The following is a 144,179-nucleotide window of genomic DNA, read 5'->3' as shown; positions in this document are numbered from 1 at the left end:
ACTAAAATCATTTACTGCTATGTCTTATGTACCCAATCTTTTTCATTGATCCCCCACTCTGTTTCTCAACCAGTACCAGATAGTTTTGAGGTTGCTGCTTTATAATATAGTTTGATATCTGATATAACTAGGATAACATCTTTTGCAATTTTTTAAAATTAATCCTTTGAAATTCTTGACCTTTTGTTCTTCGAAATGAATTTTGATATTTTTAGCTCTATAAAATAAGTGTTTTGATAGTTTGATTATTATGACAATGAAAAAGTAAATTATTAAGATAGAATTATCATTTTATTATTAATTTTATTAATAAATATAAATGTTCTATTAAAAATATTATCATATTTATTATATTGTCTAGTAGGTTTTGTTAAGAAACATGTTACCCATCTCTTGACAGAGCAGTGATGGATATAAGGTATAAAAACATACATTGTTAGATATGATCAGTATTTAGATTCTTTTCTGCTTGACCATACATATTTATCCCAAGAATTGTTTTTTACTCTCTCTAACTCTTGGTTTTTAATTGGAGGATAGATTAGGGGTAATCTAGTAAGTAGAGATGCCAAAAATTTTAAACATATAGCAAAGAAGAGAAGGAAGCTCAGAGGAAATCACAAACAGAACAGATTAGAAAGTAAGTAAAACTTATATGCTTTTGAAAAGCAAATAGCATGAAAAAGAGATCAATGTTTTCATTTTTGTGTTGGTATATGTATGGAAATTTATTTTTATTATTATTATTTATTATTTATTATTAAATTCATAATAATATTTTTATAATTGGACTTGATGTCCTCATGGTCTCCTCTAATGCTATGATCACTTATGATATCAAAAGTGGGGTCACCCTTGTCATTTTCAAAGCATGGGAACATTTTTATCAGTTGGGTAACTCAGGGACCACCTATCTTCTTATATTTATCATGGGTGGTATAGTCACAATGATATATATATATATATATATATATATATATATATATATATATATATATATATATATATATATATATATAAACAAATTACTCCATTTCATTACTGAAAATTATAAGAGTGGGTAATTTCTAAGATCCCTTCCAATTCAAACAGACTCTAAGCCTGGGAGACCACCACTTTACACATCATCATTTTTTGCTCTAGTCTAGCAGATAGTTAAAGGTGCACCACAGGAACAGATCATGTGTATTTAATTAAAGTGACTGAACCTATGCCATGCTTCTCTGTCAAGCCCAAATGGGGGGTGGGTAGGGATAAAAAGAAATCATAGGACTTAAATCTGAAGGGGCTATTAAAGATCATGTAGTTCAACTCTTTTGTTTTAGGTAAGGAAATTGAGATCAAGAAAAAAGCAACTTGCCCAAGGTCACACTAGCAGTCAATATTAAAGTCAGGATTTTAGCCCAGATTCTCTGACCCATAACTAAGTAATTTTGAAGATCACATTCATTGTTGTAACATTCCTTTGGGAAAAAATTTCTAAGTACAAATCGAATCTAACATTACTTCTGTAATTGAGGTCAAAAAGTATACTATATAAGGAGATATAGCTTATTTGACCAACTCAATTGATAGAATTCTTTTTTAAAGAAATTCTATTTGTTATTTTTAATTTTTGAAATAAAATAAGCATTTCTATATCAAAGTATAATAAAAATGATGATTGCACATGAAACTGGCAAATCTATTATGTACAACTTGCTATTCCTTTTAAGTATATAATAATTATCAAGCAAATTTCTCTTTTTTTTCTTCCCAAAAGAATTCTTTATCCTAGCATCATAGAATTCCAGAATGTTACTTGAGAGATCATCCAAGCTGAGACCTGAGCTACTGTTCATACAGCCTACTATCAAATTCATTATGTTTTTGGTAGCAGTCACATTATTGGCTCATATAAGGTCCCAGACCACTAAGATCACCATCTCTTTTGTGAGGCAGTATGGAATTGTAGAAAGACCTTGGCAAGTTGCTTTTTCTTGATCTCAATTTCCTTATCTAATAATAGGCAGATATTTTCATATCTAAAAATCAAATACTTGCCTTGGTAAGTCACTTAAACTTTTTGAATCTTAATTTCTTCATCTATGATATAAGGGGATTAGACTAAATGGTCTCTAAAGTATCTATCTTCCAGCTCAGAATAGATAATCTAATGTGTTACCTACACACCACCCTCAATTTATCTGTCCACAATTGATTTTTTTTAACTGATTGCAGGACATTAGCAATCATTCTTATAAAATTTCATCTTCTTTTTGTCTACTATTTTATTCTTTGGGGTTTTTTTAGGTTTTTTTTTTGCAAGGCAAACAGGGTTAAGTGGCTTGCCCAAGGCCACACAGCTAGGTAATTATTAAGTGTCTGAGACCGGATTTGAACCCAGGTACTCCTCCTGACTCCAAGGCTGGTGCTTTATCCACTACACCACCTAGCTGCCCCTACTATTTTATTCTTTCCAAACCTTTTTGGAACCCATTTTTGTCCTTTAATGTTTACTATCATTCCAAACTTTGAACATGGTATTAGTCAGATGTCATATATACTTTATAAGAGATTTTGATTTTTTAATGTTGAACAAAACAGTATTATGCATAGAGTATAATCCAGTGACCTTTTTTCCAGTTTGAACTAACTCTGTTAATCATCACTCTTTGGGTATGATTATTAATCTACTTTCTGTACTACCATTCATTCCACCCATCTTTCTATAATGTCCACAAGGATATTGTGAGAGATTTTTGTCAAATGTTTTATTGAAATCTGCATATATTAATATATCCTCCATTGCCTTGTTCTCCCATTCTACTAATCTTGTTTTTAAAAAAAAAAAAGAAATGGTTAGTATAGAAGACATGTTCCTGTTAGCTTAGCTTTTCAAGTATAAAAACCATCCTTTTAATAATTCATTCTAAAATTTTGTCAGAAATTGAAGTCAAATTTATCAGCCTCTAGTTTGAAGAATCCATCTTCTCTTTCTTTGAAAATTGTTGCATTTACTTGTCTCCTGTGCTGTGGTAAATCTCGTGTTCCCCAATAAGTTTTCAGAGATCATTGAGAGTGATTTAGCAATTACATTTCAAGTTTTCATTACCCAGAGGTGTAGTTTGTCTGAGCCTAATGACTTGAACTCATTGAGGGTAATTAGGTACTCTTTTTATCATCTCCTCAAAACATTCTCAGGTTTCACTTGTCTGTTAGCAATTTTACACCATTTTTCCCAGTCTGGAGATAATTTCCTTGGCTCAGAAAACAAGCAAAAATAGGAGGTGAGTAGTTTGGTCTACTCTTGATCATCCAATATTATTGGCAATTCAATTCCATCCTTTCCTTGACTTTCTTCTTATTTCAACACCACTCACATCTCAGCTCATTTGAGGCTTTTTCTGACATCCTTACAGGACTTTGCCACTCTTAGGTATACATCTTCGAGTACCTGATCTGGCTTCCATCTCCTGTGCATTTCCACTTAAAATCTGAGTTGGTCAATCACAGTTTCCCTTTAATTCTTCACTGGCATAATTGTTTGTGACACAATAATTTCATTTTTAAAGCATTCCAATCCTCCTAAATATATTTCCCTTGTAGAATTCAGAGGTCAAATTTCTATATATTTGGGGATTTCTTAAAGCTATTTGTTAATTTGATAACAATAGAGAGGTCATTTATCTTCTTGGGGCATGTACCCAAGGTATAACAAAGAACCTTCCAAAGACTTATCAAAGCAGATGAAAACTATCTACTTTAATAATCATTAATGGAACTAATGTAAGGAATCTAAAAAAGTATTGCCAATGATTAAAAAGTTTAGGGCAAGAAAGTGAAGAACAATAGTGAAGGCAACAGATGTAGAAAAGAAAAAATTATATATTTTGGAGGTAAACAGATGACTAAGAAGGTTGTATATGGGAATATGGTTTGTATTTCTGGATCACAATTCACAACATAGAGTTGATAGATTCCTGGCACAGATACTGAATTAATTTGTCATTTTCTTCTCCAGATCATTTTATAGATGAGAAAACTAAGTCAAACAGGCTTAAATGACTTGCCCAGTGTCACACAGCTATTTGAACTCAGGTCCTCCTGAATCTAGGGATGGAACTATATCCACTGTAGCACCTAGCTGCTTTAGGTTGTTTCATTTTGTTTTTTTCATAAATAAAAAGCATGTCTGTTCTGAGTTTTTAATTACTTGTTTGTCTTAAAGATAAAATTTACTAGTTTCACAACCTAATGAAATGTTCTGCGTCATGTTTATGATACAGGTCTTCCTTGCCAGGCACCTGAACTCCATTACAAAGGTATGGTAAAAATTTTAAAATTGGCTCACTCTTTTGCGTTTATTCTATTATCATTACTTTCTTCATCATTTTCTTAAATCTAACCAATTAAAAAGCAGTAAGTCAAGCCTTAATTTGAGGTATTTGCGGATTTCCCATGTATAAATGTTCGCACTGAAAATTTAACAATATTTTCATGTTCATGAGTCAGTCTGAACTAGCAAATCCTTGTTCCATCTCATTAATTAACTACCTCATTGGACATGCCCTTCTCCATTGACATCCTTTCCTCTTTCATACCTCCCCTTTTGGATTTTCTACTTCAGAAACCATAATGTAGTCAGATGAGCTTTGTCACTGTGTTCTGACCAGGAGTGGAATATTGCCCCAGGTCACAGAAGTGGCAAAAATTGAAAGATTCATCAAAAGAGCTAGAGGTCTTCCTCTAGAATTCTCTTCCCATTGTGTGAATACCAATGGAGAAATTTTTCATTGGTAAAAGTCAACTAATTCCACCTTTTTATTATTCTTTGGATGACCTGCAACTTTATTTCTTTAGAGTCTATCATATTCTATAAATTATCAACAAAATATTAAAGAGATTAATTAAAGAGATAAATCATAATTTCTGGGAGAAAATTAGGGATTGTAGAAGTGTTATAAGCAATCCATTCTGCTTTCTTAATCTTATTCATTTCTATGCCCAGTTCATTATCTAATCACAGTACCTATATAAGAGATATACATACATGGTCCAATTCTATGAGTTGTATAATCAACCTCAAATCATAGTCTAAGCAGTGTCTGACACATAATAAGTATTTAATAATTGCCTGTGGAATGACTGATTGAACAAAAATTATTTTTTGGTCACTTCATTCTTTTCTGTGTAGCTAGTTAGGGTCAACCTTTTTCAAGTGATGATGAATCTCATATAGATCTGCAGCTTACCACTCATAGGCAGGACCTTAGGATGTTCTTCAAGAGCTGGAATCTTCTTCAGTAGATGCTGTTCTTCTGAGGGTCAGAGTCTTTTCTAATTCTGTCAAAAACTTGATAAGAAGCCCAGACACTTGGAAATCAACCTATTTCTTACAACATACAAGTGAAGAAGATAACTCTGAAGCTTACACAGCCAAAAATCTTTTCTAAATGAATGCTGCCCCAATTGTATAATTATCTGGCACGGATGTGACTGTAGTCAAAACAGATCATGAAGAAAAAGCCAAGAAGTTTGCTAGAATTAATGGAAAACACAGGGTCAATGCCATCAACACAATGTCATCTGCAAACAGGAGCATCTGGAGGATCTTGTCATTTATAGAGTATCCTTCTTCCATTTCAATTGTTCGCTGGATATTCTCCAGAACAGTACCAAGCACATTTGGCAAGAATATATGTCCCTTAGATTGAGTGTTGGCTGGTGTGTTCATTCACTAAATGGGGTGAGGTCAGTTTCTAAGGAAGTTACCCTTGTTCTTCTCAGAATGAGAGTTTTTGACTCCTCATGACCCAGTTGCTTTCTGGGATAGGGGTTGTAGTTGGGAGTACTTACAACCTAACACAATCAAGAGTTATCTCTTTTGCACTTTTCAAGAAATCTTGTGTAACTAATACATGCCCTTGAGATGTCTTGTTGGAAAGAACTGGTAAGGCAGTATTTTGTTCATCTTCTAATCTTCATACACATACATATGCATACACACACACACACACACACACACACACACACACACACACTCCCCCAGGGGAATCAAAAACTGTGAATCACTCTAGTCTCAACTCCTGCCTAGGTAAACTGGTCACCTTAGGGTAGCAACTTGTTGAACACAGGAACATTTTTCATGCATGGGGGAGAGGTTTGATGAGGGACTGGAAAGGATGGACCTCATCAAGTCTGCCAACTAAGCATGAATAAAATGAGCTATGAGATACAACAATCCCTACCCACCATCCCAGCTGAAGAGGAAGGGAGAAATTTCAGTCTCAAAGTCTCTACTTCTACCCCTTTGTCCCATAACTCTGTAAGAGGATATGGTAGGTCACATTATTTTTTCTCGCCTACTTGTCCATCTCAAGTCAGGAAAACTTGACTCCAGTATGACCTCAGATTATTCTGGACAAGTCACTTAACCATGCTTATCCTTGATATTCTGATTTAATAAGTGGGGTAATACTAGCAACTACTCATAAAGTTGTAGTGAGGTTCAAATGAGATAATATGTATAATGCTTGCAACCTTAATGTGTTAAATGTGTATATTAGCTATTATTTAAGGAGAGAGGAGAGAATTGAATTTGCAGAGCAGCCAACACAATGGTGTCTCATTCGTCCTGACTACTTGCTTAAATCCATTATGCCTGTCTCTGTTCCTCGAGTTGGGCTGGCATAGGTGAGCAGCTGATTGATATTCTCAAAGTAACAACTCTTGGCTCCCTAACAGTCATCTTCTGCTTCCTCCACTCTAGACTAAATCCTTGCTGTTTCTTTCATCTTTCTTCATATTTCCTACTTGCTAGTCCTTTCAACATTTGTATGAACGTCTTCTGAACCCTAAGTCTTTCTGATCCCTTTTGAGTTACAAAACTCCAACTTAGACTGAATAGTCAAATGGGAGTTTGACTACTGCTGAATTTTAGTGACAGGGTTATCACATTCTGTCTCAATGTAATATTTTTATTGTTATCTCAGCAGCATGATCGTCTGCATTATAATAAGCCTTTTCATCTCCAACCTTCTCATTCCTAATGTGGTACAGTGGAGAGAAAATAGGCTTGGGAGTTAGTGGATCTGAGTTTAAATTCTACCTCTGATGGTACTATTGTGTGACCCTAGCAAATCACTTTACCTCTGTGGGTCTCAGTTTAGGCATTGTCAAAGGATGGGATTGTACTGATAATATATCAGACTGCTTCTAGCTCTAAGCCTCTAAACAGCAGGATTTTTCTCCCATACTGTACTTCTGTCTTCCCCTGTAGATTTCATCTTGCTGTCATTATTGTTGTTAGCACTGTCTTTGCTGTTTCTGATTTCTTTCTGCCTTGTCAAGGTCATTTATAATTTTAAGAATGTCCTGTAATGTGTGACCATCTTCATCCACTTAAGCATGATCTGAAAAGTCAGTGGTGATGCTCTCAAATTCATTAAATCACCCAGTAGTGAAAATACTCCCTCCCCAAATAAATACCAAGCCAGGGAGAAATCTTTCTGTCAAGGATGAGGAAGGACATTCACAGGATCTCTAGCACCATGTGTCTGCAGGGTTTATAGGACCCACTCCATAAAAAGGAATGTGTTCCCAGGTATTTCAGGAAAGTGTTTATGAGGCCACCCTTGAAAGCCCTTGATTTTAAGAGCTCAAACTCATCTGCTCTTCTCTGTATTCTAACATAGACTACATACTGTTTTAAAATAGCCCATGGTCTCAGGAATAACTTTCCTAATCAAACAGTGATCATACTCTCAACTCCTTTCTCCAGGATATCAAAAACATTATTAAATAACACTGTTTTTACTGGGGGGATAGTCTACTAACAACTAGGGAATAATAAGACAATGCCACTTTCTTCTGGACAGTTTGATGTTCCCTATTCCAAGAATCTCTACTTCCAAACTTACTGTTAAAAGACCAGTAGAGAAAGAACTTTACAGCATACCTGGAAATTAGAAAACCACTCACCTATCTTCTGACATATATCCCCTGAGAAAGAGACTTGGAGGCAAAAGTACATAAAAAAGAGTAAGAATTCAGTCTAAGTGAAAGAAATTCGTTCTGATCAATTTACATATAGAATAATCACACCAGAAATGGGATGGGATAGTTTGGGTTAGTAAGGGTTATCATTGCCAAGACTCTGAGCAACTGAAGTCACAATCATAATCTAATATTTTTGTTTGGGTTTTTTTGATATGTTAAGAAGTCTTCTCTGAAACATCACAAGTTAAGTAGCTGGTTTCTAAGAAGGATACAGTAAACCAATATTCTCAAAGTGTTTTCTGGCAACCCCCAGAGACATTTTCAGGGGGATCTAAGAGGTCAAAATTATTTTCATAATTTATTAAGATGTTTTGGATTTGCAGAGCAGCCAACACAATGGTGTCTCATTCATCCTTACTGCTTGCTTAAATACATATATGTGTGTGTGTATATATATATATATACATATATTATATATATGTATTACAAATGATCTTTGGAGGGGATCCTGAATAATTTTTAAGAGTATGAGGGGCCGTGGCTAGGTGGTGCAGTGGATAGAGCATCGGCCCCAGAGTCAGAGTACCTGAGTTCAAATCCAGCCTCAGACGCTTAATAATTACCAGTTGTGTGGCCTTGGGCAAGCCACTTAACCCCATTGCCTTGCATAAAAACCTAATAAAAAAAGAGTAAAAGGGGGTCCTGAGATTTTTTTTTAAGGTTTTTGCAAGGCAAACAGGGTTAAGTGACTTGCCCAAGGCCACACAGCTAGGTAATTATTAAGCATCTGAGATCGGATTTGAACCCAGGTACTCCTGACTCCAGGGCCAGTGCTTTATCCACTACGCCCCCTAGCCGCCTCCTATGCCACCTAGCCACCCCAGGTCCTGTGATTTTTAAAAGTTATTTTGAAAACCACTATTCTAAACCAATGTTCATAAAGTGTGGGCATTTCCATACTTGGGTGAGTATAATCTCAAGCACATATTTAGGTAACCACAGGAAGTAAATTAGCACATTCAGATTGAGCATCTGGGGGTTGAGGAGTGGTTTAGCAATGGAAAGCGCTGATAAAAATAGAGTTACTCAGGTGTTTCTGACTCACCTATTAACAGATTTTCATATTGTACAGGCAATCAGAATTTATGTACAGAGATTGGCTGTTTTAATGGATCAAAAATCCAAGCAGAAATACAAAAGTACATGTGGATTCATGAATATCAGTTAGAAGTTGATCAAAAGTATCCTGGATTATTTTATCAGTGACAGTGCCAAACCTTTAAATTTGCTCAAAAAAAAGTAAATAAAACAGCAATTAAGGAAATAATAAGATTAACCAATGTCTCATGGGAAAAACTAGGTGGCACAGAGGATAGAGTACCTGGCCTTGTGTCAGGAAGTCTCATTTTTCAAATTCAAATCCAGTCTCAGACACTGACTAGCTGAGTGACCCGGGGCAAGTCATGTAACCTTATTTACCTGTTCCTTCATCTGTAAAGTAAGCTGGAGAAGGAAATTGCAAACCACTCTAATATCTTTGCCAAGAAAACCCAAATGAGTTCACAAAGAGTAAGACAAGACTAAAAAATGACTGGGAAAAAACTATCCCATTAGTATACTCCAAACTGACTGGAATAAAACAACCTGATTAAATTCTTTATGTGCCTTTAACATTAACAAATGCTTGTTCATATTAAACTATAGAGAGAAATCTGATGATATGACTCCTACTTTCAAGGAACTTACGATCAATCTGTGTCAAAGATGTATATACCCATGAACTAATAAATAGTTATGCAAGAGTTGAATAATAGAATAATATTACCTATTCATAAGATGGCATCTGATGAATTTTATTTATAACAGACAAAGGATTTCCTGAATGGAAGTGTTTTCAAGGTGCATCATAAAATCTTCCCTAGATAAGATGACAAATTTAAATCAGGAATGGAAAAAAAACAGGATACCTAAAAGTTGTACCCATGAATCAAATAATCAATCAACAAGCATTTCTTAAGGACCTCCTTGCCAATCATTATGCTAGGTGCTGGAGATACAAAGACATTAAAAATTTACATCCTAATTAGGAAGACAACTAGTAGGCAAATATAGCATAAAAGTATAATCAAAAGAAACAAATCCAGAAGAAGGTAATCCTCAGGAGAAAGATACTAATCAATAAGGTAGGGGTACAAGGAAAAACTTCAAACAGAAAGTGGAAATATGGAGCTTGAGCTAAATCTTCAAGGAAATCTGAGATTCTAAGGGAAAGACTGGAATGGATTTCATGCATGAGGCAGGTGAAATGGCCAGGTTGCATAGATAATCTAGATAATCAGGATACCTAGGAATTTGGATTGAACTTTCTGAATTTCGGGAACTTTCAGTATGACCCAAAGTTCAAGCCTGATATATTTGTCTAAGTTCATCCACATATCAGTTGCTTCCCAAAGTCTTCTTTGCAAACTCCAGGAGAATCTCCTTTGAAAGGAGCCTGGAACCCTATGTGTAGGGGCTGAAAATGGAAATCAGAAGGTCTTTTCTATTCCAAGTTCTCAACAGCTCTGGTCCTCTTGAAATACTGAGTAAAATCATTGTTTCCACAACTAAGATGCCTTTGCAACTTCATCACATTTGGACTCTGGGTTATACAAGTAAAAGCTGGGGTTCCACTCATTGACTGGTCCTTGTTTTATCGGGGAAAGAGGGAAGATTATTAAATCTACCATTTTGTTTTGGGAATGAGAAATTCCCTGTAGAGTCACTGATCTTTTCCCCCCAGATGAAAGACACTCAATATTTATTCATGAAGCCTTTATTAAGTATTTAGTCTGTTCTTTGCAAAATACAAGCTGCTAGGTATACAAAACAGAAAATGTAAGTCTCTCCTCACAAGGAGTCTACTTTCTGTTGGGGAGAAGGAACTTATATGATGAAAATTCAAAAAAAATTATAGAGAAAGTAGAAATCAAGTCATTTTCCACGTAGGGCACTGGGAGATTGGGATATGAGATTGGGATAAGAGGAGACACCAGTTAAGTTTTTAAAGGAAACTAGGGATTCTATGAGGACAGGTTGAAAAAGAGGTGGTACATTCTAGGCAAGGGAAAGGGGGAGGAAAAGGATGGGAAGCAATAAACTACGTGAAGACATAGAGAAAGGTGATTAAATGTTGTATGGGGAGCTACAAAAAAGGCCAGCTTAAGTAAAATTTAGAGTGCATGTTGGAGAATGATGTTCAGTAAGCTAGAAAACAGATCAACTTTTTCCATGCTCCAGATACTAAACAGTAAGCCCACCCCATTGCCTGCTGGTTACTGCACACTCTCTAGGTATCTTAAGTTTTCTTCTCAACTTCCCACCTTCTACCTAGTTCCAGGACTGAATATAATAGGTAGGTGACCTGAAGACCAGGAAAATGGCAACCTTCCCTCCCCCCACAAGGGACTAGATGGGAAGTATCAAATGAGGCTGAGAAAGATCATCATTTATGGAATAGAACTTGCATAACATTTCATTTTAAGACTAGGAAATGGATAACTTGAATGCTTATCCATCTCTATTCACCTTCAACAAATAATTATTGAATTCCTACTAAGGGAGTAGCACTGTTCAAGTCCTTTTGAGGAGTTTGCACTCCAGCTGGTGATCTTGTTAGGAAGACAAAATGCACACATATACACAGAAAAAGTTAAACAATAACACATGGAGGCAATGTGAGAGCTACCATGAGGCATAATATAATCTAAGTGCCAAGCACATTGTGCCTGCAGCAATTGCTATGAATTCAGAGGGAGATTGATTACATGAAATACACAATAAATACCGGACAGGAGAAAGATCCCTAAGCAAAGACTGTGACAGAAAGGAAAAAGAACTTGAAAATTTTTTTTCATCCTCAAAAATATATGTCTCTAGTTATACAAGTATAATCTATATTAGATTGCTTTCTATCTGGGGGGGGGAAGGAATGGAGGAAGGGAGAAAAATGTAAAACTCAAAACCTTGCAAAAAACTATTGTTGAAAACTATCATTGTATGTAGATGGAAAATGAATAAATAAGATGTGTCTCTTCTGAATATAATGTGTTTTTAATAATGATTTGTATATGTGAATTATATTTAGTATTTTTCTAAGTTACCCTTGATTAAATGATATTTGATCCTCACACTCAAGTAGATAAGTAGAATAATAATGTTATCATTATTTATCTTAATTTCTCATTGTTTTCTATGAAGATCAGATATAAACAGGAACAAGTCTCTACCCTGCTACTATTCTTTCATGATTAATGTTCTGTACACTGTTGTACAGGTAGATAAGAAAAACTGTTTTGTGTAATTAAAGAATTTCATCTTCTATAGGCTCCCCTGAAAGTAGCTTTAAGATAACTTTAGTAGAAGAGAGGTACCTGGTCCTGTTCTCACATGGTTTTCATTGCTTTTTCTACGTCCCTGGATTTTGAAAGCTCTTCATTCACTGAAATTTGGAGATGGTAAAAATGTTGCAAAAAAACATTGTTCTCAAAATTTTGTGGATTAATGATATATCTGAGGTGGGGATAAGGAGTGTTATGGGCAACAGTTCCATCTGTGATAATTTTCTGTTTTCAAATCAGTTTATTTATCAAATTCTTAAAGATATTTTGAACTTGAGCTTCCAATATATAATTCTAAACTTCAGTGAAATGTGCAATTTCTAACACTTGATTACATAATCTGTATTGATTAACAAATCTAGGCAATTTAAGGATAATCATTTTATAATTTCTGGTAGAATGACCTAATTCTGAATCACTATCATAAACCCCCACTATTTTTATAAAGAAAACTGTATGGTTCAAACATTTGTTCAATGTTTCTTTGTCAGCAAATTATTGTTGAGTTCATGTGGATGTCTCCCAGGGAAACTTTTGATTCCACTCTTGAATCTTAGCCTATTCAAAGGCTTTGAATGGAGATAAAACATCTTAGTGTCATTCAACAAACTCATTGGTAGACATCTGTTGTCAGCTTTTACTGTTGCTTTGTGAAATGAAATCTATTTATTTCAAAAGCATCTCTGTAAACTTTTAAACTATTTATCTAAGAATATTAAGGGGGGCGGCTAGGTGGCATAGTGGATAAAGCACCAGCCTTGGAGTCAGGAGTACCTGGGTTCAAATCCGGTCTCAGACACTTAATAATTACCTAGCTGTGTGGGCTTGGGCAAGCCACTTAACCCCATTTGCCTTGCAAAAACCTAAAAAAAAAGAATATTAATCAATCTTACAGAAGAAATGAAAATCATTTGGAAATAGGTTGAGATATATACTATCCTTTTCATCCTGAATGCTACTGGAATCGTTCCAAAGATATCTTCAATGAGTCTATGGAAGATAAACTTCCAACCCAATGCTCTTTTTCAATGACTAAATAGCCATCATGTAATTTACCTATACAGTCGATTGTAAAAACACTAAACAAGGAAGAAAATAAGTTATTAAGCTCCTAGTATGCTAAGCACTTTACAAATATTATCTCCTTTAATCCTTACAACAATTGTGGATGAGAGACACTATAGTTATTCAGACTTTACAGTTGAAGAAACTGAGGCAAGTAGAAGTCATTTCCCCAGGATTATCAAGATAGTAAGTATCTGGGACCAGATTTGAATTTACATCTAGACTTCCAAATCAGTTATCTAACCACTGAACCAACAGCTGCCTTCCATCTGCACTGTACATATCTTGCAGGGACAATTTCTTTTCCTCCATTAGAATATAAGTTTCCTATTTTTTTTCGTATTTTTAACTTTCTCTGCCTCAGTAAAGAGCGTAGTAAGGACTTAATAAAAACATGTCTATTAACCAAGTCCTATTTTAGTCTTCTATTATGTTATTCTGCCTTTAAAATAAAAAATCACCCCAAATAACCAACCATCCTTCCTGAAAAAATCTTTGACCGATCCTCTTGGTGGATGGGTAGGGTGCATATTCTTCTAGCTTTCTGATTCATAATGGACAAATTTCCATTGAAGACCACATACTAGTTCCCACAGTTCCCTTCAGTTTCTGACAAAGATAAAAATACTAATGACTTGCTGAATCTCTTTGAGAGTAAATTCTTTGTCTTATTGAAAACCATTGTCCCCAATTAAAAAAAATAAACAGTAATATCAGGAAATATGGCAACATGACCTGGAAATATTTGTCTCCAAGTGAATGGAAAAAATTCTAAATTCAGGATACACAGCAGACCCTACCACAGTTGCATTAACAATAGCTATGGGGGGCAGGGTGGAGGGGTCAAGACAGTATAGGAAAACTTTGGCTACAGAATCAAGGTACCTGAATCAGCCAGGGTTTGGAATGAAGTCACTTCAATGTGTTAATGCTTATACAATGCCACAATATTCCTTAATTTCCACTAAGACTTTTCACTTGAAGAGCAGCTGTAGGCAATTTATAGGAACACAGGGGTTTGAGCCATGTCCTTTTTTGAAAGCATCCTTTTAGAAATGTCATGCTGCCCTTTGCTTTGAGGGCACAATAAAGGAATGCATCATACTTTAAAAAGGCCAATTTAGATATACTTATGTTTTCATATTACTGCAATTCCAAATGATTGGGAAAAAAAGTTATAATAGAGACAGAAAATATGCTTTTTGGGGGATTAATGTAAGGGGATAGAGAAAAGAGACATCTCAAAAAGAGAACAAGAGGTGAACTAAAATTTTTAAGTCTAAAAGTATCTAAAAGGTTTGTGAGTTTACTATGCCAAAAAAAATGCACCTTCCTGTTTAACATATGAATCACCCATTAGGTTACCTCAATGACTCAATCTGAGTGAAAAATGCTTAAATAATGTGTCATTAACCATACTTTTTGGACCACTTTTGTGCCTGGTTCCTTTAGCACCCACAGTAGTAAACTAACCAGATTAATTTAGCTTATCTATTTGCCATTCACAGACTACAAGTGAGTTACTGATTATAATAATGTGTTTAAATATTCCTTGCTTAGGGAATCTCATCAACTCCCATGGATTCAATTATCCTCTATATGCAGATGACTTCCAAATCTACATTCCCAACCCATATATCTCTCTTGAGCTCTAATTTTTTTTAATTTACTTATCTATGAGTATTGGTGTCTGGCATAGGGCATTTGACTAAAGTTATACCACTGTGGAAGAGGCTGAGAAATAAATTTCTACAAAGGCATGATGAATTGTACCTACCATGTCCATGTTTTTGCAAAGACTGAATGGATCCCATGCCTAGAATACACTCTCTCCTCTCTTCCAATCACTTAGAAACTTTAGTTTCCTTCAAAACCCATTTCAAATGCAACTTATTATATGATACCTTTCTTGATTCCCCTAGCTTCTAGAGTCAACCATATAAATTATCTTGTGTTTATTTTGCATATAATTCTATCAATATCTATGTAGATGTACATATATATACATATATATATATATATATATATATATATGTACGCACACACAGAGTATTAGCTTTGGACTCCACAGAGCTTTAAATTATACCAATATCAAACTTTTAAGTTTGACCTTTCCTCCCCCAGTTAAAGGACGGAATTATAAATGGTTATTCTGAAATAATATGGTGCTCTATCCACAGTATCATTGTGAGGGTCATAAGAGACAATATATCTGTAAATTGTTTTGTGAACTTTAGCTATTGTTATTACCTAGGTTTTCTTTCATAGTTCTTTATAATGTGTGCCTTACTCTGATTTCTGAGTGATACTTGTTTAATGAAATAGTTAGATGGACATCCTACAGAACATGTCCATTAGACAGATGACAGATTAAACACACACACACACACACACACACACTCAGGTTCAGATTCAGTTGTTTCAATCATGTCCAACTCCTTGTGACTCCATTTGGGGTTTTCTTGGCAAAGATACTGGAATGGTTTGTCATTTCCTTTTCTAGCTCATTTTACAGATAGGGATTCTAAGGCAAACAGGGTTAAATGACTTGTCCTGGGTCATACAGTCCGTAAAGTATCTGATCAACTCAAGCAGATGTGTCTTCCTAACCCCAGCCCAGCACTCTAGCCACTGGGCCACCTCATTGCCTACATGGGTACAATAGATAGATATAAAGAGATATCTCAGATAAACACTACAAATGAATAATAAGACCCAGAATAAAACAGAAAGAAAGGAGACTGGATTAATTGTGTAAATGTTTACCCAAACTTCACCCTGAAAAAAGGATCATTTTTAAAATATCAGAATTCTACCAGTATTGTTGTATGACTGTGATTCAGAATGCAGGAATCTCTGAAGAAATAAAAATGAGATCATTCAGAGGTCCTTGCACATACTAGACACTAAATAAATGATTATTTAAGTAGATTGAACTGGTTTACCACTCCCAGTTGACTTGCCTTCCACTTTCTATCTAAGCTTCTTCTTCTATAATCTTCTGTCATCAGTTTTGACTCAATAATCTTTTGGATTTGGATTTGATCCAGAATGATCAAATAAAAGTAATCTACTGTAGTAGAAAGTATGATTGAGCAAAGTCTAGGAATCAATTCAGAAAACTCCAAGAAATAATACCAAATTAGCATTCTCTTTGTTGACCTGGCCAAAGTCTTTGAAAATGTTGATAAAAATAGATTTCTGCCAAATATTTATAGATTGTTTTCCTTGTCATGGAATAGATACTAATATCATGTGGCCTATCCATTGTCTTATTCTCCCTGTTACTACAAGACTAGCACAACTTATTTTATGTACATATATCCTTTTTCTACTTCATTAGTGTAATTCTTTATTCATAATGAATTCTGTACTCATAATATACCTCTCCATTGCTCAGTGTATGATTATCAAATTCAATTCTTTAGAGACTAGAAATCTATGAGATGTAGTCAAACTACAGCATTGGAAGAATATTAGTGACAAGAAGATGGACCTTTTATTTCACAAAGTTAGGGTTGCTAGACAATATAGCCCAATCTCTTTCTCCTATTCAAATCTGGATAGACATAATTCAATGTTTATTGCAGTATCTGCCCAAGATATACATATATATATATATATATATATACATATATATATATAAATACAAAAGTTATGGATAGTCCTTGCAACTGTAAATCATAGCATAAAAAACAATCCTTCATCCACTTGGTTCTTCCTAAATGGCTAGTTAGATCAAACTTTTTTTGAATGAAGAGGGATCTTGTCCAAGAGATGCTACAATAATCTGGGGACCATTTAAATAGTATAATATAATCTATGGAAAAGACTTTATCTTCAATAAAGCATGATCCTTCCATATGGACTTTGTCCTCCTTCAGAGTGTCCTTTTGGTTAAAGGTTCACCTTTGATGAACATGTTTTATGCCTTACTTGGTATTAAAATTAGCTATCAGGAAAAACTTCCTGACAACTAGAATTATACAAAACTGGTAAAGAACTACCTTGAAATGGAATGACCTCTCCCTCCATGGAAATCATTATACAAAGACTGGATGACCACTTATTGAGTATGTTATAGTGACTATAGTCCTTTTTGATTCTGGACTGGTCTAGAAAGATGGCTCTGGAGGTTCTATTTGATGCTAACATTCTGTGTTCTGTAATAACTAGAAGTCACCAAAGTTATCTCTGTTGTTACATTTTTCTTGAAATATTATATGATACTGCATGGATTTTACATACAGATTCATGGGAGATGTCTTGTTGAGAGAAAGACTTTAAGGAAACTTTTTATTTTGACAAATTACAACCAGAAGAGTATAGACATAGAAGGTAAGAAAGATTAAAATGTCCTGGAGGAGGAGATGGTCCACAATGTCAAAAGCTGCAGAAAGATAAAAAGGAATGAGGATTGAGAAAAGAACATTATTAACACACTCATAAAGCCAGAAGATACTAAATAAAGTCTAAGAACATCACAAAAATGAAATTAATTTTATCTTATCAGTCAATTAATTCACATTTATTGAGCACCAATTAGACACCAAGAACAGCAGACACCAGCCCGATGTCTGATTGCAGCATAGGTTGTTATTGTTTGTCCTTCAATCTCAAAGAGAACCTTGAGAGCAACTTGTCAAAGTGTGAAACATATTCTTCTAGCAAACAAGTCAGGATTAATACTGACTCTTTATATAAAGATAATGACTTCCTATACCTATATCACTACTACCTAACTTAAAGAGGTAAATATGTTCTGGCTCCATGACACACTAGCTCTTTTGGGAAAAGGCCCTTTGGGATTCTGATGTGGGCCACATCACTGGTGGAACTGGGAAGACATGGGTTAACCCTACACACTCTAACACACTGATACTGTTGTGAGAAACAAAACAGTCATGAAGACCTGGGGAAGCTGAGGTTCTTTTGCCTCAAGGTGAATTGATTGAGGACCCAGCTATGGATCCTTTGAGTAAGTAGAATATAAAAGTAATATTTTAGGACTGACTGGAAGCTCCTAAGACCCCAGGGCTTTTCTTTACAACTATTTCTTAATCTCCTTGCCAGAGACTTTTATCATTCCGAGGTGTCTCTACTCACCTTGAGAACTTTTTCTACCTGGGAGTACTGGAATATATTTTTAATAATAGGTCTATTTACTTGATTCTTCAGGCTCTGAGTCATCCAATGTACATAAAATTGAACCACAACTGGAACAAATGCTAAGCTGAACAAGTTGTAGATCCAAACATATTGCCATGGCAGGTAAAATCCATTCGCATGTCCAAGATCCAGGAATTCCTGTGGAAATCAGATAACCAGTCCTGTGAGCTCACCCAGATTTATGAAAATGAGAGGGCTGTGACCAAAGACAGTAACCTCTTCGGCAAATCTGAGTTCACAGACACTCCCCTGCCCCAACCACTGTGGTATCTCGTAGAATGAAATGCCCCTTGACACTGACACAAATGATATATTCCATGTCTCTGCCTTGGGTAAGAGTGCAGGCCTTCCCAGGCTATGATCACCATCACCAGTGAAGTGGACCATTCTAAGCAAAGAAATCTTAGTTGCTATTTTTGTGGTGGCAAAGAATCGGAAATTGAGAAGATGCTCATCAGTTGAAAAATGGCTAAGCAAATTATGGTGTATGAATATAATGGAATACTATTGTGCTATAAGAAGTAATGAAAGGGGTGATTTCAGAAAAACCTAAGTTGGACTGTTGCAACTTGTTATGAGCAGAACCAAGACAACAATTTATATAGTAGCAGCAATATATTAAATATAATCAACTTTGAAAGATTCAGTAACTTTGGTCACTAAAATGACCAACCACAACTCCAAAGGAGTCAAGATGAAACATGCTATCCCTTTTCCTTTTAGAGGACTGATGAACTCAGTACAAATTGAAACATATTTTATTATCTTCCTTCCTTCTTCCTTCCCTCTCTCCTTTCCTCTCTCTCTCTCTCTCTCTCCCCTCCCCTTCCTTCATTCCTTTCTTTTTTCTGTAATGTTTTTGGATGGTAATGCAGTAACTTGTTTTGACTTGACAATATGTATTTGAAATGTGGTTTGCTTTCCTCATCTTCAATAGGGAGGGGATGAAGAGAAAGGAAGGAGAAAATTTGAAATTTAAATTAAATTAAATTTAAAAATAAATTAATATAAGGCTGAAGATAAGAAATTAAGAGATGAGATATCTTCCAAAAATTCATTTAAGTCAAATGCTTTCATATAGGTAAATGAGAAATTCAAACTGGTAATAAAAAAAAATCTTTGATGAATGCAATAAAATCATGAACTGGTTAGAAAAGTATATTTTGAAGAGGGAGTTTTGTTCAGGTCCTGTTGAACATTGATATTTTTTGTTTCTATATAACTACATTGCATTAATATCAGGGCCAGCCAAGTAGGCCAAGTGTGATTTCAGGATACCCAAATAATCCCTCTTCTTAAATCATTTCCCTGTTAACAAAGGAACTACCTTTCATTCCACAGAAATAAATAGCTTAAAATACAAATTCTTGGTTGGAGTAATGCTTTAGGATGAATGCATATCAGTTTCAATGTCTGCAGTTCATCAATCAACAAATGTAAATAGCTGATATCAGACCCTTCTGGATTTGGACAAAGAGAGCCTGGGCTCAGGAGAATAGGAAGGCATTCAGTGCCTAAATAGGGGAGAGGGGTTATGACTAAGATGGTAAAGAATGTTAAAGAAGTTGGACACAGAGGATAAATTCTAGTATCACAGAAGTGGAAAATCCCTTAAAAACAATCTTATCCAACTCCTTCTTAAAAACTTCCTAAATGTCACAGATTTGTCCAGGGTGGGCCCTGTTTACCCTCAAATAGGTGGAGACAAATAGAAGTTGTTCACTAAGGTATTTTTGTCATACAGTTGCAAACATAGGTAACCCTGCTTCCTGAAGGTTTAGGGTTTTGTTTGAGGAATTTATTATTATTTTAAAAATTCAATTGACTTTGTGTAAAGGAATTTTTATTCTGTGGGATTTGTTCATTGAGGCGTCTGTACATTGTAAAAAAACTAGTGTTATGTATGTCTTCCTAGAAAAAAATGATTTTGGTATTTGAAAATAGTAAAAAAGATAATTTAATCTATTCACCTATCTCTTCTCCTTTCGCCTCCTCTCTCTCTCTCTCTCTCTCTCTCTCTCTCTCTCTCTCTCTCTCTCTCTCAACCAAGTTCTGTGATTTCATTGATGAAGAAACATTTGTACCTTCCATTCTAAGAGAAATGCCAAGAACTTTGGGAGGTTAAGTAACTTGCCCAAGATCATTTGTCAGAGGCAAGCCTGGAACCCAAGTATTCCTGACCCTGAATTCAATTGGTTACTCCCCTTTACTTGATTTTGGTGTAAATGTGTTTTTATACTAAAATGAATTTTGGTATAACCATGTTGCTGTTCCTTAGCCTAATAAAGAATGTACATCTACATGTAACAATGCAGCTCGGTTATTTTTTTAACTTAGATTGTCATATTGCTTTCTATCTATGCTTTTGAAATCCTTTCGTTGTGAAGTGTCTACCACCTAACAGCTGGGTATTGCACAATGTGCCTTTGTTCCCTTGCTAAACAATGAGAAAGCTTTGTAACCTTGGTACCTCTGGTTCATGCCATTTAAAAGATGCCATATGATCATTTTGGTCCCCGTGTCTTCAGAGATGGGCCCACGTGTTTCTGACTGGTTAGTAATGGTAGTAGTTTCATAATGGCTGTTAAAGTGTGACATATGAATGAAATACAAGTTGACAATTCCTCTCGGGGAATTTACAGCTGTTGGTGTAACCATCCAAGTTTTATTCACAATCTGTTGGGCTTTTAGATTATTCTCTTCCCACGTGTAATGAGTGAAGTATAAGAAACACAAAATACTGTCTCTGAAGTGGAAATTATGGGACAAATTTCTAAAGAAATCCCATGTAAGAAAATCATTATTGTCTTGCTTCTTAACTGAAAACAAGTTTTTTCTTTCTTTCTTTTTTCCTTCCTTTCTTTTCTTTCTGGATTCTTTTTTCCTCTCTTTATTTTAAAGGTTTTGTTTGATTAATCATAACATGAGCCAAAGGCAATTATAGCAAATGAAAGAGGAAGGCAATTTACAATTATCTAAAGAAGCAGGTCTATTTAAAGAATAATCTAGCATAATATCTACTTTGTGTGTGTATGTGTGTGTGTGTGTGTGTGTGTGTGTGTGTGTACCTGTGATATTTATATTCAGATTCTTTCACTCACATATTCACTTCAGCAGAGCAAGTATCTAATGAAGTCCTCCAATAATCCTGGATAACTACATCTATTGAACCTCTTTTGGCTGGCTCATTCCATCTAGGGCAACTGTATGACTATTGGTTAGGACTAAGCCCTTGGATTAGTCAAGACTTTGAGTTTGGGCCAGAGTGAATTTTCAGTGATGTTAGGAGTGATTAGGTCCCAGGACTATTCAGATCTACTGGGGAATTCTTTTGTCTGTGAATAACCCAAGCCTGAGACTCTATAGGATTAACCAGAATGGACCAGAACTTCCAATTTACCTAGGCTGGAATAGGACAAATAAATAATAGTATTTACCCACTCTATTTTAACAGTGGCATTTAGAGGCAGACTGATCAATTATGGCTTCATAGAATATTTTCATCTGTATTTTTGCTTGTTTCAGGGTTATATTTCAATGTGATAGAGTATTTGGAAGGGGAATAGGTTCTGTACAGTTAAACATACAAAAAAATTTACCTTTATCATAAAGTATTTTAAATATTTTTCTGGTTCTAAAATTCCATGATGGTACTAGAACACATTTGTTGCTGTTGTTTTTAGTTGTGTGCTACATTAGCAGATACTAAAGTAGTTTGCCATTTCTTTTTCCAGGTCATTTTCTAGAATAGGCAATTGAGGCAATTAAGGTCACATAGTTAGCAAGTCTCTGAGACCAGATTTGAACTCAAGAAGATATTTTCCTAACTCCAGCTCCAGCACTCTATCCACTGTACCATCTAGTTGCCCCATCTATTGTGTCAAACTGTTGTTCTAGATGCATGAGATGCAGATACCTGACAGAATCCTACCACTCATTCAATTCACAAGCATTTATGAAGAGCTTAGTATATGCCAGATACTGGAATAAGTATTGAAGATACTAAGAAAGTCCTCCCCCTCAAAAAAAAAATCATCCCTGCCCTTAAAGGAGCTTACAGTTATCCTTTCCACATAGCAACTCTCTCCATCATGGTTTCACTATATTGCAAATGGACCTAAGAAGTTAAATGAGAATGGGGGAGGGGGAGTAGTTTTGCAAAAGCTACTGATGATATGAAGGCAAGCAGACAATACAGAGCATATGATCAAACACTTAACCAAAATTTTACAATAAGATAGGAAAAGAAGAAATCCAAACTTTTTCTCTAGTACAAAAGGAGGGACAATTTTTTTTGCATGAATTTTTCCAGGTCACAGTTATATCTTTCACTATTCTGAGGCACTCTAATTCCTGCAGTAGGAAAGGGATAACTATATTTTAATGAGGAGTGGAGACAACATAGCAGCAGCTAAGTACTTAGAAGATTTATACAGATTATCTGGAAGGTGATATAAAAGAGGATTAGCATTAGCAGTTAAGAGAACCAAAGTAAAGAGTGAGATTTCCAAATCCAGGCTGGCAGGATGAGATTAAGTAGTCAAATCTTCTAGCGAGACTTGTTGGTTAAAAAGTTCTCCCTAATTCTGAAAAAGAATCCAAGATACCCATAGGGAATGGTAGAGCAGTAATGAAATCCATTCTTGCTTTATTTACTGATCTGTGTATTAGGACATGACCTCCCACTGTAAATTGGGCTCAACTAGCAATATTCAGGATCTGTCCTTTAGTAAAGGACAATTAAAGATCCCTTGTATCCCTGATTTTATTCTTTTGGGCTGGATTTTATTCTTAAGCCTTCTCAACCACAAATATCTTCTTTTCAGAAACTGCAACCTCATTCTCATTCAGTGTTTTACTTTGGACAATTGACTTTAATTCACCTCTCTATCCTGGGATTTATTTTCCCCAGGAAATACATGCTTATCTCCCATCAGTGTCAATGGGAGCCACTGCAGACATATTGAGGCCAAAGGGAGAGCAGACCCCTTTTAACATGGATCCTGTGGTAGTTAGTATCACAGAATCCAAAGCTGGTAAGTGCTAAACAGTCCTAAGTAGTGCCTTGCCAACCATATGTTGTCTTAAATTATATTTACATTTAGACACACCACATCTTGTTATCAAATGAAACAAGACCTAACATAAGCAGGAGGCAGATAGATACCATGACAAGTGTCAGCATCTGCCTGTGATATATGTGAGCATTGTTACATGAGTGTTTAGTCTGGCAGAAATTCAGGCTGTAAGGTCACTGGGGAGAAAGAGAGTGTCATATTCCTGGGGCAGATGGGTTGTTTCAGAGAAGGGGAAAGGAGGCTTTCTGTATCAGAGACAGGAAAAAAAATATTTTGCATTGTGATATTTAATGAAAACAGTCCAACAGGCCCTGGTTTAAGGACCCCAGAAAGGTCTAAAGATATCATTTCTTCTCTTATACTTCCTACTCCAATGTACCCCCCTCAAGAGGACAAGTCTTTCAGAATAAAAACTTGTGTGGCAGCTTTGATGAACCAGGTTTGATAAGATCTCTCTGAGACATCTTATCAAGGAAGCAGGATTGGAAACAGGACTTGCATTTGCCCAGGTGACTGTCTGCCTGTCTTTTCCCAGAAAGGGGCTAGGTAGTCTAGCAAGGTCACCTGGCAACCTAATGAGCATGAATGTTGGGCGTCTCTGGAAGAGAGGAATGAATGTTCACATTGTTGCTCAGTCTGAATTGGTGTTTTGTAACTTGGAGAGTCTTTATCCTGGTACAAGCTATGTTGATCTGTTGTTTGAGCTCAAGTTACTCAAAGGCACATATGTGTTCTGGAAATTAGCCTCTCCTGGTTTTTACTACAGCTGCTTCATGGGGGAGAGGTCCCTCCACTCCTGAGCCATAGAATAAACAAAAAGACTTGCAAAATGAAAAAGGGTCGCAGGGAAGAACATATTTGCTTTGCAGGTCATTGGAGTGGGACTTTGTGTTCACCTCCTTATCTCATCTCTTGTATAGCATGGAAGGACTTGTTTCTTACCTCTCCATATGATCTGATTTTTTCTTGTCACAATAAAAGGGAGTTAGGGTTGTAATGATTTAGGCACCACAGGTATATTTTCATTTTGAAAAGAAGCAATTGGAAGAAAGAGCTATTTTCAACACCAAGGAAAATGGAATATTAGGCATGAGGGAGAGATCTATAGGGAAGCAGAGGGTGGCCTTCATGAGATTCCCAAGCAAAGTAATAGGTAGCATGGTAAAGTGAAGAGAACACTAAATTTGTATTTAGGTCCTGGTTTTGAGTTCTGGCTTTGACACTAACTACATGTGTGACCTCAGGTAAGCAACTTGGTCCCACTGAGACTCAGTTTCCTTATTTGTAAAATAAAGTAGTTAGGCTAAATGATCTTCAAGGTTCTTTGTGGCTCTAAATATATGAGCCTATAAAACACCTCCTTTTAAAACTTGCCCTATTTCATTTAAGTGCATTCTGTGACCAGAGAGGAACAGAGATGGTTCTTTGAACTTAAATCCCTTCCATCTCTGAGATTCTATGACAGTTCTTTTTTGGTTTGTTTATTTTTTTGTCTCAAGAACCAATGAAAAGTAGAAATTTTGTTCTGCAACCTATTATCTTAGAGTTACCAGGAAATACCAAGAGTTTAACTTGACTTAGGTCTAGTCAGTATGTCTCATAAATAGGGCTTGAACTTTTGTCTTCCTTATTCTGAGACTTCTCTTTATTCAGTATAACCATGATGGTGCTCTATTATGATTAATGACAATATCACAATTACCCAGTGAGAATAATATTACTTCTTAGGTAAGTAAAGAGTAGTTAAATTGTTCACAATTCTTCTCTCTCTCCCCTTTTCTTACTCTGTATAGCATGGAAGGACTTGTTTCTTCCTAATTCTCTGCCTCTGCCTCTGTCTCTCTCTTTCTGAGTGGGTGTATCTCTCTCAATTTAATATTCCTGTGACTTTTCTGACCCATGGTTTAACATCATCAACGAGCATCTTTTCTGAACAATCTGTGCTTTTCATTACTATGGAAACATCACTCTGTGCCAATTAAAAGTATTGAGAGATGTGGTTTCTGAGTAATTTAATAATATTATTAATAAGATCTGTAGATTATTCATAAAAGGATGGTCATTTGGTCATCTCCCTTAGAACAAAGACTCCTAATGGCAGTGGAGTCACAGTTTATATGCTTCTCTCTCCAAGTCATTCCTCTTCCCAAAGAGTACCTGCCTACTGAACTCCAATTGGTTATGGGTTATCTTGGGATATATGACTTAGTCACTCAAATCTTGGGCAGAAACATCAATTTCCATATCACCTGATTTAATAAAATAGCGAGAATCAACATTTTCCCAGGATCTGTCTAAGCAAACAATGAGCATGAACACACCTATTAGCCCAAATTTAAAATTTCTTTTACTTTCTAATTAGATCTCTCTTTAAGAGAGATTTTCTGGTTGATTTTTAGATAAAGAAGTAAGAAAGGGGGGGGGGAACCTTGATCCTAATAAAATTATTAGTTATTAAATATAAGAAAGAAATTTTCATTTCTCACACCAACCCTTTGTGACCAATGGGTCATTCTCAGTCATCCCTATTCTAAAGTTTCTTTATGTTTCTCTTGTACCAAATCATTCCCAACAGTGCTGAGAACATGATAGGTATTCAGAAAATCATTGAACCTCTCAGGGTAGGCCTGAGATTCTTTTTTAGTTTGCTCCAGAGAAGAATTTGGGCCCCTGGGTAGCCCTCTTTAGTCCTTCCATAGCCTTCGCCACCAGTTTCACTTTTCCCAGGAGTATGTCCAAGCTAGAACTTCAATGTTAAAGACATAGCACTGCTTATAGATATTGAATGTGAACAGATAGGTGATGCTGATGGGACATGGGCAGCAGATGAATGACTCCAGATGTAAATCTTAAACATGTTCTGACATCTAGATAACATTATTTTAGCAGGATATTTGATAACTTCTGATTGTCATATACTGCCTATCCTTCTCCCAGAGGACATGTTCGGGTTTTTTTTTGGGGGGGGGGTTAAATGTTGTATGTTATTTTTATTCACTGAAGAATTAAATAGGATTTAGGGAAAGGAGTGGCTAACTAAAATAACATGACTTTAGGAGAACGTTTAAGTTCTGGGATTGGGACCATATGATTTAGACTATCCAGGGGAAGGCAAAGGAAAATATTTCAGCTCAATACTCAGATATTTGGTTTCACAATAGAAACATTCTGATTGTGGTTTGCCCTGAGTGAGTCCTTTGTCCTTTCTCTTTTTCAGTGTTGCAAACCACTGTGCTTATTTGGGAAAATAATTTGTGCTGAGTACACCTTTAAGAACTATATTGGGTAAGGTCTCTCTCTCTCTCTCTCTCTCTCTCTCTCTCTCTCTCTCTCTCTCTCTCTCTCACACACACACACACACACACACACACACACACAGAGGATAACAGCTGACAGTGTGTCTGCAAGAAAACAACTGTGTCTTAGAATCTGTACTAGTCTACCTGGTTCCTCTTTCTATATTTTACTTATCTTGATTTGGACAATAGAGCAGCTTTTCTTGACCTTGGTCTCAGCTCACCCCCAGGTACCCTTGCTTATCTCAGACCCCGCTTTCTCATCTATCCATGTCTGGATACCACCACCAGACTATTAGCCTCTCTCAGACTACAGATTATTAGATTCTCTCCGACCTCTATGACTTGCCTCACTTCTTTTATTCCATTGCCCAAATTTCTCCTAAAATGTCACCCCAATGAGCTCTGTCAGTAGCTAGCTCATGGTTATGTCCCAACCATTCCAGTTCATCTATCCCCTTTATGGACCCCAGGACTCCCTTGACTTCTTTAGTTTTAATCATCTGGGAGTAATAAAACTATCAATTGGGAGGTTAAATTAATTTTTAAAAACTAACAAGCATTTTTTTTTCTCCCCCTTTCAGACCTTTCCCTCCACAAGAAAGAAAGAAAAAATGAAAACGCAAACCCTAGTAACAAATAGGCATAATGAGTTCAAACAAATTTCTATATTGACCATGTCCAAAAATGTCCCTCATTCTGCATATTTCATTCATTAACCCTTTGTCCAGAGGTAGGGAGCATGCTTTATCATTGATCTTGTGGAATTGTGGAAGAATTATCTCTTATGTGGCTTATGTTTCCAAACCATTTCAAATGATTATTTCAGAGATTTCATGGAGATTCATGAAAGACTACAAGATTACTGCAACTTACATATTTAGACTTTGGTATAGCAGAGTGTGGAAAAGCTAGTGGGCTCCACTTGGGATGCTATCTGAACACCATTTGTGATAAAGAATGGGATCCAATAAGGCTCTATATGTGTATCTCACCTGCTTTCAATTATATCACAATATTGGTGCCCTTTCATAAAAATAATACAAATATCATGACCGGTAATATCATTACAAGGTTTACAAGTACAAGTATGAGTACAAAACAAGACCTGTGTTTTGATATGGTATGAAGGCACATTCCCAGTCACTGTGTTCTGAAAAATGCCCTTACTATGTACTTTTGTTTTGCCATCACCTCTTGTCTTCTCATCATGGAATCTCCAAACATACTTGAGAGTAGATGAGCACATTCATAATAAAGGCTTATGTTTATGTATCATTTTAAGGTCTGCAACATGCTTTATATATTTCAAAATTTTACCCATTTTCCAGATAAGGAAGCTGAGAGTTTAAGTGAATTGCCCAAAGTCACAGAGGTACTATATGTCTGAGGCAACATTTGAATTCAGATCTTATTAAGCCAAATTCAATGCTCCATCTACTCTATCAAACTACTTTCTCTAGATGAAGCATGTAATCAGAATTTCCTGACAGAAGAGACTTGTTAGCAAAGCCTGTTTTTATATAGCATTGTGAGGTTTTCAAAGCACTTTACAAATATCATTTGATCTTCCCAAAAATTCTGAGAGAGAAGCACTATCATTACATTAAAGCTTAGAGAAGGTTAAGTGACTTGTCCACAATCACACAACTAGTGAGTTGTGTTGAATAATAGACAGAATTCAGTCCTAGGGCTCTCCTGACTTCAAGCTCAATACTGTTTGCATCAATGTCCCTTGTCCCAGTAGGGTCATCACTTTCATTTGTACAAATTAGGCAATTACACAGGGATTTGTGATGCTGAGATCCAATGAAATTCCAATCATTTTCTGTTTCTGAGCTAAAGTATAAAAGAAGTAACTCAGAATTAAATTGTTATGCATTCCAATAATAACTCTCATTAATTTAGTACTTTACAATCCTTTAAAATAATTTTGGCAAAAAAGAGGATTATCTTCTCTGTTTTCCAGATAAGGAAGCTGAGAGACTGACCTGCCCAAATGCATAGTAAATAGCAGAACCAAGACTTGAACTCAGATCTTTTGACTTTAAGCTCAGTATTCTTTCCACTCTTCCAAGTTTTCCCTTTCTAAGGTCTTATACGAAATCAGAACTGTGGCTGACCTATATAGGAAAGTTCAAGAAAGATTTCCTTACTGAAATATTTCCTCATTGATCAGTCACAGAATCATGAAATCAGAGAGTTGCAAAGGAACTAGTGGTTATCTATGTATACACAAAAGAAATTCCCATTGTAACATAGCATCAAGTTATTCAGCTTCTTGATGATTTCCAAGGATAGAGAGCTTACCTCTTTCTAAGGTTATCCCTTTCACTTTTGGATAGCTCCCATTTTTAGAATGTTTTCCCTGAAACAACAACTAAATTTGCCTCATCACAACTTCCACCCATTAATGTACTGATAATGATACTAATACACACCCATATACTGATCAATCAATAAGTATTAAGTGCCTTCTATGGACACTTTAAATTTAAAAAAGATGAAAATGAAACAGTTCCTGGTTTCAAGAATTTACCATCTCTCTGTAGAGACAGCATAAGCACATATCAATGAAAAACAAAATACTTTATATGCAAAATATCTGGAAGGGTACTAGCATCATGGGTGAGGGTCAGGAAAGATATGTTGTTCTTCATCCTTTGTTTTTGAAAAGGATCAATGACATATTGTGTTGATGTCTTGACTTGTACATGAATTGGATTTCAGTGATGCAGAATTGTACACTCATCATCCTCATACTCTCCCAGACTCATTGAAGTTCAATGGCAAGATAAAAATCAGGATGACTGGAAGTGACCCAGGATGAAGTGGATGACCTTAGTATCTTTGGTGTCTGACCAAGCTCTAAGCACTCCACAATGCCTGTTTCAACTGCCTTCATGATCAATGGAGCAAATTGTTCATATCTGCTCATTCTGCTGGGGGAAGTCTTCACATGCATGGGGTAGACATCCCCCTAATTCACCGATGAGTTTGAAGTCTATCAGTTAAACACAACCTAGTTTAGTCAGTCTGCCAAGACAGTTTTACCAGGGTATGGCCATTGTGCATGATCTAGCTTCTTGGAGTCATAGGTAAGAGTTATATAAAAAGTGGACACCAAAGATGAATGAGCAACTCCAAAAGAGCTTAGGAAACCCTCACACCAGAAGTGCTAGTACTCCCTGAACACCCCATAAGGCAACTTCTTTAAGAGATAAAACTTCTATAAGAGCACTTAGACTAAGCTTTAAAGGGAAGAAATAATTCTAAGTTGCAGGAGAAATCACATTCAATACCCAAGTAATAATTTATACAAAGTTTTTACAGAAAGGCAAGATAAGGCTAGAATGGTTGAGGGCCAGTTCAGCTATACCATAGTATAGTAAAGGGGAATAACACATGTTCAAATTGTGAAGGACTTTAAATGTCAATTTATGCATTTATCCTAAATGCAACAGTTTTACCTCATAATTTTTTTTTAATTTATTTAAGGCATTGGGATTAAGTGACTTGCCCAAGGTCACACAGCTAGGCAATCATTAAATGTCTGAGCCCAGATTTGAACTCAGGTGCTCCTTCCTGAATCCAGGGCCAGTGCTCTATGCACTGCACCACCTAGATGCCCATCCTATAGATTTTTGATCAAAGATCAGCTTTGTTCTTTAGGAATATGACTTTGTCAGCCAGGTGGACAACAAATTAGGGAGGAGAGAGACTTAAGGTAGAGAAGTAAATTAGAAACTTATTGCAATAGTTCAGGTGAGAGGTAATAAAGGAATTAGGGTGGTACAGTCAGAGAAGCAGTAATATGATAGATACAATAGAATTGACAAGATTTGAAACCTAGTTTAAATATGAGACATGGAAGAAGATGAGGAGTTGAGAAAAGGGAGTGTGATGAATGTAGTATGATGGTACTACTGATAAAGAAGGGGATATAGGACAGATCTTAAAGTACATATGATTTTGGGTTACCATTTGATAAAGAAGACTGAGAATGAGAAGTCAGACAGGTAGAAGGGGAATCACTGATTCCTAAAAATCCCACATTTAGTATTTCTCTGAATTTTTTTCTTAAAATGAAAATATTCCTAGAAAAAAATTATAGAGAAAAATCCAAACAGTTAAAAAACCAAATCATTAATAACTGGAGAAATTTGGATTAAAGAAATTCTGAGGTTCCAAATCACATCTATCAGATTGCCAAAGTTGACACAAAGGGAAAATCACAAATGTTTGACAGACTATAAGAAAACAGGGACACTAATACATTGTTGGTGAAGCTGTGAACTGTTTTAGCCATTCTGGAAAGTAATTTAGAACTATGTCCTAAAATGCATTAAACTGAGCATAGCTTTTGACCAAGCAATGCTACTAGGAGAGAACAGAGCATGCATTTATTAAGGTCCACTTTTTGCTAGACATTGTGCTGAGTTACTATGAGTCATTATCTCATTTGATCCTCCCAACAATCCTGTGAGATGGGAGTCATTATTAACCCTATTTTGCAGTTGAGGAAACTGAGGGAGACAAAGATCTAGTGACTTGTCCAGAGTCATACAGTAAGAAAAAGTCTCACTTTGAATTTGAAGGTTCTATCCACTGTGCCACCTTAAAGCTACTACTACTTGGTCTCTACTCCTAAAAGATCAAAGAAAGATGGGAAAGACCCATATGTACAACAATATTTATAGCAGTTATTTTCATAGTAGCAAAAAATGAAAAACTAACATTGGGGAATGGCTAATTAAATTACAGAATATCAATGTAAAGAAATAATATTATACCATAAGAAATTATGAAATAGACAATTTCAGAACTAACTCAGAAAAAATATATGAACTGATACAATAAAGACAAAACCAAGAGAACAGTTTATATAATAGCAATATTATAAAGAAAAACCACTTTTGGAGGATTTTAGAATTCTGAAGAGTATAATGACAAACTATAATTCCCAATAGATAGACAGATGGACAGACATAAATGTATTTTATGTTTTATAGTTATATTAGTGTATATTTTATATATGTTTGTATATGTACACCTACACATATATTTTCATATTTATGTAAAAATTAAAGAACTTTAATGAAGATTTTCTTTTTCTTTCTTTTCCTCAATGGGAGAAAATGCTGGTCAACTGAATTTTTTTAAGCCCTTCATAATCTAGTCCCAATTCCATTCCCCCCCAAAAAGGAGGAAATTTCAACTAGTAGTTTACTTTAATTGATTTTGCTTGAGTAAATGATGTCATCTCTCCAAGCCTCAGTTTCCTCCTATGTAAAATGAAGAGATTCAATTAGATGAAAACTAAGGTCCCTTCTAGCACTCTATGTTGCTATCAATATGAATATAGTGAGCTTGTGTCCTTTTTAAATGTCCATTTAGATAAATGTCCATTTAGATAAATGTTTAGCTACAAGCTGGAAAGGAGAAAAAAATGGAATTTTATCTAATTATATGCATGCTTCTTGAGAATTCATTTTCCCCAAAAGACATAGCTTTGTCCCTGAGTTTGGCAGGCATTTGTTCACTATCCTGAGTGTGATGTTTTCAGGCAGTATGTTGGTCCTGAACTAATACATTTGTTTTATCATCTGATTTTGCTCAAACTAAGAGCTACCTCCTGAAGGATATGGCATCTCCTTTGATGCATACTTGCATAATTTTGCAAAAATTTTCTTGACCAAAAAGACACTCATATTCCCCATAACAATAATTTGGCCCTTGGTTTCACTTCCACCAAGTCTATTCCAGTGATTAGAGCCAAAATCTTTCAGGGACCAGAACTGTTCATCATTCTAAAACCTGTTCATTAAGATGTGCCTGAACTTAGAAACTAGGTATGCCCCAACATCTCACCCCATATACCAAGATATGGTAAAAATGGATTTGTAATTCAGACATAAAATGTGATAACAGAAGGAAAATTAGGGGAACCTGGAAAAATTTTAGCTAATGAAATGAAAGAGAGAGAGAAAGGAGAAAGGGAATGTAAAATAGATAATTTTGACTACATTAATTTAAAAATTTTTGCACAAACAACTACTGTAGAATTAGAAGGAAAACAGGAAATTGGGAGGGGGGATTTACAACAGGTTTCTTTCATAAAGGCTTCATCTCTCAAACATACAGAAAACTGAGTCAAATTTATAACAATATGAGTCATTCCCCAACTGATAAATGGTCAAAGGCTCTAAGCAGGCACTTTTCAGATGAAGAAATCAAAGCAATCTATAGTCATATGAAAAAAATATAAATCACTATTGATTAGAGAAATGAAAATTAAAGCAACTCTTGAGATACCACATTACACCTATCAGATTGGTTAATATGATAGAAAAGGAAAATGACAAACACTAGAGAGGATGTGGAAAAATAGGGTCACATGCACTGTTGATGGAATTATGAACTGATTCAACCATTTTGAAGAAAGTTTTGGAGCTATACCCAAAGGACTATAAAACTGCTACTATATCTTTATCCCAAAGAGAGCAGAGGAAAAGGAAAAATATTTATAGCAGATCTTTTTGTGGTGGCAAAGAATTAGAAATTGTGGAGGTGCCTATCAATTGGGGATATGACTGAACAAGTTGTGGTATATGTTTGTGATGGAATACTATTTTGCTATAAGAAATGAGGAGCAGGATGCTTTCAGGAAAACTTGAAAAGGTTTATGTGAATCGATGCAAAGTGAACTGAGCAGAATTAGAACATTGTGTATAGTAACAGCAATATTGTGTGATAAATATCTATGACTAATTTAGCTATTTTTAGCAATATATTTAGCAATAATTTAGCTATATTTAGCAATATAATAATGCAAGACAATTCTGAAAGACATGTGATGAAAAAAAATGTTATCTACCCCAGAGAAATAACTAATGGAGTCTGAATGCATATTGATGCATTGGTTTTTTAACTTTATTTATTTTATACTTTGTTTTTACTTTATTTATTTGTCTGTATTGTCTTTTATAACATCGCTAATATGAAAATATTTTACATGATTGTAAATATATAATCTCTATCAAATTGTTTGCCTTCTCAAGGAGGAGAAAGGAGAGGAAAGGGGAAGAGAATTCAGAACTCAAAATTTATGAAAAATAAATGTTAAAAAATTTACATGTATTTAAGAAAAAAATCAAAAATTAAATGCTAAAAAGGATGTGCCTGAACTGATGCTGAGTGAAGTAAGCAAAACCTAAGGAATAATAATGCTTGGTTTCTACAATAATATAAATGAAGAACACTAAAAAGAAACTAAATTCAAGGTAATTATAAAAATCCCAGAAAACAAAACACAAAGGAAATCTCCTATTTCTACTTGTGTGATTGAGGGCAAGTCCCCTAACTTCTCTGGTCCTCAGTTTCCCCATCTGTCAAATTAGGGAGTTTAGAGGATAGATGAACCCTTAGGTCCTTTCCAACAATAGTTCTATGATACCAAATTTCTGATCCTCCCCCCTCTTAGTGGAGACTAAGCAGACAATAGGGTTAAGATATTATCGAATGTAATCATTATATCAGTTTTTTCTTGACTCATTTTATTTATTACAAGAAAGAATTACGTCCTGGTGGTAGTAGGACAAGGACCTAGTCTAGAAAAGACTACGATGTAAAAACAAAAAAGCATCCTTAAATCACAAACATTAAAATCATTTGTATTAAATGTTGCTAAATAGTAACAAAAATATTATTAAAATAAATATTTTAAAAATCTTGTATATATTTTTGCTAGTATTGACCTTGGCAATTGATTTGCCAACATTTTTAACTATCTCCTCTCAGTGAAAGTGAAACAGAAAACTAAGGCCATTCTCAATATGACCAGAAATGACAATGATCAATGTTGGAAGGGATGCAGGAAATCTGGGACACTAATACATTGTTGGTGAAACTGTGAACTCATCCAATGTTTCTGGAGAGCAATTGTTGGGGGCGGGGGGAAGAGGCTTGGCGGTCGCTTAGAGGGGGAAACATAATCACCTTATAAGGGAATGTTACAGAACTCGGCCCCTCATTGAGTAAGAGTTCATGGGAGGGAGGACAGAGGGGATAAAAGGGTCTGCTGAGAGGTGGGGGGGAGCGGGAATGTGATCACAGAAGAATAAAGACTCATGACCCACCTCAGGCGCTCTGTCTGGTTCTTCCCCCATCAAAGAGTGGGGGCCGGAGGTACCCCGAAGACTCACCACGCGTTGGACTGGTGAGTAAGAGGACGGACTAGCATTAAGAAGCCGGCGTTGTAAATAAAAACCCGGCAAGTGGTGCCGAAACCCGGGACCTGATTTTGCTAGGGAACGTCTGAATCCGCTGGTCGGATTCTCCAGACAGCCTCGGTCGTTTCTGACCGGGAGGAAGGAGAGGGCGTTTACTCTCAGATATTGCCTGAGGGACATATCCCTATTGTGTTGACTATGCTTTCTTTCTCTCCCCTTTCTCCTTCTGCTCTAATCACGCTCCTTGCCGTGCTGGCCTGTCTGATTGTGCCCTGCTGCCTCCTTCTCTTTTGCCGAACGGGAACTTTCCAGTTCTGCCACCTGTTAGGATTGCAGCCTCGGCTAGTAGACAGCATGGGGGGCCGGAATAGTATTCCCGCCTTTGAGCCGGAGGAAAAAGAGGCCGTTGCAGGGCAGCTTTATAAACTCTGCGCTAAGCATGGCCGTAAATTACCTATCAAGACGTGCCGTGCTTTTGTTGAGAATATCTGGAACATCTGCCCTTGGGTGCAACATAGTGGGATCCAACCAGATAAATGGAAGGTGGTAGGGCAGCAGATGGCCTCCTATAATGACACCTGCCCGGGAAAACTGACCCCCAAGGATTTTACAGTGTATAAGATAGTGGATGCAGCCCTGCATCCCCAGAAGGTGACTTTGGCACGAACAATCAGCACTCAGGTGGGTAGCTCGTTGGTGGGATCGGATTCAGAGAGCTCAGAGGAAGAGGGAAGGCCACTCCCTCCCCTGTATCCGTGGGAGGAACTTAGAAGAAACAATGGGGGAACAAGGGGCCCCCAGGGAGAAGATTCAGGGCCGGAAGTTTCCGAGCGCGGGAAGGGAGGGGTGCAAACAGCCCTCAGGGGTGGCAGGAAGAGGAGCGTGAGTAGGTGGGACCGGGAGGCTGCTGACGAGGAGGGAGAAGTCCGCGCTGATTGGACAGCTGCCGCGCCCCAGGCTTGGCGGCCCAGCCAGGAAACAGAGGCGAAAAATCCCCCGTGTTCCTTGTCCGCCCTTCAGAGATCCCCTCAAGGGCTCCGCCCATCCGGCCTACTTGCCACCAGTGCCTCCATAGCAATAGAGAAAGGGGAGGAGGTGGACTGGGATGACTGGGGCCTCTACCCGGTATTTACGGACCCCCTTACCGGAGCCCGAGACTACCGCCCTGTCCCTTTTAAGATGCTTAAGGAACTTAAGGAGGCCGTGACTAAATACGGCCCAAGCTCCCCTTATGTAAAAAGACTGATGCAAAACCTCTTTGCTACGCACCCTTGGACCCCTGCTGACTTTGACGAAATTGCAGCCGCGTGCCTAGATGCCTCCTTATATTTAGCTTTTAAGGCTCAGGCCCGCAGAGAGGCCTCTAAGCTGGCAAAATCCCGGGGTTATACTCCCCTGGATTTAGCCATTGACCTCCTGTGTGGAACTGGAGCCTATACTGACCCTGCTGTTCAGGCCCAGTATGGCCAGTTTGAGCTAGAGACTGTTAAAGAAACACATGTTGCAGCTTGGGATAAGATTGGAGCCATGAAAGGGGGGAGAGCCACACAGAAGTTGGTTGGGCTGAAGCAGAGAGCAGATCAGACACCCCTCTCATTTGTGAACGAGGTTAAAGAGACAGTGACTCGTATAATGGGAGACACTCCGGGATCTGATCTACTTATGAGACAATTGATTAAAGAGGGTCTTCGCCCCAAAGGGATCGCAGCCATTAGCAGCCTTCCCCCCGACGCTTCATTAGAAGAAATTGTTGACAAATTGCTGGACATGCCCAGCGAGGATTCAATTCAAGCCTTAGTGACTTCCATGGAGAACCGGGAGGATAGCCTCCTGACCGCCCTTCACGGTATGCAGGTGAGACCCACCTGTTTTGGGTGCGGAAAGCCAGGGCACCTCAAAGCACAGTGCAGGCAGCGGCCCCCCTCCACTTCAGTTCCGACCTGTTATTCCTGTGGAAAACCAGGTCACATAGCCAGGTTCTGCCGATCCAAAGGGAAGTTGGGAAAAGGGAAAGGGAGGGGCCCGGCCGCGGGGCCCCCCCCCCCCGTGCTCGAAGACAGCGGCCCCATTACTGTGACTATCCCCGTGAGGGTTGACTATAGAGAAGGGACACAGCAGAGAGAGATCGGGCCTTGGGAAACCTCGATGATTCCCATTGAGCTAAATATTTTCCCAGCGCTCATCACAGGGGCTGAGAGATGTGTGGACTTAGTCACCCATACCCAGGTCATTTTTGGTCCCGGAAGTCCCACATCCGTAAGGGTCACAAACCCCCACCCCTTTCCCACCTTGGTAAAACAGGGCCAAGAGGTAGGAAAGGCGCTGCCCTTGCGGACCCCTCCCGCTCATGTGAACTGGGTCCACCCGGTCAGCTCTGGGCGACCACTGTTAACCGTCACGGTGGAAAATCAGAAGCTCGAAGGGATAATTGACACTGGAGCCGATTGCTCTGTCATAAATAGGGGACAGTGGAGGCGCGAGTGGCCACTCCTACAGAGCCCTCAAGCAGTGACGGGGGTGGGGGGCAATAGATCTGCCATGAAAGCAGCACACGCCCTACGGTGGTCAGCTTTGGAAGAATCTGGACTCTTCACCCCACTGTGCCTACCCGACCTCCCTTATGCATTATGGGGTAGAGATATCTTGAGCCAGCTTAACCTGACACTTGCCACCCCTGATAGCCTGCGGGGAAATTAATTGGGGCCACTCTAGAGATGAGCTTTTCCCCCAGAATAACATGGATTAATAAGAAACCTATTTGGGTTGAGCAGTGGCCCCTGACAAAAGAAAAGCTCATCGCCCTCACAGACATAGTAATGACCCTCCTGCACGAGAACAAAGTGGAACCGTCCCTTAGCCCGTATAACTCCCCCGTCTTTGTCATAAAAAAGAAAGGGGGGAGTTGGAGAATGTTGATTGATCTTCGGGCAGTAAATGCCAACATGGTACCCATGGGGACCCTCCAACCTGGTCTCCCTATGCCCACTGCAGTCCCGCAAGGGTGGACTATTATAGTGATTGATGTTAAAGACTGCTTCTATAGCATTCCCCTCCACCCGGAGGACAAAGAAAAATTTGCCTTTTCCCTCCCTGCGATCAATTTCCAAGCCCCCAGTAAACGTTATCAGTTCACCGTCCTACCGCAGGGAATGGCCAATAGCCCCACCCTGTGCCAGCTTTACATGGATACTCTGCTACATCCTATCTTTTTAAACAGAAAGGGGGAGTTGGCAGGTCACTGACCCATTCAGACCTGTCTCAGGTACTATTTACCATGAATTTCCTACAAGTCAGGGATGACGGCACTACAGCCGCCCAGAGATTTTTCTCCCCAAAAGGACATGCTAAGAAAGAACCAACGCTCCTGCCCTCTCCCACCAAGGCCCTACCAGGCTCTAAAGTCATGTGGAGAGATGAAGAGGGAGGTTGGCATGGCCCTGTAACGGTAAAGAACAGAAGACAGGGCCACCTGTCATTTATAGAAGAGCCAGAAAGATGGCTCCCTGTTTACAAGATAAGAGACCTTGATTAATGCCCAACCCTACGGGGTGAGAGGAATTTCTTTCTTTTTCAGGCCTTCTGATCATCGTAGGGATCCTTGGAGGTGCTCCATCTGAAAGAAATCCGACATGGGGAATACTCCGAGTTATTCCCTCTCCCCTTCCGGTAGCACGGAACTCCCCGATCTACCCTCGCCTGCTAGTGACCAATACATCAATGGGGCTCCCTTCTGCCTCGGTGGGGCCCCTCATGTGTGGCCACAGGGGAAAACATCGAGGATCCCATACCATGGAGGGATTGCCAGATGGCGGGAGGATACCCCCTTGAGGGTGAACAAGGACGCTGATTCTGGGAATCACCCTACTTGTTGTCTGTTTCTGCCGCCTAGCTAGGCGACAGAGGGGCTATATGCCTCTTACTCAGAAAGACACCTAGGGGTAAGACGAGGTAAACCCCAAGACGGGCAACTTCTCCTGACCCAGCCACCTAAGACGGGCAAGGTCCTGGGTTGAAGGAGATGACCTAAGACAGGGTTCCTCGCCCCCAGCGGATCCCCAAGTCTGGCTAGCCGCCATGCATGACATGTGACACCTAGGGGTAAGACGAGGTAAACCCCAAGACGGGCAACCTCTCCTAACCCAGCCACCTAAGACAGGCCCTGAGGGTGTCGGGCGCCTAGGACGGGCAAGGTCCTGGGTTGAAGGAGATGACCTAAGACAGGGTTCCTCGCCCCCGGCTATCAGAGGCCAGTAGAAATGACACCGCTTAAGGCTAACCTCAGCACCGCTTAAGGTCACACCAAGTGATAACCTTGTAAAACAGAAAGGGGGAGATGTTGGGGGCGGGGGGAAGAGGCTTGGCGGTCGCTTAGAGGGGGAAACATAATCACCTTATAAGGGAATGTTACAGAACTCGGCCCCTCATTGAGTAAGAGTTCATGGGAGGGAGGACAGAGGGGATAAAAGGGTCTGCTGAGAGGTGGGGGGGAGCGGGAATGTGATCACAGAAGAATAAAGACTCATGACCCACCTCAGGCGCTCTGTCTGGTTCTTCCCCCATCAAAGAGTGGGGGCCGGAGGTACCCCGAAGACTCACCACGCGTTGGACTGGTGAGTAAGAGGACGGACTAGCATTAAGAAGCCGGCGTTGTAAATAAAAACCCGGCAAGCAATTTGGAATTACGCCAAAGGGGCAACAAAAATGTGATCCAGAAATACCACTACTGAGTCTATACCCTGAAAAGATGATGAAAAAGGGTAAAAACATCACTTGTACAAAAATATTTATAGCAGCCCTGTTTGTGGTGGCAAAGAATTGGAAATTAAGTGAATGTCCTTCAATTGGGGAATGACTTAGCAAACTGTGGTATATGTATGTGATGGAACACTATTGTTCTATTAGAAACCAAGAGAGTTGGGAATTCAGGGAAGCCTGGAAGAATTTGCATAAACTGATGTTGAGCAAGATGAGCAGAACCAGAAAAACATTGTACTCCCTAACAACAACATGGTTGGGGGGGGGGGGGGGGAATGATCAACCTTGATGGACTTGCTCATTCCATCAGTGCAACAACCAGGGACAATTTTGGGCTGTCTGCAATGGAAAATACCATCTGTATCCAGAGAAAGAATTATGGACTTTGAACAAAGACCAAAGACTATTACCTTCAATTTAGGAAAAAACTCATTATCTTATTATGTAATTTTTACTATCTCATACTTTATTTTTCTTCCTTAAGGATATGATTTCTCTGTCATCACATTGAACTGAGATCAATATATAACATGAAAACAATGTAAAGACTAACAGATTGCCTTCTGTGGGGGATGGGGAGGGAAGCAAGAATGAGGGGGGTTGTGAAACTCAAAATAAATAAAATCTTTCTTAAAAGAAATACTAAGGCCATTCCCTGGATAAAGGTAGGTCTCGTCATTTGAAAGACTGGAAAATAGAGGTCAAAAAAGTGTTCTTAGGGAATTATTTTGTTTATTTTCTATCAGACAGTTTACAAGCATTTATCAAGCTCTTACTATTGCCAGACATGTGCTAAGAGGTGGGAATACAAAGAAAAGAGTTCCTGATATTAAGGATCATAAATTACCTAAGGGGAGTTAGGGAGCTCAGTGAATAGAGATCTGGACCTGGAGTCAGTATAACCCAAGGTCAAATCTTGCCTCAGACACTTACTAGCTTATGTAACACTGAGCAAAATACCTAATCACTTTTTGCCTCAGTTTCCTCATCTGTAAAAGGAGGAATTAATAATAGCACCTAACTGGGCTCTTTACTACTTCCTTAAGACTGAAGGTCAGGAATAGAGTCTCCAAAGCAGACATAGAATCTGACTCATCTCACAATTCTTTAGAAAATATGGAGAGAGGAATTCATACTTTACCAGCAAAGACCAGAAAGACTTAATACTGAAACATTTATACTAGAAGAGGACATGATCAGGAGAAAAACATTAACTTCTTATGGAGTGAGGCAAAGGCATCCTAGAATGGAAAAAGGTCATCCTTAGGTGACTGGATGGAGGGATCCAGATCAGGAAATCCCTGTATAACTTGTTTTCTAAGCTGGCCAGAGCTGGATCACTCTCTGGTCCAAGTTCAAATCTTGCCTCGGATACTTACTAGCTGTGTCCTATCTGGAACAATCCCAATCCCAATATGGTCTCACCAGCTATAGTAAAGTAGATTTTATTGTACTCCAAAAAAGAAAAAAGAAAGAAAAAGAAAAGACAAGAAAGAAATGACCTGAGAGAAGCTTGTTGTCATGACAACATTAGGAGGAGGATTACAGCAGAAAGAGAGGAAAAATCCATGCCAAAAAAGGAGCCACAAGAAAGAAACCTAAACCCTTTCTGATGATGGCAACAGAACTGTGACCTTCCCTGACTCATGTTGATCTACATGTAAATAGCATCCCTTTTTTAAAACCCAAACATGCTTGGGATGCAACACTGACCAGGGATGAAGTAACAGGTCTGGGGTTTCTGGAGAAAACCAGGGAAGCTGAGAGTAGAATTCTCAAAGCCAAAACTAGAATGGAGTAACAGACTTTGACCCAGGGTATCATTATGCAGAGGGGCACACTTCCTCTCAAAAAGGACAATCATCCCCATCCCTTATCTCATGCTGCATAGTGTAACTAAAACCAGATCTCATTTTCAGGATATTAGAGGTGACACCCCTTCCCCAAGATCTGCTCTCCCTATGCCCTGACACCTCTAGGAGCAAGTACCAAACTTCTCCCCTTGAATGACTACATCAGGAACTAAACTGTCTCTACCATCCACTTAAAAGCTTTTTCCAAAAAATAAAAAATAAAAATAATTCCCATTACTTTTTTTGACAATCCTCTTTCATAAGACTGTGTAAGGGGAGGATGATTTATCATAGGAAGAATAAAGCAGACTTAGTTTATATTTGGTGGAATTCAAAACAAATGAGGAAGATAAAAAAATAGTTTGCCATTTGACTATTCACCACTGTCTTTAGAAATTGTTTATTAATACAGGATGACAACACACAGGAAATTTAGGCAAGCCAAATCCATTTTAGGAAGGTCATGAAAAATACAAGGCTATGTATGATAAACTAGAGACTGAGAACACCATTCCAATATCATAAGACTTTGAGGTTCAGGGCTTTGGAAATGAATGAACAAAAGAAAGGATAGATGGCTGTTTGGACAAATGGATGAAAGCACATTTTTAACTGCTGTCTACATATCAGACACTGGGGATATAAATACAGTGGGACTATTTCTCTCCTTAAAGAGCTTGTATTCTAATTTTGTTGTTCAGTCATTTTCAGATATATCCAACTCTTCATGACCAAATTTGGTGTTTTCTTAGTAGTTTGCCATTTCCTTCTCCAGCACATTTTATAGATGAGGAAACTGAGGCAAACAGGATTAAGTAACTTATCTAAAGTCACATAGCTTGGAAGTATCTGAGGTCAGATTTTCTTTAATTTAGTTTATTCTGAACTTAAGAAATAAAGTAAACATTTCTTACATAGTTGAAGGGGGTGGGGGAAGCTGAGTGTATATAAAACTAGACATCTAGTAATGTACAACTTGCTAGGCCAGATTTGAATTCAGGAAGATGAGTCTTCCTGATCTCAGGCCTAGCTGCCTTTATATTCTAATAGGAGGAAACATTACATATACGAGATTAATAGCCAGAAAATGGAGTTTTGTTCTAAAATATCAGAGATGCTGAGTAGAACCATACATAGCATCCTATTCAGAAATGATGGTTTTGATTCAGTAACTATTCCCAGAGCAAGAGAGGGAAAGGAAAAGAGAAGTCTATTGGAATGGCAAGACAGTGGATGGCTGAATGGATGGGATATGAAGCATGAACTGAGTCAACCAGATGTAGCAGGTTAATGAAATTTGTACTCACCATCCAGGATTTCTTAATCCCAAGAAAAGATGCTATAAGGGAATACCTCTACTTCTCAGAAAATATTGTGCAAAAAGGGAGTAGGTAGAGAGAACCCCAAACCCTCTTGAATCTTAAAAATTAAGAGAATTCCAAAATTGCTTTATGGGCATTTAGCAAGAAGGCAAATCAAAGCCCTATTGAATAGGAATAGTGTCATCCTAGTATTTGGAGCTGGTGAATAAATTTGCCACAGTATGTTTGAGCAGCTGGAATAAGAGATGGGAGGAGAAGTATCCACCAGCCAAGGAAAAACTCTTGTGGTTGGTAAATAATGCAAGATCTTTCTGGTGGTTTCCAGAGAGAATTGAAGACTTGATTTATGCCAATGCATTTTTTCTTATTAAAAAAAAAAGTTAGAGTCAAAAGCCAGACTGTCTAATCATGGTGACTTGGTAACACATTTCATGCTGACATCTGGAGATAGTTTACAGTATTACAAACAAATAGTTAAGAAGTTTACCCAGATAATCAAATACAAATTTGACTGTAACCCAAATTCATAGTCCCCACGTCAAAAGCAAGCTTGTATTAAGGCCTTGATGACTATTTCCTCTGGAAAAAAACAAGTGATAGCTTAGAATATTGGACTGTTGAGAAGTTCTCTAGATTTTATTCCTTCATCCCTTAAGCAACAGTCAGTGCATGATCTTTATAAAGAGTTTTCAGATCTCAGAGGAAATATGACATAAAACTACAGGTAAAGGGGCCCTAAGCTACTACCTGGTTATCCTGGAATCACAGAAGCTCAGAATTTGGAAGGTTCTCATTGAGTTCAATGCATACCTGAAGCAGGAAATCTTCCTATGACAGAACTTGGATTTAAATCCTGGCTCTGCCTTTTGCTATCATTTATGACTTTGAACAAGTCACTTATACTTTTTAGTCCTCAGTTTCTTTATCCATAAAAATGAGGACCGGCCTCTCAATCTTCCAGCTCCAACCCTAAGATCCTGTGATCCCTAAGAAATGGCTATCTAGTTTCCAACTGAACACTTCCAGTGATGATGAACTCATTACTGCATGAAACAGCCCATTCCATTTTTAGAAAGCCCTAATTGTTAGGATGATTTTTTTTGATCCTGAACCAAAATCTCATTTGCTGTAATTTCCACCCATTGATATTAATTCCTATCCTTTGGAACCAACTAGAAGTCTAATCTTCCTCCCATATGACATCTCTTTAAATATTTAAAGATAATGGTCAACTAGATGATACACTCTCCTCTTCCTGAGTTCAAATCTAGCTTTAGACCCTTACTAAGCTTGAGGAAGCCATTTAACTCTATTTGTCTCAGTTTCCTCATCTGTAAAATGAGCTGGAAAAGGAAAATGCCAAACCAATAGCTTTGCCAAAAAAAAAGCCCAAATGGGGTCACAAAGAATCAGACACAGCCATACAATGAATCGTTTCTTTATTTTATAACTAATCATTTCCTAGTCTTCTCTTCACTGTGACCAGACATAGTTCCTCCAACTTGGTGTTGTTTCAAAGCATCTTCATTTCCTTTATTGCCATCCTCCAGGCAGACTCCAACTTGTCGATGTTCTTCCTAAGATGCAGGGGTCTGAACTAAACACAAATCCAACAAAAGCAGATCTGATCAGGGCAGAGGAGAGCAGCACAACCTCTCCTCCCCCTCTTCTGAATGTTGTTTCTATTAATCCAGCCCAGGAGAGAGTATTGACTGCTGGCAATGCTGCACCCCACCACTGAGGCCACCTGGAGAGGTAGCTATTAATTGAGTTGCTTTTAGTGTTCCCCTGTCAGTTTTACAATAGTGAATAGAAGCAGAGCCTCAAAGAAATGCAGCAGAAGGAACCCCAAGCTGCTGTATAGTGAAAACCTCCTCACAAGGGATTCCCAACAGCCACTGCTTCACCTAAGAGAAAGAGGGGGGTGAAGCTAACGCCATCATCCACATTAGAACATTATCCATGGCAACTGTCTGTCTCCATAGTTACGGCAGCAACAAGATTTTCAGAGACTCCTTCAGTTGCTCTCATAACCTGAGTCGAGGGTCTGAGTGATGTTCCTAGTCTCCCTTACTCAGCCCCTGGAGATCCCAGTTGGCTGAGGGAATAGTCAGAGGAAATCACAATCTTTCAGCTAATTTATTTGATTCTTACAATTGCCAGCATGATGTAGTGAATAAAGAGCTAGCATTGGAAGCAGGAGGATCAGAAATCAAGTCTTGTTTCTGATGTAGTCTGGTTGTGTGACCCTGGACATTTATTGAATCTCTCAACATTCTCTCTCCAAGACTATAGATTGTAGAAAAAGTACCAAAACTACATTGGCAGACAGAGTTTCTAACCCAGTGCTCCAGACCTATGAAATCATTGGTCTAGTTCTTGTCCCTGTCTTTAATAACTCTCTGATTATAACAAAGGAATGAATATCTAATAACAGGACAAGAATCCCAGTATGTCCAGGTTTACAGATGCCAATGATATTCATAGAAGGGCACTTACTACCTCTATATTGAAATCCCAGGTGCTTCTGTGCCCAAAGGAAAAAAAAGAGAATTTTGCTGATCTTTTTGAATTCGCATAAGAACATATTCAAGTAAATTGTTTGGTTTCTTTTTTGTCCTTCCAACAGAACAGTCTTGATAGAATTGCATTTCTCCATTCATTCAGCCATTGGAGCTTTGAGATTGTAAGGCTAGGATATCTACTTAGTATCAAGAGACAAGTATTTTCTTCATAGCCTAGACATTTGAGAAAGATGCTTCAGAAGAAAACTAGATTGTAATGTTTCACCTATTTAAGATATTTTTTTCAGTTTTATGTAAATATGATTCTGAGAAAAATTCATAATATCAATTCCAAGTTCAGCATGATGATTTTCAATCTTTTTTTCAGTCATGACCCTAATTGGAGTTTTCTTGGCAAAGCTACTGGAAGTCGTTTTTCCTTTACTTCTCCAATTTATTTGCTAGATGAGGAAATTGAGGCAGACAGGGTTAAATGACTCACCCAGAGTCACACAGAAGAAAGAAAGAAGGAAAGAAAGAAGATTCCAATGAACATAATGTTGCACTTTGTATGAAATATTTTGACCAACTGCTCTGATGGTAGGACACTGAAAACTTCAAATTGTTATCATCTGTTCTGCAATGTTGTAATTGTGCAAGTAAATGATCAAATTAGCAAGATATTTCTTGAAATGTAATTCATCCTTCAAGTGAAACTAGTGAAATAATTGCTTTGGTTATAACTAAAAAAAAATTATGTTTTCATTTTTTTTTAAAAAAAGAGTTCAATGATGGTCTATGTGTGTTTTCTCTATAACAGTACAAAAAAACATACAACATAGATTTTGTGAATCCCTGATTTCATTGATGCAGAAGATTCCTTCCCTGATGGGCTCATCCTTTTTTCTACTTCTCATCTTACAATTGCAATCAGGTTTATATCTGTCTTACCATAAATCCTCTATATTAGAGCCTATATAATATTTTAGAGACTTTCTGGGGGCAATTTTTATTCCACACACTTCCATTTATCAGGGTGAAAAACATTACCTCATTAATGGATAAAATTAAAATTGCTTTGGATGAAGCATCAATAAAAGAAAAACTTTTTCTATTTATTCAATCTACAAGTACATATTGAGTAAATACTAGATACTAGTATGCTAAATATTGGTATATTGATACCAAGCAATGTGCTGTCTCTAGGACGAGTAGAACAAACATTTAAAAGGTAATCTTTGCTGCCTATTCCCCCAGCTTCACCAAAGCAGCAGGGCAAAGTAGAGTCTCAGTCCAGTTGTGGGCCACAGACCAATTTTGTTTTTAGAAATACCCAGTGGAATTTCCCCCTTTTAATTTCCAACTGTCTTCTTTGACCTTGAGATGTCTGAGAAGTTAAAAATTATAAATTCTCGTAAATTATTTCCCGAAAAGGCATTGTTTCATAATATTGCAATAATAAAGTGTTTGTTTTTGTCTTTGGTGGGAGAAAGAAAAAAAGGAAAAAGTTAAATAAAATTAATATAATAATAATATTAATATATGTCCTTAATATTGACATTTTGATCAAATATATGAATATGTGTAAAAACTTATATAACCTTTAATCTTTGAAAACTTTAAAATAAGTGCTAGTTATCATAATTAATTATTATTGTTCTTAACATTCTTGCAAGTCATTAGAGTAACACAAGCAATAATAATGGCTAATATTTATTTAGCACTTACCATATATCAGGCACTATATAAAGCACTTTAAAATATTATTTCATTTATCCTCACAACAATCTTGGAGATGGGTTCTATTCTTATCCCCATTTTACAGTTGAAGACACTGAGGTAGAGAGGGGTTAAGTGACTTGTCCAGAGTGACAAAGCTAGCATCTAAGGGTAGATTTGAACTCAGGGCTCCTGACTTTGCAATGTTGTTTCATTATTTGTATTTAGATTCTTGCCTAGCACAGTAGACATTTAATTAATTGATTAACAGGTTGATGATTGAGCAAGGCCGTTGGGGACCGCCTACAACTTGGATAAAGGGGAAAAAGCTTTGAGTAGACTGAGACATACCAGTCATTTCTCTGATGCTCTTGGCTAATCGATTCCCCATAATCTCTGGACAGAACCCCCTTAGTTTGAAGCTCCTTCTCTAACTTGACTCTCTGCTCCAGTTTCAGTCCCCTGCATTTAACATTTCTGAGATATTCAGTTTCTTGGTCCAGTCTGAACTATGATTTATTCCCCTGCTTTTGACCCTGCCTCTCTTAGGGCCCCAAGAGGACAAGGACATACCTTAATGCAAATGACTGCCCTCTTTACCAAAGAGCTCCACCTCCAAATCTCATTCGAAGAATAAAACTGCATATGTGAAATAATCGGAAAATAACAACTGGGAAACTAAGGAGCATTGATTCTTAATACAGTAGAACATCATTGATTAGAAAATCATAGCAAGGTTTTAAGAAAAAAGAGATCACAAGATAGTAAGAGATTATTAAATCTAACCTAAGATAAAATATAGTTATTATGATAATGTAAGCATAATGTTCATGAGATACCAATAGCATTCTCCTACCTAATTACCCCTTAAGCCAAATACTCTGTCTTTGACTTCACTGAAGACTCAGTTCAAGGGCCATCATCTCATAGGTTTCCCTTATCTCCATAAGCTCCATAGTGCTTTCCTCTCTAAGAGGAAAAAATCTACTCTGTATTTATCTGGTATGAATGAATTTATGCACATTATCTCTCCCCCATTAGAATATAAGCTTCTTGAGGGCAAGAACCAGTCTTTTGGATTTTTCTTTGTACCCCCAGAATCTAGTCTCTAGAAATGCATCAATAAACATTTCTTTAGCCTGGGACTGCGCTAAGCTCTGAGAAGGACAAAAGACAGTTTCTGCTTTCAAGAAACTCAGTCTGATGGGGGAGACATCATGCAAACAACTGAATAAAATCATAATAAAAGTTAAATTGATTGATGGAATTATCAATGTCCCTTTTCCATGCTTCAATAACTACTGCCACCAAGCATTTAGCTTTAGCAAAAATAGCATTCTTATTTCCTGTTCTCTGGTTCCTGGGGTTTCCTATGTCCCAAACTATACATCTGAGGTTCATTCTATTAGATAGAAACCTAGCCTTGGAGTCAGGAGGATAAGTATTTGAATCCAGCCTCAGATACTTGACTCTTACTAGCTATGTTTTCTTGAGCAAGTCACTTAACCCTGATTGCCTCGCATCCAGGGCCATCTCCAATCTTCCTGATTCATATCTGTCCTGGACCCAGATGGCTCCAGAGGAGAAAGCAAGGCTGGCCACTTAGCATAGCACTTTTTCATTCAAATCCAATTCACCCACTTGTCATGGTATCAGCTCCCTGATGTTGTGATCTTCTTCGAGAATGAAGGGTAAACATTAATTAATTAATTAACAGTGTTATTGTGGTTGCTGTTATTTGTTGTTGTTATTGTTGTTGTTCATTCTCAGTGGTATCAAGAGGGTGATGTCTTAATGTATGAGTTGGATATCAGTGAGGTAGAGTTGCACGAAGTCATCAACCTCAATCTCTCTTCCAGAATCATCAGAATCCAATGGCAAGACAAAAGTCAAGACTGTTGATGATGACCTAGGGAGCAATGAATAAACTTGACTGATGTAAAGTGAACCAGGAGATCATTGTACACAATAACAGTAATATTGTAATGATGATCAACTGGGAAAGAATTAGTTAACTCATAAATTCATTGACCCAAGACAATTTGAAGGATTCATATTGAAAAATGTTATTCAACTCCAGAGAGAGAACTTATGAACTTTGCATGCAAATTGAAGTATAATTTTTTCATTTTATTTTTCTTGCTTTTTTGCAACATGACTTGCAATTAATTTTCACATGATTTTACATGTATAAAATTATGTTTCTTGCCTTCTGAGTGGGTAAGGGAAGGGCTACTGAAAAAAGGGAGAGAATTTAGAACTCAAATTTTTTTAAATGAATGTTAAAAATCAATAATAGATTTTAAAAACACTGGTTCTCTATCCATTATAATACAGTATGCAAAATATGTGATCTGCCAATATTGAAATAATTATATATATTAAGTTATTATAATACAACTATAACACCTAAATATGTATGTAGATGTTCTCACTCTCCTACATAAGTAAGTACTAGCCCCTCTTATTTCTGGGTTGCTTTTTTTTTTTCTAGTCGGCTCCTACCTCTCTGTCCCTCCCCCTCCCCAATCTCTTATAAAACACAAATACATGCTCACTGCAGGAGGAAGAAGCAAGCTGACTAGGTATTTATTCTTTCTCCAATCTATATTATCTCTACATGTGTTCTGTTTAACCAGTTCATTGATTTGTAGCATCCTTGTGCTTGCCTTGTTTCCCACCTGGAGCGAGCTCCTCAAAATCCATGGATCACTTCTAGCGAAACCATCATGGGCTCTAGCCAATGCAGTGGCAGAATATACACATTTACTAGTATAACATAGGACCTATTGCCTTCAAAGCCTTCTGCTACGTGTTGGGAGACACACAAAGTTTAGAGAAAGCCTCAAGGAGCTTACAATTTAGCAAAGGACTGCACTTTATGATAACAGAACATTGCATGGAAAGCACGTTTGAAGTCCACAAAATAAAATACTTCTTTATAGGTTCCTAGAGCTAGAATTGGAAGGACCTTCAATGGCTAATCTCCTCTTACCATAGAAGAGTAAAATGAAGACCAGGGAAGGTATAGAGGCAAGACATGATTTGAACTGAGGCACCCTGACTCAAAAGTGAAGTTTTATTCCCCCATACCACAGATCTGAAGGAGGAAATTCATGACTAAAAGAAAGATTTCATATGGGGAAGTAGCACCTGAGTTGGACTTTGAAAGAAGAGGAGATGGGGAGGCTAGGTGGCGTAGTGGATAAAGAACCGGCCTTGGAGACACTTAATAATGACTTAGCTGTGTGGCCTTGGGAAAGCCACTTAACCCCATTTGCCTTGCAAAAAAAAACCTAAAAAAAAAAAAAAAAAGAAGAGGAGGTATTCCACAGGTAAAAAGGAAAAGGTGAAAGAGGAAAAAGTAAACAAAGTAATGGATTGAGGCAGGAAAGCATCCTGTGTTTTGGGGATGTAGAGAGCGATCCATGTTAGAAGAAACAAAGTGCATGGAAGGCATATAATGCGATAAGTCTGGAAAGGCAGGATAATGTCAGATTACAAAGAGTCAAGCAGGGGGTAATAGGGAGTCATTGAATATGTCTGACAGTAAGGGGATCTTTTTCTAGCATAGACCCAACTTCACACTGATAGACAAAGCACTGTGATCTTTTTTTCAAATGCTATTTGATCTCTTAGTTTAGAATCTGGAATTTAGGATGATTCTCTTTCATATCCTGAGACTTTCATCCTATCAGAGAGCATTGTCAAAGCAACTATGACTTATACACTGATAAATTCACAGTTACACAGATAAATATAGATGTGTGTGTGTATTGTTGCTATTGTTGCTTGTCCTTCATTCTCAAAGAGGACCATGACATCAGGAAGGTGATGCCATGACACGCAAGTGAATTGGATTTAAGTGAGAGTAGACTGTGCAAAATCACCAACCTCACTCTCTCCTCAAGAATCATTTGAGTTCAATGGCAAGATACAGATCAGGACAACCTAAGATGGTCCCAGGTGCATTGGGAGACCTTGCCCTTTTAAGCCAGGTCCCAGTTTGACTGAGGCAAAACCCTTCAGTGATTAAGGTTAAGAAGTGAGGCACAGAATGGTCTCTTTTACTTAGTCAAAAAAAAAAAAACAATCTGGGTGGAGAAGACATTTATCATGTAAAGTTGTAAGGATGAGTTAAAGACCTTGAGGATGTTCAATCTAAAGAAAACAATATGCGTCTATACATTTATATATGTGTATTATACACACATATATACACAGAGAGATAGATTGACAGACAGAGATTAGATAGATGGACAGATGGATGATGGATGGATAGAGGGATCTATCCTGCTGTCTGGGCAGTGTTCAAAGGAAAATTTACATTCTGGGAGGCCAGTAGCATGAGAACAGGAGGAAATGTTATGTTGGAAATTCTTTATTAAAGACAAAATAAATCCAACTGCAAGGAGTTATGAAAGTGCTCCCTGGGGTTTGAATATTTTTTTAAAACAATGTTCACTGCCTCTAACACAATCCCAGGAGAAGTATATTTTTAAATGAATTTAAAAATTCTCATCCTATAGTAAACACACCCTTTAAAACACATTACAGTAAAATGACCAGATACCCACTTTAATAACCCTATGGCCCTACTGACCAAATTTATATCCCCTCCCTTCCTTCCCTTTCCAGCTTCCTTTAAATGCAACCGCAATTCTCTGGAATTATTTTTTTTTAAGTGTGTTGAAATGCAACATATTCCCAAAAGTCCATTTTTGCTGTTTTTCCTAAGTGCAGTCTGTAGCACCCTATTTATTATAAATAATTTCAACACAATTCACAATTACAGCTTTCTATTCATCTCAGGAAAGATCTTAGGATTTCCAGCCTCACCCTACTGCAGGGCCCAAAGGACAGAACCTAGTAAACTGCCTTTTCTTTCTACCAAGTTAGGGGAAAAGAGGAAGGGAGAAGGAGATGCAAAGCTGTTTAAAAGCTTTAAGAAAATGACAGGAGAGCAAGGAGGGTCACATGGGTAATCCCAAGAGATAACTCTTCTGAGATTAGTTTTTCATGAATTCCAGGAACATCAAATGGCAGAATCTGAAGAGATGGAAAGGAGCAGAGCAGCTGGCTATTCCAACACATGCTACAAGGAGAAAGTCCATTTACTACACGATCATCCAATCTCTGCTTAAAGATTGCTAAGGAGGAGAACTCAATCTCTCTCTAAGCAGTCCATTCTATTTTTTTCTTGTTATTCAATCTAAATTTATCTTTTTTTTGTCTTTTACACATTATTCCCAGTTCTTATCTCCAAGAAATAGAGGCAACTAAAAGTGGTACAGTGGATAGAGAGGTCTGGAGTCAAGAATTTGTACTCAAATCTGACTTTGTACTAGCTCTGTGACCCGGGGCAAATCACTTAAACTCAGTTTCCTCAAGTGTAAAAATGGAACTAATACTGTCATTAACTTCACAGGGTTACAAAATATTTATAAAGTGTTTAGTATACAGTATCATAGTATATAGTAGACACTATATAATTACTTATTCCCTCCTCTCCCTTCTGATATCCAAAAGAAGGTTGTCTCTATGACAATCTTCAACTCCCTGAACACAGCTATCATGGCTCCTCCTTTTTGGACAGATTATAAAATTTATTATCCACATTAATTGCCAAGGACTGTGCTAAATACACAGAAATACAAATAAGCAAGATATTTCCTGCCCTCAAGGAAAGACAACACATAAAGAGAAAATGGAAAGAGAATGGATCAGGAATAGTAGGGTTTGGAGTTGGTAGCCAGGAAATAAGGAGACCTGGTTCCAAACAAGTGAAGTAAAAAGCTCACCAACCAGAGTCCAGATTGGCTCTTAGGAAGAGTCCTTGTGTCCAGTGGGCAAGAGATGAGAAAGGCCCAGGTTAAGCATGTTTTGGAGTTAGTTAAAAGGCCATGAATCCTGACTTTTCCTCTCCAATATAAATATTCCCTTCAGGTCTGATCTATTCAGTTATTATATGTGGTAAAAAAAATTCATCTCACTATCCATGTGGTTTATATCATATACACATAAATTGTACCCAACATATTTTTGGGTCACATGCCTAGTTCACCAATATTGGACAAATCAGCTAAAGACACCATGATTAAACATATAGGGATAAGGGCTTTCTGAGAGGGACTTATAGATAGAAATAGCAGAAAGGACATAGGTCTAGAATAACTTAAAGAGTTACTAAAAGGGGACATTGTTAGAGCAAGATTGTACTCAGATCCGGCTTCATGTGCATATGCCATTTGGTTTTCAGAAGGTTCTAGGCATCAAAGCCCAGTGTTTCAAGATTCTCCCAGCAGGGTGATAACAGCCATCACTCCCTAACTTAGCTGGCCCTTCTATTTACACAAGCCATCGCTTTCCTACATAAAGCCCCAAAATAGAAACGTTAAAAGAGCAGCTGGTGCCTCCCGGGAACCTAATAAAACGTCTGTTTTTCAAACAGGCCTGCTTCGCTCTGTCATAAATATTCTGTATTTCTCACTCCTTCGTTCTTTATTAGCAGACACATTTGCATGAAAACGGGAGTTGGTTTATTAAGAATTCATCTCTTCCTGCTGTTTACAGGCTGCCTAAAGTTCCACTCCCCCACATGTGACATCACTAGGGATGACTAAGTTGCATCAATATTCTTTAAGCTGCAGGTGAAGAAGAGATGGCAAAGAATGCACAATGAAGTTTTAAGGGATGGTGATTGCCTTGGGTTCATATCTATCCATAAGAGTAAAAAATAATTAAAACAAAATTGTGTTGAGGTCAAATGAAAAAGATAAATAACAAAAATAATACAAAACTGAAGAGAAACTATAATTTGAGGACTATGTCTTTAAAATGATTAAATTTTAAAAAAATAAATTTAGGGAAAATTTTATTTCTTGCATCTTATTTCAGATTTTCCTTGGAAGGTGACTCAAAGTACTGTTCATGGAAAACACCAGAGATTTTGTTCTCTTTTGATTAAAGTTGAAAGATCCATCCTTCTCCCTCCTATCAGTTGCTTTTGGTACTGCAGAATAGATCCTGAGCCCAGCCTTGAAGGATCCCTGTAAAGCAGCAAACACACTATAATTTGAGTAAGAGGCAAAGACCATGTGGCAGGTGTGGCAGACTAGCGTTTGTTGGAGTCGCTGGGGTGTTTTCCTCATGACAGCCCCTACTCAAAGATCTGCATGCAGGTGCCTGTTGACTACATAGCAGGCGAGGACATGCATGGGAAGGGCGGCCTCCAGATTCCACAGCTCCACGCTCATACCATCTCTGAGCCTACACCTGGCAATATAGCATGGCGACAAGTGGCAAATCTCCCATACCCCGAACCTCCTACTCTCCAACCATTTGTCTGTTCTGAAATACATGCCTTAATAAGATATTCTTCTTCCATGAATACCATTTGGCTTTTTGTTCTTCATTGCAAACTGAACAATTGGTAATGTTTTATTTGGAATCAGTCTGTAATCCCATCATGCTGCATTTCCTTTGTACAGAACGACTGTTATTTAATGGGGCAGCTTTGATTATTTTGGAGATAGGCTCATATTTGGAAAGAGGAGGGGTATGCGTAAGTTGATTATATTGGCCAGCTTCCCCTATTTTTTCTGGAAGTCCTTCTTCCCATTTGTATAGATAGTAAATCTCAGAGAACTGCATAACAGCTACAGAGACCATTGTCATGGGCATTATAGGGAGGGGTCATAGCCAGCCCTTGAAGCATTTACCCCAAAAAGAAACCAGTGTGTCCTGACTAAAAAGACCCCCAAAACTTGATTTGAACTTGTCTGTCTCCTTTAAATACCAGAGACCAAGGCATATCAAATTCCATATGCAACTGAAAGGGCCTCTTGATTTCCTCCAAGCCAGTGTTTTCTGAGGCCCCTTTCCTTTTCCTAACATTTCCCTTAGCACAATTCACATCAAGAGTTTTCCTTTTCTATGGAATGCTAGTATTCAATGGAAGAATTACTATTGTTCATTCTGAAGGAAGGGAGAAAAAGGACCTCCTTTCTTCCTTTAGTCCTTTCTTTCTTGGGTATCCTTTTCCTGACTTCCAAATCTTATTATAGTGCAAATTCAAAGTGTTCCTACCACCTGCATTACTTACCATTCCAGATTAGTTGTTTCCCTCAAATTCTCACTGCCATTTTTTTGCCTTTCTATTGTTCCAACTCTTTCCTGAGCTATGCTGTCTCCTATCAAATCTTCCCTGCTTCACACTGTAACCGCCCAAAATTTCTCTGGTCAGCTTCTTTCATCTGTCTTTTCTTGTGAGGGTTCTAATATCTGATTTATGTGTGTTTTTACTCATCTTAAGAGTTCTACCAGCCATGAGGTTCATCTATAGATGATAAACTGTGAAAAATCAAAACAGAATGGGTTTACGAAGCAATCTTTTTATATATGTGGTATGTGTATAAATTGTACATGCAGACCCAAATTTTAATGTGAACAGTCTCTTATGCCCAAAATTTTAAAACCACTTGATCATTATCTTATGGATAGTTTCAATTTCTTTGATTTTTTATTAGAATTTTGATTTATTACCAACAAAACCCAGCAGGAAGAGAGAAAAAGAGAAATTCCACCCAAAATAACTTAGATGACCTGCTATGACATACACAAGTACTATATATTTTTTAAAAATTTTTTCCAATTACATATATAGTTTTCAACATTCATTTTTTGAAAGATTTTGAGTTCCACATTTTTCTCCTTCCCTTACTACCTTTCCTTTTCCTCTTCCTCCCCTTGACAGCAAGTAATCTGATGTTACACATACACAACCATGTAAACATATATATATATAAGATTATATATATATATATATATATATATATATGTCATGTTGTGAAAGAAGAATTAGAACAAAAAAGGAAAAATCCTGAGAAATTTTAAAAATAAAAACATTTTTAAAAAAATTAAACTAAGGGCAGATAGGTGGCACAGTGGATAAAGCCCTGGAGTCAGGAGAACCTGAGTTCAAATCTAGCCTCAGATACTTAATAATTGCTTAGCTGTGTGACCTTGGGCAAGTCACTTAATCCCATTGCCTTAAATTTTTAAAAAAGTGAAAATAGTATGCTTTGATCTGCATTCAGATTTCATAGCTCTTTCTCTGGATGTGGATGGCATCTTCTATTACAAGTCTTTTAGAATTATCTTTGAGCACTGTACTACTAAGAAGAGCCAAATCTTTCATAGTTGATCATCACACAATATTGCTCTTAGTGTATACAATGTTCTTCTGGGTCTTCCCACTGCACTCAGCCGTCAGTTCATGCAAATCTTTCCAGGTTTTTCTGCTTATGATTTCTTACAGAAAATAAATTCCATCACATTCACATACCACAATTTGTTCAACCATTCCCCATCTGATGGGCAACCCCTAAATTTCCAATTCTTGGTCAACATGAAAAAGCTGCTCTAAATTTTTTTGTATATATGAATATTTTTCCCTTTTTTCTGATCTCTGTGATACAGTGGCATTTAATTCCCTTTAAAGGAAGCAGGACAGCAAATATTATACAGTCCTAGTTTCTAGATAATGAAACTGAAGGTTAGTGCATGGAAACAAGTGTCCTACTCAATACGGCAGAGCAAGGCAAGAAAAGAGTTCCCCACTCTCCTTCTTTGGTTTCTCCCACCCTTCAGAAAGTATTTATTGCCAGGGTTAAAATTTGTTTCTCATTCTATTTTATTGAGATTAGACATCAAAATTAACATTAGTTTTCCTAAGAACCTGAATCTAAAAAGTTACTGAAACGGCTCCTGGCCACATTTTCAATTCAACCAGTAAACTCAACCACTTCTGTGACCTGAAAGAACCCAAAGGGGTTATTTCTCAGCTGAAAAAAAGGTAAGAACATTGAAGTGTGACAAAAAAACTGAACCAATTAAATCAAAATGAATGAAATAATCGTGAGTTTGGGTTCCTCATGCTCTATGCTTTTCTACAGTATATATATCTCTCCCTAGAAAGGGTTTCTCATACTACCTAGTTCAACTCCCTTGTTTTCTACAAAACAAAACTGAGGTCTATTGAGGCTGAACCTTGTCCTCTCTGATTCTATAATCATGGTTCAATCTGCCATATCATGTGATTCAGTCATTTCAGTCCTGTCCAACTCTTTGTGGTCCCATTTGAGGATTATTTTGGCAAAGATTCTAGAGTAGTTTGCCATTTCCTTCTCCAGTTCATTTGACAGATAAGGAACTGAGACAAGCAGGCTTAAGTGACTTGCCCAGGGACACACAGCTAATAATAATAAATTCATTCTGAAACTGGATTTGAACTTGTGAAAATGAGTCTTTCTGATCCCAAGCTCTATCCAATGTGCCACTCAGTCACCTAATACATACACATAACCACTTCAAGGATTCATAATTTCATTAGTATAGATACTCCTCTGTTGACAATGAACATAGCCTTCTCTATGCCTATATATATATATATATATATGTGTGTGTGTGTGTGTGTGTGTGTGTGTGTATGTGTGTGTATACATATGTATATATATATGCACTATATATATTATATATATGTGTGTGTTACAAAAATCAAAGGAATGAACATTCTGATTAGCTCTCTTAGCTACAATGAATCTCAGAAAACAGAAATACATTCTGTAATTGAGTCTGTACAGACACACACACACACACACACACACACACACTCATATATTTGTTTTAGTTTGATGTGGGGAATTCTTGGCAAGGAAATTTCCCTCACCATTATAGATCAACAACTCATCTACAATTTATAATCTAAGAGACTTATCTGGAAACAATGAGAAGTTAAATGATCTTACCATGGTTGCTTAGCTAGTATATGGTTTGTCAGAGGCAAGACTTGAACCTGTTCTTTCTTACTGCAAGGCCTCTTCTCTGCCATGCCACACTATCTCTTAGTATAAATATCTATAAACACATATGTAACTATATGTACATGTAGATGCATACATGTATGTTTGTATACAAGTAATTTATCTTGAAGATATGGCATCTTCTTTAAATAGTTTTCTGCTTTTCCTTCCACATTTAAAATATATAATGAGGTTATAACATAGATGTAGAAGACCAGTATATAAAAATACATATATTTACATATATATATATTTGCATGTATATATATATATTTATATATATGCATATAAATAATTTTAAATTGGTCATTCGAGTTCAGAAAATGTTTTTGAACAATAGTTTTTTTGTTTTTTAGGTTTTTGCCAGGCAAACGGGTTTAAGTGGCTTGCCCAAGGCCACACAGCTAAGTAATTATTAAATGTCTGAGATCAGATTTGAACCCAGGTACTCCTGACTCCAAGGCCGGTGCTTTATCCACTACGCTACCTAGCCGCCCCTTGAGCAATAATTTTAAACATGACTCTCCTCTCCTCTCCTTTTTGCCACCAAAAAAAATGGGGAAAATACACTATATTTTATGTATTTTCCTTTTTGTTACATGGTTTTTTCTGGGGTTAGAAAATTTCTAAATGCCCCTCTTCTCAGTCTATATTTATGCCAGTAAGCCCTACATACTTTATCCAGTTTCATGAGAAAATGATTAGAGTACCATTTATTGGGATACCTAAAGTAGACCAATTTTACTTTTAACTTTCAAAATAAAAAGATGTGAATATCATATAAATCTATTTTTATTTCACTTCCCATCTGCATCCACTCTCTTTCTTCTCCACCAAGGATCCCCTGCTTTCCAAGTTGCTAGACCCCAGTGGAGAAAGAGCTTCTTCTCAGAATAAACAGGGTGGAGACTGAATAAGTTATGGGAAGGAGACCAGATCCTGAAATGGATAGTGATGATATAATCCATTTTCTACTTTCCTTTAATTTAGTTGCTGATTTGTCCTTGAGAATTCCTCCCCTTCCACTCTGTAACCAAGTAAGAAAGTACTTTGCTAATTCTAGTTCCTGGAAATGGAAGGCCAGTTCATAGGGCCTAGAGAGCACTGGGCTTAGCTAGTTCCCAAGCGATTGCCAATACAGGACATGCAGAACCTCCAGTCTTAAAAATGGTATAACCTGTGATTGAGTTTTCAGGGTTACCAAGAGAAATTGGTCACAGAAAGAGAGAGGGAGAAGGAGAATGAGAGGGAGGAGAGAGAAAGAGAGAGAGTGAGTGAGAGAGAGAGAGAGAGAGAGAGAGAGAGAGAGAATCTTATTTAGAGATTATTGTACTACTATATAGCTATTTCTAACAATTTTGTATAAGCTTGATAATTTTTTATCAATCTGAACTGTTTGCATCATGGCCTTATTTGTTTTGTTTATATGCTCTCTTTTCTCCCTTGAAATCCCACAGAACTAAGTGTTCTCCTTTCTTCAGTCTTGTGTCTTCTCTTGAAAGTTGATCCCTAGGGATTTTCCTTGTCTAAGGCAGATCTGGCTGGAAGCCCTGAGTTACTAGCTAGAAAGAAGGACCTTCCCCACCCCCTCCAGCTTCTCTGGTTGTCTCTACCTCTCAACAACGCTATCTCCTCAATCATCTACCCCTTTACCTTTTGTCCTCACATTTACTATCAGATAATGGATACGCATTTATTAAATGCCAACAGTATGGCAGGCATTGTAATAGGCACTGAATAAACAAAGTACCCTCCAACTCCCCCTAGACTTGAGTTTACCAAGGAAAGCGACCTTTCTCAGCAAAGGGGCTCTTTTACACCTTTACAATTTCTTCTGTTCCCCTTTTCTCCATCATATCCTATAGATACCTGCTAAGATAAGATTCCATGATCCTAAGATTATTCTTCTTTTCCATTTTTTTGCTTCCCTGATTTACCTCAAGGAAACTGGTTGTGATCTAGAGAAAATCATACCTGAATAAAATGTTAATGTCTCACTAGACTATAAGAAAGTGACTACTGTTTCATTCTTTGTATATTGGTCCCAGTACCTATTAGGCATTTAATAAATGCTTGTTGATTGATTGATAGTAAGTGGACATCAGTTTTAATAGTAATGTTTTCTGGAGTCCCTGGTTAATAATCATTTCAGATCAAGAATACCCATATAGACTAACATATATATATATATATATATATATATATATATATATATATAATAGATGTGTGTGTGTGAGTGTGTGTGTAGGTATGCATGTAGATATAGCTATAGATATCTTTACATAAACTCTTCATGTATACATGAAGCCTCAATCAAAATATTTTAATTTTTACCATAGACAAAAGCTTTACCACTAAAGACTAAGTTGACAAATAGTAACATTTGGAATTATCATTTTGTAAATAAATTAATGAGCCTATTCATCCAATTAAAAATGGAAAGGCCAATGAACAAACTATACTAGAAGGCTGAGCAAGGATATACACATTGACTGTGATGCCATAAAATTTCTTCAGAATTCTAAGCTTGAGAATTATAATTAAGGATGGCAGAATAACTGTTGTGTAAATATTGCTTCCAAAGTATAGTTTATAGAACTCATAAAGAATGAAAGCTTCTTGAAGGTAGGGATTATCTCATTGTAGTCTTTGTATTTCCAATACCTAATCCTTAGTATATGGTATGTAGTAGGTGCTTAATAAATGCTTGTTGATTGCCTGATATTAAGGATGATGACTTTGATGAAAGGTAGTAGAATAGATGATTGATACCTAGTGAATCTGTCACATTCTCTTTGGTCTTAAATCACTTACTTAATTTGGTACTTTTATTCCTTCCCCCCACCCCATCCCCCAAAAGAATTATGTAGCTACTTCTACTTATGCCTCCACTTCTCAAAAATGCATAAATGTATATAATTTAATTTTAAATTCATTAAAATGCTATGACTATCCTGATGTCATCAGAAGAAAAACATATTTATTGTACTGATTTTAACTTACTGTAGCTAAACAATCTGCAATCACTCTGAGCAAAAGTTTCTTAAGTATCCATATTATCTGCCTCCTATTTCAGACTTAGAAGTTTAGCTGTGCAGAGGCAAGGTGAGAGATATGGAGCTTTTATAACCTCAGATTTTGATAATACAGAGTGTGTCACATCTCATTTTTATTTGACCTCGGTATGATAACTCAATTTTCCCATTGCCTATCAAAAGATGAAAATTGAACAAAAGCAAATTGATGTAGTTCCAATAAGAAAAGATGGAGCTTAGGTAAAAGTATGTCTGAACATTTAAAAATGGACTTTTTTCACTTCACCTTTGAGTTTTTCATACTTGGGGTATCCTCCAGCTAGAGAAGTCCCAGTATTCTTCCCCTGAAAGGGCTGGTTTCATCATGGATTCCCTCCTCAATCTTTTTTTCCATCTTTCCTTTCTTGTGCTATTGGAGTGTAAGCACATCAAAAGTAGAAACTATCTTGTTTGGATTTTTTTGTTTGTCCCCAACCAGCATCTGATATATTGTAATGTTCCACAAATACCTTAACTATTTAGCATTTTCTGTCATAAATACAGTCTTTCTTCAGCTGGGCACCTTACCACAGTTGGTTGTGTCTCTGGAACCACCCAAATATAAAACCAAACAAGTTCTACATGAATTCAACCTTGACGAACTCCTAGAAATTTCAGTATAAATTGTCCACACCTTCTTAAACCTATTAGTCATAAGGAGAGGATGCTATCGTGGGAGACTAGGGGTAACAACAGGACTCCTTGTCTGAACAAACTTGTTCGACCCCAAGAACAGCTCAAATTCCAAATCTTGTGAATAAACACATAAATACAGAAAGTTCCTCTATAACTTTCTCACTGAACCCCAATTCAAACAAAATCTCAAGGTAAATCTCATCAGTAAATTAAGGAAAATTTCTCTTTTGGGGATGCATTTTCTTGAGGACATTATTTTGGGATTTTTTCCTTATTTTTTAAAAATAATATGAATGTAAATGACTTTTATTCACATACATAACTTTCCTACAGCAATTTAAAGGTCTTTTAAACAGTAAAATTGAGTTATAAAAACATTTCATTCTATATAGACTTAGTGATGCTTAAGGCTAAATCATGTCCCCTGGTATATTTAGTGCATTTATCTTATTATGAGATGAAAAGCTCATAATATGATGTTTTTCCCCTGGAATCTGAAATATTCTGAAATAATAAAAGTCTGACTAGAGAAATAAGGGGCAGCTAGTGGATACTGCACTGGGTCTAGAGTCAGGAAGATCTAAGTTCAAATCTGGCCTCAGACTGTCATCCTGAGTCAGACACTTAATCCCTATTTTTCTCAGTTTCTCATCTATAAAAATGGGGACACACTGGAAAAGGAAATAAATCATTCCAGTATCTTTGCCTAAAAAAATGCATGGAGAGTCTGTAGGATCACCTAGAATTAGACACAACTGAATGACAGTCACAAACTAAAGAAATGTTGATTAACTAAGCAAAGAAGAGGATACTATATTCAGCAATGTCAATGGATAAGAAAATATGAAGATTCAAATGACTAATATATTAACCATTACAGGAATAAATTTTCTATCATCCCTCAAAAAATGGAGAATTGAGATATCAAAAATTCAAAAACAGTATTGAAGAGGAAAAACTTGCAAGGGTACAGTACATATGCTTAATCTCACTATGGTCCTTGAAGGAACATCTTTATATCTCACCCACTTCTTATCTTAGTGCCTTTATTATAATGGATACTTAATTTCAACTTTTTTCCCCATTCAATATATTCATTATTTTCCAGCAGCCCAATCAACTTTTGGAAAGCCCTAATTATTAGGAATTTCTTTCCTTCAATCCAGTCAAAATATGTCTCCATGCAAATCACACCCAGTGTTTCTAATTCTACCTTCTAGCATCAAGCTGAATCATTCTAAGCCACCCCTTCCTACATAAGAGCCTTTCAAATATTTAAATTATTAATAGATCACCATAAATTGGTTCGTCTCCAGGATGAACATGCCCAATACCCTCTATCAATCTTCATATGGTCCCTATCACCTTCACTATCCTGACACTCTTATGAACAATACCTAGTTTTTCAATTAAAGTCTTTCCTACTCAAGGTTGTGATTTTCCAAAACACTGGTGGCTCATTCTGTAATCCAATATATTAGCTACTCCTTCCAGCTTTGTGTGCTAAGAATGCCCTCTATATCTCCAATCGAGGCCCTGATAAAAATTATGAACAGCATAAGAACAAGGATGGATTCCTGGTTCACTTCTATAGAGATCTTTCCCTAAACCAAAATCCTCTTTTTGATTCCTTAAGTTTGGTCATTCAACCAGTTCCAAATTCACCAAACTAGTATCATCTGACCCAAATCTTTCCATCTTGTACTCAAAGAAGTCATGAGAGACATCACTAAATATTATACTGAAATACCAGGAATATAATTGAAATGAATCTTTACCTAGGATGGGATTTAGCAGCCCTTCTGGGCACTTCTCAGGATCCCTGAGGACTATCAGATCTATTTTTATGTACTGTCAGTGCCTGATGCCAGCAGATAAACAAGCTATGTATTACAGTCAATAACCTGGATCCTCCCTCAGATAATGACTGGTCATTTAACCTTTTCCTATTTTGGTGTCCTCATCTATAAAATGAGGATAATGATAACATCTAACTTACTGAGTTTTTGTGAGGAGACACACACACACACACACACACACACACACACACACACACACATATATATATATATATATATATATATCATATCATGTTCAGTAAACCTTAAAATATTATTTAAATGCCAGCTATAATAATTATTATTAATGATAATTGATTATAATTATTATGCTATATAATTATATAATGCATTATTTATTATTATCATCATTATTCGATGAGGTGCATTTTGTTTCAAAATAAGGAGCTTAAATATCAAACTGTCCAAAAATACAAGCTCCTCTATGATGTAGTGAGTTCTCTCTTATTCAAGGTGTTAAAATTCAAGCTAGATAGCCATCTGTCAGCAATTTATTGAGGAGGGAATTCTTATAGATGGTAGGGGGTAGAGAATCTTTAAAATCCCTTTCAACACCAAACTTCAGTGGATTCTTTGATAAAAGTAACCTGGGAAATGGTTGGGGTTATTAGCCAGACTCTGAGGAGATTCATGAATTTGAATAAGAGAATAATTTTTTCTTTATTTCACTATAATTGATTTCCTTTGTAAATATGTATATTTTATTTTATGCATTTCAAAACATTATTCTGAGAAGGGGTCCATAGATTATATCAAACTGCCAATAGGGTCCATAAAATAAAAGAGATCAAGGATGCCTGTATTTGAAGGGAAGTCTCTTTTGTCATTTCATCCTTTCCTAGGGAGTTTGGAAGAATTTCAGTCTGATTAAGCACTGATCATTTTCTTTCAGGAGAGTGATAAATACCTTAACCCAATCTAACATTCTTCGTGAGTTCTGATCAGGTCAAATGATCAGCATTCAAATCAATAGCAGGAAGGTAGAAGGATATGTTTCTCTATGTGACAACAGAGATGGGCTGTTGGGTCTCTTGGGTCTCTTGGACTGTGATTATGACTAATATAGTCAAAGGTGCTATCTTTATGTGGATCAGTCTCAAGAGGAGTTACTTTTGAGAGGATAGTAATTTAGAACACTTTTATAAAAGTTGCCAAAATAACTGATTCTTTCTTAAGACACTATAAGAAAAACATAGTGTCCACCACTAGAGATGTGATTGCCCTGACTGTACTTTCTACTCTCTAGGCATACTCTAGGAAAGCTAATCTTACTGGCATTTTAGCAAAGAAACAGTCAGACAAGCTGGATAATGTTTAAAGGAGGGCAACTTGAATGAAAAAGGGCCTCCAAATAATGCCATAATTGGGATCATATGAGGGTAAAACTACTCTAGAGAACAAAAGACATAGTAGAAAGATTATATCTACCTGCAAGAATCCACAGGGCAGTCTGGTGGAACAGGGATTATTAGACTTTCTTTGATTCCAAAGGGTAAAATTAGGACCAATGGGTAGAAATTGCAAAGAGGTAAATATGAACTTTATATAAGGAAAAACTATCTAACAATTAGAACTATCCAAAGTTGGAATATCCTAACTCAGAAAGTAGTGAGTTCTCTCATTGGAGGTCCTCAAACTAAGATTAGATGACCAAGACAACAAGAATTTATTAAGTCTTCTTAGTGTCAGTAGTAGCTTTGGAGATACAAAGAAAGGCAAAAACAGACCCTGCCTGCAAAAAGTTTAAAAATATAATGTCAAATCTATTTTAGAGGAGATTAAGTTTAGAATAAATTGGACTAGATGACCCCTAAGATCCCTCTGATGCTGTGATTCTATAACTTGGATATAAGAATTTATTTACTATACCAAAGAAGGGAGTTCTCAAACCTTTTTGCAATATGAAGTAGTTCTTATGAATAGATAAAGACACTGAAAAAAACTCAAGAGTTACCACTGAACCAGAGATTTCACCAAAGATTGACCCATAGAGAGACCTAGACCTTGAGATTGAGAATCTATGGACAGAGGTTACTCCAAGAAAGGAAAATGAAGCAAAAATGACTGAAGATAGTCTCACAACTAGAAGAAGGTAAATTGAGAATATAGTTGGATATTTAGAGTTGGAAGGGATTATAGAGGTAATCCAGACCATCTAAAAAATACTAAGTGACTTCCCAAGGTCAAATAGGCATTAAGTAACAAAGCCAAGATTTGAACGTTCTTCCTTTAAGTCTTCAGGTAAGGGGAGACTTAGATTTCTGAGAAAACTTTTGAGATTTTGAATACAGTTCTCTAAGTTTCCAGATGACTCTAAATAAAATGTTATTGCTACAATAATAAGCTTTTTTCCTCTTTGGTACATCTTTACTGGTATTCTCAAGAGGAGAAAAATTAGCGTCAGTCTGTTGGACTACCCAATGTAGTAAACTTCCCAAGTAGCTAGTAAGAATTTGAACCATCAAAGAATAACTCCGCTGAAAGTTATGCTGTTCTATTGTACTAAAAAGCTTTGGAACACAAAGTTTGTATAAACAAGATGGAGAACTTTATCTGAAACAATTTTTTCCATCTTTCATGAAGTGGGGGGCTCTTTCATCCTAAGAGGAAATACATGAAGTTTCATATACTAATGCTGTCTGAGAGGTGATATTGTCCCTGTGACAGGTAAAACAGTTACCATTGCATTCATGGGCTACCCCAGTGCATTTGGAACACAACAATAGTGGTGAATTTATATGTACCACTATACTTAAACCTACAGAGAGTCATCATGCCACTTAGATAAATTATCCAGCAAGGAGATGCAATAGCTGCATTTCCACCAGGTGGCAATCTCCTTGAGTCACCTGCCCTCAGCCCAGTTGCCACCTTACTTCATCTCTGGTTCCATTACAGCCTTCTTAAAGGCTTCAGTGCTTCAGTGTTTCCACTGACCACCAGAGGGCCTGCAAAATCTGATAACTTTCTCAGCATCAAACAGGTCAAATTCAAGTTGACCAGATTTTGTTAATTAGAAAGGGGATTCTTAACCACTTTGTGAACTGATGACACCTGTGGCCATTTAATTAGATCTACAGATCCATTCTCAGAATAATGTTTTTAAAAGATTAAAATAACTACATAAAAGGATTTTTAAAAAGTCAATTACATACATTTGTCCAAAAAAGAAGTGTTTAAATTAAATTAAAAAACAGCCCCCCAGGTTAAAAAATAGTGATTTAAGGAATAAAATAGAATATTATTTAAAATATCAAGAATGTTTCTAGTACTTTTGAAGTCAACTGCTAAAGTTTTGACCTCAGCAATAGCTACAAGCTTTGGCCACCCTAATCACCTCAAGGAAGCCCAGGAGTTTCAACCTCAAGGTCAACTGCCACTCAACTAGTTTTTTGGTGCAAAGTCCTGTGTCATAATTAGGAAGTCTAAAATTCACCGTCATCAGAAGGAAAGGAGAGGCAGTCAATCCTGGATGCCAACAGATCTCATTCCTCATTCTAACCTATAATGAGTCTTTCTGACTCAGAGCCCACTCAGACTACTAAAACTTCCTTTGTTTCACAAATTTTGTTTTTCTTTCAGGGAACATCCAGGGCCCAGAGATGAAATGGTACAGCTGTGTCTACATCATATTACCTAATTTGTTTAAGGTATATTTACTTATGGGGCTCCACATTCACCTTATACAAAAATGACTCACAAGTTGATGGTAAGAAAGAGACCAATATTCTTTCTAGCAAGGAACTATGTGAGCTATTCTTATTTTAAAATCCCTCTTCAATCCTTCTTTAGTCCAAATTCAGATGAGTGTAGATCTGAGTAACAGATACATACTTTATGTTTATATCGAAACTTGCACACAGGTTCCACAGTGCTAAAAGTAAGGTCACTAAACCTCATGATATAACCAGGAGATGACTTTAATGATCTCCATTAAGCAATGGAAACACAAAGGGGGCAAAAGTACTGGGCCAAAAATAGAATCTGCAATAGAACTTAAGGCAGTTTTTAAATTCTTCCAAAAGAAACCATGCACTTTGGGAAAAGAGAGAGAAATAGGGAGAAGTAGATAGGTACCATTGTTTCAGGAGCAGATGGATATTTAGCCAATATAATGACTGCCAATCACACCAGAGTCAACCACCACCTGTTCTGTCGGCCTTGATGAAACTTCATTTAAATCTGTGGTGGAAGGTTAGTATCTGTGTCTAGAAAATTTCAGATATTTTGCTTTCTTATAGACAATTAATGGCAATTTGTTGTTCAGTCATTTCTGGCTTGTCTGATTCTTTGTGACCCTGTTTGGGGTTTTCTTGGCATAGATACTGTAATGGCCATTTCTTCTCCAGTTCATTTTACAGAAGAGGAATTAGAACAAAGTTTTAGGTGAGTTCTCCAGGGTCATTCAGCTAGCTAAGTAAGTGTTTGATTTGGACTCAGGAACATAAGTCTTCTGACTTCAGGCCTTGGTGGCAATTAGCATGTACCAAAAAAAAAAAAAGACAGACAGACAGAAAAAGAACAAATGAAGTTGTACTGGACAGTCTTAATAACTGCTGCGTTAAACACAGTAAAGAATCCTCCCACACACACCCACCCCAGAATTGAAACAAAACGCAATTTGAGACAAGTTGCTATAAAAGAAAAAGTACCTACTCTTGAGTCAGAGGGCCTGAATTCAAATTCCATTCTTCTCCTCCAGTCTCTGTTTTCTCACCTATAAAATGAGATCTTAACTCCTCAATACTTTGACATTTCTACTAGAAAAATGGACATGGCAATATTTGTTGGAAGAACCATTTATCATTCAGATAAAACATTTGCTAAAACAGCATATTGTTCATATTTTGAAAGAGTTTGCCTAGATAGGAAAAAAAATTCTCAAACTGTTAAGAATTTGAACTTTGTTAGTCAACTGAAAAGAAAGTTCTTTTGCCCTTTCTCTTTGTTAGTGCATGTTTGACTGCTTAGTCAGCTACTATAGCAACATGTAAAAAAAAATTTTTTTTTTTTTAGAAAACTGTGGTAAAAAATAAGTGATCAGTAAGTCATAGTGTCAGAGTTGTCTGGGTAAGTGTAGGCACTAACAGGAAAGCAGGAAACCTAGTCTGTAAGTTTAGAGTTTGTGGAAAGGAAACAGAGTTTCCATTCAACACCAAGAGCGCAGAATAACATTGACATGAGGGCTCAGACAAAGCCAAATGTCATTTTCTTTATCCTAATTTAATCATTTCTGCTTGCTCTAGTGTAGCACTCAGGGGAGGAAATGTGCGTTAAGCTACAGTTAATGCCTTTCATTGTTCTTATAATTAGTAATAAAGCTTTGCTGAAGAAGGTAAAAATGTGACTACATTGTGGGCATTTATGTGTAGGAATAATAGGGGAAAAAAGGAAAAGCTAACTAAAGCTAACCAAAAATATTTTCTGGGATTTATCAGACTTCTGGTAATTTTTTTTTAATAAAGTAACCCAATTACCTTATGTTCAATTCAATTCAATCATGAACTAGGTAAATTATGCCATCATCTTTTTTTATTATCCTATGCTATGGAAATGCTTGTTTTATTCCATAAATTAAAAATAAAATTATTTTTTTTAAAAAAAACATAGCTCTGCATCTGGAGTCAGGAAGACTCATCTTCCTGAGTTTAATTAGGTCTTAGATGCTTACTAGCTGTGAGACTCTAAACAAGTATTTAACCCTGGCCTGCTTCAGGTTCCTCATCAAATGAGCTGGAGAAGGAAATGGTAACTCCTCCAGTGTCTCTGCCAAGAAGGTCCAAAAGTCAAACACAATTGAAAAACTACTGAAAATAGTCCTGGCCCTCAAGGAGCTTACAATCCACTGTTTAAGGAGATCCCAGTGTAAAAAAAGATCAAATACTCAATGTATTCATCTATCACTCCCAAACAAGCAACCCAAGTGCTGACTCTAGACATGCTCTAAAAATTGCCACTCTGAGGAGTGGTGAAAAGTGAATTCCAAGATAATATAAATGCAAACCGCTGAACAGATGAATAGATCTCTCTCCACTGACTTTCTGGCCTGTGGGGCTCAAAATAATGGATGTGAAAGATTTTTTTCTGTGTTCTGGAGAGAATATAAAGTAAATTGATTCTTTGGGGTTTTTATTTTCCAGTCAGCAGTTTCAAGAGATTTTTTTGATTTTCATTAGGCCAGTATTTCTCATAACTATCATTATAAAACCAAAACCAACATCACAGACAATGAGAAACCATTACCCCCATGACAGAAATGGAGTTGGTGTGTGGCTATTTCAACACTTTTTTTATTTTTTAATGAGGGTATTTCTGTCTGTGTGTCTATATGTCTATGTCTGTGTGTCTTGTTTCTATGTGTGAATGTGTGAAATCACTGTGGGCTTTCCCATAGGGATTTCCCTAAGGTTCAATTCTTGTCCTTCTGAGCTCACTTTATTCTCTAAGCCCCATTCTTCCATTTTTCAACTGCTACTTCTATGCAAATAACCCCCAAAATTCATACCTATGCCTAATAAAAGTTAGAATTTATTTAGTGTTTTAACAAGTATGATTTCATTGTATCCCCACAACAAACCTGGAAGAAGGCCATATTATTATCCCCATTTTATAAATGAGAAAACTAAAACTTTACAGAAGTGATTTAACCAGGGTTACAAGGATAGTAAGAGTTTAGTTTAGTTTTTTTTTTTTGCAAGGCAATGGGGTTAAGTGGCTTGCCCAAAGCCACACAGCTAGGTAATTATTAATGTATGAGGCTCAATTTGAACTCAGGTACTCCTGACTTCAGGGCCAGTGCTCTATCCACTGCACCACCTAGCTGTCCCCATAGTAAAGTTTAAGTCCAAATTTGAACTCAGCTCTTCCTGGCTGTGGGACTAGTGCTATATCTTTTGCCCATAGTCCTAACTTACTCCTGAACTCCTAACCAATATTTGCAATTGACTGTGGAACCACAATTTGAGGTGTGATTTTGTTCCTCCTCCTGACTTTGCTATTTCAGTAAGAGGTTCCATCATTCTCTTTTTAAAAATTTAACTTGGTGGGGTGGCTAGGTGCCACAGTGGATAGAGCACTGGCCCTGGAGTCAGGAGTACCTGGGTTCAAGTCTGGCCTCAGACACTTAATAATTACCTAGCTGTGTGGCCTTGGGCAAGCCACTTAAACCCATTTGCCTTGCAAAAACCTAAAAAAAAAACTAACTTGTTTTTTATGAACCTAACAAACAATAAAGGGAATCATTTTCTATGCAATCTAGAACACATAAAGGAAATGGTTTAAGAACTGTGAATCTCTTCTTCCATATTGCAACTATCTGGCATAGTGGTTAAAGTACCAAATCTGGAATGAGGAGGACCTGAGTTCAAATCTAGTCTGACTTGTTGCAAGGAAGTTGGATTTGTCCATTTTAGAGCACCAAATCTAAATGCCAGAAATAGTTCGATTATTTTATATAATAAAATCTATCCCACATAATAAATTTAAAATATCACTTCCCAAACTATCCTTTTTATTGCTGCTTTCTTCTGGATTTATTTATGTTCTCCTATATGGACTTTTTTGAAATATTTCAATGATTCCCTTCTTTTTTCATTTTTTCTGATATTTAAATCACTACTAATCCCCTAGCCTTACTCCAACTCTGATTAAAAATAAAAGAAAACTCTTAAAACAGACACACACATAAGGGGACAGCTAGGTTACACAGTGGATAGAGCATCAGCCCTAGAGTCAGGAGGAACTGAGTTCAAATCCAGCGTCAAACACTTAATAATTGCCTAGCTGTGTGATGTGACCTTGGGCAAGTCACTTAACCCCATTGCCTTAAAGAAAAAAATTTTTAAGTGTTTAAAACAGACACACATAATCAAGCAAAAGAAATTCACACTGTGGCACTTTACAAAACTATATTTTGTTCCACACTTTGAGTTGCTCAAACCTCTGTCAGAAGATAGATAACATTCTTTATCATAGGTCCTTTGGAGATTTGGCTGATCATTGTATTGATCAGCATTCTTAAGTCTTTCAAAGTTGGTTTTCTTAACAATGTTGTTGTCTTACAAATTGTTCTCCTGGTTCTTCAATTTTACTTCCTAGCTTTCTCTAAAATAATACCTTTCATCATTTTTTTCCTGGAGCAACAATATTTCATTATTTTTATCAAAATCTGTTCAACAATTTCATAATCAAAGGTCATTCCCTTAGTTTTCAGATCTTTTCCTTTTTTCTTTTCATCTCTTTTTCAGGATCAGGAAATTTGTTTTGCTTCCAACTATTGCCTGCCCAATAATATCCTTCCCTTAAACTGCTCCTCTCCCACTCCTATCTGTTGTCTGTTGAATGTGTTCTATTTCTGCAGTTAACTCTTTATATGTATATAAGTATAATATATATATATATTATATATAATATATATATGGGGACTCATCCCTCTTTTGTCTGGTACTTAAAACTGAGGTTTGTCTGACCACTGTTCCTTCTTCCTTTTTGACTATATTTATATATTCTTCTTCTCATGCTTCTCAATTATCAGGAAATAAGTTCCATCCCTTCTTTCTTTCTTCTAATGTTATCCTTGTCCTTTTTAAACCTCTCTCTACCCGCCCCAACCCAGAACAGAATAAATCCACTTTCAAGTCTTATTTGCAGTTAATGCTGCCTTAATACTCTTTAAATATATTGAAGTTTGGAAAGGGCCCCCATTATCTTCTCTCTTTGGAATATTAGCCCTACACATAATATTTTTCCTTTCAATTTTTTCAAATAACTTTTCTAATATAGGTTTCTCTTGTGTCTTGTCGTTGTTTGTCCTTCTTTCTCAAATATAACCAAGGACATCACAAGGGAAGTGTTTTGCTATGTAGATGATTTGGATTTAAGTGAGGCAGAGTTACACAAACTCAACTTGCTCTCTCCTCCAGAGTCATCAGAGCCCAGTGGCATCACAAACATCAAGATGGTGGTGATCCTGGTGATGGCCCAGGTCTTACAGACAAAGTTTTCTTGATTCTTCTTTCACAGATTATAAGAGTATATCTTTTGCCTTTTGGAATACAGTATTCCAAGATCTCTTATTTATGATAAGAACTAAAAGTTTTATGTGGTCTTGAATGTGATTCCTTGGAGCTTGAACACTTCCATTCTGGCTCTGGCTATATATATATATATGTATATATATGTATATACATATATATATATACACATATATATATGTATGTATATATGTGTGTGTGCGTGTGTGTGTTGGTTTTTTTATGGCAATTTGGGAATTTGGCTATGATATTTCTTGTACTTTTCCTATCGGGGTTTCTTTAAGGAGGTGATCAAGAGATTCTTTTTATATTCGTTGTCCCTCTCATCCTACTAGAATTGGCAATTTTTATGTATGTTTTTTAAAAATATCATATTCAGCAAATTTGTACATCTTATATCCGATTGTTGCTATGGGGAGGGGGGGTTAGAAGGGAGTGTGGTGGAAAAATGCGAAACTCAAAAATTTGCAAAAGGATAGATGTAGATAGCTATCTTTGCATGTAATTGGGGGAAAATGTTTAGTCATTAAAAAATAAAAATAAATGCGTGCAGGCTGTTGTTTTTTGGAGAATTCAAAGCTTTTTAAATTATTTCTCCTTGATTTTGATAACAGGGAGATACTTTAAATTATCTTCTCTTTCTTCAATTAAAAAAGTTCTAATAGGGGCAGCTGGGTGTTGCAGTGGATAGAGCACCGCCCATAGATTCAGGAGTACCCGAGTTCAAATCTCGCCTCAGACACTTAATAATTACCTAGTTGTGTGGCCTTGGACAAGCCACTTAACCCCATTTTCCTAGTAAAGTCCTAAAATAAAAAGTTCTAATATTTCTTGCTGTCTAATGGAGTAATTGGGTTTCTATATGGTTTAAATTATAGGGCATCCTATCAATTGGGGATTAGTTTAAAAAGCTGTGATATATGAATAGAATGGAATATTATGAATAGAATGGAAATGCTGAGCAGACAGATTAGGAAAGACATATGAACTGATGCTAAATGAAGAGAGCAGAATAAGGAAAATATTGTTCACATTAACAGCATCCCTGTACAATGATTCTCTATATTAGACTTAGTTCTTAAGTCTAACAATACAGCATTCAAAGACAGTTCTAAAAGACCTGTGATGGAAAATACCATCCACATACAGAGAAAGAACTATCGAACCTGAATGCAAATCAAAACATAATATTTTTTCACCTTTTTAAATTTGTGTTTTGCTTTTTCTTTCTAGTGGTTTTTTTCCCTTTGTTTTGATTTTTCTTTCACAGCATGACTAATGTGGGAATATGTGTAACACAATTGTAAGTGTATAACCTATATCGGATTACCTGATGTTTTAGAGTGCAGAGGAGGAATGGTGGGAAGGAGAAAACTTTACAAAAATAAATGTTGAAATTTAAAAAAGGAGTGGAGGGAGACTGGAATTCCCAAACTCTAAACTAAATTGCTTAATAACAATTCCTGGCAAAATTCTAGATACTAATCAGGGGTTTTAGACTTTATGGTCATTCAGGTTCCTTTCCACTCTAAATCTGTGATCATATGAAAGTAGTGTTAAATCAATGGTTTGAAAATATTAAAAAATAAAATAAAATAATAAAAATTAAAATAAAAAATAAAATAAATTATGGAGCATGTTTGGGTATTTGTATGGCCTATTTTCTGTTCTATACTATTTATTTTTCTTCCAATTCTTTCCTCTAAAACTTTTATTTCAGTTATATTTGTTGCTTCATTTCTTATAGGTATTTATGTAGTTCTTAGAAAAAAAGCATTTTGGGGGGTGGCTAGGTGGCACAGTGGGTGGGACACTGGCCTTGGAGTCAGGAGTACCTGAGTTCAAATCCAGCCTCAGACACTTAATAATTACCTAGCTATGTGGCCTTGGGCAAGCCACTTAACCCCATTGCCTTGCAAAAACTTTTTTTAAAAAAGCATTTTTCCTTTGCTTCTGTGCTAGAAGTTGTTAAAAAGGTACTCTCTCCTGTTAGATTTTTTTATTTTTAATTTTTATCTTGAAATATACAAAAAAACCTTTATATTGGTTAATGTCTTTTGGTTTACTCATCTCTGAATTTTGAAATTCATTCCTGAATTTGGGGCATTAGTTTAGGACCAGACTCCACCTGCTTTTGTACTGGGTGGTTGTCCCTGCTCTGTTTTGATATGGATCGCCTTAATTTCTACACTAAAGCCCATCTCCTGGTTTCGGCTACCTGTATCTTTGATGTTTGGGAGTCTGTATGTTCAGAGCCCTCTGGGATATTTCTGGTCAGAGTGCTAGAGATCTTGGAGCCCAAGGGTCTGAGGAGTTCCAGATTAACCATTAAGGAGAATATGAGCTTTCTTACTAGTCAATGAAACTTCCAATTAAATCCAAAATTTAAACTGTGAAGTTCTGACTTCTTTGAGGCTTTCTCTAGGAAATCTTTTGTGACATTCACCTCCATATACTTCCTTGCAGAACAAAAAAAAAAAAATACATATACATACACATAAAATATATGTATATGTATTATATATATGTGTGTATATATATATATATATATTTATATTTATATTTATACACACAGCAGATTTCTAGTGCCCTGGATGGCTGCCTGCTTCTTTGACTATACTAATATTAGCTTTTCTGACTGCTCCCTTTACTACTGTCTATGGTCTTCTGGCTAGTCTTTTGTGTGATCCTAAATAGAAAAAGTAACTTCCTTTGGTTGTTCATTAGTTTTCTTGATAATTATTTTATGAGTGATACGGAGGGGTTCTAGAGTAGGGGTATCTGCCTCTATTCAAATAGTCATATTCAAGTCCCACCATTCTCCTGATTACCAGAATTGGAAACCTAAAATCATGTCCCTTTCCCCCTCACATCTGGTATGTCCTGTCCTTTTTTTTTCATTGCAACGCCTCTCCAGTCTTTGCCTTCCTTTTAATTTCTGCTACCATTCTAGATTCTCATCAATTCATGCTTCAACAATTAGAAAAGTTTCCTACCTTGCCACTTGCCCTTCATAGTCCTCTTCCCAATTTTATGCTAAAGAGCTTTTTGGGCCACAGATTGGCTTAGAAAATCACAAATTAATGTTATCTATGTTTTGTTGTATTTTTATTTACTCTGTTAGACTTTTCCCAAATACATTTTAATGTAATAGTTCCTTCTGGTACCATCAGCAAATTTGATATCTGTTCACTACTTCCATGTTAATCTCCCTAAACCACCACTTTCATCATGTCTTTGCTTAACTCTAAAAACTATAAAAGTATTCAAGGCTTTCTCAAATTACCTTTCCAATTGTGTCTCTCACTACTTTCAAAAATAAATGTTCTAGGGGAAACATGCTTTTCAAGGAATGCAAAGTTTCTTATATTATCTCTACTTGATTTGTTTTCCAGATCAATTGTTTGATAGCAGGAAGAGACTTTAAATTTCCTGCTCTTCAGATTTTTTTTTTAATTTTGTTCTAATTTTTCTTACTGTCTCCAGGAGTAAATTATAGGGCATCTACTATTTGTATATAACTTCCTGTCCCATACCATTTGTTCTCCTTCCAAGTCTTTCCTCTGGAAATTTTATTTTACTTATATTTTCAACCAGTTTAATCTGCTCTTTGCCCATATTCTCCAAATAGGGATCCAATAACTTAAAATTATGCAGAATGTTAGCCAAGTGTGACCATGAGTAAGTCATTTAATTTCCCTGAGACTCAATGAACAAGCACTGCATATTTCAATGGATTGTTACAAGAAAAGTGCTTTGTAAGCCTGATATGTATAAGTGATTATAATATAATAAACCACAGTGTAACAGTTATCATTATTATGCTTATAGGGGAAGTTAGCTCAAGAGAATTAGGAAGCTGAAGAATGAAATTCTGATAATTCAGTTAGTTTCTTCCAATGAGGAAGCAAAGGAAGAAATTTCTAAAAAAAATTGATGTTGAAGCATGAGGAACTCAGATTTTAAGATGAAGATGAAGATGAAATCAAGATAGTTACCTGTGGACAAATTTTATAATGGTAAGTTCTTTTTTTAAAAAATCATATTGGGATAATTAAAACTACCATATAAGTTAAGGATTGAGTTAAATCAATAAAACAAAAAAGGAGTTTTGTTTTGTCAATCAGTTGGTGATTGAAATAGGAAGGACAAGAAAGAAATAGGACTGTCACTTAGGGGAAGATAGGGTGTTGCTAATAATAGAGGACAGAAAGGATATAAGATTATAGTTTTAGAACTAAAAGAGTCAGAAGCCATCCTTAGTTAGATGTTTTATAGATGAGAAATAGAGGCCCAGAAAGATTGAGAAATTTGGCCATAGACTCACAGATAATAACTATAAATATGAACTGATTGAGACTATGCCAAGGTAACCTCATTTTCTTTTTTAACAAGGTTAGTAAACTGTTGATCAAGAAAAGTCTATAGATATAGTATGCCTATTAAACATAGAGAAAGGTTTCCATTCATGTCACAGAGCTTTATTCTGAGCTTTGTTCCTCTATTTTATTTTATCAAGGACATAAGAGTTTTAAATAGTATGCTTACCTAATTTATATATGGTACAAGGGTAGACAGAATCAACATTCAATATTCATTTAATATGCAAGGAAGATCTCAATAGGCCAAAATAATGAACTGAATATAACCAGATGAAATATAATAAGGATTAATCTATAGTTCTGTACCCAAACTGAAAAATACAACTCTACAAGGAATGTGGAAAGAAAATAGAGTGTTAGACATTTAGTCAGGAAGTCTTAGGTTCATATTCCACATCAGACACTTGCCATGTGATTCTAGGCAAATTGTCTGTTCTATCCCCAGAACTCACCTGTAAAATGGGTATGGTAACAGTAATGTTGTCTATGAGGGTCAAATGAGAGAATGTGTGTAAAATACTCTATAAATATGATTTGTTTTAAGTACTAGATGGAAAAGGCAAGGATAGATGGCAGTTTATTAGATGCTGCAAAGTTAACTCAGCTGTTCCTAGTTTGGGAAAAGCTAACAGTTCTAGGGCACTTTCCCCTAGCTATGTCTCAGGCTAAAGATCAGTGGAATATAATTTTCTCTAATTGCTAAAGTTAAAAGACCACTGTGGAGTCACTAGTATTTTGCCACAGAGAAATAATGTTGCATTGGTACCCAGAAATAATTTTTAAAAAAAAACCTATAAGGCTTCTAAGACATTGAATCAATCATCTGTGGAGGAACAATGGAAAAATATGGACAAAAAATTGCACAATGAGGCGGCTGGGTGGCACAGTGGATAGAGCACCGGCCCTGGAGTCAGGAGTACCTGAGTTCAAATCTGCCTTCAGACACTTAATAATTACCTAGCTGTTTGGCCTTGGGCAAGCCAATTAACCCCATTTGCCTTGCAAAAAACTAAAAAAAAATTGCACAAAATGAGAAGACATGGATGGGTCTCATTTTGTTTTGGTGAAGAGCATAACCACATTGATGAGATCACAAATCCATTGTACTAATGAAATATAAATTTGTGAAATATTCAACCTTTGTTGGCTTCCAAGAGTACCAGACCCCTTTCTTGACTTTACCCTTTAACCTTAGGATTTACATTTTTCAATATTTTCTAATTTTCTGATCACTGGACTCAACACAAGGTCTTAAATCCAATTGCCTTCTAAGAGTCATTTTACTTTTGGGATTAAGAAACCTATTGTCCTCGATCCCTTACTTTTGTCCCTTCTTCCCATCATCATAGAAAAATAACTAGGTATTCAAGTCTTCATAATTCCCATCTATTCCATTGTATTCACTCTATATATAAGAATAAATTTTCTATGATTTATTGGTAAGGAAAAAGAAACTGTAAATTTAGAAAAACAAAAATATTTTGAAATTTATATAAGAAATAAATCCCTATTTTAGACTATGTACTTAATTTCTAAGTTATTCTACTAGAATTCTCTAACCTTAGTTTAATTTATAAATTTCCTCTGATCTAGAATATCTTATTCCTTCATAGACCTCAAGCAAAAGGAAACTTATCGCAAATGATCAGAATATGGGATTCATGCACCTGAACAAACTGGAATAAGTTCATTTGACCATTCTACAATTCCATCTCTCCTATTCAGTATTAAGCAGCTCTCTGGTTGTTCTATTTGCATTGAGTACTCTGCCTCACTCTTGTTTCTCCTTGATTATTCAGCTAACTAGTCATCTCCCCTTCTTCCAACTAAAGTATGACAGTATGACAACAAAGGTTGTCCTATCAACTAAAAATAAGAATAAATTCACATAAAATTCAGAGACATCAAAACTGTTTAAATATCAGATTCATCATACTTATCTCACTTTAGATGGTTTACCTGTATAGAGAGACAAAAAAATTAAACAAATGGAGATTCTGTTATTGGCAAGTATGTACAATAAAGACAGGAAAGTTGAACAAAGGTATTTGTTATTCAGTTGTTTGGTCATGTCCAACTCTTCTTGACCCCAATAATACATAGTATAGCAATACTGTCTCTAGGTTTTTCTTGACAAAGATACTAGAGTGGTTTGCCATTTCCTTTTCCAGGAACAAAGGTATCGTTCCCTCCAAATTCACCTAACCTTTTTGTTCTTTTCCCTAGATTTTTTGTTTGTTTCTTCTTCTGTGGCAATCAGAGAACACCGTGGGATATTTAGGGTTTAGGATTCATCAACCCAGTTCCTACAATGGTTTCTATGGAGGATTTTTTAAGAGAAATCAGAAAACAAGTTCTGAAGATTATTTAAAATCAAGGATTTAACCTATATTAAAAGGAACTTTCTAATCCCAAATGAGATAGCTGACTAGAATCCTGGATGACTACTACTTGACATTAGGAGAAAGGCAGCAAAAAAAATAGGTTTAATCTTAGAATAGGGACTTTTGCTGGCTTTTCCTTGACTTGCTGTCTGGCTAGGTATAGTAGCTCATAGCTTTAGATCAACATTAAAAGAGCTTTAGACCTCCCATGTCTGAGAGAGATTTACTAGCTGCTTCATCTAGGAAGATGAGAGTAGAAAGCAGCAAATGGTCATAAAGAATCTGAAGAGCTTAAAATCAATAGATGGCTGTAGAGAGTTGCTAAATGTCCACTAGACCAGCTACAATACCCTAAAGAGACAATGCAATGGAGAATGGAGGTGCAGGATATGATTCCCAGGGCAGCATCAGAAGAGAATAGTGATTCAATAGCAACAATCGACAGCAGTGACTCTAGAGTGTTAGCTGTGAGTTGCTCCAAGGGTATGCTCACCTTTCCTATGTGTACCCTGGTCATACATATTTGTGTGTGTCTGTGTGACTGCCCTCCCCCATTAGGGATATGATAATTTATGGGAGAGTGAATCCCACATCTGAAAGAGGGTTTCTTCCTTCTTGTCGCTTAATTTTCTGTTATTTGATTAAATAATAGCACCTACCTTGCAGGTTTGCTGTGAAGAATCAAACGAAATAATAGATCTAAAGAGAAAGGGGGGAAAAGAGGGAAGGAAGGAAGGAAGGAAGGAAGGAAGGAAGGAAGGAAGGAAGGAAGGAAGGAAGGAAGGAAGGAAGGAAGGAAGGGAGGAGAGAGAGGAGGGTGTTATATATCTTAGACCTAGATCTAGTCTTAGATAAAACTGTGAAGTCTGTTTTCTTTTCCGCTCTCTAACCTCCCTACTCCCATTACTCCATGTTTAATCTCAGCATTTGCTGATCCCAGTTAAAATTTTGGTTGATAAAGATTTCAAAATATTACCCTTCCCAGGAGTGTTTTAGATTTAATAGGAGATTCTAGAAGATGAAAATTCTGCAAGACCAAAGGGAATAAATCTGCTCAAGAATAATTTGACAGGTGATCAAGGAGATTTGGTGAAGGTGCAGAGAGCAGGTTGACACTCCTTAAATCATACCCTATCGGTGATCATCTACTCTGCCTATTTTTAGGACAACCCTGCTACATATCAGAGAGTTGTGTGCCTTAAATCTTTTCACAGACCATTTTGTATAGACTGCTATGTGGTCTTTGGGATATCCATCTTGAAGTGGAATTTAAGCTTAGTGTAGATAAATAAGGTGCTGACCATGTGATCAATCAATCCCTCAATTAAGCATTCATTAAGCTCCTACTTTGTGCCAGTAATTGTGCTAGGAGCTAGAGATATAAATACAATCAAGGAGCTTACATTCTAATGGGAGATATAATGCATTCATAGATAAGTAAAAAAAAGGATATATAAGTAAATAAAGGATATATGATGATGTCAGGGATTGAAGCAATAACAATAAAGGGAATCAGAAAGGCCTTTTGAAGGAGGATTCAGTTGAGCTGACCCTTGAAAAAAAAGCAAGGGCTGCTCTACATGTTCAATCTTATGAATAAGAGCTCTGTTTCCACCTGGAAAAGACTGTGCTCACCGTTCATATATTACACACATTGTTAAGGGTTAGATAGAAAAGCAATCACCTCTAACTGAATATCAAGCTACACAGTAATATATATATATATATATATATATATATATATATATATATATATATATACATATTTATATATTCATGCTTGTCCTTTGTTTCTATATATCTCTACTTTCTTTCTATATATCTCTACTTTGTACTGTTTTCTGTACTGTTACCCAATGTCACCCATTCTTGTACTTCAAGAAGTCTGTGATAATAAAATCATATCATATATGGCACATTTACTCCCTTTCTGCCCCCATAGATTCAAATGCATAAAAGTACTGGAAACAATGGCAATTCCTCCCAACTGGAAACAAATTTTTTCCAAATTGTTGGAATTATTAAACAATTGTTGTAAAAAAAAATTATATCTAATGTTGAGCCTAGAAGTAAGTAAGACCTGATTTTAAATCCAGCCTTAGACACTTATTAGCTGTCTGATCCTGGGCAATTCTCTTAACCTCAGTTAAGCCTCAGTTCTTCATCTGTAAAATGAACTGGAGAAGGAAATGGCAAGCCACTCCAGTATCTTTGCCAAGAAAATCTCAAAATGGATTCATAAAAAATTGGAACATGACTGAAATGACTCAACAGCAACAAAACAAACAAAAAAATTAATAAAAAAATCATTGCTCTATGAGAAAATAATAAAAATAGGGGCAGCTAGGTGGCATAGTGGATAAAGCACCAGCCCTGAAGTCAGGGGTACCTGAGTTCAAATCCGACCTCAGACATTTAATAATTACCTAGCTGTGTGGCCTTGGGCAAGCCACTTAATTCCATTTGCCTTGCAAAAACCTAAAAAAATAATAATAAAAAAATAGAAACACAAAATTAAAGAAATAAGGCATGTATAAGATAAAATAAAAATACAAACTAAAAGATGTTATTTTTAAAATACAAAGATTGATATGAACTGATGCAAAATGAGGTGAACAGAAGCAAGGAAATGTTTATTATAACAATGGAAAATGGAAAAATTGACAGTAAGACTATTGAAATTGAATGATGTAAAATTATAATGACCAAGTTTGGTTCCAAAAAGAGATATGAGAAGGTACTATTCCAATTTTCTTTGCAGATGTAGGAGTCTATGGGTGTGAAATATTATATATAATATCACATATATTTATATACATAAATAAATACACCTATATACATATATAAAAAATTAATGTGTTAATATATTGTATATTATGATATAATTTATTTTATATATTATTATATATAAATATATCAAATTGATTTGTTATATATTGTACAATAGTATATTAATATATGATTATGTTTTGTCTATATTATGATAAATAAAACTTGATGAAATAGTATCAGTAATAAAGTAAACATGATTTTATTATAGATGCATTTGGGTTTTTTCAGAGCTTATATCCCCCTTGTTTCATTTTTTATTACAAAAGATGGCTTTCTGGGAGGGCAAAATGGAGAGATAAGTTATAGGTAATATAAAAACAAACTGTATCAATAAAATTTTATTTTTTAAAAGATTCACATGAATATATGTCATGCGGAGGTATTTCCAATTCTACTGGCATTTAAAGTCTTTTACAACCTAACTCCTACCTACCACACCAGGCTTATTTTATGTTGTTACCCTTTAATCACTCTTTAGTCAAGTCAAACTGGCTTTCCTTTTATTCCTCACATTCCACCTCTTATCTCATACCTAGATTTGGAGCAGTGGATAAGCACTGGCCTTGGAGTCAGGAGGTTGGGAGTTCAAATCCAGTTGCAGACATTTGACACTTACTAGGTGTCTGACCTGGGGCAAGTCACTTAACCCTGATCGTCTCACAACCAGGTCTGTCTCCAGTCATCCTGATCCATATCTGGCCACTGGACCCAGATGGCTCTGGAGGAGAAAGTGAGGCTGGTGACTTAGCACAACCTCCCTCACTCAAATCCAATTCATGTGTTTGTCATAGTATCACATCCCTGACTTATGGTACTCTTCAAGAATGAAGGACAAACATGATACCTAGACTGTATGGCACCCTAGACCAAGAAACAAATGGCTTATATAGTTTCTCTCATTAGAGTGTAAGTTCCCTGAGGGCAAGGCTATTTTTTACCTCTTCTAGTATCCCCAGAGCTTAATAATAATAATGTTTGTCTTTCATCATCAAAGAAGACTAAGACATCAGGGAGGTGATGCCATGACAAGCACATGAACTGATTTGAGTAAGGGGTGTTGTGCTAAATCATCAACCTTACTTTCTCCTCCAGAGTCATCTGGGTGCAGTGGCCAATGAATCAGAACAACTTGAGGTGGCCCTGGATGCAATCAGGGTTAAATGACTTGCCCAAGGTCACACAGCCAGTAAACGTCTGAGGCTGGATTCAAATTCCCATCCTCCTGACTCCAAAGCCAGTACTCTACCTATTACTTATTGCCTGGCAGAGTAGGCTCTAAAATTGTTTATTGATTCATTGATTGGTATAATCTCTCTTAGACTCAGTACCCTCAACCATAAAATGAAGATAATAATTCACCTTCCTACCTCCCGGGCTTGTAGGAAGACTAAATGAGATAATACATCAAAAATGCTTTGCAAACTTTAAAGTGCTATATAAATGCTGATGATGATTATTTTGGTATAACAAGCACATCTTAGTAATATTGTGGGTTCAATTCCAGATCACCACAATGAAGTGATTATCTCAATATAGTGAATTACATCAATTTTTTGGTTTCTCATTGGATATAAAAGTTATGTTTATACTCTACCAGTTTATTAAGTGTGCTATAATATTATATCTGATAAAAAATGTACCTAACTTAGTTTAAAAAAACTTTATAAAAAAATGATGGTGATGGCTACTGACTGAGGGTGGTAGATGCTGAAGATTAGGTTGGCTGAGACAATTTCTTAAAACAAGTAAGCAATGAAGATTGCAACATGAACTGACCCTTTCACTTGAACACTTAGTTGACATTGTAGGATTATTAATTGGCCTAATTTCAATATTGTTGTGCCTCAAGGAATAGGGAGGCCCAAGGAGAGGTAGAGAGGTGAGGAAATGGCTAATTGGTGGAACAGCCAAAATGCAAACAATAATCAATTAAGTTCACCCTCATATATGAGTACAATTCATAGTACCCCAAAACAATTAAATTATAACATCAGAGATCACCATAACAGATATTAATAAGAATGGAAAAATTTGAAACATTGAGAGAATTACCAAATTGTGATACAGGGACATGCTATGAGCACATGTTATTGGAAAAAAAATCTGCCAAGAGACTTGCTCAATGCAGGGTTGCCACAAACTTTCAATTTGTAAAATAAAAATGCAGTCTCTGGAAAGTGCAATAAATCATAGCATAATAAAATGAGGTGTGCCTGTAGGTAATACTAGATGGCTGCAAAGATTCCCTTCTACCTACTCAGGAGCCAAAGATTTTAAAATGCTAGTCCTGAAATCAAGAAGACTTGTTCAAATCCCACCTCGGATACTTACTATGTTACCCATTGCAAATTACTTAACCTCCCAAAAAAAAAAAAAAAATAGGGCGGCTAGGTGGCATAGTAGAGTCAGGAGTACCTGGGTTCAAATCCGGTCTCAGACACTTAATAATTACCTAGCTGTGTGGCCTTGGGTAAGCCACTTAACCCCATTTGCCTTGCAAAAACCTAAAAAAGAAAAAAAACAAACAAGCAAATTACTTAACCTCTATTTACCTCAGTTTTCTCATCTGTAAAATGAACTGGAGAAGGAAATAGCAAACCATTCTAGTATTTTTACAAAGAAAACCGCAATGGGGTCATGAAAAGTTAGAAATGACTGAAATGACTGAACAACAACCACAACAACATGTGATCCTGGGCAAATCACTTAATCTCCATTTGCCTCAGTTTCTTCATCTGTAAAATCTGGATAACCTACCCTTCAGGGTTCTTGTAAGGATCAAATAAGATAGTATTTTTAAAATGTTTAGCCCAGTGTCTGGCATATGGCATATAAAAAATTCAGATTTTGTGACTGATTCAGAGAGAAATATCTTCCATAAAAGTTGTATGGTCATCTATAATATCACTTAAATAAATCCATTAAGCATATTTATCAATTGCCAATAAACCACATTAGAGAGAAGGATGTTGGGAAGGAAGAGAAAAATAAGTGAAGTTTTTGAGGATCCTCATACTATTAATCCAACAGATATTGTCATGGATTAACTTATATAAAAGGTGAATAATTAGGTCATTTTGAAACCCCTCAAGTGCTCTAGAATCACTCAAATCAACAAGTCTGTTATGGAGGTATAGAAATTCTTTGAAGGAAGTAGAAACATTACACCATTGCAGAAGTAATGAAGAAGAAAAAAGACCCACTCCACTGATTCATTCATCTAGCATTTCGGAGCCCTCTGCCAGATTTTGGATAGGAAAAAGAAAGTATTATTTCGTTGTGTCTGATTCTTTGTGACTTCATGGGGCATTTTGTCCATGGTATTTTCTTGGCAAAGATGCTGGAGTGATTTGCCATTTCTTTCTCCAAAGTAGTAAGGTGAACTTTCTCAGAATCACACAGCTAGAAAATGTTAGAGGCTTCATTTGAACTCAGGTCTATCTGAATCCAGACACACTAAACCAACTAGCTCTTTTTTTTAAATCATAGATCTAACAAACTAGTAGATGACTGGCATAAATTTAGATAACTATACTCTATAATATTATCCTTGTAAAGCATTAGAGAGTTGTGAAACACAGTGTTTTTTTTCTAAGGGTGGAAGCTTAGATCTGATTACTCCCAAAAAATTCTCCCACCTGTACTGTTCTGTGTGGTATAGAAATGTGGGCTCTACAGATTAAAAAGGAATGAGAGAGCTCAGGAATGTCATGGGAGAATCATAATTTCCATTCATGCTCTCCATTTAGCCCATCCTTCCCCACTCAGAGACTGAAACCTCCAAAGGATATTTGGGGAATAAGTAGACACAGGCAGCAGCTATACAGAAGAGATGTCTAACCTTTTGTAACTTAACCCTATTCTATTTCATCCAAAGTAGAGTTTCATAAATCTGGTTCCCAGTCCAAAGGACTGACTCTGAAAAATGTCCACCTAGCTAGTTGATGTGGACAAAGTAAGGACTGAGGAACTATATAATCATGAAGCAAGACATGATGAGTAGTAAATAGAGTCCTGATTTCGAATTCAAGAAGAACAGGGTTCAAGTCTTCTCTGACTCAAGATAGCTAGATTACCATGAACAAGCTGCCTACCTAACCCCTCAGGGTCCAAGGCTATGCTTTAGGATTTGCTGACTATATCAGTAGAGAGAGTTTCTACACTATGAGTTTCATACGCTGATGAATTCAGTTCTAGACAAAAAAAAATTAGTTTTATTACAAATAGTTCTATTTCCCTGTTGCTCAAAATAAGAATTCCAGATACAATCCCAAAATATGGACATCCTTGCAAAGTGAGAAAATCTATTGACTTTCAGTACATCCTACATTTCTATAGGAACAGTTTTCACCACAAATGCTCTATTGGGCACTTGATAATATATATGGTGCTTGTTTAAACTCTTTCCTCCCATGATTTCAAGGATTTTTCACACATTAACTTATTAACTTCAAAATACCCTGGGATATGGTCAATAAGAACATTTGTCTTGAACATGAAGAAACCGAGACAGAAAAATAGGTAATGACTTCTCACAAAGATAGAATAGACACATGAAAAGACCAGATCAAGAAAAAGATGTCACATCCCTCTAAGTTTTAGCTAGATTCTTGATAAAGAAGATATGACTCTCTTATAGGTAGAATTAGCCCTAGCATCATTAAAATCAGTGTTTTGAAAGGCCTAACCATGTGTCTGACAAGTACCCTCCACCTTGCAATTATTTGTTCTTTCTTTTTCTGACAATCTTCCCCTCTCGTTTTCACTAATTCTTTCTTCTTGTTTTTCTACCTGTGACTTAATCCTGACCCCAGCACCTTCTAATATTCATGGATTCAGAGCTTAAAGAAGTTGCTGAAGCCTAATGAAGTGTTCATGGGTTAGAATGAGAGATTATTGTTGGGGTCAAACAGTACTCAACTTTAGACTCTGCCAGGAGAGGGAGGGATGCTAGTCATGGACTCACTATAACTCTGGTATTGTGGGAACCATCACACCATCTGCCTCTCCTTCCTGTATCAGTTCTATGTCTAGGCCAGAATTGGATGGGAAAGGAGAGTAATCAGGAATGGAGAATAGGGGATGTACTAAATGATTGTAGGATCAGCCTTCAAATTGGCCACCTATACTGAGGCAGAAGCCTAGTCAACTGTCTTCCCCTGAGTTGAGGTCCACTTATGTGGCAGAAAAATATCACCTTCCGAAAATGAACTTAAAAAGAAGCTACAAAAATCAGATGAGATTCATTGACTGGAGAAGCAATTTGCCATAAGAAATATTTCCTAACTCAGTTCCTCAAGAGAGTAGGATATTCTCAGAATCATATCATTTGAGATCACAGAGTGAGGCATAGAAAAACTTGGAATCAAAAGAAATGAAACTAAAGTTAGTCTCTGCTACATTAATCCTTTAAGCTGACTGAGACTCAGTTTCCTCATAAATAAGATAGGAATAATGAAATCTGCACAACCTAATTCACAAGGGTTATGTGAGAAAGCCCTCTCTAAACCTCAAAGATAAATCAACATGAACTCTCATTGTCTCAATAAGAAATCTCCAGTATAAATGGAAACCAATGAAAGAATAATGAGATCATAGATTTAGAGTAGGAAGGAACTTTAAAATTCATCTTGTCCGAACCCCTCATTTACAAATAAGGAATTGAGGCCCAGGGTCACACAACAAGTAAATATCTGGGGCAAGATTTGAATCTAATTTCAAAGTCAAACTATAATCTTGGAAAATATATTCTGATCATGGCAAAAAGAAAAAAGAAAAATGTCCAGTTTGTATAAAATCTAAAACGTCAAGAGAGCAAGAATTTGTCTGCACATCTCTAGTACCTCCTGAGAAGCTACTATTACTAATAAATATTATCTTTTACTAATAATTGTTCCACTTGACAGAAAAAGAATCCTACCAAGTTTCAAAAACTTAATTTGAAAACCCTAGAGCAGAGAAGGAAGAGACATCAAGCTATTTTATTGGCTTGATGTAGATAGCCTCTTAGCAATACTCAATTTCTTTTTCCTAATTCTCTGCTCACTAAGCACTTTTTGATCTGTTAACATGATTTCCTAAATGTACCCATCCAGGAAATACCAGGAAAGGAGTTCCTTATACAAATAGCAGCTCCTGGTTATCTTACTAAGAGATCTCCCTTATGCTATATATTAATAAATTGACATTCTGCTTTATGAAGACCAAGGTTGGACTAGGAACAACACTAAGCTACAGTATTCTGTGAGGCTCACCTGGAGATAACTTTCCAGACTCAGTCTAGATAGGATAGATGGAATATTGGATAGATGGATAGTAGGTTTATAGATAGATGGATAGGTGGATATATGCATAGATAAATGGGTGAATAGATAGAGATACAGAGACAGACATGCAGGATGGTAGATTCAGAAAAGATGGATGAATAGATAGGATGGTGAAGACAGACACAGAGATGGATAAATGGATAGATAAAAGGAGATGGATAAATCATATAGATAATAGATGGACAGATAGATGGATAAAGAGAAAGGAGAAATAGAGGGAAAAAAAGAAAAAGACAGGGAGGAAGAAAGGGAAAGCAGGAAGGAAGAGAATTTATTTAGTGCTAATTTAGCCTTAATGTAATTTACAGAATACCAGCATTGTGCTCAGGGATGGAGATACAAGTAGAAGCAAGCTAGTCAATCCTTGTTTCAAAAACCTTAGATCCAAAATGGGAAAAGTCATCCTCAAAGTGTTATATAAACATCAGGTATTTTACTATGACCTCTTCCACTACCATTAATTTACACTACCCTTGGGAGCCTTCATAGAATGATTCACTCTCCTTTCACTTTCTATTCACTCTCCTTTATACTATGCAGCCCTACCCAAAAAGACATATGTGTGTTGGAGGACTTTAAAAGAAAGGGTTCCAGGGGCTGAATGTACCAGGTCTGGCTCTGACCAGGTGGTCTGTCTCAGCTGAGAGCAGCAAGTGAATTTCCAAATTGCCTGACTACCTGCCAAAAGTATTCAGCTGTATCTGACAGGCCAAGTGGGAAAAGGAGTGCTTGGTTTGTCCATCCACATCAGACAGGTGTGTCTGGCCTAATACACTTTTTGGAAAAAGTCCATCTTCCAGCTTATGCTAGTTTGGCAGATGGGTAACAGCCAATCTTGAACACCTTTGAGAATATGGAAAGACAGTACATGGAAGAGGTTCAGGGATAGAAATATGAGCAAAAAGGATATGGAACAGATGACTGTTTGGGACTTCAAAAATTAAAGAAAGTAAAAATTTGAAGCTACTATTGGTTAATTGAAGGAGGGAAGCTTTGGAATAGGGGGAAAGTTATTTGGTTTAAGATTCAAAGACATGCAACCTAAACTTTAATTTAGTTATCTGGTTAATAGACTAGAGAGCTTCTCAAGTCACTTCACTATTCTCAGGGTCAGTTTCCTCATTATATAAGATAAAGTAACAGAGATTCATGCCTAAAATCACTATACAGTATCATTGTTTGTATGAAGCAAATTTTAGGCATCTTATTGGTCATTTCAGATTGTCATGAAGTCAACCCAAACAATTACATTGAAATCCATTAAAAATATAGACCTGAAGATGCCAACTCAATAGCCAATCCTATGACTAAATATAATTAGTCATTGTTGGCCTTGGCAAAGTATGTCATTTGAAAAAAAAAATTGCGAATAAAGTGTATTCTACACCAGCATGAAGGGTTATTTGAAAAACTGTGCAATGTTCTCCAAGAATAAACATTTCTTTTTATCACCTCTTATCAGCTTGCATTTTTGCTTCAGTTGTTCTGAACTGGACTTTTTTCTTCCCATATTCTGTAGACAAGCAAACAGAAGTGTGAACAAAACAAAGCAACTCTGGTCTTTTTTGTAGAGGGTGCTGATCTGCTAAGGCTGTTTTTAACGCATCAATTTAAATTATGAGTATATTCACCCTTTGCTTTCCAAAAAGGCTAGTCATTAACTTAGACCTAAGTGAGTCAAGGCCACAAGTCCCAAAACTAGTGCTCCGTAGGCCACAGCTTCCTCTGGCTGCCTTCCAGGCAGTGCTGGAACAGCGGAAATAGCAAACAATGTGTAATAAGTGGTCTGCAGTTGGGAACAGCTGGAGAGAGCAAAGCAAGTGAGCAAATATCAGAGTTTGGGAAATAGGATTTTGGCTGAACAAAGTTCACTGTTGTTTTCCAAAAAGGAAGAGGCACTAACTGAGATATCCCAGCCCAGAGAGAGGAACAAATGGATGCTGGACCCAACACTTGGTAACTCAGTTGAGTCCAACTGTGTTCCTCAAATCAAAGATTCGATTCCAGCTTAAAGGAAAAGGGATGAATGTAAGCTTTATACAATAAGCTTAAAGTCTAGAAAAAGATGAAATACAAACAATAAAATGATCTTGTTTATTCATTGAGTTCACTCCCCCCCATCTTGAAAATATTTATTGCTATCCAATGGAATAGATCAATAGTTCCTCATAACTTCAACTATTTAAGCAGAATGGGGGGGGGGGGGCAGGAAGTAAGGAAGAGAACTAGACCTATAATTTCATTAGAATAGGGAACTCCCATTGAGAATCTCATTCCTCTCAACACCTATCAGCATTGCTCTATAACTAAGACTTCAATATTGTTCTGTTACTCAGTCTTAGAGATGCCTGTGACCCTAAATGTTAAACGATTAGTTCAGAATTCATTCTGATTTATTCAGGTTCTGTAGAAGGAATGCAATTTGAACCCAGGTCTTCTTAACTTTGAGGAGAGCCCTATATCCATCACATAACATTGCCTTGCCATATGGGAGTGAGAACTGTAAAATGAATACAGTACTGGTCTTGAAGTCAGAAGATTTGGATCTGAGTCTCACTTTTCCTGTATACTAGCTATCTGTATTTGACCTAATTAATCACTTAAGTTGATTCCTCATCTGGCAAAGATAATAGTATTGTGCTACAGGTATAATAGTAACTAGGTGGTGCAGTGGATTGAGCCTAGAGTCAGAAAGACATGAGTTCAAATCTGATCTTAGATCCTATTTGTGTGACCCTGAGCAAGTCACTTCATCTTTGTCTACCTCAGTTTCCTCAAGTGCTGAAGGTCAAAATAAGGATTGATATTTATAAAGCATTTGTCCAGCATATAAATTAGTGCTGAATAAATGCTTATTGCCTACTCCACAAGACAGTCACAAGGGTCAAATGAAATAATGTATTTAGAGTGCTATCTAAGATATAAAGTCCTATACTAATTATTATATTATTATTGTTATTATTATTATTATTATATGGTTCTAAGTTGGATTTCAAGATTCTTTTCCACACAGATATTAAATATTATGTTTCATTAAACCTCTCAATTATGGAAATTTATGGGCTTGACAGCATTTATTATTCCTATTTTTGGAGATGGGGGATCAAAGGTCAGGAATTTAGTTCAGTTTGTCTAAGCATGAGCTGGAGACGGAGCTGGGGGGGGGTAGGTTCTGGGGTTTCCAATTTCCAATTTCCTGTACAAGTCACTAAGCAGGACTTCTTCCTTTCCGAGGTGTAGTCTACTATAAACACTGTCATATGGAACAAAGAGGGGAATAGAGGGCATGTAAATAATTAGGATAGTTTGCTTTTCTCCTTCTAACTTGGTATTCTTATGTTGCCTGGTACAAACTTGAAGGGAACTAAAGATAAAAACGATGCCCTCTGCATTGGCATCCTTCTAATACAATATCTAAGGTACCCTTGCTTCAGTCTGTCCTCCTCCTCCTTACAATGCACTTGAACTAGACTTGATTGTAATCAGTCATTCAGATGTTCTGCTTTCCCTCTAGATGGCCATATATGTGGGTACACATTGTTGAAAGTCATGCAAAGAGAGGCTACTGTAAATCAGAAGAAGGGAAACTTGGGGCAGGTAGGTGACACAGTAGATAGAACACTGACCCTGAGTCAGAAGTCAAATCCAGCCTCAGATACTAAATTACCTAGCTGTGTGACCTTAGGCAAGTCACTTAACCCCATTGCCTTGCCCCCCCCAAAAAAAAAAACAAAAAACAAGGGAAAATTTGGGTTTTTAGGGCCATGATCAAATTTATTTGATCACTTGTTTACCAAATATCTATTAAGGGTTACTCTGTGTAAAGCTAATCATTAAGGAATATGCAATGGAAAATAAGATAGACTACTTAGCTCCTCAAGGAGATTAAGAGGATAGGCTGGAGTTAGGGGAGGCAAGGCTCTGGAATTTCAGTGTGAATAAGTCCAGGAGCCCCTCTTTCACTGTAGATGAGCAGCTTGTCAGGCACGTATAGTCTTAGCTTGGGACACTTCGAGGTTAAATGACTTGCCCATAGCCACAGAGATAGTTTCAGATTCCTTCTCTGATACTTACTAGCTATGTGGCCACATACAAATCGCCTTGCCTTTTGATCCATTTTCTTTCTCTGTAAAATGAAGGCACCAGACACCATCATAAGCTAGTATCTGTCACTTTACAAAAAAGCACTTTAAATACTATTCTGTTTTATTCTTACATCAAAATTGGAAGGTAAGTGCTATTTTTAAGCCCCAATTTACAGGTGAGGAAACTGAGGCAGGCAAAGGTTAAGTGACTTTCCCAGGGTCTGATGTTAGATTCAGGATTTAAATTTAGATCTTCTAGATTTCTAGATTTCAACCCAGCACTCTGTCCTCTCCACCACCTATGGTCCCTTCCAAGGTTCCTTTCAGGTCTTACTCTATGCATAGAAAGCATAAATATGCCAGGCACCATTAGTACATATTCAAAGATAGACTTAAACTCAGGTCTTCCTAAGGCCCACTTCTCTATCCACTATACTCATAGAGGTAATACTACAACAATTAGTTCCCCTAGGCCCAAGGTCAACATTCAATATATTTTAAACATTGGGTTTGATCCTTCCTGATCTCAAGGTCTGCTCTATATCTGTTATGCTATGAATATTACATTATTAAATTAGAGAACATCTAAGGGAAAGGTGCCAATGGATAGAAGTGACTCAGTGGATAGAGTACTAGACCTGAAGTCAGGAAAACTCATCTCTAAGTTCAAATCTGATCTCAGACACTTACTATCTAAGTGATCCTAGGCAAGTCACTTAAGGCTCTTTGCCTTAGTTTCCCCATCAGTCAACTGAGCTGGAGAAGGAAATGGTAAACTTCTCCAGTATCTTTTTTGCCAAGAAAACCCCAAATGGAGTCAGATATATCTGAACAACAAATTCTGATCAAGGTTACATTCATAGTATAATAGACACAGAGAAGGTTTTGAGGTCAGAAAGACCTGGGTTCAAGTCCAGCCTCTAGCATATATTGGATGTTGACCTTGGCCAAGTCAATAATCAGTGCCCCTAAGAAACTCTTTGTGTTTCAGAACAGTTACTGAACTGCTTTGATAGAGACAATGAAGGTTCCTCACTAAGAATAACCTTTACTGGTGTACAACAAATTTCATGTATATAATTTATGTGTATATTATGTGTTTAGGTAAGGTATATATAATATATGTATGTGTGTGTATATATACACACACATACATATATACATTTAAGGTGGTGTAATGAAAAATAGTCTCATTTTTCAAGCATTTTAAATAGTTCATTCCACCACCAATTTATAGTACGATTTCAGGGCACATTTCTTCTGTCATTTCTATTCTTCCATCTTCATTAAATAAAAAAAAAAAACAAGACTAGTTAAAAGTTCCTCACAAGTTTTCCCACTCACTTAATGAGGTATCCTTGAGTTCCACTGAAAAAAGTATGCACATAAAGTCTCAGACCTCTATCTACCTCAAACATGGAATGAATTGCTTAGACAATACCATAGACGTCATATACAACTAACTGCCAGTAAGTTGTTTTTACAGATTTCTTTAGAATTTTTATGTAGAGGCTCAAAATTATTTACCATTATGATTACTACATTTTTTCAATCTAATTTGGCCTTTAGACTTTTTAATAGGCTGCAGAATTGAATAGTGTCTCAATGTGTCTCATTTGTCTCTCAAAGTTTGTAGGGGTGGGGAGTTTCCTCCTTTTTTGACAAAAAAAAAATATTTCATTTAATCAGGAAATGTTCTTTCTAGTCTAGTTCTTTCTAGAAAGAAAAAAGTTATATTTCTTCATCCTTGACCATCTCAAGAACATAAGTAAGCAGCAGCACAAAAGAATGAGCCTTAGTTTACTGAAACTCTAAAAGGACAGTTTCCTATATTGAGGCCATGGAGACTCTGAGCCAGAAAATCCCACAAACTTGTGAAATAACATTTTCCTTTGAGGCAAACAACTTCCTGGAAAGCCTTCCATAAACATAAAATAGGGTTTCAAAATTATTTGTATTTTATCAGAGCCTACCACAGGGTCTGGCACATAGAAGTAACAATAAATGCTTTTTGATTGATAGAATCACAAGAGAAGAGCTCTCTTAAAGTGTGACTGAATTTTATCAGCATTAAAATTATGCCACCATTAACTTCTTGAAAAAGGATTTCAAATGGTTCCTGAAGTGTCAGTTGTGCCAGGGAATGGTAACTGAATTTTTAATCACAGGGCCAGACTTTGAACCTTAACTCACTACTGTGTCAATCCACAAATATGTATGAAGTGCCTACTATGTGTCTGGCATTGACATTGTGCTGGCTATGGGGATTTACAGAAAAGCCAAGGCACTTAGTATCTCTATCAGAGCTCTAAACTCTAATTCTCTGATCCATTAGTTCTAGTGGATCACTTCTATACTCTAGTTCTCTGATCTACTGAACTTTAAAGCCTAGAAATTGAAGTAATATAAAGCAATGAATTTTCTACTGGAAGCTCAAGACGAATCCAGGGTAAAGCAAAAGTATGTGTATATCCCTTTGATGTACAAAACTATGGTCTTTTCTTCTGTCACTATGCTGCCTCAAATTTTCTCACCCAGTCAAATTTCTCCAGAAATATACCCAGGCTGGTAACTTATTAAAGCACAAAACAAAGCTCACTTTATTGTGAAAAGCAAATAGACGTAACCATATCATGAACCATGGCCTCCAGGAAGAAACTGGAATCAGGGGATCAGGGTCCATTTCTTATTCTATCACTGACTCTTACCCTGTAGACTAAGATGAGATAGTCCCCACTTGGTGTCCCAGTTTCCTTATCTGCAAAATGGGGGTAATATTCCCTATCATTAGTTTTCCCTCATAGGGGTATTGTAAGGATTACTGAGATAACATCAGACAGTCAAATTGTTGAGAGAGAAATAGGAGGTGGGATATAGTACAAAGTTCTGTTAGTTCCATAACATCTGCTTATCCTTGTGTCTTCTTTGATAGCTAAAAAGGAATTGCTTGTGTGTAACCTTGCCCACCAATAAAAAATTTTAAAAAAACTGCAGCTCTTCAGATTTGGACTTACCCTATAATTAGAAAGAGAGAGGTGGGAAGGGCAGCCCTTTGGACTCTCCTGGAAAGGAGGCTAGGCATGGTGTCAACCGGGCCTTGGTATAATGGGTACAATTTTCAGCCCTACAAAGGATAGTGAAGAATGAGTGGGTCAGTAGAGTAGGTTGTCAATGAAAATTAAAAAAAAAACAAGAGATTAGTTAAAAGTTCCTCACACTGTTTTCTGAAATGCAAGTTTCACTTAAGATCTCCAAGGAGGGATGGTGGTAGAAGAGGCATTCATTCTCTTTTCAGGCTGAATTCTAATTTTTCACAGACACACACATGCACACACACACACACACACACACACAAACATACAAACATTTTTAAAAGGACCCTTTGTTGTTCCATTCTTACTCCATCCTCTCAGCTTCAAGACTCTCTCTTCTTTCCTGAGGTTCAAGAGGAGAGACACTTAAAAGAGTTCATTTAAGAGACAGATAGTTGGAGGAAATTTAATATGCACTTTGCCTATTTTCATGCCTTTCTAACTCTTTATTATAATATGTTAGAAGGAAGAAGGCAGCAAAGAGGGTGAAAGACTGCATGATGTTTGAGTGATTTACTTAGTCACATTCAAATTCACTTAAAATATACTCTTTTCTCCCTATTTTCCTTGAATTTAGATAGTGTACTCACCCACCTATGTGTACATGCACACTTACATGCACATTAAACCAGCACCTGTTTTTCTGAAAGCACTATTCTAGTCTGGAGCACCACCATCTATCTTTATATGGTAGGAAAAGAATTGACTCTGGAATTAGAGGACCTGGTTTCACCTCTAATGCTTAATTACTCTGACTTTAAGCAAGTTTGTCACATGGTAGATGTTTTAAAATGTTTGTTGATTGGCCATCTGAGTTCTTTGGGGCTCAGTTTCCTCATCTGTAAAAGAGGGAGTTGTCCTAGCAGGCTTCTGAACTTCATTCCATCTCTAGATATCTGATCTTATTCATCCTCAACTGTTATATCTAATCAATAAGCAAATCCTATTGGTCCTGCCTCCCTAAACTCTTAAATTTGTCCACTTTAATCTTCCCTTGTGTAGTCAGGCCTTCATTACTATCTTTCTGGATTATTGCAATTGTCTCATAAAGTCTTACTATCTCCACTCTTTCCTCTTCAACTCATTTTCAACATCTTGCCCAAAATAATCTTCCTTATGAATAGATCTGATCTCTTCTCTACTCAAAAATTTTCAATAACTCCTTCTTTATTGCCATATTGCCAACCAAGTAAAATTAAAACTACTTTGCTTGGTATTCAACATTTGGTGCTATCCAATCTTTCTAGTTTACCTTATATATTTTTTCCTTCCACATACATTATGCTACAACCCAAAAAGATTACTTTCTGTCCCATGAATATATTCTATTCTTTTATGACTTTTTTTCATGCTGTTCTATTCTGACAATCCCTTTCTTCTTCTATTGAATTCCTAGCTCTCCCTTAAAATACAATTCAAAAATCTTCATCTCTTTCAATGCCTCCAAGCTTTCTCTGATCTCACTGCCCCTTTCAACTTCACTTTGTACTTTGGGGACAACTGTAATCTGTTTATCTTGTGATATTGTATATTACAGTTATCACTGTTTGTATCTTATCTCCCTCTTAGACTAAAAGCTCCATGAGGGGAAGGATAATTTCTTTTCAAAATTTTTCTATTTATCTCAAATCTATGCTTTGCACAGAGTAGTCGTTCAGGCTTTTGTTGAATGAATATAGGGCTCTTTCTCTAATTATAACCCTTTGGTGTGTTTGATAGGATCCAGTTTTCAAAGTGACTTCATAAAAGGGATCTGACATAGAGTATTGGATTTTCCAGGGTAGCAATTATTGCAATGGATAAAGTTCCAGACCTGGATTCAGGAAGACCCATCTTTATGAGTAGAAATCTGAACTTTTCCTAGTTGTATGACCCTAGGCAAGTTACTTATTCCTACTTGTAGCATACATAAAATGAATTGGAGAAGGAAATAACAAGCCACTCCTTTATCTTTGCCAAGAAAATCGAACTTAATGGTCACAACTAAATCAACTCAACCAAAACAACATGGGTTAAAAGCTAATAGAAGGGGCTTCTAGGTGGTGCAGTGGATAGAGCACCGGCCCTGGAGTTAGGAGTACCTGAGTTCAAATGCGGCCTCAGATACATAATAATTACCTAGCTGTGTGGCCTCGTGCAAGCCACTTAACCCCATTGCCTTGCAAAAAAAAAAAAAAAAAACTAATGGAAAATGAGCTTTGATTTGTACAATGTTTGGGGATATTTTGGGTTTTTGTTTTTCCCCCTTAAAAGAATGTCTATACACTATAAATTCACTGGACTAGGAGAAGGAAATGTCAATTAACCTGGTTTAATACGGGTTCCTTCTCTCTCTCTCTCTCTCTCTCTCTCTCTCTCTCTCTCTCTCTCTCTCTCTCACACACACACACACACACACACACACACACACACACACACACATGAATAGAAAGTATTGGTTTCAATGAATGCTGCAGATATATAATAAAAAATAGGATGTTTTCTCTCTAAGACAGCCATTGACAAACTAAGCTGAAGGAATGCTTGTTCCTGCACTCAGTTAGCCAGGGTCACATAGATGTAGTCTGTTTTCATCTTAGTTTCAAAACATCTAGTCCATCCCCCAAAATACATTTTCCCAAGCCAAAGTCTTCTTATTTCCTAAAAAAGGAACACGTTCATAATCTGACTTACCTTTAACATCCAGCTAAGCTTTGATTAGAACAACAATAAGGATAGGCCAAAAAAAATGCATTAACACACTGCACAGAGCGGGATATGATGGTATATATTGGATAGAAAACTGACCTTGGATCCAAGAAGACCTGTGGTCAAGCCCTAACCCATCCTGGCTATGAATCCTGGGCAACCTATGAGAAGCTTGGACAGCTCTCTCAATTACTCTGAAATCACAAGTCCAGACCACTACCCTCCCTATCCCCACCACCCGAAAAAACAGTGTAGGTTGCCTCATGTGAACCCAGTCTCAAAGTATGTTAACCAAATATATACCCCCCTGAAAGGTTAACAAACCCAAATAATATGTTTTTGAGTTAAGGGTAGATGAGAGATGGGGTGGGTAAGAACATGAAGAGATCATAGATTTTGGGGGAGAAGCACAGAAACCAACTTAGCTCTTTTTTAAGTGTTAGCAAAATTCCCTTTTCTGTTACCAGTTTTTTAAAAAAAATTAACAAAGTCACACAAGAGGGGAAATGAAAAGGGAAATTGTTAGATTTCCCATCTGTCCAAAAAGCCCCCTGGCCTGTTTCAGAACCCAGTGAATATAACTGTTAGGGCTGTGGTTACCAATCCCATGAGGCCTTGCACCACCTAACCATTATATCAATAAGGAAGCAAAATCACTAAACCACAAGCCAGTTTCTTTTCTGAGCCCACATGTTGCTTTAGAAGGATTTTTAAACAAGAGGCTTTCCTGTTTTTGAAACCTGTGCATCCGCATGGCTTATAGGTTACTCAAATACTCTTATCACTTGAAGCAACTGCTGGTGTAAATTTCAAAATGCTTACTCTGGCTGTCCCTCCCCTCACTGAATATATATATTTATTTACTTGTTGGAACCAGGACTTACAATATCCTCTTGCCAACTGCTGACAAAGAAAGAGTCCTGGTTACACATTAGGCCCTACGGTTTAAGCATTCACTCTAGACACTGTCCAAACACCATTTAGTCATTGACCTTTAAAGTCAGGATAACCACACAGAGGGGAAAAAAAATCGACAGAAATAGATTCGGAGTGATAGCAGTGTTTCTGAACACACACACATGTGCTGATATCACTCAGGAAATAAATGCATGGAATGTGTGGCCCACTTAATACTGAATTTATTATGGGACTGGTCGGCATCCACACAGCTGGAAAGAAGTTGAAGTACAATCAAGTCTCATGTCCTCCTAAATCTATCAGACACAGTTGATTTTGAGGCTGTTAGTTTGAAAATAGTTACAGAAAATCGCCCATAGACTTTATTGTGGGGACCTGAACATAATGCGACATTTAGACTACCCATACTGAAATCCTGAACAATATACAAGACAGCACTTGACTGGTTTAGGTTTTGGATTGTTGTTTTGTTTCTTCCACAAGGAAATTTTTAAAAAATAATGCTTTGAAGGATCAATCAACTAAATCCACAAATTGACTTCAATCTTTCCTGCTCTGTACAGTGGTTTGGGGGAAGATGTGCCAAACATAATAGGTCCATTTGATAGCCATCTTCTGGTCTGACTCCTGAGCTGGCAAATGGTCATTTCATCCTGTTCAATAAATGTCTGCAAAATTAATCATAGACTCCCCTATTGGGGCTTATGGGGATCAGAATAGATATCTGCAGTTAACAGTGAGCCTCTGGCTAGTGGTTGGGATTCTGTAGTCAGCAATGACCTCATCAGAGTTAGGACAAATAAATGAGGACCTTTACTCCATAGTTAAACTTTTGAAATCTATTAGTTAAAACCCGTTACCTTTAAGTTCACCTCACAGAATCCAAATGGTAAGATTCTAGCAGACACTTATCTAACCTCACACTTCACAGTCTTTAGATGTTAGAATTTACACTTAGCTCATTTAAAAAGAAAAAAGAAAAAAAAAACTTGCATACCAAGAAGAATCTGCTTTCGGTTTGAGCACATTGGTATTTTGTTGATTTTATTCAAATAAACTTGTCATTCTACCAAAATAAGTATCATAAAGATCTCATGCTGAAATGCAATTTTAAAATTTAGATTTTTATGGGACTGGGGGGGGATTGTTTGCTTTTTTAACAAAACTTTAATAATGCCCTTTCCATGAAAGGTTTGATATGAATTGTGACCTTATGAAAAGTGTTAGAAGTAGATCTTTCCTAAGATTTTCATTGTTCTATGCCTTTTTATGCAAGTTATATAATTAAGAGGGGAAAAACCAGCTAGAGAATATCATACTTCCTACACCAGAATAGCAGATTATTTTTGGAGATCTCCTTGCAAATAATCTACCCTGCCAGTACATAGAGCACAATATTGCCCTGACCTTTTCTTTCCAAATAATTTTTGTTTTCCATAATGGAGAAAACTAATGCTATAAGAACCAAAGAAAAGGGAAAGTTTGGCCAATTACCTGATAAAATTGAACTGTGTGATTAAGCAAACTAGAAATCTGTGGCCTAAAACCCTTTTTGTGTATCAGAATGTGTATGGCTATAGAGTTACTAAATTTACTAGATAATTGTTCAATCACTCACTTCTTTTTTTGGTTTTGGTGCCCTCAATCCTGAGGACAAGTATTACCCAATGACAAAAAAAAAAAAAAAAAAAAAACGTCAATTCTTTTTTCATGTTGCTGCTGACACTGCCTCCCAATACTGTGCCACCAGGACTGCTTCCAGGATTGTGGTCTGCATGTTCTGTGCTATCTTAGGGCTCTCAGTTCACATTGCCAATGAGGGCACTAGGTCCTTTCATGACAAAGGGCACTGTCATAGAACCTTCTGACTAATTTCACACAAACTAAAGAAATTCTGCCTTTGGAGTCACTCTTCTCTCCCAGGATAGTCTTCTACCTTGATCAGCTAGGTGGTACACTGAATAGAGCAATGGTCTGGTATTCAGGAAGATGAGAGTTCAAATCTGGCCTTAGACATGTGCCACTTACAAGCTGTGTGATCTTGGACAAGTCACTTAACTTTGATTTCCCCACATCCAGGGCTGTCTTCAGTCATCTGGATTCATATCTGGCCACTGAACCCAGATGGCTCTGGAGGAGAGAGTGGGGTTGGTGATTTAGTACAGCTCCCCTCACTCAAATCCAATTCATGAGTTTGTCACAGTATATTAGTCTTCTACCTAGAACAGCAAATCAAAGGTGAATATTTCTTCAGCCCACTTCCTACCAATTGCTGGAAAACCTATTCTCCCTTTACCTACCTCCTCCAAGAAACCACTTTAGCTTAAAAATATGCCCTGGGAACATGTGACAATGTTGGTTTTCCTGTGAAATGCTTGTATCAAGGGAGGAAAAGGAAAAGAATAAAAAGGCATCTGTGCTACTAAAGGCACACAATCCAGATCTATCCACTTGGGGGTTGAAGCACTTGTTCTCACCATAACTGTCAAGGACAGAAGGATGGATAGAACCTCCCAAATGGTTGATTATATTCAGTTGAGACAATCAAAATGAATGAACAATCTGCAATACAGCTTGGTGAGATCCAAGACATATAGAATGATTCAGCCTTTAATTACAGTCATTGTGTCTAGAAATCGTCTCTATTTGTTGATATAGCATCTTCATTCAGGGTCTCTAACCCAGTTTGATTGAAGTATTATCTTCCACAATATAAATACCCCATAAGATAAGAAACCAGCTTAGTACAAAACTGTACTAGGAATTAAAACTGAAATAAAATAAAAACAAGTAGGGATGCTCATGAGTACTAGCTTTAATTTGGCCTCTATCCTAGACCTCGGGCAAGTCCTTTGGTCTTTCTTTACTATGGCACCTTTATCAATAAGATAGGAGTTACCAGGAATATAGTTTTTAAAAAAAAACCTTCAATGATATTATACAATTAAGGTGAAAAGGACTTTGTTACAGGACCTAGGATAGAAATTAAACAACCACATATGGTTTCATAAAAACCACTCATGTGTATCAGTAAGCCATAAAAACAGTCGGGAGCAGAATTTTTTTTTTTAATTTTTTTTTAACTAAAAGAAACACTCTTTGGGAATGATCTTCAAATTGATAAAACATTGAGTTGCTAACATTGTGTTTATTATTTTTCACTAAGATAAAAAAAATTAACTTTGCAGCCTTGGCTAGCAAGTCGACTGAACTCTGAACTCCACCATCTGGGAAAGGGAATCGGTATTTCTGTAGCTTCGGGTTACAGGTTAAGGCTGCCAGCTTTTGATTATTGGTAAATAGGTTTTGGGTGTCCAGACAACAAAGCTGGGGAGTGCTTCTGGGAAGCCCAAGCACCAAGTGGGGAGGAGGAAGAGGGGAAGAACAAGGGGGCTAGCGGGCTGGGGGGTCACTGATCATGAGAGAGCTTGGGAAATAAGGCCATCCCAATCCCCCTCCTCCTCCTCCTCCTCCTCCTCCTCTAGCTGTCTGCTATTACCCAAGAAAGCTGTTGCGACATGTGCCGGTGGATTTGCCTCACAATGCAAGTCAGCCCAGACAGGAAGGCTGCAGCGGGGCCCCGCCAAGCCGGGAGCAGGCTGCGGCAGGCCGGCGGCCGGGCGGAGCCCCCGGGCCCACACTGCAGCGTGCGGCCCCCTCTGCGGGTGCCCCCTCTGCGGGTGCCCCCTCTGCGGGTGCCCCCGCCCCACTCTTCCCTCGGATCCTCCTGGCAAGCAGCTGGATCCGTTTACTCTAGCCTACGGAGAACACGCTGCAAGCACGGCCTGAGTTATTACTCATGGAAATCCCCTCAGTTTTCAGTCTCTGAACAAGGGAATCAGGTAGCTTTCAAGCGCCCAATAATTAATAGCCCTTTTGGTCAAGGGAGGAACAGGGAAAACATGCTGGAGGCTATGGGTTTCCAAACAGGCTGCCTGGTTTCTAGTAAATTAGAGAGAGTGGGCGGTGGAGGTAGGGAGTTGTTATCCTGGCTGGAGAGTGTGGTCCTCATTGACGTCAGCAAGCTGCCTGGCTCTTCTCCCTCTCTCCTCCCTCCTCTCTCCCCTCTTTCCCCTCTCCTTCCTCCCCCCTCTTTCTTCTCTCCCATTCTCCTCTCTCCTCTATTTCCCTCCTTCTCTCTCCACTTCTTCCCTCTCCTCTATTTGTCGGGCTCCCCCCCGTCTCCCTCCTGTTTCTGCCTCTTCTCTCTCCCTCCTTTGTCCTCTCCTTCTCTCTCTCCCCCTCCTTTGTCTCTATCCTCTATCCTTTTTCTCCCCTTTCTTCTCTCCTTCATTCCTTTCCATGCCTTTCTCCCCCTTCTCCAGTACCCCCCATTTCCCCCTCTCCTTTCTATCAAGAACCCAGCTGAGCAAGGGTTAACTGTCAGGTTTGCAGCCTTAGCTTAGGCAGGGACTTCGAGAACTCCCACATTTGCAGAAATAGGAGCCGCTGGGGGGGGGGGGGCAGGGGGGAACTCAGCCATAGTGTAAATTAGCAAGACAAAAATATATATGAGTCATTTAAGGAAAGGGGGGGAGAGAAGAAAGAGAGAGAGCAGAGAGGAAAAAAAACTGTTGGAAACATTGCAAGTAACCAGGACTGGGTGTACATTTTTCCCTTCATCTCACCCGATGAACAGCTCTGACTCAGGGAACATTCTTCCCGTGGCAAAGAACACATTCTTGTCTCTGAGTCGGCCTGAAATAGGATCCTCCAGCGTGCCCGCCCTCCCCCACTACTACTGTATCTTTGAGACACACAGCCTGTGGGGCTCAGATTTTGGTTTAAATGCTGTGATTTTTCTTCTCATTCCCCCAGGCCCCTTAAACCTAATTTGTTTTCCTCCACCCTCTCTCTCTCACTCCTGCTCGGGTCATCAAAAGCCAGCAGCGACCCAAGATGAAGCAAAACTATCCTTGACAAGTACTTCAAGACTGTGTGTCTGTGAGTCTTCTGGAAAAGGCAATATTTGTGTTTCCTCTATGAAATGGCTTTAGGCCATCAGGTTTAGAAAGGGGCACTGATGGACACTCTCAGACAAGAGAAGGCCTTCCTGGTGGTGGAGGGAGTGTGGGTTTCTGGTTTGTTGTTTTTTTTATTTCTTGTGCCTCTACCAAGACCATTCAGTATTATGGAGTCCCTTGACCCTCTATCATTTGTTGCCAAGGAAGTAAAAATTTACCCCCAACCTCACAGTTGGATTTTTGAAGAAGTGATTGCATAGATATTTGCAAGGCAGAGATGCGGTATAAAATAACACCAGGGATCCAAAGGGGCCTGATTTATAGAGACTGTGATTAGTATGGACTCAAGTCCTCTTTACTTTTTTTTCTCTGATTTTCTGCAAGTGTTTTATCTTGTAATTAATAAATGTTTCTTGACCTGAAGAGAATTGAATTGAATTTGGACCCTAGAAAATTTTCTACTCACTGGGTATCATTTCCTTAGCAATATGAAGCATTTGGCAAGCATAAGATACTGAATACACCCTCTAATCAAGTAATCTTAATATAAGCAAATTCCTATAAGTTAAAAAAAAAAAAGCTTCAAGAGATAACCCAGATATGTAAAGGAAGCTAGAACAGGAACTAGTGAAAGAGCCTCACCAAGTTCATCAGAATTCATTGCAAGCAATTATTTACAAAAGTCTGCAATACCAGCTGGTATTAAGTGACCTGGGCAGGTCACTTAACTTGGTTTGCCTCAGTTTCCTCATGTGTAAAATGAGCTGAAGAAGGAAATGGCAAACCTTTTTATCTCAGTAGATTTTCCAAGAAACATCAAATGGGGTCACAAAGAGTTGTACAGCCTGAAATGTCTCAACAACAACAACATATGCAAGTCATCATCACCATAGGAGCTAGTCACAAAAAAAAGAAAAAAGAAAAACAGGCCCTGCCCTCAAGGAACTGACTTCTTTGGTAGGCATCTACTAATAGGCATCATCTGGCAATAATTAATGCAAGCCACTAGTGAGTAGGTTTTCTGCTCCCCCCCAACATACATACTTAAATATGGAATGTTATTCATAAAGATGTTTGCATATATATATTATGCAGAAATGATGCATTAATATAATTGATGTCATAATTATATTACTATATATTCATGACTATAAAACAGGTATTTGATTGCATATGAACAAGAACAGTGCACCTCACACATTTGCAAGCATTCCTTTATGAGGAAGTCATTTGGTATCATGGATAACATGCTGGACTAGAATTCAAGAAGACCTGAGTTCATCATTTTTGTGATCCCCAAACAAATCACTTATCTCAGTTTCCTTACTGAAAATGGGCTAACAATAGCACCAACCTCACAGGGTAAGACTAGAATGAGATGATGCCAAATGGTTTGCCATCTCTGATCTGCCAATTTAGACTTGTTATGAATGTTAACTGAATCTCTAATTTATGCTATTTCAGCTTAATTGTGTGTGTTTTCTCCTCTTTTAGACAAGTTCTCTGAGAGCAGGAGCTGCTTTTGCCTTATATCTCCTGTGCCTAACACAATGCCTGTCACATAGTTAGTATTTAATAAACAAGAAGGAAGGGAGGGAAGGAAAGAGGGAAGGAAGAAAGAAAAGGAAAAATGGAGGAAGGAAAGGAAGAAAAGAAGGGAGAGAGGGAAAGAGGGAGGAGGGATAGAGAGGGATAGGAAGAAAGGGAAGAAGATAGGAGAGGAAAGAAGGGAGGGAGAAGAGGAAAGAAGGGAATAAGTAAGGGAGTGGATGGAAGAAATAGGAAGGGAGGGGAGGGAAAGAGAAGGGAAGAAGGAAGAGAAGGAAGGAGGAGAAAGTGGGGAAGGAAGGAAGGAAGGAAGGAAGGAAGGAAGGAAGGAAGGAAGGAAGGAAGGAAGGAAGGAAGGAGAAAGTTATCTAAATTTCTGTCTTTGGTCAAGCACCATTCCACCCAAATTTTTATCATTCCACAAAATGTTTACTATCCAAAACCTATAATCATTTTAAAACTAACTCTATTCTATTGTTTACATCATGCTACTACCATCCCATAGTGTCCTCCTTACCATCTGTTTATTCTTCTATTTCATACAGTCATAGAATCTCAAGTCTAGTCAAGAGGCCCTAATTAAACATTTACTCTTTTCAAAGTAGTGGACTAATCATGGAGGATACAGATACAAGCAGAGATAAAGACAATCCTTGCTCTCAAGAAGTTTACATTCTAATGGGGAAAGATAAGACATATTAGGAAAGCTAAAAGGGAAGAGATGGAAGGAGAGAGGGAGGTGAAGATGTCCAGTCTAGGACATGATGGAAAGAACCTGGGAGGCCATCTAGTCCAAGTTGTACCCAGATAAGAATCCCACAAATATCATACCCAACAAAAAGTAATCAAGTCTTAGGATCCTAGCTCTACAATTAGAAAGGATCTTAGAGATGATTTGCTCTAAGCTCTCATATATTTTTAAAGATTTTATTTATTTTGAGTTTTTCAATTTTTCCCCTAATCTTACTTCCCTCCCCCCCACCCCCACAGAAAGCAATTTGCCAGTCTTTGCATTGTTTCCATGGTATACATTGATCCAAATTGAATGTGAGAGAAAAATCATATCCTTAAAGAAGAAACATAAAGTATAAGAGATATCAAGGTCAGGCAATAAGATATCAGGTTTTTTCCCTAAATTAAAGGTAACAGTCGATCTTTGTTCCAATTCCACAGTTCTTTCTCTGGATACAGATGGTATTCTCCATTGGAGACAACCCAAAATTGTCCCTGATTGTTGCACTGATGGAATGAGCAAGTCCATCAAAGTTGGTCATCACTCCCATGTTGCTGTTAGGGTGTACAGTGCTTTTCTGGTTCTGCTCATCTCACTCAGCATTAATCCATGCAAATCCCTCCAGGCTTCCCTGAATTCCCATCCCTCCTGGTTTCTAATAGAACAATAGTGTTCCATGACATACATATACCACAGTTTGCGAAGTCATTCCTCAATTGAAGGATATTTACTTGATTTCCAATTCTTTGCCACCACAAACAGGGTTGCTATGAATATTTTTCTACAAGTGACGTTTTTAACCCTTTTTCATCATCTCTTCAAGGTATAGATCCTTTAGTGGCATTGCTGGATCAAAGGGTATGAACATTTTTGTTGCCCGTCAGGCATAGTTCCAAATTGTTCTCCAGAAAGGTTGGATAAGTTCACAGCTCCAGCAACAATGTATTAGTGTCCCAGATTTCCCACATCCCTTCCAACAATCATCATTATCCTTTCTGGTCATAATTGCCAGTCTGAGAGGTGTGAGGTGAAGCTTTAATTTGCATTTCTCTAATAAATGTAATGATTTAGTGCAATTTTTCATATGACTATGGATTGCTTTGATCTCCTCATCTGTAAATTGCCTTTGCATATGCTTTGACCATTTGTCAATTGGGGAATGGCTTTTTTTAATTTGACTCAGTTCTCTGTATATTTTAGAAATGAATTCTTTGTCAGAAACATTAGTTGTAAAGATTGTTTCCCAGTTTACTGAATTTCTTTTGATCTTGGTTATAGTAGTATTGAAATCATCTAGTTTGTTTTTAGTGTTCTCCATCTCTCCCTTAGTCATAAACTGTTTCCCTTCCCATAGATCTGACAGGTAAACTAGTCCTTGATCTTCTAGTTTGCTTATAGTATTGTTTTTTATGTCTAAATCCTATATCCATTTGGAGCCTCTCATATTTTTGATAAGGAAAGTGAGGGGTAAGAAGGATAAGTGATTTGCCCAAAAATCACAGGGCAAGAATTTGAATTTGGATTCTCTGACTCCAAAGCTAATACTCTTTCTTCTATACTTCATTAAAACCAAACACTACAAAAAAAATTTCAGGAATGAGGCTACAGGGTGTAGAATATTTATGATAGATAATCTGGATATTTTACTGCCATGTGTTATAGTTTGAGTTGAGAAATATTGATTTAATGATGGTACATATATAGCCTATATCAGATTGCTTTGCTGTCTTGGGGGGGGAGGGAAAGAGAAAATTTTACAAAAATGAATATTGAAAACTATCCTTCTACATGCAATTGGAAAAAATAAACAACAGTGGCTTAAAAAAAATACTGGTTTAGAAAACAAAATAGGGCAACGAAAAGAGACTGAAGAAGAAAATGGGGACTTGGTGGGATGGTGGATTTTGAAAAGAATTTAGTCTGGAACAAGAAAAAAACTTTTTCCAGTTAACATAAGAAGTAAACTCAAATAAAGTGATAAAAATTAGTAGTCACACCAAGGGAAATCCACAGCTGCTATCTCCAAAGTTGAACTTTATCTGTCCTAGTTTAACATATAAGTAGTTTGTATAATGACTATCATAGACTCATAAATTTAAATGGGGAAGGAACCTTAGAAGTCCTCTTAGTGACTATATTTTAATCCAACATTTCAAGGATGTGGAAACTAAGGTCAATTAAGGTTATTTGACTTTCCTAAAGACACATAGTGCCAAGATTTAAGGCCAGATCTTCTGACTCTCAATTCAGTGCTTTTTTCCATTAGACCTCAATGGTAGGACCATGAATTTTACAGGGGGAAAGAACCTTGGATCTCAGTACTTTCACCTTAACATACTACAGATAAAGAAACCATGGTCAGAGAGATTGTGACTTGCTCAATTTTTCTTTGATAGTTTATACAAGGGAGCTGTATACAAATTTAAAATTATTTCAAAAGAAGAATCAGGATTAGTCCATAATAACTTCTACTGTAATGTTCTTTCTACTCTACCATATTGTCTCCTCCTCAATTATCCTCAATACCTAAATTAGCTAAATAAGCTAAAATAGCTGTCAAAAAGATAAGTCCATTACCCTCCTAATGACTTATTATTCAGGAAGGACAAGAACAAGACAGAGGGGTACTGGAGTAAGCTCAAACCTGCTCATAAGAACTGAACTGTTCAATTCCAGTATGGGATGAATAAGTTATGGTATATAAATGTGATGATATATTATTATGCTATAAGAAATAAAGAAAGGAATACAGAAAATGGTTTAGTCTACCTTCATATTTATGATGGGTTTTGTATTTCTTGTTTTTTCAGTGGCTAGGGAAGGAGAGAAGAGAGAAAATATCTAGAGTTGAAGGTAAAATAAAGTTGATTTTTTTTTAATGATAGAGATGTGTTCAGAGAAGCCCATCTGTGAGCTGATGCAGAGTGAGCTTAGCATAGCCAAGAATATAGTAAAGACAAACAACTTCAGAGGAATTAGGAATGCTAGCCAATCAATATTCCAAAAAACTAATAATGAAACATGCTTTTGGTTAAAAATAAGTCCTTTTCAGTCATTTCAGACCCCATTTGATTTCTTGGCAAAGAAACTGAAGGGATTTTCCATTTCCATCTCAGGCCATTTTATCTATGAGGAAATTGAGGCAAATTGGGTTAAGTGACTTGTCCAGGGTCACAAGCTAATGAATGTCTGAGTGGGTTGTGAAGAGAATTTAGTTTGGAATAAGAAAATTTGAACTCACAAAGAGGAATTTTCCTGATTTCAGGACCCTGGCACTCTATTTACTACAACATCTAGTTGCCCACCTCCTGATAGAGAGGTGAAGGACTTAGAGTTCAAATTGAGACCAAAACATCTTTTAATATTGTGAGTGAGAAAACTTGTTTTGCTTGCCAATACATGTTTGTAACAAGTTTTGTTTTGCTTTTGTTCTCAAAAATAAAGGTGGGGTAGGAGGGTGGAAAAAATGGATTTTGCTGAGTAATATATATATATATATATATATATATATATTTATTTATAATTTAAAAATAAAATCAAGCTTAAATTTTTTCAATGTAAGCATTTGTACCTTAGAAATTGTCATACACAATAAATTTTCTATACTATAACAGCAAATTTGTTGGTTTCTAGATTTTAAAAAAGTCATGGAGAAAATATTAAAAATGAAGATTATTATTAATCAAAAATGTATCATACAACCTTTTTTGTGTGTGTGTAAAGCCAGATGCTTAACATTTATTAGCACATTTCTGGTACAGAAGACAAGAAGGTCAATGTTCCTGAAGAGAGATACTAATGTCCTTGGAAACTGTAGCAAAGGAGTCATCATGTTGTTCAGTCCTAATCATTTCTAACTCTATTCCTAATTCTTTTTCTTTTTGGGGGGATGGGGGAAAGGAGGGGAGATTTTATTAAGGACATGCAAAACAGAATAAATTGGAACAAACTAACCACATGTACATTTTTTTCAGTTCTATGGAGAAACCTTCACTGTTGGTAATCTTCTTCAGACACTTTGCAGAATATAGTCAGATCATACTGAGAGGTTCAAGGTATTAGAGGCACCTTTAGTTTATACAAACACTTTCTCAGGAAGCCATATCAGGGCACTTCTTCTACCTTTGAAAGTGCAACAAGGTTCATATTTATCACATGAATGAACTATTCTTGTACAGCATCTCCAATGCACTAGATACAAGGTCCACCTTCTAACATTGATCTCACCTATCTTTCCTTTCAATTTCATTTTTCCCCTTTAGGAAACAAATCTTCTTCCTTGTGGTCACTACATGGAAACTGCTTCCATTTGGGACCAGAGAGAGTGGGGGGTAGAGGAATGGTTATGGGGAGACAGGGAGACACTCAGGAGTAGGTGACTTCCCCAGAGTCCCACAGTTAGTGGTCCAAGGGCAGATTTGAACTCAGGTCTTCCTGATTCCAGGGCCAATACTCTATCTACTGTGCCACCGAGCTGCCCCCAAACTGCCTCAATTTAGCTATATTCTGTTGAAGCCCTGTACTTTCTTTCAACCACATCTTAAAGGAATAATGCTGACAGGGTGCATTTTGAATACACCTATTAGCTAATAGGAACTCACACAGGATTAGACAGAGATCTGGCCTTAGAATCAGGAAGGCCTGGGTTCAAGTCTTACCTTCCCCACAAATGGTATCATTCTTTAATACTATAAATTATATAGCAAGTGCTGCCTTTCAGTGATAGATGGATTTTCTTCCTGAGAGTTCTCTATATGAGTGAAATTAAAGCTCTAAATTTCAAAATCTCAGGGCTCCCTTTTTAAATTTCTTGCTTAAAAAAAGTAAGACTAGAGGAAAAGGGTTTTTTTTTTAAGTTCATTTATTTCACCAGAATCTGTTACCAGGAAAATAAATGAAAAGAGAGACTAAGTGTCAGTTCTTAGGTTTTTGTTATAATCCTTCAGTTCAATGTCCTTTACTTTCCCCAAAAACCCTTCATCTCATTTCCCCATATTTTATTAGGCTGCTCCCACTCATCAACATTCCATTAAAATCAGAGATGTCAGAAGGTTCCGGAATACCTCTCCAAAGCATAGCAGGTGTGTAATCTACCTGGACAAAGGAAACAGAACTGCCAGGTGGTTAGGCAAGAGATTTGCAAATCGTTGTGCAGCTAACAGTAAACAAACCAGTCTGTGCGAGTATGTGAGGGCAAAGATGAAGGCAGGTGCCCTAGTTTACTCCCTATCCAGAACATTGTCTCTTTCTTAGGTAGAGATAAGAACCAGGCATTTCAACCCTTCAAATAATCTTTTTTTATGGGTTTGCATGCTGTCTCAAATGATGCAGTTTGCCACCCCTCCATGGCTGAGTAGCTATTTGGGGTATTACTATTGCTGTGGTGTGGAAAATAGATGACAGATGTCACATACAAACATTCATGTATGTATGCATGCATGTATGAATAGGGCCTGGTAGCCAACTTAACTAGGCTGTTCCTTGGACAACAAGACAGAATCTATATCCAAGTTCATACACAAAACATTTCTTTTCTAATATTGCTTCAAAAATCTAATGCTATCTCCATGTCACTGAGGTATCAAAGTAATGAATACCACCTGTAATACAATGTAGTATAAACAACATAAGCAAAATATATTGTGTTTCACAACCTTCAAGGTGAGCAACATAAGATACAAGAAAGTATGAGACGCTTCCCGCTTTCAAAGAGCAGATAGTTGGGGAAATGGAGACCTGTGAATTTATAAAGGGAAGTCCCAGTGAAGAAATTACCTTAAACAATACACAATGTGACCTTATTATCTCAGAAAGTCACCTGGGGAATTGAGAGGTTAAGTGACTTTCCTAGAGTCACCCAGTCAGCGTGTGCCTGAGGTTGTTTTTATAACAGATCTTCTTAAGTCTGTATTTGAAAGTAGAGCAAATGCAAAGAAAGTAATACATATCCATGTCAAATGGTAAAAAACATAAATGCTGTTAGAGTTGAAGTGTAATGTTTTTCACCTAATAGACACTGGCTTCAACCTATCTTTCTAGGTTGATGATACATTTCCCCCTCATTTATTCTATTTCCCAGATAAACTACTCTTATGCATTTTGTATCTCTCATCCACCATCCATTACCCAGTCTGACCCCATGCCTCTAACTCTGCTTCTGCCTCCTAGAAACCCTATCTCCCTTCAAGACTCAGTTTAAATGCCACATCCAGCAAGAGATTTTTCCTTATTCTCCAGGTTATTAAGGTCCCTACACACACACACACACACACACACACACACACACACACACACACACACACAAACACACAATTTTTCTTGCACATGTTTAATTTTTACTTTTCTGTGTACATGTCATTTCTCCCTGGTAGAGTATAGACTCTGGGGGCATAGACTAACTAATTTTTGCCTTTGTATCCTCTGCATCTAATGTAGCAGTGCATTATTAAAAAAAATTTATTGAAGGGGCAGCTAAGTGACTCTGGAGTCAGGAGGAATTGAGTTCAAATATGACCTCAGACATTTAATATTTACTTAGCTATATGACATGGGCAAGTTACTTAAACCCCATTGCCTTGCAAAAAAAAAACAAAAAAATTATTGAATACTTATTGAATTGAATCATGTGAATCAATCAACAAGCTTTTTTTAAGGCTTACTATACATCAGGCATTGTGCTAAGCACTGGAGACAGAAAGGATGGCAAAAAATGTCCCTCCTCTCAAGAAGCTTACATTCTAATTGGCAATACAAAATGTAAATAAAAATGTACATGCAAACCACTACAGAGTAGATAGATGTAAATTTAGAGGAATTTGTCAGGATATATATGAGATGGCACATACATAGGGAACATATATGGCTAGGACAATTCACAGCTCACAACAACCATGCTATGAATGTCCTCTAGGTATGCCATCTCTGATTCTTACTGGGTGAGAGCTAGGTATCTCTCTGATCTTTGTCTCTTTCTGCTCTTTGTCTCCTTCTTTTCCCTGGGAATCTCCACTGAATTCATAGTCACTGAACTGTTCTTTGCTACCATCTGCTGGGCTCTGCTCTGTGGGCAACCTGTTGAGTTCTCTCCTATCTACTGAGGAACAGCAACTAGAAAGCTTCTACATGATCCAAGCAGGATGAGGCACTTTAAGGCTCAGCTGAGCCATCACCACAGTCCAAGGCAATAAGCACAAAATAGCAAGAAGTCCCAAGGGCAACAGAAATGAATAGATGGATAAAAAGCATTTATTAGGTGCTTATTATGAGCCAATATTGTGCTAAGTGCCAAGGATACAAATACAAAATTAAAGACAAATTTAATTAATCTTGGATTAAATTGAAATGTAAAAATGTATATAAATATATTTTTAATAAGACATTCTAAGTTTATAGTTAGCCAATAAACTAACTCAATGTAACCCACATTTTAATGGCCCCTATTTAGAAGTCAACTTGTTAAAAGGTACATCTTTGAATGAACTGTCTAAAGATTTTTCTTTGAATGGATTAAACAGATGTTTAGCCCTAAAAGTCTTAAACCATAGGTATGACTATGACACTCCAATGCTCAAGAAACTCCAATGGCTCCCTCTTACTTCTAGGATCAAATACAAATGCCTCTATTTAGTGTTTAAAGCCTTTACAATCTAACTCCAATCTACTTTTCCAATTTTAGCACATTATATTCCCTATTATATATTCCAAAGTCCAACCATCCAATTCTTGTTGTTATTACTCCCACCTGGCATTCTATGTCCATCTCTATGCTTTTGTACAGACCATTCCTCAAGCCTAGAATGCATTCCTGCCTCATCTCTACATCTTTGAAATTTCCTTCAAAGCTCAGTTCAGATATAACTTTCTCCATGAGGCCGTTCTTGATAACCACAGTTGTGCAACCCCTTCAAAATGACCTTGCATTTTTCTTGTATATATTCTGCATACACTTATATGTGTGTGTGTGTGTTTTCTAGAAAATCAGCTCTTTGAGGATAAAGACAGTTTTAATTTTGTCATATGGTAGGCACTTGGTTTTTCCTCCAAAATTTGCTCACTCAATCTTGTTGATTGATTGAGTGAGCAAATTTTGAAGGAACAACCAAAACCAACTAAAATGTTGACACACTTTGAACAAGGTCCGTTGATGATATAAATTCGAAGTTAACCAGATTAGCCCAATAAACAACACAATGAAATCCATTAGACAGTACAGATGAAACACTTAGGCTTTGAGAATTTAGCTTTGATGACTTAGGAAGGCAGAGAAAGAGATCAAAACCAGTCCCCACTTGGGCAGGGGTTTGTTTGCCTCAACTGTCTCTGAAGTCAGAGCCAATAATCCTAATAATGGTTTTAAGCAGGGCCCTAGATGTTTCTTCACATTTGAGAAGGAGCAAATTACTTATGAGGCATATCCACCCCTTTCTGAACATGGGCTGTGTTGGATGTATGCATTTGGGCATGTGCATGCATGTGCGTTTATTAGACATGCAGAAAATGAAAAGGATTGTGGAATCCTTTATCCCTTCTGTGTCCTCCTTCTCCCTTTGTGATTTAAATTCCCATTCAGCATTTCCTTGTCTACAAAGCCACATGTTAGAAAGATGGTATCATAGAAACCAAGAAGAACTTGGATGAGGTTCTGGTTGCAGCAAACCAAACTTTCCTTGCTGATTCAGGTCCTATACATGAACTGTGAGTCACACACAAGTTAATGAGCTCCTATTAAGGAGATAATGGAGTGAAATTTATCACTGGTCAAATCTTAGCAAGCAAAGAGCATTACCTAATCACTAGTCATATTCATACACATTTCTTTTCAAATCATTGCCTGATAGTTCTTGGGATGGTTTCTGTCAATATTTACAGGAACCAGGCACTTAACAACACCCGGCAAGTGGTTGGGTTGCCTCAGAGGATGAGTCATGCAAAAAAAGAGTCTATTATCCAAGGGTCACTGGTTTGAGTTCTTATTGGTCAGTGGTGACTGGAAGTCATTAGGCTAGTGAAGAACATGTGGATAGTTTGCGGTCTCTGTTCAATTCTCTGGATGTACAAGGATCATGGAATGGAAGTCATCAGCATAACAAGAAGCATGAAGAGAGTCAGTGGATTAACAGACAAAGAATTGACTTCTTTTTTACATGCAAACCAGTTAAGCTATCAATCACTCAATAAACATTAATTAAACTTCTACTGAGTTCCAGGAACTATGCTAGGAGGTAGGGATACAAAGAAAAATATTAAATAGTTTCCATCCTCAAGAAGATTACATTCCTTCAGGGAAAACAACCCTTACACATCTAAGGGAATACAAAATTTATACAAGCTAATTTCAAGGGGATAGTAGTTACTGGAGGAATCATGAAAAACCTTTTCTAGGATGTGGCACTGAACTAATCCATGAAGGGTGATTTAGAAGACACAGGAGTGAGTAGAGAGTGCATCAATTCTGCAAGAAGAGGTATCTTGGGGAGGGGTTGAGGATGACTCTTCCTATTAGTTCTGTGACCTTGGGCAATTCAGTTTCTTGTTCTGTAAAATGAGCTGATTGGATTAAATAACCTCAAAAATCTCTTCCAACTCTAAATCTATATTCCTAACAATGAGAACATTAATATATTTCACTGGATTATCACATTAGATTGTATTTACATATGTCATACCTATACCTATATCTCATTAGATTAATCCAATAAAAACATATACAAACCAAGGGATGCCAGTTAAAAATAGCTAGTTTTGCTGGCCAAAAGACCTTTCAAGTAGATGGAATGGGGTATGCCAATCTATTACAAGATAAACTCCAAAGGGAGTCTTGCTCCTAAGTATCTTTGTAGCCAACTGAAATTCCATCATTACAGATTCGTTAATTGAAGTTGTCAAGGTTTTGAGTCTTCAAGCTTCCTCTGTTAAAATGACAATACCCTTAGGGATATTATTGTGAAGCTGCATCAACTATCACCTCAGAGGGAGTCTTGATAATGAGTTGAAAACAAAACACTAAGGAACAAGATACTGAATGAGGCAAATGAGGAAAATACTGGGGGGGGGGGTACAGAAGGATGAAAGAAGAATGAGAGTTAGAAGAATAGAAATTGAGAAGAGTCAAAGATAAATTTGACCGTGACAGTTTGGGCATGAGTTGGACCTGCAGAGCACTAGTATCCTACAGAGCCTCTAAACCCATATATACACTAAGCTACACTCAGAACTAACAGTGAATATGGTGCCACATTTATCCCAGCCAAGGGGCAAATTCTAAAGACAAGCAGCAGTGTGTAAGTAACTTTTTTAAACATTGCTCTGATATCTTTTGTTTTTGTTTAATATCACCTTAGTTTCCAAATAAATTCTCTCACTTCTCTGCCAAATATAAAAAATTAAAAGGGGGCTAAAAAGGAAATAGGTTAGCAAAAACAATGACAGTATATGTAATATTCTTCACATGTAGACTCCCATTTCTGCCAAGAAGGAAGGGAAATGCACTTTTTCAACTATTACTCAGGACTAATTTTAATTTATAAATTACAAAATTTACAAATTTACAAAATTACAATTTATGTTTAGTTTATTGTTCCACATATCCTTGTATATAGTATATTATACTGGTTCTGCTTTAACTTCATTTTGTATGCATTCTTATAAATCTAATGTTTTTCTATATTCTTCATGTTGTTGATTCTCGTAGTAATATTCTATCACATCCACATATCACAATTTGTTTAGCCATTTTTCAATCAATGGGTATCTATTAACTTTTCAAAACTCCTCTCCCATTCTGGTTGGGATCTTATTAGATGAAGAATACTACTGGCCAAGGTGAAACAATATAATTTTACAATCTTCAAAGCAGGGACAATCATCCAGAGTCATTAAAAATGATAAGCTCCCAGGCCTGATATCAAACTTTAGGGGCGGCTAGGTGGCACAGTGGATAGAGCACTGGCCCTGGAGTCAGGAGTACCTGAGTTCAAATCCAGTCTCAGACACTTAATAGACCTAGCTGTGTGGCCTTGGGCAAGCCACTTAACCCCGTTGGCTTTGCAAAAATCCTAAAAAAAAAAAAAGTCTCTGCTCTGAGATTTCCCCACACCTTTCTTCAGCATATGGAAAGTCACCTTACTTTGATGATCCCCATGAAATGGTGATGATACTCAGATCTGGCAAGAAAGCTGCAATTATATTTGCAAGAGCTTGACCAAAGTTCTTCCTTGACCAGGTACTATGAAGTCTGGTTAACACTCTGTAATCACATTATATCTTTAAACTACAATGTGATACAATTAAAATAATCTTTACTACCAATATGACAGATAACAGAAGTTGAGTCAAAGATAATTAAGAGTCATAAACTCTATTAGCTGGCTTTCCAAAAGGGTTTGGCAAGAATGAAAACTTATAAATAGGGATTTTTCCTTCTTTTTACTTGTACCACCCAAAAACCTAGCACAGTTTCTTGGCATATAAAATAGGTTCTTAACAATTTTTTTAATAATTGACCAATATAACTGCCATCATGGGGCAGTAAAAAAAATTGGATTTGGACTAAAAGGACTTGAGTTTGAATCTTGATCCAGACACTTCAGCTTGAGCAAGAGTCACTTTGCATCCATGGACCTCTGTTTTCTTGTCTATAAAATTGGGAGCTCAGACCAGATGACCTCTAAATCCCTACAGGTTCTAAATCCAAGATCCTATGATTAATAGTGAACGCATTCATATGATCATAGATTTAGAGCTAAAAGAAACCCCAGAGACCTTCTAACCTAAATCCCTCATTTTGCAAAGTATGAAACTTAAGATCTAAAGGGTGATGTGATTTACCAAAGATCATAGAATGGGAAGGCCAGAATTTGAACTCAGTTCCCTACTCTGGTTTAAGACTTTTTTCACTATACCACACAAAGACCCTAATATTATCCTATGATATCATGGATATGTGGCTTATGAAGACAGAAAGATATTGCTCTAACCAGAGAGAAATCCTGCAAGTGCAGATTGACACCATAAATCAAAGGACAGACTTCATATGAATGTGGTATGGAAACAATGACATTGGTCTCACTGTCAAATACAAAAGACAATGAGGATAACTCATGGTTGGAAAACATAAGAGTTTTTATAGGGGCCCTCCCCATCATCAGCTTCAAAACAATGGGGATGGGAAGAACATTTAGGGACATACACTGGACCAGTAACACAACTGGAATTTGTCCATGACACTCTTTTCAGATGGCCCCACTATAGCCCCTTTGAGGACTGCAGAACTCAAGTAGGTAATACACACTCGTATACAAGTGAAGACTAGAGGTGAAAGGAAGAGACTACTTCAGGAAAGGATTTCAGGTTCTATATTGGAGGGCTTGAGCTAACTGCATGGTAGAGAGTATTTCTTCACTTCAGAATATCCTGTAGAGCCTGAATCCCTTTAGAATCATAGAATCCTAATATTAGGGACAGCTAGGTGACACAGTGGATAGAGCACCAGCCCTGGAGTCAGGAGGACCTGAGTTCAAAATTGGGCTCAGACACTTAATAATTGCCTAGCTGTGTGACCATGGGCAAGTCACTTATCCCATTACCTTAAATAAATAAAATTTAAAAAAAAAGAATCTTAGCATTGAAGGAATTTTAGGACCTCAGGTCAAATTCTACCTTGGTCACTAACTACAAGAAGTTAGGCAAGTCATTTAGCATCTCTGGGCCTCAGTTTCCTCATCTGTAAAAAGTGAAGGAGCTGACCTAAATGGCTTCTTATAGTCCCTTCAAGTTCTAAGTCTATGATTAGATATTGCCTATAAGAAACAGAGTGAGATTTAAATTACCTTTGTGAAGCAGGAATTTATCAGATATATATATATACATATATATATATATATATATGTCTGTGTGTATTTATATTATTTATTTTCCAGTTATACACAATAGCAGTTTGCACCCATCATCCCTTTGCAAGGTTTTGAATTTCACAATTTCCCCCCACACTCCTCTTCCCTTTCCCCACCCCCTAGAAGGCAATCTGATAATTTCTACATTGTTTCCATGCTATACATTGATCAAAATTGAATCTGTTGAAAGAAAAATTATACTCTTGAGGAAAAAATATTAGAGACAGTAAAATTATGTAGTACATAAGACAACTTTTTTTTAAAAAAAAATTGAAGGTAATAGTCTTTGGTCTTTGTTTAAACTCCACAGTTTTTTCTCTGGATACAGATGGTATTCTCCATCGAAGATACCCTAAAATTGTCCCTGATTATTGCACTGATGGAATGAGCAAGTCCATTAAGGTTGATCATCGCCCCCATGTTACTGTCACAGTGTACAATGTTCTTCTGGTTAGCAGGAATTTATCTTACAACATTCCCCAAAGCAGTCACCCAATCTCCATTTTAATAGCTCTAGTGATCAGGGATTTGAAAAGAGTTCCTTTTGTTAGGAATTTGAAAGAGGAAGATGACTAATAGGCATTCTTCATTTCATTTCCCTTTTTATTTACCCTTATATTGGGAAGGAGCTGAGTAAGAAGGGGAACCATTCCTGCTCCTTTCTTTCCTCATTTCAAGCCCTAGTTGTTATGACTTCAGGTCTCCCAAAGCCTAAGATAATGCCTTACAGAAAGTTGTTCAGCTAAATTGATTGAACAAATGACTAGCAAAGATATTTCTTACATCTAATGGAATAGAGCTCTCTATCTTCTAGATGAAGTATTACTAACCCAAGTTTCAGTAGCCTGGGAATACAACCAGCTCTCACACTTTCTTAGAGGAATGAGAGAGAGAGAGAGAGAGAGAGAGAGAGAGAGAGAGAGATGAGTAAATGAGTAAAAATCTATCAATTGCTTACTATGTGGCAGAACTGCGCAAATATAAAAAAAATACAGTTCATTCTTTTAAGGAGCTTTCATTATAATAAGAAGAAAAGATAGTAAGAATCGGTATTGGAAAGTCAAGGGGAAGGGAGTGAAATAGGGAAAAGATAACAGGGTAGGGAAAAGGTATGCAATTGCATAGTGTGAAGATGTCTGGGAAATGGCATGGATATTTGATTCTCAACAATATAAAGCTAAAACTCATCTAGTGGAACAAGAATCTAAGATTGGGGAATTGAGGACCATTTGGGGAATAGGACAATGAATAAAGATTTGGCCAAAATGTAGTCAGCAGAGTGAGGAGATGGCCCAGAAGTGAATGTCTGATTCTAGGAAGGCTAAGGAAATTAGGGGGACCCAGGAACAGAGTCTAAGATTGAGGTGGTATTAGATTAGTGGTATTCAATCAAGTCCTGGGGACCATCTCTTCACTTCAACAGACTTATGTCACTGACTATTTTAAAATTTTGTTTTCCCAAAATGCTCATAGTCAAGTCATCAAAGTCAAATGTGCTCAGAGATATAGCCAAATCCTGCACAACTGATCCAAAGGGAGAACAAAGAAGCATGGCTTTATTTCTCTTCCCATCCCCCAAACCCCCACCTTATAAAAATAAAGATGTTTCCACAGATTTATACCAACTCAGCATTCAAGACATGTCTCAAAGAACTGGCCTGCACAGGGTCTTAAAATGGCAACTTTGGGTCTCTAGAGTCTGGAAGGGTAGCTTCAAACCAGTGAATGAGAGCGAAAGTCTCCATGTCTTATCACAAACTCAAACCTTTTTAAATGTCTCCCATGTTCCAAACCACCAAGAAGATAAATTAGAGGAACAGAGAGGCCATGTGTCTGTCAGCTTTATAATCAGAGCATTCTTCTGCAAGCTACAAATAACCCAAACAACATCACCCAATTATTATTATCTGTGCCATTAGTGTTTACTTAATCAATCTTCAAAGAGATTTCAAAACTGGTATTTTTGTGACTAAATAAAGGTCAGAAGTTCCTCGATGATAAATCAGAGCTAGTAAGGGAGTAAATTCAGCTGACAGAGTCATCTGACCTCTGCAGCTGTGCACAAACTTTGAACCAGTTCCTGTCTAGTATCTCTTTCAGGCTAAGCTGGAACTCTAGTGAAATGGTAATTCCTGAATTGCAGCAACACAAAACACATACACACACACACACACACACACACACACACACACACACACACACACTCACACATACAAACACACAAACAAATACACACACACACATTCACTCTCACACATACACACGCCAATGGATTTACTCCATATGCTGACCCTTTTTAAAGTTGTTTTCAGGATACTCTGCATTAAGTCCAAATATCCCTTCACCAGTATGCCCTGTCCTAGAATATTTTCTCTCCTGTTCAGTGTATTCTTGATGGCATTGCCTTGGCCTTTTCCTCTGTCCAATAGGGATTGTTTTTCAAATGTTTTTGCATTTTTCACCATTCTTCATATAGTCATCTCTTTGTTAACCCTCCTAAATCTAATTCTAATTCTCCCTCCTTAGAGAAGGTAAGAAATCAATCAATCATTAAGAATTTGCTAAACACCTACTAAGTGTAAGTATGTACTGTGCTGAGTTAAAGCTACAAATACAAAGAATTAAATAATTCCTACTCACAAGGAACATGCATTCTTTCCAGTGATAACCTGAATTTCATTTATCTCTTGTATTCTTCAAGACATTCTTAAGGAAACAGTCATTTTCCTGTGTCTACTTTTGGATTTTCAGTCAATAAAAATATAGACTCTGGAATAGGGAAGACTCCTAGAAAAAAAAAATGGGTTTTTTTTTTCCCTATTTGAGGTCATAGTCAGGATGCACAACTCTGGGAAAACAGAAATAAATTGATTATGTGGACCTATGACAAGAGCATGTTTGAATAAGAATGGTATCCCACTTCTACCCTATCCTCTACTAACCAGGAAAACACAGCTGATCATCCTGACCAAAGCTATACAGGATGGTTGCTTCACTCTTCACTAGGGGATGGAAGGAAGACAGGAAAGGATAACCAGGGTGACTTTTATAGATGACTAAATATAGGTACTATTTATAATGCCAATAATACTTTCAGCCAAGTGATCTCTGTAGCAGATTTTCAGGTGGGTTCAAAGTCTTTAGGCCCACAGAAAAATTTTCTAACTAGTTCTTTCTATGTTGTATCATTTCCTTGGGGATGAATTAGATAACAGTGAGAACCAATGACCTGAAGAAGTATAGATAGGTTCATCAATTATCAGAGCTAGAAAGAATTTCAGAGATTGTTCAGTCCAACTTGTTTTATAGCTGAGGGAAAATACTAAGGCTGTCACAGGTCATGTTTCTATTTTTAATTAAAATACTTCTGTGCTTGCAGCCTGGTTCTTAGTTGCTGTGTGTGTGTGTGTGTGTGTGTGTGTGTGTGTGTGTGTGTGTGTGTGTCTGTGTGTCTGTGTGTCTGTGTGTCTGTGTGTCTGTGCGTGTGTGTGTGTATGTGTGTTTTAGGTCAGGCTTAACTTTTTAAAGTCAAGGTCTTTTGCTAATTCTGTGTTAGAGAGACACTCATTTATTTAGTAAATGGGGAAAAAGAGCAGTTGTTAAAGGAATTATTTCTTTCCCAAATGAAATGCAGCTATTACTGTAGGTAAAAAAATCCACATTTTACAAGATTTAGTGACTCTAGTTTGGGTTCCAGGTGAAACTAAGGTAGAAAGGATTTAGCTTTCTTTGGGGTGAAACTGGTGAGAATTTGCTTTATGCTATGCATGCTGACATTGCCAAGTACAGTCACCATATACAACACAGGATAAATCAGTAATAAATGCTTAGATAAATTAGCACCCAAATAAGTGAACCTAGAATGTGTGTGACATCAGCATATGACTTATATAATTTCATGATTTCCCCTGACATTCTCAGCCTTCACTAGCAAAAACCTACCCTCTCCTCCATCTCTAAACAATCCTATTCTTTGGACTGGCTGCTGATAACACTTAGAAAAAAGAAACCAGGAGAAGGCCAACCAAGTAACACTGAACCCAGTAATTACGTCAGTTCTCCTCTTCAACATGTACACAGACATAGTCTATTTAATTGAAACTACAGGAAGACCTTAGGTCAAATGTAATTGCTCAACTTCGAATTAGGTCACAAAACCAAGTTTAATCCCCTTACTCATTCAAAAGAGGTTACACAGGGTCCAGTAGTCACAAAGGGTCATGACCTTAGATTTTGCATCAAAGTCAGTAGATGACAGTGACATCCACAAAGTGTTCTCTGGCACAGCCCTAAGAAACTGGACTGGTCTTGAGTCAGAGAGGACAATGGACATTCACTGAATCCCAAGGTACTTCCAACATACTCTTGGTTGAGACCTGTTGCCTCTTCCAAAGAGATCTTATATTAGAGTCGCACACATGTCCCATTAATTAAACATCATCATCTGGTTTTGTATTCTCTGTGTATGTGTGTCTCTCTGTTTTTCTGTCTCTGTATATATATATATATATATATATATATATATATATATATATTTATATATATATATTCACATATACATATATGCATATATATAAATATATGTCTCTGTCTCTTTGTCCTTCTTTATCTCTGTCTTTCTGTTTATGTCTCTGTCACTCTCCATTCTCTCTGTATCTTTCTCTGTTTTTCAGTTTCTCTCTATCTCTCTCTATGCCTCTCTATGTCTCTCTCTCTCTGCCTCTTTCCATCTTTCCCTCCATCTCTCTCTGTATCTCTATGTCTCTCTTTTTCTTTCTAGGTCTCTTTCTCTGTCCCTGTGTACCTTTGTCTCTCTCCATCCCTTTGTCTCTCTCCATCCCTCTGTATCTCTTTTTCTGTCCATCTTTGTCTGATTCTCTCTCTCTCTCTCTCTCCCTCTCCCTCTCCCTCTCCCTCTTTTTGTCACTCTTTCTCTTCTTTTCACTTTTTATTTGTCTGTCTGTCTGTCTCATTTTCCAAAGACATACTGAACAACTCATTACAGCCCCCTTCCTGTCCTCTACTGACCTTGGCTGTGTAATTTTTCACCTCCCTTTTCAGCATACAGCCACACTTTCCAAATGCCATGAATCATCACCAGCACGCAACGGCCATTTGATGAGGCAGGAAACCACAGGGTGCCAAACCTAGAAGGAACAGTGTGGTATACTACTGCAAGCCCCCACCCTTGTAACTAGTCATCGATGTGAACATGTGTGTCAACAGTTAAAACTGAGAACTGAGCCATGCCATGCATTTTCATCTCCTTGGCGTTTCTATTTTTGACTCTTGCCTCCTACCCTTACATTTTGTCATAGGCAGTAATAGGTATCTCTCATTTCCAAACTTTTTCTGCTGGGCTGGCTGACCAAGGGTTTAGTCTTACTTTCCAGTATCAGCAGCCAATGGAAGAGAGAAGAGCTGACAGAACCAATCAAGGTTGAGAGAAATTGGAAGGTCAAATACTTCCAACAATAAATAGGCATGAGGATGCTATCTGATCCTTGAGCTGAAGGGCTTCAACTACCCTCAAAAATATGGTACAAATGTAATCCCTGTCACCCTAACTGCTTTATGACCATAAACCATGTGATTTTCTGAAATGCCATTCAGAGAATTCTTGAGAGTACTCTGAGACGCTATCTAATCCAATATGCAATATAATACAATACATAATAATAACTGACATTAATATAGTATTCTAAATTATGCAATGCATTTTATTTATGCTTACTCCTCTGGGCTTCTAGAATATAGGTTCTAGAGATACTATCATTCAAATTTTTCAGATGAGGAAATTGAGGCTAAGAAAACAAGAGAATGGAAATATTGAAAAATTCATTACTAGACTTCTAGAAACAGGAAAACTGCCTCCTAAGACAATCTATTCCTTTTTTGAGATAACTGTGAAAAAAATTTATCCTTTTATTAAATCTAGGTCTACTATTTTGCCACATTCACCCATTGCTCCTAATTTTAACTAGAACAATTCTTATTTTGCTTCTATAATATAACCATATTTTAAAACTGTTTTCACCTATCTTCCCTCTTTAATACCTTCTGCAATCTAAACACTCCTTTAATCATCCCATTCATCCTGTTCTGAACATTTTACTATTTATTCATGTTCTTCCTAAAATGTGATACCCAGTACTCTACACAATGCCCCAAATATAGTCTGATCAAAGTAGCATACAGTGGGACGATTACCTCCCTAGCCTTGGTCTCTGGTCCTCAGTGCAGTCAAACAGCATGATTTGACCCTGTTTGATTATATTAATCTTGCAGTCCACTAAAATCCTCAGAACTTTTTCAGACAAACTATAAATCATCTTCATTTTTTTTATTTTAGAAGCTATTTTGAACACAAGTAAAAGAATTTGTATTATCTCTCTTCAATTTCCTCTTATCACATTTAACCCAATATTCTAATTTGTGGGTTTCTTTTTGGGATCTGACTGAATCCCCCAACACACCAGTTATCCCTTATAGATTTGCACCATCTGCCTATTTGATAAGCATACTATTTATGACTTTATTCAAATGGAAGATTAAAAAAGTTAAAATGATTTCACAAAGAAAGATTATATATTCATCTTCTGCTTTCTCTCAGACTCTCTCCAGGCATGACAGGAAAACAGTATCTCCCACCACCACCACCACCACCAATTGATACTACAAATACTGTAAATATATCTTTAAGAGTTAAATGAAATGTTTAGTGGATAAAGTACCAGCCCTGGAGTCAGGAGTACCTGGGTTCAAATCCAGTCTCAGACAATAATTACCTAGCTGTGTGGCCTTGGGCAAGCTACTTAATCCCATTTGCCTTGAAAAAAAAAAACTAAAAAAAATGTTTAGAAATGAGAAATGGTTGTTTTTAACTATTAGTTTGAAAAGACTACTTGTAGAGAGAGTGATGGCTTCAAAAAACTGAACAGTTTTTTTCTGTCATAATGCTGGAAAAGAGGGTTAGAAAAATGGAAAAAAGGGAGGTTTTCTTGAAAATGGAATTAGAAAAGTTCTATTCATTTTTGATAGAATTGTTTTAATCTTTATCTTAGGAAGAAAATGAAGAGAATTCTTGAGAAAAATCTTTATTTTGTATCATGGGTAAATTAGATAGTAGAATTATGTTTCCAAAAGTAAGAAGTCATCTGTGGTTATAATAATGATTAGAGGTGACTCTGGCTCTTATCTTTCAAACACATTGTAAATGGTTATTTATTCATTTGTGTTATTATTTATGATAATCTTAATACATTGAAGCAAATAGGTGGCATGACAGACAGCTGGAAGTGCAGTTGAGGAATATCTGGCTCCAGTCAAGTACTTAGTAGCTATGTAATCTTGGACAAGTCATTTAACCTTACTCGGACTCAGTTTTTCTCATCTGAAAAAACAGGAAGAATAATAGTACCTATCTCACAAAGTTATTGTGAAGATCATATGAAACCAAATATGTAAAATACTTTACAATCTCTAAATGCTATATAAATATTAACTAAATTGAATAGCCAGCAACTTCAATATTGCATTGATCCTATAAGATTAGGGGCTTCAATATATTGAAAACTATAAGCAATTCTCTATGGAGAAAGAGGTTGCTTAATTTTATTAAACCTTTATCAAGAACATGCTTAATACTTCTGTCAATTATTCTCATAAAGATTTTCTAAAGATGAAGAAGTAATGATTAATGATTGACATTTTCTCAATCAACTTTTTAAAAGTATATCTTATTTTATTTATATATTTTGATTTAATATTATATTCATTTCTATATATAACTATCTCTTTTTCCCATACCCAGTGAGCTACCCCTTCTGACAAATATTTTTAAAGAAAGAAAAAAATACTAAGTAAACCAACAGGATTATCAACTCTCAAAATACATGCAATATTACATATTTATAGTACTCCCTCTTCTGCTTTGAAAGGAGGAACTTAAGCTTTCTCAACTCTTTACTAAGGTCAAAATTGATTGTTATAATTACACAGAATCTAATTTGTTGGGAGGGTGAGGTTTGGAGGGAAGTTTCTCTCTATTTAAATTGCTTTATTCACTATATATATATATATATATATATATAGTCTTTCTTCATAAGTTTATATATCAATATACTGCTCTGAATTCTTCATGTTTATAATTTCTTACAACATGGCAATAGTAATATGTCATTACATTAATGTACCATACTTTCTTTAGGCTCCCCACGATAGATGGGTACCTACTTTGTTACCATTTCTTTGCTATCATAAAAAGTGCTGCTATGCATATTCAATATATGTATGGAGTTTTTCCTTTCATCTTTGGCCTCTCTGACAATATGTAACTAGCAATGGGATCTCTGAATCAAGGACATTTTTATCATTTTTAGAAACAATACTCTAAATTATTTTCCAGACTAATTGAACCAATTTATAGTATAACCAATAATGTATTAGTCAAGCAGAGCCAAGATGGAAGAGTACAGGACAGGACTCAAATAAAGTCTCTCAACAGTCCCCTCCAAAATCTTTAAATAATGTCTCAAAACAAATTTTGGAGTGGCAGAGCCAACAAAAAGACAAAGGAAGACATTTTTTCTAGCCTAACACAACTCAGGAGGTCTGCAGGAGAGTTCTGTTACAGCAATTTTGGGCTCTCTCAGTCCAGAGATAATGAGGGTAGAACAACTGATTGGAAAGAGACCACAGGGTCCCCATTGCTGACACTGGGTACAGCTAGTGCTGATAGACAACTCTTTTGCCAACTGAGTAACAGTTATGAGGTGAAGAGGAGCATTTGTTACAGCTCACGAGGAAACAGGCGGCCCTAGTCATAGTTTCAGGACCAAGAAGGGTGCTAGCATTTATAGCTGCAGAGGAACAAGGCTCCTTCCTGGGTGAAGACCAGAGCACAGATCAAGAGAGTAATGTCCACACCTCTCCCAGGATAGCACCACCTTGAACTTGCAGACCCTTGGAACTAGCTTTTAAAACAATACCTCAAAAAGACCTGAAACTTGACATAGTGCCACCCCATCACAAGGTATACAGAATCCAACTTTAAAATAAAATTCAAAGTGATGGAAGAGAATGAGAATAATAACAGAAAGAACTAGACCATAAAAAACTATTTGATAGCATGGAAGACCAACCTTAGAAAGAAATAATGTGAAAATAGCTATAACTTAAGCCTAGAAAAATGCTAATCGAAACCAACCCAGCAGGAATTTTTAGAATATTTAAAGAAAGAAATAAGAATAGTAGAGGAAAAAACTGGGGGGGGGGGGGAGAAGGGAAGATGAGGGTGATACAAGAAAATTATTAAAAGAGAATTAAGTGCTTGGCAAAAGAAGCACAAAATTCAATGGAAAAAAAAGGAACTCCTTTAAGAGCATAAATGGTCAAATGGAACAAGAGATACATCTCACTAAAAATAATTCCTTAAAACATGGAATTGGGCAAAAACTTCATGATACTTCAAGAAACAAAGTCAAAAAGAATTTTTTTTAAATGCCTAATTGGAAAAACAACTGGAAAATAGATTGAGGAGAGATAAATTAAGAATTATTGGATTTATTTATTATAAGAACTATAAGCCATGATAAAGGAAAAAAAGCTAGATATCATATTACAAGAAAATATCCTTATGTCTTAGATTCAGAGGATAAAATAGAAATTAAAAGAATCCACTGATCACCTTCTGAAAGAGATCTCAAAATGAAAACTCTGTCAAAATTAAATCTAGTCAAATTCCATAGGTCTGGGTCAAGGAGAAAATATTGCAAGCAGTTAGAAAGAAACAATTCAAATACTGTGTATCCACTGTCAGGATCACACAAAACTTAGCAACTTCCATGTTAAAAGAGAAAAGGATTTGGAATATGATATTCTAGAAAGCAAAGGAGCTCAAATTACAACCAAGCAAAACACTATAATCCTGGGGGGGGGGGGGGGGATATTCATGAAATACACAACTTCCAAGTTTTCCTGATGGAAAGATCAGAGTTGAATAGAAAAATCTGACATTCAAACAGAAGATTCAAGAGATAAAAAAGGTAAACATGAAAGAACAATCATGAGACTCAATAAAATTAAATCATTTACATCCTTATGTGAGAAGTTGAAACTTAACAGAAGCAGAAGAGATTTAAAAAGAGGTGGCAAAAAAATAGAACTAACCATAAAAGAACGTTTTTTAAATCATCAATAATCATAATGCTGTGGTGATTGATCTAGAACCAGACATCCTAGAGAATAGTCATGTGGGCATTAGAAGCATTAATAATGATAAAGTTAGTGGAGATGACAGAATTCTAGCTGAGCTATTTATATTCTAAAATGATACTATTAAAGTACTAAACTCAATATGCCAGTAAATTTGGAAAACTCAATGGTAGCCACTGAAATGGAAAAAAAATAGTTTATGTCCCATTCTAAAGAATGGAAATGTCAAAGAATGTCCAAATTATTAAATAATTGCACTCATGTCACACACCACTAAGGTTATATTTAAGATCCTGCAAGCTAAGCTTAAGCAATATGAAAACACTACATGAACAGACTGGTTTTTGAAGAGGTAGAGGAACTAGAGATAAAATTGCCAATAGAGGAAGCAAGAAAGTTCCAGAAAAAATGTCTGCTTTGACTTCACTGACTGCATCAAAGTTTTTGACAACAAAATGTGACAAGTTCTCATAGAGAAGACAATACCAGATCATCTTATGTGTCTCCTGAAGTTTCTATATGTGGGTCAAGGAGTAATAGTAAGAATGAAAAATGGAATAACTGATAGGTTTAATTTCAGGAAAAGAGTATAAGGCTATATATTGCCACCGTATTTAACTTATATGCAGAATACATCATGTGGAATGGATGAATTTGGATGAATTAAAAGTCAAAATTAAGAAGAACTATTAGCAATCTCAGATATGCAGATCTTACTACCTTAATGGAAGAAAGTGAAAAAGAATTAAGAAGCTTCTTGAGGAAACTGAAAGAGGAAAGTGTAAAAACTGACTTGAAGCCTAACATCAAAAAAACTAAGATAAGGGCAACTGATCTCATCACTTTCTGGAAAACAGAGAATAAATAAAAGCAATATCAGATTTTATATTCTTGGGTTCAAAGATTACTGCAGATGGCAATTATAGCCATGAAATTAAATGAGACTTGCTCCTTGGAAGGAAAGTTATGGCAAAATTGAGCAACATACTAAAAATCAGAGACAACACCCTGCCAACAAAACTTCTTACAGTCAAAGCTATGTTTTTTTTTTCAGTAACAATGTATGATGTGAGAACTGAACTATGAGGAAAGCTGAGAACTTTCAATATTTTCAAACTGTGGTACCAGTGAAGACTTTTGAGTCTCTTGGAGAATCAAAAAAAAAAAAGATCAGTCAATACCTAAAGAAATTAATTCAAACTATTCATTAGAAAATTAAATACTGACATTGAAGCTTAAATACTTTGGACACATAATGAAAAGACTGGACTTCCTGGAAAAAACCCTGATGTTGGGAAAGACTGAAGGCAAAAGGAGAAGAGACAGTAGAGAATAAATCATAGAAGCAATGAACAAGAGCTTGAACAGACTTCAGGAGATAGTGGAAGACAGGAGGAGCTGGCATGCTATGGTTGGACATGACAAAACAATTGAGCAACAATGGAGGGCAGCTAGGTGGCACAGTGGATAAAGCACCAGCCCTGGAGTCAGGAGTACCTGGGTTCAAATCCGATCTCAGACACTTAATAATTACCTAGCTGTGTGGCCTTGGACAAGTCACTTAACCCCATTTGCCTTGCAAAAAAAAAACCCTAAAAAACCTAAAAGAAGAACAACAATGGGAAAATAATACTTGTAATTTCTAAAAATGTTCTCATTTGTAGGGCAGTTAGAAGGAGTCTATATAGACAGAGGACATAAGTATAAGTTGATTATCTTTTGATGATCTTAAAAAAAAGTTTCTGATCAGAAACTATGTCCAAAGGGTATGATCTTGCAATATCAGAACTAAATCTGTACCCCAGAAAGACCAGAGTAAAAAACCTATATGTACAAAAAGAATTATAGCAGCTCTTTTTGTGGTGGCAAAGGACTGGAAATTGAGGGAGTATCTTCAACTGGATAATGGTTGAACAAGTTGTGGCATATGATTGTGATGGAATAATGTTGCACTGAAAGAATTAACAAGCAGTAGATAGAGCACTGGCCCTAGAGTCAGGTGGACCTGAGTTCAAATCCAACCCCAGACACTTAATAATTACCTAACTCTGTGATCTTAGGCAAATTACTTAACCCCATTGCCTTGCAAAAACATAAAAATATGACAGGAAAACGTGGCAAGACCTATATGAACTGATGCAAAGAACTGGGAGATCATTGTGCGTAGAACCAGCAATATTGTAATGATGATCAATTCTGAAAGACTTTGACTACTCCAATAAATAAAATAATATAAGATAATTACAAAGGACTCATGATGAAAAATGCTATCCACTTCCAGGAAAAGATTGGATTATTCTGAATGCAAATTAAAGTATAATTTCCTTGTATAGTTGAGTTTTTTGTTTTTTTTAATATGGCTAATAACGAAATATGTTTTGATATTATGTTGTTTGCCTTCTCAAGGTAGGGAAAGGGTAGGATGGCACAACAGAATTTGGAATTCAAAATTTAAATAGAAAAAAGATATTAATAGATAAATAAATAATGATTTTTTTAAAAAAATAATACATGTAAGACCATGAGTCTGCTGGAGCCAGCTCAAATAACTTGTGAGAGCTGATTATCATATTTCAATGTGAACATCTATATCTCAGAAATCAGCAATTACTATATATCAGGACTTGATTTATTGTTTTGTTGAATGTCTAAATTTAAGCAAGTGATGTATAAAATTTTAACAAAGCTGGTTAATTTTTTTTTAAAAAACAGTATATTAGTGTGCCTATCTTTCTATAGAGCCTTTCCTTTTGTTTTCTGATTGTGAAGTAAAACCTATCCAGTTATTTTTTGATTGAAATAATGCCTTTCCTCCAAACATGTGTTATCTTAACTTTCAAATATCTATAAACTGATCCCTTGATTACTTCAAAATTATGACCCTCCAGTTCAACTCTATTCTGCATATACACAGTCCGAACCAACTGTTTTTCCCATCTTCATCATATTCTTTTTTCATGAGGCACATCTGGGACTTTACAGTTAGAGCTCATATGTGCTGACCCTACTATCATTGATGGAAAAAGTTTTCTATAAAAATCTTTGTAGATCTTTATAGATTTTTTAAATTTTTTATCTGTTCATTATCCATCATTTTGTTTTTTAAGAAAATCAACTTGGGCTTTATTTCCCCCCACCCAGAATATTTGTAATGAACAACAGTAACAATAAGTGAGCATCATGAAGCAACCAGGAAGTCATCCCTTTGCAAATGAGCTCTAAACCCATAACCTGAAGTACTTCATTTGCTTCCTAGGTATATCTGCCTATTACTACTCTAAAAAAGCTTATACGTATTCTAATGGGGGAAATAACACATAAAAGAGAACTGGAAAACATGAGGGAAGATAGTTAGTACCCATACAATGGAAGGTAGAAAAGTCAGTAAAATCAAGAGCAGAACCAGTAGAAAAGGGGCAATGAAGCAGAGGGATCTTCAGGGTGAAAAAGCTGTTAGTAAAATATAAAAGGCTGGAGAATAAGAAGTAGACCGAGGGGAAAAAAAGTGTATTGATTGTATTAACTAAACACTTAGGGAATGGTCATTTAAAATGTATAAACACATATCTGTTCATTTATTGATTTCCCATATTTTGCATCAAAAATCTGCTTAAATATCATTTTGAACTTATAAATTTGGATTCATATATTCTAATTTATATTTTTCTAATCTAGTATTGCTGGCACAATGGATAGAGTGCTAGGTCTGGAGCTAGGAACTCTCATCTTCCCGAGTTCAAATCTGATCTCAGACATTTAATACTTGTGTGACCTTGCCAAGTCACTTAACCCTATTTGTCTCAGTTATCTGTAAAATGAGGAGAAGGAAATGGTGAACCATTTCAATGTCTTTGCCAAGAAAACCCCAAATGGGATCACAGAGTCAGACATGACTGAAATGACTGAACAATAACTGATTTTAATCTTTACTCTAACGAAGTCAGTGATCATACTGTTCACAGTTGATTTAAATGTGACTTCCCTATCAGTATCTAATCATTTCTATTAACAGAATCTGTTACATCTATTACAGTAATGACACAGTCAGATCCATGGCGGGGGGGGGGGGGGGGGGGGGGGGTTAATGCTCACCTTGTCTAGCATCTCTTGACTCTCTTCTTAAGAGAGTATTCATTATATATAGGTACAAGATTTGGTTAGATTTTGGCTACTTTCAATCCTAAATCTTGAAATATAGTTTTCACCATCCTCCATATACCCACTTTTGTAAAGAAGTTATCAAATCTAAATAGATATTGATTTAATGTAAAGGATCTTATTGAATCTTTGTAGGACTCTTCTTCTGTAGGCTTTGCCTTCTGCAGCAGATATTGCTGATAAACTACAGTTTTCTTTTTTCTTTTTATTCTTTTCTTTCTTAAGACTGGTCTCCCTAATTAGCCTAGATTGAAAATGCAAAAGCTATTCACAGACTTGATTCTATTCCCTGCAGTCTTTCAAAGTTTATTTGTAGTAGTTTGGCAATTATATCTTCCACTTCTTTAAGATATCACCACCATATTTTTAAAAAGGATTCTAAACTATTCCACACTGAAATTCATGATTCATGTAATAAAATATGACACAGAACCAATCACAAATTAATGTTGAAGGAGAATGTCAGACACATAATGTCCCATACATAACTACAACTGTATTCCTGGCAAGTTCCATCATGTCCCCAGGTTCTTCCATTGCCCATAGATGAACACAAACCAATAGATACACAACAGGAGAAATTTTACCTTCCATGAGTATAAACAAGATTATCTGCTCCAGCACTCCAACTTTTTGAAAGGAAGTCTCAGGGGAAACATATGAAACCCACCAAACATATAGGCAGATAAAGGAACACAGATGGCTATGATTAGTAGGAATTCCCTTGGGTCACACTCTGAATGATGTTCACAACTACCAAACACACAAGAACCATTCGGTAAATAACTCCTTGGAGTGTGGGGGGGGAGACAGAGACACAGAGAGACACAGAGAGGAGAGGAGAGGGGAGGGGAGGGGAGGGAAAGTGGGGAGAGGGGAGGAAGAAAAGAGAAGAGGAGAGAGGAGGGGAAAATGGGGAGGGGAGGGAAGGGGAGGGGGAGGGAAGAGAAAAAGAGAGAGACCTTATATAACCATAAAACTTATTAGTAAAAACCTGACAGAATTTAATCAATCCATATCCCTCATTTTAAAAATGTAGAAACTGAGGTTCAGAGATTAACTTACCCAATATTACTTTAGGTAGTAAGCAATTGAACTAAAAATTAAACCAGTTCTGACTAAATCAAGGGCTCTTTCTACTTCACCATAATCAACAGATCACCACTTGGCCTTTACAGTCATGAAGAGAAGCTGTGAATGCAAGTACAGCATCCATGTTGCTATGGAGAAGGAATACTCTGCCAAGGTAATTCCTAGATCTGTCTGCAGTGTGTGGGCAAATAGTGAGTGTTTCTCTATATGGTTCTGTTTAGAGCTGTCACTCCTCTATGCCTGCTCCTCAAAAGTACTATTATAACACCAAAACAGTAAAAAACTGATATACATATATATATATGAAGTAAATGTCTTTGCTGTCATACAGAAGCAATATTTATGTATTAGTTCCCCCCTCACATAACAAGTCTATAAATGATATTTTAAAGTTCAGTTCTTCAAATATAAAGATCATACTACTCTATGGCCAATACGACTTGAAATTTGAGTTGTTTTTGTAATAGTAATAGGTATGTGCTAAACTATCCATACCTTCTCACTCTCTTTCTGTGACTGCTTAAATTTTCAGAACAATGGCTCAAATATATTCTATATGGGCGTGGAACCTTATGGGTGTGGAACAGTTTTTCTTTGACTGATGTTAAGTTGACAGTATGAGGATCAAGCCCACAACTTCAGTCACATTACCATAAAGCTCTAACCAAATGAAATAACCAGTCCAGACACATCTGTATGATCTCAGCAAAATTAGATGCCTTTAAATAATTCAATTGGTCTGAATCATTGCAGTATGTCTACACATGGCAGACATTTGGAAATCCTAATGTGACAACTGTGAGACCATCTTAATAAGTTGTAATAAATGTTTCATTCATTCAATCATCCATAATTCCTTCAATTTCTTAAGTATCTACTGAATTGATTATATTATACCAAGTATAAGATCCAAAGAATTAAAAGGCATACCCTTATACTTGTTCTAAGTGGGAGTACAGAAAAAAAAACAGAATCAGAGTGCTCAAATCTTTTGGTTATGTGTGATTCATTTAGCCACAATCCAATTTTAACCTACTATCAGGTGAACTGAACCACAACTAGTTTCCTATCAATGAACTGAGCTTTTAATCTATTTGATGAAAATCATGGTGGTGGATAATGAAGATGATGATAGTTCATGTTTACTATAATGCTTTCCTTACAACAACCTTATGAAATCAGTATTGCAAAGAAACTTATTCCCATTTTACAGATATAAAAGATGAGGGTCAAAGAGGTTAGATTACTTTTCTAAGATCTCGCTTCTACCAAATGGCCAAAAAACAATAAAACTTGTCCTCTGATTCCAAATTCAGTAGAGTTTTTTCCCCATTATACACAATACCTTATAACAGCTATTAAACAAGTAGGGAGACAGAATTTTAGAGTTGGAAGGAATGGCAGCATCTACCTAGTTCAACCTTACCCAAAAGAAGGGATCTTCACCTATAAGACATAAAAGAAGTAATCATCCAGTCTCTCATTAAAAACCTTATGAGAGGGAATTGTATTTGATGATCTATAGGATCGGGATGGAGACAAGATGGCGACAAGAAGGGATCGAGTCTTAGGAGCTCTCTGATAAAATTCATCAGGTAAGGACTCTAACTAAACTTTCCAGAGACAGAACCCACAAAGGGACCCAGTACAGCAGTTCTCCTACTCAAGGTAACCTGGAAAAGAACAGAAAGGCTCTGCTCCCTGGGGCGGAGGGGCGGCCTGCCAGAGGGGTGGCCCGCCAGAGTGAAAGAATTTCAGCCTCCCGGAGGCAGCCCCAGGGCGCTGGGAGTCTCAGCTCACAGCAGTGGGGGAGTCTCCTGAGCTGCACCCCGAGGAGCACCAGGCACAAAGTGGGGGAACAGGGGGGAATCTCTGCCAGAGCGAGCACGTGGAGCCCAGCCCTCAGGGCACACAGAGAGCAGCTTGGTCTTTCAGCAGCACAGATCCAGAAACAGAAGCAGGCAGAGCTGGTAAGCAGGAGCCCCCAGGGCATGAGCCCATTGATCCTAGGGAGGGGAGTGAAGAGAGAGAGAGACTGCCGAGCTCTGTCCTCTGCCCCTGGAACAGGACTCTGGGGCTCTGACCACATTCAGATCCTGATCGCAGTCTAGGCCCCCCAATAGAAGAGCAGGCCCCCCCCACCTCAGCCCTGTGGCAGAGGGAGGTGCTTATGGTCATTCACAGACCAGGAAGGAGGACAGAGCCTCACACACTGAGACCCTTGTGGGAGTGTCCCAAAAGCTCAGGAAGCACCCCCAAACCAGGCCCAGGCTGGGAAAATGAGCAAGCAAAGAAACAAAAGGAAGACTATTGAGAAATATTTTGCAAATGAGCCCAAGAAGGATCAAACCACTCAGTCTGAAGATGAGGAAGCACAAGCTCCTGCATCTAAAGACTCCAAGAAAAACAGAAATTGGGCTCAGGCTATGACAGAGCTCAAAAAAGACTTTGAAAATCAAATGAGGGAGTTGGAAGAAAAACTGGGAAAAGAAAGGAGAGAGATGCAGGAAAAACATGTAAATGAAGTCAGCAGCTTAGTCAAGGAAATCCAAAAAAATGCTGAAGAAAATAGCATGATAAAAACCAGCTTAGGTCAAATGGATAAAACAGTTCAAAAAGTGATTGAGGAGAAGAATGTTTTAAAAAGCAAAATTGGCCAGATGGAAAAAGAGATAAGAAAGCTCTCTGAGGAGAACAAATCCTTCAGACAAAGAATAGAATTCAGGGAGACTGATGAATTTAACAGAAATCAGGAATCAATACATCAAAACCAAAAAAAATGAAAAATTAGAAGAAAATGTGAAATATCTCATTGAAAAAACAACTGATATGGAAAACAGACTTAGGAAAGATAATTTAAAAATTATTGGAATACCTGAAAGTCATGATCAGGAAAAGAGCCTCGACATCATTTTCAAAGAATTACTACAGGAAAATTGCCGTGATATTCTAGAAGCAGAGGGCAAAATAGAAATGGAGAGAATCCACTGATCCCCCAGAGAAAAAGATCCCAAAAAACCAAACCCTAGGAATATTACAGCCAAGTTCCAGAACTCCCAAGTCAAAGAGAAAATATTACAAGCAGCCAGAAGGACACAGTTCAAATATCGTGGAGCTGCAGTCAGGATCACACAGGACTTAGCAGCAGCTACATTGGAAGCTCGTAGGGCTTGGAATACAATATACCAGAAGGCAAAAGAGCTTAGAATGCAGCCAAGAATGAACTACCCAGCAAGGCTGAATGTCCTCTTCCAGGGAAAAAAGATGGACTTTCAATGAACCAGGGGAATTTCAAATGTTCCTTTTGGAATGGCCAGAGCTGAACAGAAGGTTTGATCTTCAGATACAGGACCCAGGTGAAGCATGGAGATTGGAGGAGAGGGGGGAAATATGAGAGACTTAATGAGGATGAACTGCATGTATTCCTGCATAGAAAAATGACACTGATAATACTCATATGAACCTTCCCAGTTAATAGAGCAGGTAGAGAGAGCTTTTATAGTTGAAGCACAGGAGAAAGCTGAATTCGAAGATAAAATATGGTGTAAAAATGGAGTCAATAGAAAAAAAGGGAAATGGAATGGGAGAAAGAAAAAGGAGAGGGGGAATAGTCCAAGATATTTCACATAATAAGATTTTTTTTATTACAATGAGCTATTGCAATGATATGGAAGGGGGGAGGCAAGGGGCAATGAAGGAACCTTTGCTCTCATCAGAGATGGCTAAGAGAGGAAACAGCATATATACTCAATGGGGTATAGACATCTGGAGTAAGAAGGAGCGGGGACCAGGGGGAAGGGGTGGGGATGTGAATAAAGGAGGAGAGGATGGACCATGGGAGGAGAGTGGCCAGATATAACACATTTTCTTTCTTACTTCTTGCAAGAGGCTGGGATTGGAAGGCCTGCCCAGGACCACAGAGCCCAATGGATTCTGAGCCTAAGAGGTGGTATGGGGGCTCAGGGCTTCTTGGCCCCAGGACCAGGGATCTGTCTGCTGCGCCACTCAGCTACCCTACAGCAGAGTCAGAGTGAAAGGAGAGAGAAAATATAGTACAAGGTAGTGGAGGAATAAGAAAGGAGGGAGTTGCGATCAGCAATGGCAAAGGTGGAAAAATATGGAAATAACTTTTGTGATGGACTTATCATAAAGAATGAGATCCACCCGTGACAGAGTTTTTGCTGTTGAAACAAAGACTCAAGCACATTTTTTGTTATTATTATTTGGAGGAGGGTGCAGGGTAAGTGGGGCTGGGTGGCCTGCCTGGGGCCACATAGCAGGATGATCTTTGGGTGTCTGGGGCCGGATTTGGACCCAGGTGCTCCTGGCTCAAGGGCCAATGCTCTGTCTGCCACCCAGCCACCCCTACTATTATTATTATTTTATTTTATTTTGGGTCTTTTTTTCCTTCTTTTTGGTTTTTGCAGGGCAGTGGGGATCGGGTGGCTTGCATGTCACATGGCTGGGTGATTGTTGGGTTTAAGAGGCTGGATATGGGCTCGGGTGCTCATGGCTCCAGGTCTGGTGCTTCATCCATTGCGCCACCTGGCCATACCTACAATTATTACTATTATTTTTTTATTTTAATTTTTTTCTCTCCCCATTACTTTTTTTGCCCAAGCAAATCTATCTATATTCATGGGGGAGGAGGGGTATTTTGTTTACTTGTAAACAAGAATATTTTATTAATGTAAAAAAAATTTGTACAAAATGAGAATAAAAAATAAATTTAAAAAACATAAAAAAAAAAGATGATCTATAGGATCCCTTCCAACTCTATGTTCTTATCATCCATGAACCTCCTAAGGCAGTTCATCCTATTTTTGGATGACTCTAATTGTTAGGAAGTTTTTTCTTACATCAAACCTAAATTTGATATTTTTCAGCTTCATAGGATCATACATATTCTCATGGTTTCCTCTCCCAAATGCCACTCCCACTGGCAGGCTGAGACCCCAGAGGGTGGTTTCTGCTTCTTCCCCCACTCCCATCATTCTAGGTGACATAGTGATGGAGTCAGGAGGATGGGAGTTCAAATCCAGCCTCAAACATTTGACTCTTTCTATGACCTAATTCTAATGACCACTTAATTTTGATTGCCTTGCACCCAGGGCCATCTCCAGCTGTCCTGATTCCTGTCTGGCAACTAGACCCAGATGGCTCTGAAGAAGAAAGTGAGGCTAGTGACTTAACACAACAGCCCCTCACTCAAATCCAATTCATGTGCTTGTCGTGGGTTCACCTCCTTGATGTCAATGGTCTTCTTCAAAAATTGAAGGACAAACATTAAAAAGCCTAAAGTTTTTCTAGTACTATAGCTAATAAGCCTTCACTAGTGTGCTGCTTCCAATGTTTATCTAGTTTAGCTAGATAATGTTTAGCTAGTCAGACCTAACTAACATTCATGAATACCTATTTTTTAAGGTTGAATACTAAAATAGTATAAGATAGCTAGATGGAAAGGTTACTGGGCTTAGAATCAAGAAGACTCATCTTCAGAATTCAAATCCAACCTCAAACTCTATATGACTATATGACTCAAACCTATATGACTCTGGGAAATTCACTTAACCCTATTTGCCTCAGTTTCCTCATCTATAACATGAGTTGGAGAAAGAAATGGCAAACCACTCCAGTAACTCTTCCAAGAAAACCCAAAAATGGGGTCACAAAGAACCAGATACTATTGAATGACTCATTAATAACAACAACAGAGTAGTACCAAAAAATCCTTCCCCAAAACAGGGGAATATTTTCCCACAGATTTGTATCTAGTTCAGGGGAAAGTAGGTCCAAACTTGGACCCTGTGGTATGGCAAAGGAGGTAACTCACAGCCTGGAAGTCCTTTTCTCCCTTTTTGTGGTTCTCATGAAATTCCTCATGAATATAATAAAACTTTCTACCATTCTATTTGTAGAATCTTAGATCTACATTTTCTCAGTGTGCTTAGTTTATCCTGGTCTCCTTTGCTCTGCCCTCAACCACCATTTAGAATGGTAGAGAGGATTACAGGTACTGAAGAAGAGTGAATGGCTAAAGCTGATACAATCTCCAAAGATGATGAGTTAGAAAACTCATCCTGTTGATGATAGAGCCCAGTTCAAGGAATTCAATTGATGGGAAATTGTCTAAGCCCATCACTTCGAATTTAACCTATCAAGGTTAGGTAACTTATCCATGGTCACATGTATATAGTAAGTGACAGAGCCAAGAAGCAAACCCAGGTCCTCAGATGCCAAATCCAACCATTTGACTTCCACACATTCTTCCTAATTCTTCCTTCTAGGAGTAAACAAAACAAGTGTAATCCTGCTTCTCCAAGATAATTACCATGCTCTCTCTGGATTTTCTCTTATGGAAGTTAAACCCATTAAGCTCCTTTAAAATAGGGAGATACCCTGGTTTAAAGAAATATATTGGTGGTGGCTAGGTGGCGCAGTGGATAAAACACTGGCCCTGGAGTCAGGAGTACCTAGGTTCAAATCCAGTCTCAGACCCTTAATAATTACCTAGCTGTGTGGCCTTGGGCAAGCCACTTAACCCCATTGCCTAGCAAAAACCTAAAAAAATATATACTGCATTTAGCCATTAAACAATGAATTCCTTGAGTTTAAAAACTGAAAAATTTTATACATAGAAAGTGATGATTCAGAGAGGCAACGTGATATAATATGAAGAAACCTAGCCTCAGAGTCAAAAAGGCCTGGGTTCCAGTCCTAACTTGCATACAAAGGGGCTCTATGGATCTGGGCAAATCACTTAATCCTGGCAACTCACTAAAACTGTAAGTTATAGAAAATGTAGAAATCATTCCCTTACGCCTTTCAGAAGTTTCTTAAATTAAAAAACTCACAAATCTGACTTTTGTTATTTTTTTTAAAAAGAATGAAATTATTGGAACTAATTTCTGAGCACTACTACTTGTACTTAGTAATTTGAAGAATAAAAAGTAGAGAATGCTGGCCTAAAAAGGTACTAATCTTGATTGTGCCATTTATTAGCTCTGACTCTGGTCAGCCTCTTGACCTTGCTTTCTTACCTGTAAAATGATGGTGTTGAACTAGATGATCTCTAAGGTTTCTACCAATTCTTAATCCTTAACCTTAAGTGATCTCCAGACACTAATACTTATAACGCCATATTTAGTGGGAGAAAAGTGAAGCAAAGAATGAATAAGGGGCTTTATCAAAATCCCAAAGCAAGAAAAATGGGCAGGTAGGAGAAAATACTGACTCTCCCTCACTCAAGCCCCTTGGTTCCCACACCTTCAGTTGTTCACCTTTTCCAGATTCTAATAGGGAATAAAGTTGGGCAGACAAATCTCAAAAGTGAGAGGTGGATCACTTTTCAGGGTTTTAAAAAATAGCTTAAAATGTAGATATCATGCCTATGCATGTGGGGGGAAAATATATACACTTATTTATAAAATATTTAAGGACTGATCAGGGGAATTCCTTGGGTGATTTGATGATGACCTCCTCCAAAATACTTGATGAGAATACAGACCATTCATTGAGCTTTATCTGAAAAGTAGCTCCCAAGTAAGTAGACTTGAGAGACTTGAGCCCTAGTTCCTGCCTGAGAGGACACAGAAAACTTTTCAGAATGATCCCCTGTAACTGGGGCTGCCACCAAGAGGAATAATGACGGAAAACTATTAGGACTTTCCCAGCCCCCCCCCCCCCCCCGGCTACAAAAATGAACAAACTCACTTTTTTTGTACTATCTTCCCTGAAATTCTAGAACAAAGCACAGTTCTGGGGGGGGGGTGGCACTGGAGAGGGGATTTTTCCCTTAACCTCCCACATCAGGAGCAGAATGTGATAATTGGCAAAGGAAGCATGTGGGAAGGTGCCTACACTTGCCCAGGTGGCCTAATATGAAAGTTCAAGGGTTGTGAGAACCTGACTAACTTATTTTTCTGTTTCTTTTTTTGAGTATAGGTTGGTGACTAGAGTTCTTGAAAAGGCTCCTTCCATGTAAAAGATCCCAAGGGATTAAGAATTTATGGGTTCCAACATACCAAGACTAGCTTCCTAGCCAAAGAAACTCTTCAGCAGAGAATTTTCCTGTAGCCAACAGACTAAAGTTATGATATGGGGGATGGAGATAGGGAAGAAATTTAGGGCAAGTGATCTGAACCTTGTCAGTGCTGCTATTGTTGTGAATTGCTAAGGTGGTACAGATCTGGGATGAATGAGAAATATTTGTGTTGTTTTCCCAAGTGTCTTTACCTTCTTGGGAAAACTTTCTTTATTTGTTTTATTTGTGTTTCTGTATTTGTTCACAAGTTCCTGTGAGTACTTTGTGTCTTAGAAGTATTTTAAATTGTTTGTCTATGGGGGAGTTGGTAACCCTCTTATCCTCTTTGGGGGAAACCCAAAAAGATATGAGTCATGTACAAACTTTATTTGGGATATTTTCTCAGAATTTAAGATCAAGGGTTAAAAGGAAGAAGAAGAAAATTACCCTCTTGGGATACAAGGATAATTATTCCAGGATTGAATCTCATCTATGTGAAATTTGGTAGGATCGTGGAAGAAGGGCTGAGCAAGGGAACCTGAGACATGAGTGACATGTGTGTGTGTGTATGTGTGTGTATACTATTAATGACTTGCATGCAGAGTAAAGTTATACCACAAATTGCATCAAATTGTATGATATGGCAGACGACAAATTGGAACTGCACCAGTTAAAAATGTGAGAAAACTTCAGTATTGCTATCTTCCTTAAACTAACTCTCTCTCTCTCTCTCTCTCTCTCTCTCTCTCTCTCTCTCTCTCTCTCTCTCTCTCTTTCTTTCTTTTGGAAAATAGTATTCTCTGAATCTAGACTTCCTGTATTCAAGGGAAAGGAGATGAGAGATTCTCTTTCACTCTACCCCATGAAGTCCAATGAACAATGGAGACTAGGTAATTTTGAGTCTGGGTACCTGATTGCCTTTCCTACTTTGTATTTCCTTTCCTGAGTAGGTGATGGAATAGTGTCTTAATATTCAGACGTAGAGGCACCCCCATGATGAGAGCCACAGATCCTGGGGACAATTATCAGAAATGA

This window comes from Macrotis lagotis, chromosome 2 (assembly GCF_037893015.1).
Source record: "Macrotis lagotis isolate mMagLag1 chromosome 2, bilby.v1.9.chrom.fasta, whole genome shotgun sequence".
NCBI lineage: Eukaryota > Metazoa > Chordata > Mammalia > Peramelemorphia > Peramelidae > Macrotis > Macrotis lagotis.
This window is presented reverse-complemented; position numbering follows the sequence as displayed.